At 51.1% G+C, this 144,179-nt stretch overlaps 2 protein-coding genes across 5 annotated transcripts; one reads left to right on the top strand and one right to left on the bottom strand.

Moving 5' to 3' along the window:
* The first annotated feature begins 36,519 nt into the window (after window positions 1–36,519).
* TRIM24 (tripartite motif containing 24) lies at window positions 36,520–66,999 on the top strand. 4 transcript variants are annotated; one of them, XR_012250951.1, is made up of 20 exons: window positions 36,520–37,089; window positions 57,582–57,700; window positions 58,231–58,381; window positions 58,471–58,600; window positions 58,728–58,844; window positions 59,050–59,164; window positions 60,218–60,364; window positions 61,397–61,511; window positions 62,867–63,150; window positions 63,236–63,412; window positions 63,940–64,113; window positions 64,222–64,351; window positions 64,430–64,496; window positions 64,607–64,787; window positions 64,894–65,216; window positions 65,585–65,714; window positions 65,821–65,895; window positions 65,981–66,133; window positions 66,240–66,760; window positions 66,836–66,999. XR_012250951.1 is itself a non-coding variant. In XM_073650504.1 (19 exons), the coding sequence occupies exons 1-19, from the start codon at window positions 36,801–36,803 to the stop codon at window positions 66,426–66,428; spliced, it is 3,063 nt and encodes a 1,020-aa protein (XP_073506605.1). In that variant the 5' UTR covers window positions 36,520–36,800; the 3' UTR covers window positions 66,429–66,999. The 4 variants fall into 4 exon arrangements, 3 of the variants coding, with proteins under 3 accessions (XP_073506605.1, XP_073506604.1, XP_073506606.1); XM_073650504.1 differs by having other exon boundaries at window positions 63,239–63,412; window positions 66,240–66,999; XM_073650503.1 differs by having other exon boundaries at window positions 66,240–66,999.
* Window positions 67,000–67,554: 555 nt separating this feature from the next.
* Window positions 67,555–98,386, bottom strand: SVOPL (SVOP like). The gene is made up of 16 exons (XM_073650506.1): window positions 98,252–98,386; window positions 80,888–81,002; window positions 80,732–80,823; window positions 80,370–80,468; window positions 72,918–72,989; window positions 72,704–72,828; window positions 72,314–72,377; window positions 70,902–71,027; window positions 70,684–70,812; window positions 70,420–70,493; window positions 69,908–70,095; window positions 69,655–69,766; window positions 69,469–69,550; window positions 69,291–69,380; window positions 69,092–69,205; window positions 67,555–68,127 (listed from the first exon to the last, which is right to left on the bottom strand). Exons 2-16 carry the CDS (start codon window positions 80,964–80,966, stop codon window positions 68,116–68,118), a joined length of 1,458 nt encoding a protein of 485 aa, XP_073506607.1. The 5' UTR covers window positions 80,967–81,002; window positions 98,252–98,386; the 3' UTR covers window positions 67,555–68,115.
* Window positions 98,387–144,179: the final 45,793 nt, after the last annotated feature.

Genomic DNA, 144,179 nt, shown 5'->3' with positions numbered 1-144,179 from the left:
TGAACTGTGTTATAACTGTGGTGAACATCGCCGCCATTACCGCGTCGCTGCGCGGGAAGAAGAGGGGCGTAACCGCGGGAATCAGAGAGGCGTGACTGCTGGAAGCACGCAAAGATCAAACCCCGCCTCGCGCTCTGACGTAACACCAGGAAGCGTCAGGTCCGGGAAGGAGACTGTCGTCTGCGGAGCTGCCGCCTACCCGAAAAAGGAAAAGAAGGTAGGCTACGGTTTACTAGGGGGGCGCAACCATGGCCGACGACCAGCAAGATGCCGGAGCACCGGATAACGCTCTGGATGCTCAACTTGTGCCCGGCGCTGCTCAGGCCGGAGCGGCCGCCCCACCAGCAGGGGTCGTGACTCCATTAATACCCATGGCCCTGCCGTATATCCCTGGAGCAAAATAGCTTCCCCAGTATGACGGCAAACCAGACACCCTGTCTGGATTCAAAAGGAAAATATGCGGTGCACTGGATATGTACTCAATGACTGGTAAACAGAGAGCCGCTGTTGTGCTGGGACAATTGACTGGTGCCACAGAGCGGGAAGTTGAAACCTGGCCAGCCGCAGACCAGGAATCAGTATCCATTATCTTTAAGAGACTGCAAACTGTGTTTGAAAACTGCACTGAGTCAGATCTCCGGATGAGGTTCTACCACTGTACCCACAAACCTGAGGACAGTATCCGGGACTACGCCTGGCGCTTACAGGAAGCCCTGCGGGCCCTGAAACAGGTTAGTCCAGCCAGCATACATGGTGAGGACAAAATGCTGACAGAACAGTTCATCCGGGGGTTGAGGTCCCAGGAGGAGAGCAGAACCGTACTGTGGTGGTCCTTAGATCATCCAAATGCCACCTTTGACGCCCTAAAGGACATGGCTAATAAGGGTCTGCAGCCCCTGGAACCATCAGATACTGCTATCCAGCCTTACCAGGGTGGGGCCACCCCAGTGCCCGCAGCACCTACTGCTCCTTCATTAACGGCTGAAACAAAGATGCAAACAGCTGGACAGCCTGCGCTCTGAAGTGCGTCAGCTAAGTAAAACCCTGACCACTATCCTGAGCACCCTGCAGCTACAGACGGAGCCCGAGTCGTAAGGAAGGATCCTACTCGCCGACAGTCCTGAGGATGTCCCCTGGATGAGGAGAAGAAGAAGGACAACGCCACCCCGTAGGAGGACAACGCCACCCCGTGGGAGGACCAACAACCAACGTCGCCCTCCGGGAGAATTCATCTGCTACCGTTGCCACAAGGCAGGTCACACCGCGCGGAACTGTCCTTTAAATGGGCAAACCCTGGGGCCAAGGGCCGACACCCAGGAGTAGATCAATCAGGCCCATCAAGCTGGTACGACCGGTTTGTAGGAGGAAGGCCCTTCCTGTCCATCATGCTGGACGGCATAGCAACACCTGCACTACTGGACACCGGCTCACAGGTAACCATCATACCTGATGTCCTCTACAAAAGGTACTGGTCCATAGATGAACTCCACCCGCCAGCCCCGAACCTCTTTGTGTATGCCTTTAACGGCCTTCCTCTTAACCTAGTAGGGGTTAAGGACGTGACAGTGAAGGTGGGGAGAGCGGAACTAAAGGACCAAGGGCTGATTGTAGTGGAGTCTAACCCTGGTGATACAGACTTGTATATGATACTTGGTACAAATGTAGTTGGTAACTGTTTGAGAGAAGTGTTGTTCTTACTCCAACAGATGGCTGACACTGCCAAACCGGGGCAGAGGAAGGTGCTCCAGAAGGAAATTCGAGCCCACACAGTGGAATCCTTGACCCCACCAGACACAGTGGAGGACAGTGACTCCGAAGCTCAGCTGGAGGATTGGTGTCAACAGCTCCATGTTGGAACTGACACCACTCCTGTCCATCAAAAACACGGTGTCTACAGAGTGGTTCAGGAATATGAACAAGTGTTTAGTAAACACCCACTTGATTTTGGAACGGTTAAAGGGGTACAACACCACATACCCACCGGTAACCAACCACCCATTAAAGAGCGTTACAGACCCGTACCACCAGCACATTACCAAAAAGCCAAGGAAATGTTGCATGACATGAAAAAGGCAGGGGTAGTAAGGGATAGCTGTAGCCCCTGGGCAGCTCCCCTGGTCCTGGTCAGGAAGAAGGACGGTAGCATGAGGATGTGTGTAGATTATAGACAGATTAATCGAATAACAAATAAAGATGCATACCCTTGGCCCCGTATAGAGGAATCCCTGGCTGCACTAAAATCTGCCAATTGCTTCTTTACGTTGGATCTCACTAACAGGTACTGGCAAGTCTCTGTTGCTGAGGAAGACCGGGAGAAGACAGCCTTCACCACCCCGATGGGGTTATGCGAGTTCAACAGCATGCCATTTGGACTCTGCAACGCACCCGTAACGCTCCAGAGGTTGATGGAGTGTTGCTTGGGACACCGGAACTTTGAGACAGTGCTGCTGTACCTGGATGACGTTATCGTGTACTCGAGGACGTATGAAGATCATCTGAAGCACCTAGCGGAGGTATTTGAAGCATTGTCCCGGTATGGGATGAAACTAAAACCTTCTAAGTGCCACCTGCTCAAGCAGAAGGTTCAGTACCTGGGACACGTAGTCAGCTCCGAGGGAGTAGCACCAGACCCGGAGAAGGTCACTGCCATCCAGAAGTGGCCTGAACCGAGAAGCATCAAAGAAGTACGGCAATTCCTGGGACTGGTCGGGTACTACAGGAGGTTCATAAAGGACTATACCAAAAAGGTAGCACCTCTACAAGATCTCCTGGTAGGACAGTCCAAAAGAGGAAAAAATCCCCCATTCCAGTGGGGCAAAGAGCAGACTGAGTCCTTTGCATCAATGAAGGAAGTCCTAACTGGTGAAGAAATCCTGGCTTACCCTGACTACAGCCAGCCTTTCCTGTTGTATACCGATGTCAGCAACGAGGGACTGGGAGCTGTGTTGTCCCAGAAGCAAAACGGCAGAGAGAAGGTAATTGCCTATGCCAGTAGGAAGCTTCGCCCTACTGAGAGGAACCCGGAGAATTACAGTTCCTTCAAGCTGGAGTTCCTGGCCTTGGTCTGGGCTATCACTGAAAGATTCAAGCATTACCTAGCCTCAACTAAATTCACAGCCTTTACCGACAATAATCCCTTGACACACCTGCAGACAGCCAGGTTGGGAGCCATGAAACAGCGTTGGGTGGCCAGACTGTAGAATTATCAGTTCACAATCAAGTACCGGGCAGGTCACAAGAATACCAATGCTGATGCCTTGTCGAGAATGCCCCACCAGTCGGACACCGAGGAAGAAGTGGATGATCTCGAAGAAATTGAACTACCTGCTTTCCACAGAAATGGAATGGTCCACGAGCAGCACGCCTCCAGATGATGTCATGGTAGGACGCCAAACCCTCTACCTCATCACAGCTGGAAGGAGACCCAGGACAGTGACCCGGTTGTCAGCCTCATCAAAAGACTGATAACCCAAGAAGGTTCTCACCTGTAGAAGAATGCTCCCCCAGAATCCAAACACTTGTGGAATGAGAGAAGCCGGCTGTTCATCTACAGAGAGAAGCTGTGCAGAAGGTAAGTCAACCCCAAGACCCATGAAATGGTGTGGCAGATTGTAGTTCCCAGGACGGATATCCAGATGGTGTTAGAGGCCTACCACGACCAGGCAGGTCACTTTGGCAGGAAGAAGCTGTAAACCCTGCTGAAGGACCGGTTCTATTGGGTTGGAATGCGGAGTTCCATAGAAAGGTGGTGCCGGAATTGTGGACCCTGTAGCCTCAGAAGGAAAGACTACGGCAGCCAGAAAGCACCCTTGCAGTCCATGAAAACAACCCAACCCCTGGAGATTGTCGCTCTGGATCACGTCAAACTGTCACCCAGCAGATCAGGCTACTCCTATGCCCTGACCATGGTGGATCACTATTCCCGGTTCCTGGTGGTAGCCCCTGTGAAGGACCTGACAGCAGAAACTGCAGCAAGAACGTTCCAAGCCTACTTCTGCAGACCCCATGGATATCCGGAAAAGGTGCTCACAGATCAAGGCCCTGCTTTCGAAGCTGAGCTATTCAAGGAATTCTGCCACCTGTATGGATGCAAGAAGATCTGGACTACGCCATATCATCCGCAAACCAACGGTATGTGCGAGAAAATGAACAACATAGTTATAGACCTGTTGAAAACCCTACCTTTGGAAGAAAGGAACCAGTGGCCAGAAAAGCTACCTGACCTAGTGGACCTGTATAACCACATACCCGTGAGTTCTACAAATTGTACCCCAGCGTACCTCATGAGAGCAAGACCTGGAAAATTGCCCATGGACCTGGAACTTGGAGTGGTAGAACCTGCTGCAGATACGTCCACTGAAGATTGGGACACAAGTCGGCAAGAGCAGTACAGGAAGGTACATGCCTGTGTCGAAGACAGTCTAAACAAGGTGAGGGAAAGACAGGAAGAGCAGTACAATAAACATGCACCAGCAGAACCCTTGGCACCTAGAGAGATAGTGCTAAAGCGGAAAAGAAGAGGTCACAAGCTCGATGACCAGTGGGAAAGAGAGCCCTACACTGTGTGAAACTCCAGATTTGACAACAGTAAAACCTGCCTGATTAGTAAGGATGGAGGTAAGACAACCGCAACAGTCTCAAGAGACCACTTGAAGGTGTGCCCAGGTCTACTGAAGACAACGGAGGAAGAAGCACCTCCTATAGCACCGGAAGAACCCAAGGAAGATGTGCTTCACACAGTTCTAGGAGATTTCCCTGTGGACTGGCCTCAACTTGATGGATCAGTTATTATACCAGTAATATACTTCTATCAACCACAAGAAGAACCTGCGAGCGTCCTAGAGGAACCTGCTCAGGAACAGGAAGAGTCCCCAGTAAGAGGAGGATCACCTGTTGAAGCAGAGCCTGAAGGTCCAGTAATCAGTGCACTTGCCAGTCCCATAGAGTGATTGAGGCAGTCTTATAATCTACCAGCACGTACACCTGATAGGTTAGCAGAGAGTGCATGTGTGGCACCCCAGGGGTCTGGTTGCCACAGTGGTAGAAATATTACGTCTGAGAGCAAGTGGGAGGTTCCCTGGTCAGGAGCCCTTGAACATGCAACACCTCCTGTCCCAGACCAGATAGGGGAGGAACCTGCCCTATATAAACTGGATCTGGGGCGGGGTTAGTCAGTCAGAGCCTGGAGTTAGTTCCAGACACAGGGAAAGTAACAGCTAGGAGCTCTGTAGGAGCCAGGAGCTGAAGACCAGGGACTTGAGCTAAGCAGAGTTCGCCCTGGCAGAAGACGCTAAGAACCGGACACAGGAGTCCGAGGCTGTGGGGACTTATATATATCCAGCAGCAGAAACCAGCCGGCAGGGGATTCCAGGTCCTCGGGCCATAGAAGCCCGGAGGCTCAGTCACAAGCAAGGGACCAGCACCGTCGTCGTGGAGCGGAGGCTATCAGAAGGCCCCAAGTCACCAGCCATACGGGTGAGCACTACACGGTACACTCAGGGACGTGGGCTACTTCCACTCGCTTACAGCTGGTGTTGTGTGCGCAGCAGAGAATGGGATAACTCCCCACGGGAGGAGTATAACCTCAGGGCAGTAAGTGTGGATGATGGGAGTGATGGTGCACAAGTGCAGCAGGAACGACTCAGAGTCTTTGCAGTGCAGTTCAGGGTCTTTACGGATGATAATAAGGCAGACCCTCCCGGGAGTACTGGCTAGCATAAGAGGCCTGGTCTGTGAGCAAACAGGAGTTCCCCTGGCCAGGTGGAGTTGTAGGCCTCCCCGTCTGTCTGCACTCTTTCTGACTACCTTGCTGTAAGCGAGTGGAAGTAGCCCACGTCCCTGAGTGTACCGTGTAGTGCTCACCCGTATGGCTGGTGACTTGGGGCCTTCTGATAGCCTCCGCTTCACGATGGCGGTGCTGGTCCCTTGCTTGTGACCGTGCCTCCGGGCTTCTCTGGCCAGAGGACATGGAATCCCCTGCCGGTTGGATTCTGCTGCTGGACCTGGATGTCCCCACAGCCTCGGACTCCGTGTCCGGTCTTAATGGCTTCAGCCAGGGTGAGCTATCTAGCTTCCAGCCCCTGGCACTCGCTCCTGCTCCTACAGAGCTCCTAGCTGACACTTTCCCTGTGTCTGGAACTGTCTCCAGGCACTGACTCTCTAATCCCGCCCCAGGCCCAGTTTATAAGGGCAGATTCCTCCCCTCCCAGGTCTGGGCGGGCGGTGTTGCATGCTTAGGGCTCCTGACCAGAGAAACCTCCCACTTGCTCTCAGACATAATATTTCTATTACTGTGGTAACCAGACCCCTGGGGTGCCACATTCCCCCCTAGTAAAATTTAGTACTCCGGGACTAAACATATTTTTAAAGAAACATAAATGCAGGGTATAACAATAACAAGACAACATGAAAAAGTACATTTTGTGGTCACGGCGTTTCCGTAACCGGGTGTCCATATCACCCAAGGTGAAGTTTTAAGCGAGGTAGGGGACCTGTCCAAAGAAAACCCCTTGCGTTGGCCTTGGGCGTGGCTGCAAGGCTGAAGATAGCTACTTTGGGCCGCAAGGAGGCCACGCCAGACAGGTTTTCTCTTCCGCGGCCGTCTTCGCAAGAGGCACAATGTGCAACTATCTACAAGATTGTTCCGGTTATCCAGCGTCCATAACCTGTTAGTCCATAGAAATCTGCAGGGTAACTGAGAAACATAATTAATAAGAGGAAACAACAAAAACCGTAAACATCTTCAAGAAACAGGTAAATTTACAGTGCATTACTTTATATTCTCCAGCGAGCGGGCATCTGACCTCTAGTGACTCTAGTGGACCTACGGAGCTCACTAACTGGTCCTGCACTACAGGGTGTAGGAGGTGTTATGGGTAAGCTGGGCAGCTGTCTGTGTACTCTTTGGCTCACTAGGGGCAGGCTCACTACTAGCAGAGGGTTGATCCTCCTGCGCTGCTGGTGTGGACTCTTCTGCCTCCTGGGCCGGCTGCTCTTCCAGGTCTACCTGGTTTTCTGTAGGCACTTGAGGGGCTGGCTGGAGAAAGGTGAGGACGGGCACCACGATAGCGTTGTTTACTTGTGTCCAGGACCGGGGAAAGTCTCCGAGTATGGTGCTGATCATTTCCTCCTTTTCCTCTACGGGTTGAGGGTCTTCCTGATCTTCATCCGTGCTTTGCAACTTCTCGGGGCATTTTTTCAGATGGTCTCTGGAGACAATGGCTGTGGTCTCTCCTCCATCCTTGCTGATGACGTACACCTTTGGATTATTGTGGCTTGAGGGCAGTACGGTGTACGGGTCCTTTTCCCACTGGTCGTCCAACTTATGGAGCCGCCTTTTTCTTTTCAAGACCTGCTCTCCGGGTACCAGGGGAACAGCGGGAGCATGTTGGTTATAAGTCCTCTCCTGCCTTTCTCTTGATTGACAGAGACTTCGCTCGACGCTTTCCTGTACTTTCCGGTACTGCTGCTGCCGTTCTGTATCACAGTCTGCCTCTGGCGAGGTGTCCTCGGGTATCAGGACTCCCATATCCAGGTCAACAGGCAGCTTACCAGGTCTTGCTCGCATTAGGTAAGCCGGGGTACAGTTGGTGGAACCTACCGGGATGTGGTTATACAGGTCCACCAGATCGGGCAGTTTCTCAGGCCACAGACTGCGTTCTTCCAGGGGCAATGTTTTTAGCAGATTTATCACCACCTGGTTCATCTTCTCGCAGAGTCCATTGGTTTGGGGATGATAGGGTGTTGTTCTTATCTTCTTGCAGCCATACAGGTTGCAGAACTCCTGGAAGACCTCCGCTTCGAAGGCTGGTCCTTGGTCCGTCAGCACTTGGTCCGGGTACCCATGTGGGCGGCAGAAGTGCAGCTGGAAGGCTCTGGCTGCTGTCTGAGCCGTCAAGTCTTTGACAGGGACCACCACCAGGAACCGGGAGTAGTGATCCACGATGGTTAGGGCGTAGACACTACTCCGTCAGCACTCACCACGTGTCCCAGGTACTGTACCTTTGGCTTCAGTAGATGACACTTTGAGGGTTTTACCTTTAGGCCATAGTTTGCCAGGGCTTCAAACACTTCTGCCAGGTGTTCCAGATGGTCCTCATAGGTCTTGGAATAGACGATGACATCGTCCAGGTATAGTAGGACCGTCTCGAAGTTCCAGTGTCCCAGACAGCATTCCATCAACCGTTGGAAGGTTCCTGGTGCGTTGCAGAGCCCGAACGGCATACAGTTAAATGCGCGGAGTCCCATCGGGGTGGTGAATGCGGTCTTCTCCCGGTCCACCTCTGCTACAGGAACCTGCCAGTACCCGCTAGTGAGATCCAAAGTAGAGAAGAAGTTAGCAGATTTTAATGCAGCTAAAGACTCTTCTATCCTTGGTAACGGGTACGCATCTTTGTGTGTGATACGGTTGACCTTCCTGTAGTCTACACACATTCTCATGGTGTTGTCTTTCTTTTTCACTAGGACTAGTGGAGCTGCCCAGGGGCTACAGCTGTCCCTGATTACCCCAGCCTCCTTCATGTCTTTTAGCATCCCCTTGGCGTGTTGATAGTGTGCAGGGGGTACGGGTCGGTATCTCTCCTTTATGGGAGGATGGTCTCCCGTGGGGATGTGATGTTCTACCCCCTTTACTCGCCCGAAGTCCAGCGGGTGTTTACTAAATACTCTCTCGTACTCTTGAACCACCCGATAGACTCCCTGTTTTTGGTGTGAGGGAGTGGAGTCAGTACCCAAATGCAGTTGCTGACACCAGTCCTCCATTGGTTTCTTAGAGCCGTTACCTTCCTCTTGTTGAGATGGAGGCAAAGGTTCCACGGCCTGTACAGAGTTCTGGTTGATGGTGAACAATTTGGCTAGCGTGGCATACCGGGGCAGGTATACTTCTCTCTCCCCGATATTTATGATGCGAACGGGCACCCTCCCATGGCGTACATCGACCACCCCCCGTGCTGTCAAAATGGTGGGCCTACTGTCTGAGTAGACGGTTCTACCATTGCTTCGTAGTCTCTACCTCTTAGACCAATAGCTGCCCGGCACCAAATTATCGTCTCACTTTTCGGGGGCATGGCAATAGGGAACGGGTCACACATTCTTACGCTACCAATCTCACCACCAGATAGTTCCACCTGTTGCCGTTTCTTCAGTGCCCGGATCTCTTTTTTGGAGGACACGCTGCTGGCTGGAACTGGCGTTCTTGGCAACCTGTTGCAAAATAAGAATCACCTCTGCAAGACAGTTTTCGATTACGTTAGTACCTAGGGTTATTTTTGGGTGACTCTCGCGACGATCAATGTCCACAATGATCAGTCCTTGTGCCGGCAGTTCAACCTTACCGACCTTGATGGTCACCTCTTTAAATCCTATCTGTGGCACGGGCTGACCATTGCTGGCGATAATGCTCAGGTCGGCATCTGGGTAGCGGGTTATGTCCGAGTCATTCCAGTACCGCTTGAAGAGCACGTACGGGATGGTAGTCACCTGTGACCCAGTGTCTAGTAGGGCACTCATAGGAATGCCATCCAGTACCACAGGCAAGACCGGACGTCCCCCTACGTATTTGTCACGCCAGCTCGATGGGCCTGATGATCTTATGCCTGGGGGTTGGCCCTCTACCCCAGGTTGTGCCCGTTTAAATGACAGTACCTTGCCATATGTCCGGGTTGATTGCAGCGGCGGCAGATGGGTTGTCCGTCCTCGTTGTATCTGTCGCTGGGTCTTCCTCTGGCCGGTGGGGTCCTCCTCAGTCGGCGCCACGGGACGTCCTCCGGTCCGGATGCCAGCTGGATCTTTCCTGGAGAAGAGACCTGTAAAGACTGCACAGTTCTGGTTAGCGCGGCAACGCTCTTAGTCAGCTCTTGGACCTGATGGTGCAGGTCTGTAGCTGGGTTATTGTTCAAAGCCTGCGCATCAGCTCCCACAGGCCCTGCAGACAAGGGCGCCGCGTCCTGGTGATAAGTGATAGCAGGGCGCCTGTGGGTCACAGCGCCACCTGGTGCCGGTTCTCGGAGCACCCGGATGGCTCTGTCCTTGAACTGTGCAAAGTCCAGGTCAGGGTCCTGTAAGGCCATTGCCCGCAAGTGGGTTCGGTGGGCATTGCACAGTAGACCCTCAATAAATTGTTGGGTCAACAGCTTGTCTTCATTCCCCACGCTGTCAGGGTCTGCCTGCTTGATGGCTCTCAGGGCCTCTTGTAGGTTTAGAGCATAGTCTCTTATACTTTCGTGTGCCCGTTGTTTGCACCCGTAAAATCTGAGTTTTATTTCGGCTGAGGTTCGGGTATCAAATGTGTCTTTCAGCCAGGCTAGTATTTTTCTGACAGTCCTCTTCTCCCTAGATGGCCAGGACTTTACCTCCCTTTGGGCTGCCCCGATTAACTGGGCCACCAGGATGCTCACTTTTTGCTCTTCCGTGAGGGGGTATACCTGGAAGAGGCTATCCAGTCTTTCCCTAAAGTCACTTAGGGTATGTGACTCCCCTGAGTACTGGGGTAGCCAGGTTGCCCCCGGGATATAGGGCATGGTGAATGGCATGACCGCAGCAGCGGTTGCGCTGGCGGCAGCTGTGGCGGTGGAGCTTCCCTCTGTATCCGACATCCTCCTTCCCCCCAGTGGACCGTGGCCTACCTTGCGATGATCCTCTTCCGTAGGACGCGGCTCCGCAGTCGATCGTCGGGGTTGAGGACCTTGCGTCGCACTCCTGTGACATCAGCCTCGCTCCCTCTCCCTTCCAGGACCTTGCGCAGCGTCAGCGGTGAGGCGGAGCTTCGGATCTCGGGCGCTATCGGCGTCCACACCCCTCTTCTTCCCGTGCGGCGTCCCGAAGATGGTGTCCGATGGCGGGAAGCGGCTGCGGATGGCGGGAAGACGGCAGAAGATGGCGGGAAACGACCCAAGATGGCGTTCGATGGCGGGAAACGACTCCGGACGGCGGAAAACTTCTCTCAGGTAAGTGCAAAAGCCTTTTTTTTCAGGCACGCAATACCCGTTGGGGCGGGTTGGTTTGAATCCTGCCGACTACGCCAAACTTGACGCGCCCCCTGGGCCTGTGTCGTGCGTGCACGTGTGTGCGGGCAATACCCGGAGCCGGATCGCTGGGGGTTGTAGTCTCCGTGGCGCTGACCCGGTCCGTGCCCAGGGTGGTGAATTCAGTGGCAGTCTTATTAGTGAGATAATAGTCCGACTACGCCACCCGTGGATTGCGGTCAGTGGGGACCGCCGCTGCAAGGCAGACCGCTGAGGCCGGTGTTGTGTGTGCAGCTAAGAACGGGATGACTCCCCACGGGAGGAGTATAGCCTCAGGGCAGTTAGTGTGGATGATGGGAGTGATGATGCACGAGCGCAGCAGGAATAACTCAGAGTCCGTGCAGTGCAGTTCAGGGTCTTTACTGGTGTTATAAAGCAGACCCTCCCGGGAGTACTGGCTAGCAGTAGAGGCCTGGTCAGTCTGAGAGCTAGCAGGATCTCCCCTGGCCAGGTGGAGTTGTAGGCCTACCCGTCTATCTGTACTCTTTCCTGGCTACCTTGCTGTGTGTGGGTAGAAGTAGCCCACGTCCCTGAGTATACCGTGTGGTGCTCACCCGTACGGCCGGTGACTTGGGGCCTTCTGGTGCTGGTCCCTTGCTTGTGACCGTGCCTCCGGGCTTCTCTGGCCAGAGGACCTGGAATCCCCTGCCGGTTGGATTCTGCTGCTGGACCTGGATGTCCCCACAGCCTCGGACTCAGTGTCCGGTCTTAATGGCTTCAGCCAGGGCGAGCTATCTAGCTTCCAGCCCCTGGCACTCGCTCCTGCTCCTACAGAGCTCCTTGCTGACACTTTCCCTGTGTCTGGAACTGTCTCCAGGCTCTGACTCTCTAATCCCGCCCCAGACCCAGTTTATAAGGGCAGATTCCTCCCCTTCCAGGTCTGGGTGGGCAGTGTTGTATGCTTAGGGCTCCTGACCAGAGAAACCTCCCACTTGCTCTCAGACATAATATTTCTATTACTGTGGTAACCAGACCCCTGGGGTGCCACATATCCATGTTCAATGACCCCTCTAGTGGTTATCTATATATATAATTGTCTTATCCCGTCTGTCTGTCTGTCTGTCTTTCTGTCTGTCTGTCTATCCAGGAAATCCCGCTTCGCTCATTGGTCCGGCAGCGGCCAATCAGCGCCGCGGGATGTCTGAAAAAAGATGGCGGCCGTTAGCGGCTCATCTGCGGGACGGAGCTCAGCGGCAATGCAGCCGGGAGATGACTGGCGCGAGGCGCTCATCTCCCGACCGCCGGCGTCGCTGACCTCCATGCGGCTAGGGTGTCAAGGGAGGACCGGGGAGCGGCGCTGCGGGTCGGGATACTTCTGCTGCGAGCGCCCGCTCATGTCCCGGGTTCTCGCAGCGGAAGTAGCCGCACAGGCAGCGGCGCGCCCCGGTCCTCACCAATATGATTCGATGATTGGTCGCGATCTCTCGCCGCGACCAATCACTGATCTTGGCCCAAAAGTTAAAGACCGCTGTGCTGATTGGTCGCGGCCGCTGCCCGCGACCAATCACCGATTTGGGCGCCACATTTAAATAGCATCCGCGACCAATCACCGATCTTGCAGACACATTTAAACACCACTGTGCTGATTGGTCACGGACGCTATTTAAATGTGGCGCACAAATCGGTGATTGGTCGCGATCTTCGGCCGCAACCAATCACTGATCTTGCCGCAAAAGTTAAACACCGCTGTGCTGATTGGTCGCGGACGTTGCCCGCGACCAATCACCGATTTGGGCGCCACAGTTAAACACTGCTGTGATGATTGGTCGCGGACGCTGCCTGCGACCAATCACCGATTTGGGCGCCACATTTAAATAGCGGCCGCGACCAATCACCGATCTTGCAGACACATTTAAACACTGCTGTGCTGATTGGTCGTGGACGCTATTTAAATGTGGTGCCCAAATCGGTGATTGGTCGCGGGCAGCGTCGGCGACCAATCAGCATAGCGGTGTTTAAATGTCTCTGCAAGATCGGTGATTGGTCGCGGCCGCTATTTAAATGTGGCGCACAAATCGGTGATTGGTCGCGATCTTCGGCCGCGAACAATCACTGATCTTGCCGCAAAAGTTAAACACCGCTGTGCTGATTGGTCGCGGCCGCTATTTAAATGTGGCGCTCAAATCGGTGATTGGTTGCGTGCAGCGTCCGTGACCAATCAGCACAGCGGTGTTTAAATGTGGCGCCAAGATCGGTGATTGGTCGCGGCCGATATTTAAATGTGGCGCCCAAATCGGTGATTGGTCGCGGGCAGCGCCCGCGACCAATCAGCGATTTTGAACACAAATGTCCGGACCTTAGTATTACCATGCGGCTACTGTCGGGAGATCAGCGGCTAGCGTGTCAAGGGAGGACCGGGGAGCGGCGCTGCGGGTCGGGATACTTCTGCTGCGAGTGGCCGCTCATCTCCCAGCTGCTCGCAGCGGAAGTAGCCGCTCAGGCAGCGGCGCTGACCTCCATGCGGAAGGGAGGACCGGGGAGCGGCGCTGCGGGTCGGGATACTTCTGCTGCGAGCAGTCGCTCATCTCCCGGCTTCTCGCAGTGGAAGTAGCCGCACAGGCAGCGGCGCTCCCCGGTCCTCACCAATACGATTCCGCTCCCCGGTCCTCACCAATACGATTCGCTGATTGGTCGCGGTCTCCGCACCCGACCAATCAGTGATCTTGGCGCAAAATTTAAACACCGCTGAGCTGATTGGTCGCGGACGCCAGCCGCGACCAATCAGCGAGATTGGCGCCAAATTTAAAGAACGCTCTGCTGATTGGTCGCGGACTCCAGCCGCGACCAATCAGCGACATTGGTGTGTCACCCTGGCCTGGATGCCACAAAATGTAATAAAGCTGTGTCTGAGAGCAAGGGGGAGGTTCTCTAGTCAGGGGAACATTAGCATGCAGTACCTCCTGTTTCAGGCCAGTAGGGGGAGCAGGCTGCCCCTATAAAAGCTGGTGCTGGGGGCAGGGTTAGAGAGAACTGGATGACCTGTCTCAGTACTGAGACTTGTCCCGGAGCAGAGCAGGGACAGAAAGTTGCATTGTAACCTAAGAGGAAGTGTGGCAGGAGGAGAGCCACAAGCCAGAGACAAGAGGCGAAGAGAGCCTGTCTTGGCAGATAACGGACTTAATTTTCCAGACTTTGGTGTCTGAGGCTGGGAGGATTCCACATCCCCCAGCAGATAACCAGTCCGCAGGGGACTGTATATTCCTTGGCCTAAGAAGCCTGGAGGCCCTGCCACAACAGAAGGGACCAGTAAAGCCGTACAAGGCTGGGAGCAGAAAGGAACCCACGTCGCAGGCCATACAGGCGAGAATATACGGAGAGTTCGGAAACGTGGGCTGTTACCCTATAACGAGGAGATAGCCAGAAGGAGCACAGAAAGCACGGTAGGCCTACACCCTCACCCTGACCAGGGCCAATTTCCCCGTTGCTCTCAGACATCCAGGTCCCCTCCTAGCTGGGACTGTTTGTGGGTCGATTTACCTGTTCTAGTAAAGACCATGGACTGCAACCTGTTGTCTGCGTGCTCCTTGCTCCTCCAGCACTATCAGCACTGGGACTCTCACTACCATCACTCCCAACATCCATTATACTGCCCTCGGGCCGCACTCTTCCCGTGGGGAGTCACACTACCCTAGCTGAACACCTCATCAGCCCCAGCGGTCTGCATGCAGCGGCAGTTCCTAATAACCGCAATCCACGGGTGGCGTAGTCGGACATAATCATCAGCACATAACGGACTACCACTGGCCTGACCACCCTGAGCCACGGAACCGGGTTGCTACTATTACTCCCACCGTTTCCCTATTGCCCGGATAAGAGTGCCCCACTGTCCAGGGGGCGAGTCATTGGCGCCGAATGTAAACAGCACTCTGCTGATTGGTCGCGGTTGCCGGCCGCGACCAATCAGCGAGATTGGCGCCAAATTTAAACAACGCTCTGCTGATTGGTCGCGGTGGCCGGCCGCGACCAATCAGCAATTTTGGTGCCAAATGTAAACAACGCTCTGATGATTGATCACGGTTGCCGGCCTCGACCAATCAGCAGTATTGGCGCCAAATTTAAACACCGCTCTGCTGATTGCTCCCCGGTCGGCCGCATACCTATTCTAGAATACCCGATGCGTTAGAATCGGGCCACCATCTAGTTATACATAATTGGGAGATTTTTGCATTAGGGCCCATGAGTTTCTAGTTAGGTCTTTGGCTGCAGCGTAGCTTGTGTGGGCAAAGAGGGAATCCTAAAGTAGTGTTCACACTGCATCTTTTTCTTGGCTGCCAAAAATTACCGTTTTTCAAGAAGCAAATGCTTCAGGAATCGCTCTCTGGAGTTTTGATGTGCAATAAAAAATTCTATGATGGTACCGTGTCAGCCTGAAAAATCGATGTAAATACTTTTATGCCCAAAAATGACCAGGAGTGTTGTAGGAGTGATACCTTTATTGGCCAACCTGAAGAATTATGCTTGCAGCTGGCAGAGCACAGAGGCTTCTCTTTCAGGCAGGTTTACATATGAATGCGGGTACGGGCGTACATAGAAATCATGGGGCCCACAGCAGAAGTTCTATCCCCCGCCCCCCCCCAAGAAAAAACAACGTAATATTTGGCAGAAGAGCACATCTCACAACTTGGCAGCCATTACAAAATCATTTTCCTCCTATATAGTCCTCCATACAGTATAATGGGCCCCACATAGTGCTCCATACAGAATAATAGGCCCCACATAGTCCTCCATACAGTATAATGGGCCCCACATAGTCCTCCATAGAGTATAATGGGCCCCACATAGTCCTCCATACAGTATAATGGCCCCACATAGTCCTCCATGCAGTATTGTGGGCTCCACATAGGCCTCCACATAGTATTATGGAACCCACATAGTCCTCCATACAGTATAATGGCCCCACATAGTCCTCCATACAGCATAATGGCCCCACATAGTCCTCGATACAGGATAATGGTCCCACATAGTGCTCCATACAGTATAATGGCCCCACATAGTCCTCCATACAGTATAATGGCCCCACATAGTCCTCCATACAGTATAATGGCCCCACATAGTCCTCCATACAGTATAATGGCCCCACATAGTCCTCCATACAGTATAATGGCCCCACATAGTCCTCCATACAGTATAATGGCCCCACATAGGCCTCCATACAGTATTATGGGCCCCACATAGGCCTCCATACAGTATAATGGCCCCACATAGTCCGCCATACAGTATAATGGGCCCCACATAATCCTCCATACAGTATAATGGCCCCACATAGTGCTCCATAAAGTATAATGGGCCCCATATAGTCCTCCATACAGTATCATGGGCCCCACATAGCGCTCCATGCAGTATTATAGGCACCACACAGTCTTCCATACAGTATTATGGGCACCACATAGTGCTCCATAAAGTATAATGGGCCCTATGTAGTGCTCCATACAGTATAGTGGGCCCACATAGTGCTGCATACAATATAATGGGCCCCACATAGTCCTCTATGCAGGATTATAAGCAACACATAATGCTCCATACAGTATAATGGGCCCCACATAGTCCTCTATGCAGTATTACAGGCAACACACAATGCTCCATACAGTATTATGAGCCCCATATATTGCTCCATACAATATTATGGACTCCATATATTGCTCCATTTGGTATAATGGGTCCCTTATATTTCTCCATACAGTATGATGGGCTCCATACAATATAATGGGCCCCATATATTGCCCCATAGAGTATAATGGACCCCATATAATGCTCCATACAGTATAATGGGCCCCCTATATTGCTCGATACAGTATAATGGGCCCCATATATTTATCCATACAGTATAAAGGGCCTCACATAGTGCTCTATACAGCATGATGGGCCCCCTGTATTGCTCAATGCAGTATAATGAGCCCCCTATATTGCTCCATACAGTATAATGAGCCCCCCTATATTGCTCCATGCAATATGATGGGCCCCATATAACGCTCTATACAGAAAAAATAAATAATTACTCACCTCTCCCCACTCCCCTGCTGCTCCGGTCTCTGCAGTCTCCAATCTTCTGACCCTCTGCACTGCTCGGCACAGAGGGCGCGCTGTAGTGACATCATCGCGTCTTCTGCGCTGAGATGTCACAGAGCTAAAATGCAAAAGGGGAATCATGGGAGACAGAGCGTGAGTAAAATATGGTGTACGGCACTCAGGTTAATGGGGTTTGAGTAAGGGTTCCAACCCGTTATTACTATATTCCAAATACTCAGCACTCAATTTCAAGTTCAAAAAAATTTATTCTTTAATTGTACTTTTTATATGCAATCCACAAAAATATGTAACGTTTTGACCAGTTTATTGGTCTTCATCAAACACGGATTGCTGGAGAAATACTGCCTGTATATCACATTTCAGGAATCATGTATTGCACATTAGTACGGTGCTGACGGCTCCCTTTCCCATAATTGTTTTCAACTGCGGGCCTGCGATGCGGCGGGGGTCCGTTGCCGGCACCAGGCCCCTCCCCCCAACTCACAGGCCCCACAGCGGCCGCATGGTCTGCTGCCATTGGCGGCACCCCACTTAGGATAGATAGATAGATAGATAGATAGATAGATAGATAGATGATAGATAATAGATAGATAGATAATAGATAGATAATAGATAATAGATAGATGATAGATAGATGATAGATAATAGATAGATAGATGATAGATAGATAATAGATAGATGATAGATAATAGATAGATAATAGATAATAGATAGATAATAGATGATAGATGATAGATAATAGATGATAGATAGATGATAGATAATAGATAGATGATAGATAATAGATAGATAATAGATAGATGATAGATAATAGATAGATGATAGATAGATAATAGATAGATAATAGATGATAGATAGATGATAGATAGATGGTAGATAGATAATAGATAGATAATAGATAGATAATAGATAATAGATAATAGATAGATAATAGATAATAGATAGATAATAGATAGATGATAGATAATAGATAGATGATAGATAGATAATAGATAGATAATAGATAATAGATAGATGATAGATGATAGATAGATGGTAGATAGATAATAGATAATAGATAGATAATAGATAGATAATAGATAGATAATAGATAGATAATAGATAATAGATGATAGATAATAGATAGATAGATGATAGATAGATAATAGATGATAGATAATAGATAGATAGATGATAGATAGATAATAGATGATAGATAGATGATAGATAATAGATAGATGATAGATAGATGGTAGATAATAGATAGATGATAGATAATAGATAGATGATAGATAGATGATAGATAGATGATAGATAGATGATAGATAATAGATAGATAGATAGATAGATAATAGATAGATAGATAGATATTTAATGTCACAATCCCCCTACATATGAAAGGCACCAAAGGTTGCTAGTTTATGTGGCACTAAAGGGTGTTTCACCTTATTAAACCCATTAAATAAATAATTAAAAAAATGAAGTGGGGTCCCCCCTATTTTGGTAACCAGTCAATTGGTACTCATGATAACGCTCATCAGCGTCACCGGCTCCTTCTGCGCTCAGTGAGACCCGGCGATGATGAGCGTTGTCGTCACTATACTGCTATTCATAGTCACCGGAGACAGATTTGGGGGACAGCCTCATGTGATGCACCACTTCTGGCGCGGCTGCGGGTGGTATTTTTAGGCTGGGATGGGCCCAATATCAATGGACCTTCCCAGCCTGAAAATGTCAGCCAGCAGCTGCCTGCTTTACCTTGGCTGGTTATCAAAAATTATTTAATAGGTTAAATAAGGCCAAACACCCTAATGCCACATGAAAGGCACTAAAGAGTGTTAGTTTATTATATGTAGGGGGCTTGTGACATGAAATATCTACAGAACAACTATCTATTCTATTATCTATCTATCTTTCTAAAAACAGAAAGCAGTCCATACCAGTCCTTAAAGTATCCAAAAAAGTATGGAGGTGACGCGCCCCTGGGCCTGTGTCGCGCTGCGTTGCGCACGCGGGAGCTTACCCGGAGCCGGATCTCTTGACGGTTGTAGTCTCGTGGCGGTGATCCGGTCCGTGCCCAGGGAGTCAGACTAAGTGGCGCTGTATCAGCGGTAGATGTTGGACGACTACGCCACCCGTTGAGTACAGCTAAGGAGCTGCTGCTGCAGGGCAGACCGCTGAGGCCGGTGGTAGGATTGTGCAGCGTGATAGTATAACCCCCAACGGGAGGGGTATGGCCTCAGGGCAGCCGACGTGGATGATGGGGGTAGCAGGAATCACTCAGAGACGATGCGGTGTAGTTCAGGGTCTTTACTGGTGACAAAGATAGACCCTCCCGGAGTACTGGCTAGTGATTGGGGCCTGGTCAGTCCTTGAGCAGATGGGATCTCCCCTGGCCAGGCGGAGTTGTAGGCCTCCCAAACTAACTGTACTCTTCTGGCTACCTTGCTAGAGGCGGGTATAAGTAGCCCACGTCCCTGAGTGTACCGTGTGGTGCTCACCCGTATGGCCGGTGACTCGGGGCCTTCTAGTAGCTTCCGCTCCACGACGGCAGTGCTGGTCCCATGCGTGTGACCGTGCCTTCGGGTTTCTTGGCCAGAGGACCTGAAATCCCCTGCCTGACGGATTCTGCTGCTGGGTAGGAGTTAGTCCCCACAGCCTCGGACTCCGGGTCCGGTAAGAAATCTTCTCAGTCAGGGCGAGCTCTGCAGCTGCCAGCTCCTGACTCCTTGTAACACTGCTCCCACAGAGCTCCTGTTGTTTCTTCCCATAGCTGCTTCTCTTCTCTGTCTCTACTTCTGGCATGGCCCAGGAGCTGGGCCCAGCCGGAGCCACAGCTCCCTGTCAGCCCTCCTGGCTGAACTCTCCCTCTGAACTCTCTAACCCTGCCTCAGCCCCAGGTTTATATAGGGGAAGTTCTTCCCCTCCCAGGACTGGGCAGGAGGTGTGGCATGCACAGGATTCCTGACCAAGAGACCTCCCACCTGCTCTCAGACATAACATTGCATTACTGTGGAAACCAGACCCCTGGGGTGCCACATTCCCCCCTAGTGAAATTTAGTACTCCGGGACTAAACATATTTTTTTTAGAAAGACATAACAGGGTATAACAATAATAATACAATAAGAAAAACACATAAAGGTGGTCATGGCATGTCCGCAACCGGGTGCAGTCTTTGAAGGAAACAAAGGTGTCCATTTCACCAAAACAGGGAGACGTAACCAGGTAGGGGTCTGTCCTGCCCCGAGTCCTTAACAGTCTTTTAGTCCATCCTGGGTTACGCTCCACTAACTGTACAAAGGATTCCCGGTAAATCCACCAAGGACTCCTATAAATTACTAGAAACACATAATTATTTACAGGATATGGCCGCTCTCAGTCCTCGGCCAGTGGGGATAAGGATTGGCTGCTCACAGTCCTCAGCCTGGTAAGGGATAGGGGATGGCTGCTCACAGTCCTCAGCCTGGTAAGGGATAGGGACACACGGGGAACAATTCACTAATCCCAACGGGGACCATATTTTAATTAGCAGCAGTCCTTGTACCCTTACGGGTAACTATTTACAGCTCTTTATTCACGCTACTTCCCTTCAGTAGCTATGTCCTCTTTGTGCTCCCTCCTGAGGGTAGTCCTCAGACCCGTCCGGGTCCTCTTGGCTTTCCTCGTATTGGTAGTACTGCAGCTCCTCCTCGGTTAGCTGGGTTAGTATCTCTGCGACAGTCCTCCTCCCAGGTGGCCAGGACTTTACCTCCCTTTGGGCTGCCCCGGTTAATTGGGCCACCAGGATGCTCACTTTTTGCTCCTCTGTGAGGGGGTACACCTGGAAGAGGCTATCCAGCTTTTCTCTAAAGTCATGCAGGGTATGTGACTCCCCTGAGTACTGGGGTAGCCAGGCTGCCCCCGGGATATAGGGCATGGTGAAAGGCATGACCGCAACAGCGGTGGCGCTGGCGGGGGTTGAAGCGGTGAAGCTCTCCTCCGTATCCGGCATCCTTCTCCCCCCTAGTGGACCGTGGCCTACCTTGCGATGATCCTCTTCCGTAGGCCGCGGCTCCGCAGTGGATCGTCAGGGTTGAGGACCTTCCGTCGCGCTCCTGTGACGTCGGCGTCTGCTGGGCTCCTTCCAGGACCTTACGCAACGTCCGGACGTGAGGCGGGGCTTCAGTTCTCGCGCGCTTTCGGAGTCCACGCCCCTCTTCTTCCCGCGCGGCGTCCTCAAGATGGCGTCCAATGGCGGGAAAACTCCACGTATGGCGGGAAGAAGGCTGAAGATGGCGCCGGATGGCGGGAAAACTCCACCGATGGCGGGAAGGAAGCGGAAGATGGCGCCGGATGGCGGGAATCTTCACCACAGGTAAGTTTGAACAGTCTTTTTCAGGCACGCAGTACCCGGTGGTTGCGGGCACGGGATCCTGCCGACTACGCCAAAAGTTGACGCGCCCCTGGGCCTGTGTCGCGCTGCGTTGCGCACGCGGGAGCTTACCCGGAGCCGGATCTCTTGACGGTTGTAGTCTCGTGGCGGTGATCCGGTCCGTGCCCAGGGAGTCAGACTAAGTGGCGCTGTATCAGCGGTAGATGTTGGACGACTACGCCACCCGTTGAGTACAGCTAAGGAGCTGCTGCTGCAGGGCAGACCGCTGAGGCCGGTGTTGGATTGTGCAGCGTGATAGTATAACCCCCAACGGGAGGGGTATGGCCTCAGGGCAGCCGACGTGGATGATGGGGGTAGCAGGAATCACTCAGAGACGATGCGGTGTAGTTCAGGGTCTTTACTGGTGACAAAGATAGACCCTCCCGGAGTACTGGCTAGCGATTGGGGCCTGGTCAGTCCTTGAGCAGATGGGATCTCCCCTGGCCAGGCGGAGTTGTAGGCCTCCCAAACTAACTGTACTCTTCTGGCTACCTTGCTAGAGGCGGGTATAAGTAGCCCACGTCCCTGAGTGTACCGTGTGGTGCTCACCCGTATGGCCGGTGACTCGGGGCCTTCTAGTAGCTTCCGCTCCACGACGGCGGTGCTGGTCCCATGCGTGTGACTGTGCCTTCGGGTTTCTTGGCCAGAGGACCTGAAATCCCCTGCCTGACGGATTCTGCTGCTGGGTAGGAGTTAGTCCCCACAGCCTCGGACTCCGGGTCCGGTAAGAAATCTTCTCAGTCAGGGCGAGCTCTGCAGCTGCCAGCCCCTGACTCCTTGTAACACTGCTCCCACAGAGCTCCTGTTGTTTCTTCCCATAGCTGCTTCTCTTCTCTGTCTCTACTTCTGGCATGGCCCAGGAGCTGGGCCCAGCCGGAGCCACAGCTCCCTGTCAGCCCTCCTGGCTGAACTCTCCCTCTGAACTCTCTAACCCTGCCTCAGCCCCATGTTTATATAGGGGAAGTTCTTCCCCTCCCAGGACTGGGCAGGAGGTGTGGCATGCATAGGATTCCTGACCAAGAGACCTCCCACCTGCTCTCAGACATAACATTGCATTACTGTGGAAACCAGACCCCTGGGGTGCCACAGAGGCAGCACACAAACAGAATAAAGAAGTGATGTAGCTTAATAGCCCATGTGGCAACGTTTCGGCCCAATATTCTGGACCTTTCTCAAGTCCACAATATTGGGCCGAAATGTTGCCACATAGGCTATTAGACTACACTTCTTTTTTCTGTTTGTGTGCTGCCTCCATACTTTTTTGGATATCTATCTATCTATCTAGATCTGTATATAAGATAGCTTTTAGTTTGTAAATTACACTGCGTTTTTTAAGCGTTTCTGCAGCGGCAATTCCGCCGCGGAAAAGCTTAAAAAACGCTTGGTAGAAGGTCTGCTATGTTCCCCAATGATAATCCCCATGTGCTGTGCACATGCTGCCGAAATTAACTCTGCAGATTATCATTGCGGAAAAATCCGCAGCACTACCATTAATTTTGCAGAATCGCGGCGTTTTCGCCGCCATTGACTTGCATTGAATCGCTCAATATCCGCATGACTACATCTGCACATGCGGATATTAAGCGATTCAACGTGCGGATGGTACCCGGGTCTGGAGAAGAGGAGACTCTCCTCCAGACCCAGGTACCATAGAACCTGTAAAAAAAAGAATTTAAAATAAAAAATAAACATTATACTCACCTTCCGATGGCCCGCGGTCTTCTCTCCGGTGCGTCCTGGCTCCTCCGGTGGCTCGCGATGGTGTAAAAGGACCTTCCATGACGTCATTTAGTCATGTGACAGGTCACGCGACCGCTGACGTCGGCGGTCGCGTGACCTGTCACATGACTAAATGATGTTATGGAAGGTCCTTTCACACCACCGCGAGCTGTACAAGACACCGGACGCACTGGAGAAGGAGACCGGGGGCCATCGGAAGGTGAGTATAATGGTTGGGTTTTTTTTTATCATTTTTATTCTTTTTTTAACTATTAACTTGGTCACACTATATAAATCCATGCCGGTTGCATAGCCTAAGAGATATTACAATAGGACATTTGTCTATGGGGTGATGCTTCCTAAAGATAAGCCAAGGAAATCAAATTAAGGATTTCCTTCAAATGGAGGTGGCGGTAGTTAGTTATGGCTTAGAGATCTGGAGTCTGGAAGGGAATTCGAGCTGATGAGGATGGTCTTTGACAATAGGAACCAATTTCACACCTGGATTTATGACATGGACACCTTTCACACCTCCACCAGACTCTAAGCCGTCACTTCCACCACCTCCATTTGTAACCACTTAATTTGATTTCCTTGGCTTATCTTTAGGAAGCTTCACCCCTCCACACCGTGCACAAATAAATACTTTTATTTTGGGGCATAAAAGTATTAATCTCTGGGGTTTATAATCCAGAAGTGGCATTTTTAGTGTTTTTCTGGACGTTTCCTGGCGCTTTTTGCCACTTGCATCTTTGCTGGCGGTTTCCGGCCCGGCTGGCTCGTGGTGACAGTATAGTGAGCGGTGATTGTAGCCGGCGGCTCCCGGTAGCGGCGCCCTTTGTATGTCCACCGGGCAGCAGTGTAACGCAATTAACCCTTTATCTACAGGTAAATGGGCATTTTCCGAGGTGACGAGTTCCCTTTAAAAGGCGCTGGAAAGACGGAAAATATAACCGACCGGAGCTGCAGCCAATCACTGCTGGTTAACCCCTTAAGTGCTGCTTTCAATTTGTGTCAAACATCCATTAAGGTGCGCTATCCTCCAATGGGGGCATCTTTCTTTTTCCCCCATGGGGTACCCGGTGGGTTGCCACGACTGCTCGAAGCTCAGTGATTTGCTCTATATACCACAATATTGCAGTCTATAGAACAAAACATCAAATAACGGCAGGTTCAAGGATTGAAAAAGTAAAAAAAAAAGTAAATAAAATGCAAAAAAAAAGTTTTTAAAAAAAATATTTTAAAAAATAAATACAATTAAATAAAAATAATATTTGGCATCGCTGCATCCGTAATCAAAATGAGTGAACCCAAACAATGAATTTCTTAGAGAAAAAAAAAACTAATTTATAATTTTTCGGTCACCGCAACCCCCCATAAAAAATGCAATAAAAAATGCAATAAAAAAAGACATCAAAACACTATGTCCCCCAAAGTGGTATCAATAAAAACCCCAGCTCATCCCACAAAAAAAAAAACAGGACCCCACACAGGTTGTTTTTTATTTTTTAAGTTATTGGTCTTAAATCATTGGGGTTTGTGTCGCAATTTTCGATTTTTTTTATTACAAATTTAAGATTTTTTTTTATTAACCCACTAAAATTGGTGTCTCCAGAATGGCGCTGGCCGGGAGGACCGTGGTGCAGGGGAATTTTTACTGCACAATTCATTTTTTTTTTAAGTATTTTTTTTTTTTACTTTCTAGTCCCCCTAGGGGACTTGACACTCTGATGACATCCTTTATCACCTGTGATACTGCAGGATATATATGAAGCCCAGGCCATAGGCACAGGAGGAAGAAGGTGGCGGGCCATTGCTTCTGTTTAATGGCTAATGTGGGGGGTATGCACGAATGGCATCAATGAGGGACCCCCATTCTGGATACAAGTGCAGGTCTCAGACATTGATGGCCCTGTCATTACACCACCGCTATAAGCAGGGCCGTAACTAAAATAGGTGCAGTTTTTGCAATCGCACCCAGGCCCTGGATCTTAATGGGACCCCAAAAGTCTCAATGGCAATTATGAAAAGACCAATACTATTAAAGGCTTGCAATAATTGGGGGCCCCGTTGAAGCTTTTGCATTGTGGCCCATGAGCTTCAAGTTTCTCCACTGCCTATAAGATCCCCCCTGTAATCATTTGCATGGAGGCATCGCTGCACTTTTGCACCCCCTTCATTCTTTGCCCAGACACAGCGCCATGCAATAGCTGTGGCGGTGGCTGGTACTGCAGCCGAGTCCTGTTCACTTGGATGGGACTGAGCTCTTATGGGCTGCCCGGCCACTTATACGGGCGGCTCAGAAAACCCTTCAACAGCTTTAACTGATCTTTAAAGGGCTCATTCTTTAATTAAAAAAAACCCCAATAATTACCCCCATAATCACTTTTATTATTTTTTCATCTGAACCCTTTAAAATAAAATATTCCCTGGAAAATCCCTTTAACAAGTCCTTCCATTGCATTAGATTTATGGAGTTGGGGATCTAAAGTGTTTACCAAATGTGAATCCAGAATTTCCGGGCGTCGCTTCTTTCCTCCCATCCCCCCAAAAAACGAAAGGAGAAAAAAAAAGCAGATCAGGTGATCGTCCCATGAGGACGGCAGACAGGTGGAGTAATCAGCGCTGACCCCACGTGTTCCCCCCACTCCCCGGCCCCCCATACACTCATTAATCTTGACATCAGACACTTTGTATCTTTAACCTCATAAGGTAACATGGAAAAATTCCGCTCAGATTTTTGGTGCCGGAGCAGAATTAACCCAATTGAATAACGATCCTCATCAGGATCCGCAGCCAAACTGCAAATCTGCTGCAGAAATTTGGGGGGGGTCCGCCTGGTGGGACTGCAGCTGCGGAAATAGGAGGGAGGGGGAGTGACTCGCCCCCTGGGCCGTGGGGCACGCGGAACCGGACAATAGGGAGACGCTGGGAGTAGTAGTGGCAGCCCGGTCCCGCGGCTCAGGGTGGTCAGACCAATGGTAGTCTGCTACTGTACTTTAGATAATGTCCGACTACGCCACCCGTGGATTGCGGTTATTAGGAACCGCCGCTGCAAGGCAGTCCGCTGGGGCTGATGATGTGTGCAGCTGGGATGGTGTGACTCCCCACGGGAAGAGTGCGGCCCCAGGGCAGTGTAGCGGATGGTGGGAGTTATGGTGGTGAGAGTCCCAGTACCAGTAGTGCTGGAGGAGCGAAAGAGCACACAGACAACGTACTGCAGTCCAATGTCTTTTACTCACAGTTCAGGTAGTCCAGGTCACTTCTGTACAGGTAGTGACCGCCCGATCCGTGCTGCGTCCACCAGGTGTGGGGCTCGGTCAACTCCCAGGCAGTTCAGGAGCATGGCACAGGACCCCCTTCTTTCCTTTCTCTGGCCTGCCTCACCAGTGACCCACTTTTGTCCAGCTGCCGCGGACCTGTGCGGTTAAACGTGGGCCCCGTCCTCCGCTGTCCTATATGGTGCCTTCCTAGCAGGTTTGATGAGGTGTCGCACCAATAAATGATCACGACGACCGGTCTTTGGCTGAGGGTAGTTTCTCCTCCACCAACTTGGGATCCGGTACCCTTAATCTGCCTGACCCTTCACCCTGGATTCTCGTGGGTTCTTAGGGTCCCTTCCACCTTCTTGTTCCTGAGCCCTTCTGTTTCTCTCTCTCTTCTCCTTCTCTCCTGTTCTGTCTTCTCCTCCTTCCCTTGGCCTCTTCTCCAGGCCCACTTCTCCTTCTCCTCTCAGGCTCCGGCCTCTTCTCTAGGCCTGCCTCTGGAGCAGCACTCAGCCTAAGCTGCTGCTCCCTGTCAGCTCTCCTCACAGACTGAACCTGAACTGAACACTGTTCTAAGATGGTGCCCACCTTTTATACCTCCCTCTGACCATGAGCCCAGGTGACCCGCAACCAATGGGCTCCTTCCTACGCTCAGGAACCAACCCCTATCTGCCCCTACAGCACTGGGTGTTCCACCCCCCTCCCCACTCCAGACAGGGACATAGTCGGTCGTGCCTGCACTTCTGTCTAGTGGGAGCACCGTTGAGCTGTCCCTCGGAAATGGGGTGTGTGTGCTGCATGCAGCTAACTGAGCCCTGGTCCATACTCCATCCTTACCCAGGAGTGGAATATCACACCTCTGGTCTGAGGTGCAATACCCCTGTAGCGGCCGAACCCTCGGGGCGCTACATTCCCCCCTGGTAAAGCACAGCACGTCCTCGGGCTGGAAAAGAGCAAAACAGTTGATTACAGGACATGCAAAACTTTTTTAAAACTTTTTACATTTAGAAACGGACGACACAGTTCAATTCCCTTTATGGGACACACTTTTCTTTTTCACTAGACATTATAGAAACATTTTCAATACTTCTGGAACTCTTTTGTATAAAACATCTTATAAAACTCTTGCATTATCACCTAGCAGCATATAAAACTTTCTCATGTCAAACATTTTTAAGTAAAGCACATTCTTGGATTCTTGGATCACGGCCGCGGTGCAACTTGCGACCAGGTGTGCATTCTTCTAAGTGCAAAAACTTTAGCAAACTTGTAAACATGAGGGACTCGCTGTCCCGAGGTAGACGTGGTAGTCTTTTTTACTAAACCAGTAGGGGGCGCTTTAGGAAGCGCAACTATTTACAAGGATGGCCGCTCTCAGTCCTCGGCCAGTTTTGGGAAGGGGAATGGCTGCTCACAGTCCTCAGCCTGGTAAGGGATAAGGGGAAACTTTCAAGCAGTTCCACAACAGTTCCATGACAGTCCCAACGAGGACCACACTTCAATCTGAAACAGTCCCAAACAGTTCCTTTGTACCCTGACGGGTAACTATTTACACTGGTATGCTACTGTTCACTGGTAGCGATACCTTCCAGCTGCTCCTTGCTCCTCATAATCTTCAGGCCCGTCCGGGCCCTCCTGGTACTCAGAGTCCGAGTAGTGCTGTTCCTCCTCCTCTACTACTCTGTGGACGTGGAGGGCGTACCATCCCTTCACGCCTTGGTGTCGGGTGTAGGACACCACGTCTCCAGGATATAGCTCCCGCCCTCGATGACCTTCGGGCAGGTGGCTCTCTACATCCCTCCTAGTCACGAACACGTTGCTGATGGTCTCAGGATCTTTAATTAAACCCCAGCCATGTTCCATGTGAAATTTCACGACAGTCCCGGTGACTCGGGGACCGCGGGCAGCTCGGTGATCTCGTCGGGCCTTCATCTTCTGCTCGCACTCTGGACCTGCAGCTTCTCCTGTTTCATGCGCCGCTCCCGCTGCTCCCTCTTGAACATCTCCAGCTGTTGGCGGCAGTACTCCCGTCGACGAGCGGCGTCCGGGGGCGCTAGGCCTTGCGGCCGGTCCTGCGATGGTGGTTTGCTGAGCACGCCCGGGGTCAGAGGGCACGGCGTGGGGCGGGGCTCTCTGGCAGCGTCGACGGCTTGGGAACCGGTTGGTGGCGGTGGAGGCACGGTGTCGATGGCAGGTACAGGTACGTCGGGCTCCGCGACGGGGTGCAGGGGCAGATCGGCGGCCCCAGGGTTCGGGGTAGGGGTGTCTCCGTTACCTGCCTCTGCTGTCGCGGCCTCCTCCGCGGCGTCGTCTTCAGCCTCCGCTCTGCTGGATGTCGACGACGCCTCCCACTGCAGGATCACAGCCCGCCGGGCCATTTCTTCTTTCCACCCGGCAATCACGTCCTGCTGCGCCCGGACTATCCTCCGGTCCAGCTCCTCCAGCACATACTCGGGGTCTTCCTTGGGGAGGTGTGCTAGCAGCTCCGTGAAGCTGCATGGGGATTCGGCCTGCAGCAGGCCACGCGCCAGGGCGCTGGAGCTGGTTCCTGTCTCTATCTTCGGGTGCGGCCTGGCCAGACTGATCCAGACCACCCCCTGCCCCGCAGTTTTCTTCTCTTTCCGCCCCCATGGGGGGTGGTCCTGGGACATTCTGCTGACAATCACTCTCAGGGGCAGCCCCCCCACGTTGACGGACATCTCCACAGCAGTTCTCATGGCTGGTGGGGGTGGGCTCCTTCTTTGGCGCCATTCTGGGACCTGGCCCACGATGGGAGGCGGCCTCCTGTGGTCTTTTGGCGCGCACATTATGGCGCTCGTTCTTCTAGGGCAGGCGCCATCTTTAGTACAACGAAACAGTCTCTTTCCAGGCGCGCAGTACCTGTTGTTAGCGGGCACGAAATCCTGCCGACTACGCCAAAGCTGACTCGCCCCCTGGGCCGTGGGGCACGCGGAACCGGGCAATAGGGAGACGCTGGGAGTAGTAGTGGCGGCCTGGTCCCGCGGCTCAGGGTGGTCAGACCAATGGTAGTCTGCTACTGCTGTACTTTAGATAATGTCCGACTACGCCACCCGTGGATTGCGGTTATTAGGAACCGCCGCTGCAAGGCAGTCCGCTGGGGCTGATGATGTATGCAGCTGGGATGGTGTGACTCCCCACGGGAAGAGTGCGGCCCCAGGGCAGTGTAGCGGATGGTGGGAGTTATGGTGGTGAGAGTCCCAGTACCAGTAGTGCTGGAGGAGCGAAAGAGCACACAGACAACGTACTGCAGTCCAATGTCTTTTACTCACAGTTCAGGTACTCCAGGTCACTTCTGTACAGGTAGTGACCGCCCGAGCCGTGCTGCGTCCACCAGGTGAGGGGCTCGGTCAACTCCCAGGCAGTTCAGGAGCATGGCACAGGACCCCCTTTTATCCTTTCTCTGGCCTGCCTCACCAGTGACCCACTTTTGTCCAGCTGCCGCGGACTTGTGCGGGTAAATGTGGGCCCCGTCCTCCGCTGTCCTATATGGTGCCTTCCTAGCAGGTTTGATGAGGTGTCGCACCAATAAATGATCACGACCTCCGGTCTTTGGCTGAGGGTTGTTTCTCCTCCACCAACTTGGGATCCGGTACCCTTAATCTGCCTGACCCTTCACCCTGGATTCTCGTGCGTTCTTAGGGTCCCTTCCACCTTCTTGTTCCTGAGCCTTTCTGTTTCTCTCTCTCTCCTTCTCTCCTGTTCTGTCTTCTCCTCCTTCCCTTGGCCTCTTCTCCAGGCCCACTTCTCCTTCTCCTCTCAGGCTCCGACCTCTTCTCTAGGCCTGCCTCTGGAGCAGCACTCAGCCTAAGCTGCTGCTTCCTGTCTTCTTCTCTGACTGAACACTGATCTAAGATGGTGCCCACCTTTTATACCTCCCTCTGACCATGAGCCCAGGTGACCAGCAACCAATGAGCTCCTATCTACGCTCAGGAACCAACCCCTATCTGCCCCTACAGCACTGGGTGTTCCACCCCCCTCCCCACTCCAGGCAGGGACATAGTCGGTCGTGCCTGCACTTCTGTCTAGTGGGAGCACCGTTGAGCTGTCCCTCGGAAATGGGGTGTGTGTGCTGCATGCAGCTAACTGAGCCCTGGTCCATACTCCATCCTTACCTGGGAGTGGAATATCACACCTCTGGTCTGAGGTGCAATACCCCTGTAGCAGCCGAACCCTCGGGGCGCTACAGGAGCAGAGTTATTTTCAAGCAGAAACAGCGTCCGGAAACGCTCCTTTTTTTCGGAGGAGTTTTTCTTTTTCCTGCAGGATCCAAAACCCAGGAACCGACATGAACTTTCCGCCCTATTGTCCAAATCTGAGGTCACTTTATATGCTGATGACTCCGCAGCTACCAGATTTCCCAGTGATTTCTCAGGCTGATTTTGCAGCACTTTGTACATTAAGTTAATAGGAAATTTTTATATATTTTTTTGCACTTTAGGAAAATATCTCAAATTAGACAAAAATTTAGGAAAATGTCCAATTTTCAAACATCTTTGACCTCCCACAAACGAGTGAACAAACGCCACTTCCCACACGTCGGCTTCACGTCGGCGTCATTTTTGCAAACTTTCTTTTATTTTGTTAGAATTTAGCAACAATTTTTCAAGGAGATTCATAAAATCCTATTTTTATTACGCACCTATACAGTTGTGAAGTGACTATGAGGGGCCGATATGCCGGTAAAAGCCCCCAAAAGTGACACCAATCTATAACACTGCTCAAATAATTATCATCTGCCCTCAGGAAATGTGTTAACTCTTCAAGTTCACGCCTGAGGTTACAGAGGGAGCCCACCCTCATGCCTGAGGTTACAGAGGGAGCCCACCCTCATGCCTGAGGTTATAGATGGAGCCCAACCTCACGCCTGAGGTTACAGAGGGAGCCCACCCTCACACCTGAGGTTACAGAGGGAGCTCACCCTCACACCTGAGGTTACAGAGGGAGCTCACCCTCACACCTGAGGTTACAGAGGGAGCCCACCCTCACGCCTGAGGTTACAGAGGGAACCCACCCTCACGCCTGAGGTTACAGATGGAGCTCACCCTCACGCCTGAGGTTACAGAGGGAGCCCACCCTCACACCTGAGGTTACAGAGGGAGCTCACCCTCACACCTGAGGTTACAGAGGGAGCCCAACCTCACGCCTGAGGTTACAGAGGGAGCCCACCCTCACGCCTGAGGTTGCAGAGGGAGCCCACCCTCATGCCTGAGGTTATAGATGGAGCCCACCCTCACGCCTGAGTTTACAGATGGAGCTCACCCTCACGCCTGAGGTTACAGAGGGAGTTCACCCTCACACCTGAGGTTACAGCTGAAGCCCACCCTCAACGCCTGAGGTTACAGAGGGAGCCCACCCTCACACCTGAGGTTACAGATGGAGCTCACCCTCACGCCTGAGGTTACAGATGGAGCCCACCCTCACGCCTGAGGTTACAGAGGGAGCCCACCCTCACACCTGAGGCTACAGAGGGAGCTCACCCTCACACCTGAGGTTACAGAGGGAGCCCAACCTCACGCCTGAGGTTACAGAGGGAGCCCACCCTCACGCCTGAGGTTGCAGAGGGAGCCCACCCTCATGCCTGAGGTTATAGATGGAGCCTACCCTCACGCCTGAGTTTACAGATGGAGCTCACCCTCACGCCTGAGGTTACAGAGGGAGCTCACCCTCACACCTGAGGTTACAGCTGGAGCCCACCCTCAACGTCTGAGGTTACAGAGGGAGCCCACCCTCACACCTGAGGTTACAGATGGAGCCCACCCTCACGCCTGAGGTTACAGATGGAGCCCACCCTCACGCCTGAGGTTACAGAGGGAGCCCACCCTCACACCTGAGGTTACAGAGGGAGCTCACCCTCACACCTGAGGTTACAGAGGGAGCCCAACCTCACGCCTGAGGTTACAGAGGGAGCCCACCCTCACGCCTGAGGTTACAGAGGGAACCCACCCTCACGCCTGAGGTTGCAGAGGGAGCCCACCCTCACGCCTGAGGTTACAGATGGAGCTCACCCTCACGCCTGAGTTTACAGATGGAGCCCACCCTCACGCCTGAGGTTACAGAGGGAGCCCACCCTCACACCTGAGGTTACAGAGGGAGCTCACCCTCACACCTGAGGTTACAGAGGGAGCCCACCCTCACGCCTGAGGTTACAGAGGGAGCCCCCTCTCACGCCTGAGGTTACAGAGGGAGCCCACCCTCACGCCTGAGGTTATAGATGGAGCCCACCCTCACGCCTGAGTTTACAGATGGAGCTCACCCTCACGCCTGAGGTTACAGAGGGAGCTCACCCTCACACCTGAGGTTACAGCTGGAGCCCACCCTCAACGCCTGAGGTTACAGAGGGAGCCCACCCTCAACGCCTGAGGTTACAGATGGAGCTCACCCTCACGCCTGAGGTTACAGATGGAGCCCACCCTCAACGCCTGAGGTTACAGAGGGAGCCCACCCTCACACCTGAGGTTACAGATGGAGCTCACCCTCACGCCTGAGGTTACAGATGGAGCCCACCCTCACGCCTGAGGTTACAGAGGGAGCCCACCCTCACACCTGAGGTTACAGAGGGAGCTCACCCTCACACCTGAGGTTACAGAGGGAGCCCAACCTCACGCCTGAGGTTACAGAGGGAGCCCACCCTCACGCCTGAGGTTGCAGAGGGAGCCCACCCTCATGCCTGAGGTTATAGATGGAGCCCACCCTCACGCCTGAGTTTACAGATGGAGCTCACCCTCACGCCTGAGGTTACAGAGGGAGCTCACCCTCACACCTGAGGTTACAGCTGGAGCCCACCCTCAACGCCTGAGGTTACAGAGGGAGCCCACCCTCACACCTGAGGTTACAGATGGAGCTCACCCTCACGCCTGAGGTTACAGATGGAGCCCACCCTCACGCCTGAGGTTACAGAGGGAGCCCACCCTCACACCTGAGGTTACAGAGGGAGCTCACCCTCACACCTGAGGTTACAGAGGGAGCCCACCCTCACGCCTGAGGTTACAGAGGGAACCCACCCTCACGCCTGAGGTTACAGAGGGAGCCCACCCTCATGCCTGAGGTTATAGATGGAGCCCACCCTCACGCCTGAGTTTACAGATGGAGCTCACCCTCACGCCTGAGGTTACAGAGGGAGTTCACCCTCACACCTGAGGTTACAGCTGAAGCCCACCCTCAACGCCTGAGGTTACAGAGGGAGCCCACCCTCACACCTGAGGTTACAGATGGAGCTCACCCTCACGCCTGAGGTTACAGATGGAGCCCACCCTCACGCCTGAGGTTACAGAGGGAGCCCACCCTCACACCTGAGGCTACAGAGGGAGCTCACCCTCACACCTGAGGTTACAGAGGGAGCCCAACCTCACGCCTGAGGTTACAGAGGGAGCCCACCCTCACGCCTGAGGTTGCAGAGGGAGCCCACCCTCATGCCTGAGGTTATAGATGGAGCCTACCCTCACGCCTGAGTTTACAGATGGAGCTCACCCTCACGCCTGAGGTTACAGAGGGAGCTCACCCTCACACCTGAGGTTACAGCTGGAGCCCACCCTCAACGTCTGAGGTTACAGAGGGAGCCCACCCTCACACCTGAGGTTACAGATGGAGCCCACCCTCACGCCTGAGGTTACAGATGGAGCCCACCCTCACGCCTGAGGTTACAGAGGGAGCCCACCCTCACACCTGAGGTTACAGAGGGAGCTCACCCTCACACCTGAGGTTACAGAGGGAGCCCAACCTCACGCCTGAGGTTACAGAGGGAGCCCACCCTCACGCCTGAGGTTACAGAGGGAACCCACCCTCACGCCTGAGGTTGCAGAGGGAGCCCACCCTCACGCCTGAGGTTACAGATGGAGCTCACCCTCACGCCTGAGTTTACAGATGGAGCCCACCCTCACGCCTGAGGTTACAGAGGGAGCCCACCCTCACACCTGAGGTTACAGAGGGAGCTCACCCTCACACCTGAGGTTACAGAGGGAGCCCACCCTCACGCCTGAGGTTACAGAGGGAGCCCCCTCTCACGCCTGAGGTTACAGAGGGAGCCCACCCTCACGCCTGAGGTTATAGATGGAGCCCACCCTCACGCCTGAGTTTACAGATGGAGCTCACCCTCACGCCTGAGGTTACAGAGGGAGCTCACCCTCACACCTGAGGTTACAGCTGGAGCCCACCCTCAACGCCTGAGGTTACAGAGGGAGCCCACCCTCAACGCCTGAGGTTACAGATGGAGCTCACCCTCACGCCTGAGGTTACAGATGGAGCCCACCCTCAACGCCTGAGGTTACAGAGGGAGCCCACCCTCACACCTGAGGTTACAGATGGAGCTCACCCTCACGCCTGAGGTTACAGATGGAGCCCACCCTCACGCCTGAGGTTACAGAGGGAGCCCACCCTCACACCTGAGGTTACAGAGGGAGCTCACCCTCACACCTGAGGTTACAGAGGGAGCCCAACCTCACGCCTGAGGTTACAGAGGGAGCCCACCCTCACGCCTGAGGTTGCAGAGGGAGCCCACCCTCATGCCTGAGGTTATAGATGGAGCCCACCCTCACGCCTGAGTTTACAGATGGAGCTCACCCTCACGCCTGAGGTTACAGAGGGAGCTCACCCTCACACCTGAGGTTACAGAGGGAGCCCACCCTCATGCGTGAGGTTACAGAGGGAGCCCACCCTCACGCCTGAGGTTACAGAGGGAGCCCACCCTCACGCCTGAGGTTACAGAGGGAGCCCACCCTCACGCCTGAGGTTACAGATGGAGCTCACCCTCACGCCTGAGTTTACAGATGGAGCCCACCCTCACGCCTGAGGTTACAGAGGGAGCCCACCCTCACACCTGAGGTTACAGAGGGAGCTCACCCTCACACCTGAGGTTACAGAGGGAGCCCACCCTCACGCCTGAGGTTACAGAGGGAGCCCACCCTCACGCCTGAGGTTACAGAGGGAGCCCACCCTTACGCCTGAGGTTACAGAGGGAGCCCACCCTCACGCCTGAGGTTACAGAGGGAGCTCACCCTCACGCCTGAGTTTACAGATGGAGCCCACCCTCACGCCTGAGGTTACAGAGGGAGCCCACCCTCACACCTGAGGTTACAGAGGGAGCTCACCCTCACACCTGAGGTTACAGAGGGAGCCCACCCTCACGCCTGAGGTTACAGAGGGAGCCCACCCTCACGACGAAGGTTACAGAGGGAGCCCACCCTCCCAGAAGACCACCTTGAGTCCCACCTGAGGATATAGAGGGACCCCCCTCCCATCTGAGGTTACAGGTTACAGAGGGAGGGTGGGTTCCCTGCCTCCAGAGACCCCGTCACTTTTTCTCGCCTGTTTTTAGCCGGACGAGTCGTATTTTTTTATTGCCGATTTTTCTTTGAACATTTCAAATAAAGTTTTCGCAATTTATTACTAAATCCATTAATCCGGATTCCATTTTTTTCTACACCTAATCCTTTCCCGTACCCCCATGTCCCCTCTGTGCACTCCTCCTGCTGCTGTGATGTCACGTACTGCCATGTGACCGCAGGAGCCAATCACAGGCCTCGGAGGAGCTGCTGCGCAGTGGTTGGCTGCTGAGGTCATATGACATCATCAAAGTAAACAGACCTATAATGGAGGATCAGCCATTCTGTTATTTCCTGTGCTTATTCCTGGTCACATGACCACATTCTGTGATCTGATTGGTTCGGACTTATTTTACGCTGCGATGAGAGGAACAAAAGCAATCGCCATTAAAATACATAAAAAAATGGAGAGTCCCTTAAAACCTGAAATGATTTGCATAATGCTAATCAGGGTGGATTACTATTACCAACTCATTTGCATACTAATGAGATGCAGGTGAGCCCCCCTGCAGTCCCGAGTCCTCTCCCCCAGCCCCGGGCAGGCCCTGTCTCCGTCCTCCTCTCCCCCGGCCTCTGGCAGACCCTTCGTGTCTTTTGTTCTCCGCCCGGGGCCGCACAAAGCCCCTGCAGCCTCATCTACATGCCGGGCAGGACCGTCGCTTAATATTCATAAGCAGCCCCGCCCACCTCATGTATTATTCCTTACACCTTTTCTATTGGATACAGCGGCGGGGGGCGTGGCTTCGGAGCCCGCTCTCTTGTTGGAGGTGGGGGGAGGAAAAAAATAACATTACAGCTCGGACTGTACCACCGCGTCGCGGGGAGGTCCGGAGAGCGGGGTGTCGCGCGCTCGCCTCGTTGTTCCAGTGGGTTCCCTCAGAGCCGGCTACGGGCGGAGTGGTAGCGGCCGCGGGGAGGCGGGCCCGGCTCGGGCGCTCAGTCTGCGTCGGGCCGCCGGGCGTGTCGGATGTTAGGAGGCCGTTAAGCGGATAGAGCTCAGCGGGCGGTAAGGCCCAGGAAAGTCCGAGGCCTTCGAGCATGGAGGGGGCCGCGGCCTCCACTCAGGCGGTGCCTCCGCCGCCCCCCCCGGAGAATGAAGCGGAGAGCCGGCCGGGCCCGGAGGAGCGGAGCGGGGAGAGGGCGGCCCTCAGCCTGCTGGAGACGTGCAGCGTGTGCCGGGCCAACATCCAGAGCCGGAGCCCGCGCCTGCTGCCCTGCCTGCACTCCGTCTGCCTGCGCTGCCTGCCGGCCCCGAGCCGCTACATCAGCCTGCCGGCATCCGCGGGGCCTAGCGCCGGCCAGCCGGGGGCCCCGAGCACCGCTCAGGGTGAGTGCGGGACCGGGGGAGGGGAGAGGGAGGACGCCGGGATATATATCACTCCGTATATAGTATAGTGGGCCCCCCCCCCCATATACAGTGCCGACCAGCCGGGGGCCCCGAGCACCGCTCAGGGTGAGTGCGGGACCGGGGGAGGGGAGAGGGAGGACGCCGGGATATATATCACTCCGTATATAGTATAGTGGCCCCCCCCCCCCATATACAGTGCCGACCAGCCGGGGGCCCCGAGCACCGCTCAGGGTGAGTGCGGGACCGGGGAAGGGGAGAGGGGGGACGCCGGGATATATATCACCCCGTATATGGTATAGTGCCCCCCAGCACAGGCCAGCCGAGGGCCCCGAGCACTGCTCAGGGTGAGTGTGGGACCGGGAGAGGGGGGACGCCGGGATATATATCACCCCGTATATCGTATAGTGCCCCCCAGCACAGGCCAGCCGAGGGCCCCGAGCACCGCTCAGGGTGAGTGCGGGACCGGGGGAGGGGAGAGGGAGGACGCCGGGATATATATCACTCCGTATATAGTATAGTGCCCCCCCCCCCATATACAGCGCCGGCCAGCCGGGGGCCCCGAGCACCGCTCAGGGTGAGTGCGGGACCGGGGGAGGGGAGAGGAGGGACGCCGGGATATATATCACTCCGTATATAGTATAGTGCCCCCCCCATATACAGTGCCGGCCAGCCGGGGGCCCCGAGCACCGCTCAGGGTGAGTGCGGGACCGGGGGAGGGGAGAGGGAGGACGCCGGGATATATATCACTCCGTATATAGTATAGTGCCCCCCCCATATACAGCGCCGGCCAGCCGGGGGCCCCGAGCACCGCTCAGGGTGAGTGCGGGACCGGGGGAGGGGAGAGGGGGGACGCCGGGATATATATCACTCCGTATATAGTATAGTGCCCCCCCCCCCCCCCCCCCCCATATACAGTGCCGACCAGCCGGGGGCCCCGAGCACCGCTCAGGGTGAGTGCGGGGGAGGGGAGAGGGGGGGCGCCGGGATATATATCACTCCGTATATAGTATAGTGGCCCCCCCCCCATATACAGCGCCGGCCAGCCGGGGGCCCCGAGCACCGCTCAGGGTGAGTGCGGGACCGGGGGAGGGGAGAGGGGGGACGCCGGGATATATATCACTCCGTATATAGTATAGTGGCCCCCCCCCATATACAGTGCCGGCCAGCCGGGGGCCCCGAGCACCGCTCAGGGTGAGTGCGGGACCGGGGGAGGGGAGAGGGAGGACGCCGGGATATATATCACTCCGTATATAGTATAGTGGCCCCCCCCCCCATATACAGCGCCGGCCAGCCGGGGGCCCCGAGCACCGCTCAGGGTGAGTGCGGGACCGGGGGAGGGGAGAGGGGGGACGCCGGGATATATATCACTCCGTATATAGTATAGTGGGCCCCCCCCCCATATACAGCGCCGGCCAGCCGGGGGCCCCGAGCACCGCTCAGGGTGAGTGCGGGACCGGGGGAGGGGAGAGGGGGGACGCCGGGATATATATCACTCCGTATATAGTATAGTGGGCCCCCCCCCATATACAGTGCCGGCCAGCCGGGGGCCCCGAGCACCGCTCAGGGTGAGTGCGGGACCGGGGGAGGGGAGAGGGAGGACGCCGGGATATATATCACTCCGTATATAGTATAGTGGCCCCCCCCCCCATATACAGCGCCGGCCAGCCGGGGGCCCCGAGCACCGCTCAGGGTGAGTGCGGGACCGGGGGAGGGGAGAGGGGGGACGCCGGGATATATATCACTCCGTATATAGTATAGTGGGGCCCCCCCCCCCCCCCATATACAGTGCCGACCAGCCGGGGGCCCCGAGCACCGCTCAGGGTGAGTGCGGGACCGGGGGAGGGGAGAGGGGGGACGCCGGGATATATATCACTCCGTATATAGTATCGTGGCCCCCCCCCATATACATCGCCGGCCAGCCGGGGGCCCCGAGCACCGCTCAGGGTGAGTGCGGGACCGGGGGAGGGGAGAGGGGGGACGCCGGGATATATATCACTCCGTATATAGTATAGTGGCCCCCCCCCATATACAGTGCCGGCCAGCCGGGGGCCCCGAGCACCGCTCAGGGTGAGTGCGGGACCGGGGGAGGGGAGAGGGAGGACGCCGGGATATATATCACTCCGTATATAGTATAGTGGCCCCCCCCCCCCATATACAGTGCCGGGGGCCCCGAGCACCGCTCAGGGTGAGTGCGGGACCGGGGGAGGGGAGAGGGGGGACGCCGGGATATATATCACTCCGTATATAGTATAGTGGACCCCCCCCCCATATACAGCGCCGGCCAGCCGGGGGCCCCGAGCACCGCTCAGGGTGAGTGCGGGACCGGGGGAGGGGAGAGGGGGGACGCCGGGATATATATCACTCCGTATATAGTATAGTGGCCCCCCCCCCCCATATACAGTGCCGGCCAGCCGGGGGCCCCGAGCACCGCTCAGGGTGAGTGTGGGACCGGGGGAGGGGAGAGGGAGGACGCCGGGATATATATCACTCCGTATATAGTATAGTGCCCCCCCATATACAGCGCCGGCCAGCCGGGGGCCCCGAGCACCGCTCAGGGTGAGTGCGGGACCGGGGGAGGGGAGAGGGGGAACGCCGGGATATATATCACTCCGTATATAGTATAGTGCCCCCCCCCCCCCCATATACAGTGCCGGCCAGCCGGGGGCCCCGAGCACCGCTCAGGGTGAGTGCGGGGGAGGGGAGAGGGGGGACGCCGGGATATATATCACTCCGTATATAGTATAGTGGGCCCCCCCCCTTATACAGTGCCGGCCAGCCGGGGGCCCCGAGCACCGCTCAGGGTGAGTGCGGGACCGGGAGAGGGAGGACGCCGGGATATATATCACTCCGTATATAGTATAGTGCCCCCCCCCCATATACAGTGCCCCCCAGAACAAGCCAGCCGGGGGCCCCGAGCACCGCTCAGGGTGAGTGCGGGACCGGGGGAGGGGAGAGGGGGGACGCCGGGATATATATCACCCCGTATATGGTATAGTGCCCCCCAGCACAGGCCAGCCGAGGGCCCCGAGCACTGCTCAGGGTGAGTGCGGGACCGGGAGAGGGGGGACGCCGGGATATATATCACCCCGTATATAGTATAGTGCCCCCAGCACAGGCCAGCCGGGGGCCCCGACCACCGCTCAGGGTGAGTGCGGGACCGGGAGAGGGGGGACGCCGGGATATATATCACCCCGTATATGGTATAGTGCCCCCCAGCACAGGCCAGCCGAGGGCCCCGAGCACTGCTCAGGGTGAGTGCGGGGGGAGGGGAGAGGGGGGACGCCGGGATATATATCACTCCGTATATAGTATAGTGCCCCCAGCACAGGCCAGCCGGGGGCCCCGACCACCGCTCAGGGTGAGTGCGGGACCGGGAGAGGGGGGACGCCGGGATATATATCACCCCGTATATCGTATAGTGCCCCCCAGCACAGGCCAGCCGAGGGCCCCGAGCACTGCTCAGGGTGAGTGCGGGGGAGGGGAGAGGGGGGACGCCGGGATATATATCACTCCGTATATAGTATAGTCCCCCCCCCCCCCATATACAGTGCCCCCCAGAACAAGCCAGCCGGGTGCCTCGTGCACCACTCAGGGTGAGTGTGGGAGAGGGGGGACGCCGGGATACATCACCCCGTATATAGTATAGTGCCGACCAGCCGGGGGCCCCGAGCACCACTCAGGGTGAGTGTGGGACCGGGAGAGGGGGGACGCCGGGATATATATCACTCCGTATATAGTATAGTGCCCCCCCCATATACAGTGCCCCCCAGAACAAGCCAGCCGGGGGCCCCGAGCACCACTCAGGGTGAGTGTGGGAGAGGGGGGACGCCGGGATACATCACCCCGTATATAGTATAGTGCCCCCCAGCCGGGGGCCCCGAGCACCACTCAGGGTGAGTGCGGGAGAGGGGGGACGCCGGGATATATATCACCCCGTATATAGTATAGTGCCCCCCCATATACAGTGCCCCCCAGCACATGCCAGCCGGGGGCCCCGAGCACCACTCAGGGTGAGTGTGGGACCGGGGGAGGGGAGAGGGGGGACGCCGGGATATATATCACTCCGTATATAGTATAGTGTGCCCCCCAGAACAAGCCAGCCGGGGACCCCGAGCACCACTCAGGGTGAGTGCGGGAGAGGGGGGACGCCGGGATATACATCACCCTGTATATAGTATAGTGCCCCCCAGCACAGCACAGGCCAGCCGGGGGCCCCGGGCACCACTCAGGGTGAGTGCGGGACCGGGGGAGGGGGGACGCCGGCATAGATCACCCCTTATATAGTATAGTGCTCCCCAGCGCCGGCCAGCCAGGGACCCCAAGCACCGCTCAGGGTGAGTGCGGGGGAGGGGGGATGCCGGAATACATCACCCCGTATATAGTGTAGTGCCCCCCCAGCACAGGCCAGCCGGGGGCCCCGAGCACCGCTCAGGGTGAGTGCGGGACCGGGGGAGGGGGGGGATGCCGGGATACATCACCCAGTATATAGTATAGTGCCCCCCCAGCACAGGCCAGCCGGGGGCCCCGAGCACCGCTCAGGGTGAGTGCGGGACCGGGGGAGGGGGGGTGCCGGGATACATCACCCAGTATATAGTATAGTGCCCCCCCAGCACAGGCCAGCCGGGGGCCCCGAGCACCGCTCAGGGTGACTGCGGGACCGGGGGAGGGGAGAGGGGGGACGCCGGGATAATCACCCCATATATATTATAGTGCCCCCCAGCACAGGCCAGCCGGGGGCCCCGAGCACCGCTCAGGGTGAGTGCGGGGGGAGGGGAGAGGGGGAAGTCGGGATATATATCACCCCGTATATAGTATAGTGCCCCCCAGCACAGGCCAGCCGGGGGCCCCGGGCACCACTCAGGGTGAGTGCGGGACCTGGGGAGGGGAGAGGGGGAATGCCGGGATACATCACCCCGTATATAGTATAGTGCCCCCCAGCACAGGCCAGCCGGAGGCCCCGGGCACCACTCAGGGTGAGTGCGGGGAGGGGAGAGGGGGGACGCTGGGATATACCACCCCGTATATAGTATATTCCCCGCCCCCCCCCATATACAGTGCCCCCCAGAACAAGCCAGCCAGGGGCCCTGAGCACCACTCAGGGTGAGTGCGGGACTGGGGGAGGGGAGAGGGGGGGGACGCCGGGATAGATCACCCCGTATATAGTATAGTGCCCCCCAAAACAGGCCAGCCGGGGGCCCCGAGCACCACTCAGTGTGAGTGCGGGACCGGGGGAGGGGAGAGGGGGTCGCCGGATACATCACCCCGTATATAGTATAGTGCCCCCCAGCACAGGCCAGCCGGGGGCCCCGGGCACCACTCAGGGTGAGTGCGGGACCGAGAGAGGGGGGGACGCCGGAATATCACCCCGTATATAGTACAGTGCCCCCCAGGAGAGGCCAGCCGGGAGTCCTGAGCAGTACTCAGGGTGAGTGCGGGACCTGGGGAGGGGAGAGGGGGGATGCCGGGATATATCACCCCATATGTAGTATAGTGCCCCCAGCACAGGCCAGCCGGGTGAGTGCGGGACTGAGAGAGGGAGGGACGCCGGAATATCACCCTGTATATAGTACAGTGCCGGCCAGCTGGGGGCCCCGAGCACCGCGGGCAGGACTGTGCAGGGTGAGGGAGGGGAGAGGGGGACGCCGGAATATATAACCCCATATATGCTATAGTGCACCCCCCATATACAGTGCCCCCCAGCACAGGCCAACCGGGGGCCCCGAGCACCGCGGGCAGCACCGTGCGGGGGAGGGGGACGCTGAAATATCACCCGAATATCAACCCAACCTTGCCCCCACCCCTTATACAGTGCCCCCCAGTGTGTACGACCCCATATATAGGATCCTGAGCTCCACCGGCTGCACCGTTCGGGAAGAGGGGGGGATGTCCGGAATATCACCCATGTGCCCCCCCATATATAGGACCCCGTATATAGTGCCCCCCTCCCCGAATATCGGATGATATATCGCCCAAAATACAGCAAAACATCGCCACAGATGTGCCCAACAGTAAGACCCCAGTCGTTCGTCCCCCCCCCCCCCCCTTCCGAGTGTGCAGGGCCTCCTGGTGTATAGTGCCCCCCTTAATCAATACTTTGAAAATGTCTTCACACCCCGTGAGCTCTTCCACATTTTTTATTTTACACCCAGAAACTTCCATGTAATTTATTGAGATTTTCTGTGATAGAAAAGTCACAAATATTTGTGACGAGTAAAGGAAATGATGCGAGGTATTCTAAATATTTTATAGATCTAAACCTGACAATTGGGGTATTGTGCATTAGTATTCACCCCCTGTAGTCTAATGCCCCTGAGTGACCAATCGCCCCCAGAAGTCACATCATTAGTACATTGCATTCTCCTAGGTGTGATTCTTCTCAGTATAACTACAGCTGTTCTGTGAAGGCCTCAGAGGATTGAGAACATTAGTGATCAAACACCATCATGAACACCAAGGAGCCCACCAGACAGGTCAGGGAGAAAGCAGAAAACCAAGGAGCCCACCAGACAGGTCAGGGAGAAAGCAGAAAACCAAGGAGCCCACCAGACAGGTCAGGGATAAAGCAGAAAACCAAGGAGCCCACCAGACAGGTCAGGGATAAAGCTGTGGAGGAGAGGAAAACCGGGTTAGGACGGGGACTGATGTGTGACTGATAGCTGAAGACGCCTGTCACTGTCAACTCGGACCCCCATTAGGCTGAGCTATAGGCCAAGCTCTATAGGAGACGGAGACTTCTTTATATATAGCGATATTGTGTATAGCCGTATGTAGTAAGTGATCAGATAATGTGCGAGACAAATATGAAAGTTTATTTTAAAAAAGTTAAAATCGCCCTCGTTTTTCCCTGTTAAAAGTAAGAAAAATAATTCACATATTTGCCATCGCCGCGATCATAAGTCTAAAGTCTTCGGGTCCGTGCACACGATCAGTGTTACTTCAGGCTTTGACGCAGGTGAATTTCCGCACCTCAGTTCACACGACTTTTTAATGCATTTTTGTAAAAGATAGATTGGAGATAATTGGTGTCTTACGTTCTTCTATTAATAAATTACAAAAGTGATGTGGCGTCCCATTCCCCCTCCCCCCTTATTTTTGACAACCAGCCCAAGTAAAGCAGACAGCTGGGGGCTGATATTATCAGCCTGGCCCGGTCCCTGGTTATTGATCCCTTCCAAAAAAAAAGCGCACACAGGAAAAAAGTTTATTTAGAAAAAAAAAAATACCCCACCCCCGCACATCGTTAACCAATTTATTAAAAAGAAAACGCGAAGATTTGATGTAATCCAGCGAATCAGAAGCAGTCCAAAAAAATGGGAACCTGAGAAAACATAAAGAGTAATATAAATAAAAACAAGAGACCTTCCCTTACTGACCTATTTATTGAAACCCCCGCAGCTCCGACATAATCCATGGCGATTCTGTACGGCAACTTATGGAGCGTTGTTCTGAGAGTGACTATTGGTAGGTCACTTCCGGTTATGTCTCATGAGTGATGACGTTATGGAGTTGCTCGCGTCATCGAGCGTAATATCTGACTGGGAGGGACCTATGAACTGCAGGCTGGGAAGGGCCCAATAACCAGGGACCTTCCCAGTCTGATAATATAAGCCTGCAGCTGTCTGCTTTACCTGGGCTGGTTACCAAAAATAGGGGGAGACCCCACGTCATTTTTTATTTATTTATTTTTTTCAAAATCGTGTATGCTATAGATGCGTTTTCTGGGTGTTTGCGATGCGTAAACGCACTTTACAACGCGCGTCCTTTTTTTAAACTGCGCATTTACTGCATCTATGGGGAAACTCCGCGCAGAAAACTTGAGCGTTCCCGCAGACTTGCTGTGACTCGGAAACTCGCAGCGTAAAGAAGGATTCCTATTAATCCCATCCTCTGCTCGTACTGCGCGGCGCAGGACAAAACGCTGCCATCCCTGATTGTCGGCACCCGGCCTGAAAGTATGGAATTAATCAATGTATCTTTATGGCGTTTACCATCAGGATTGCTTTGTTTGGTTCTCGCCTCCCTTAAAAAAAAATAAAAATTAATGATCAATTGAAGCATCAAATGTGCACAAAACTGGTATTAACCCCCTTTCCGACGTGTGCAATACTATTATGACACACGTCAGTTCCATCCCTTTGGTGCGGGCTCCGGCGCTGAGCCCGCACCTTTCCGGGCACTGGACAGCTGATCTGTACAGCTCCTAACAGCTGCAGGTGCAATCACGATCCACTCGCGGCTATTAACTAGTTAAATTCCTCTGTCAGCCTCTGGGCGTCCATTCTCCGAAATTACCTCATACTGGGGTCCCAAAACACTACTGGACCCCAAAACCCCAGCTGCCCCCCAGTATCAGTGATATCACAGAATGTTTTGTGGAAGGAAAGGATTTTTATAACATTTCTGTAACGGTTTGATACTTTGTTTCAGTTCTTCATTATTTGTATAATATCTGCGACTGGAATGGTTCTTGTTTTTACCTGGAGGTGGAGGATTGTTACAATGTATCAGTGCAGACAGGCTTCTGTCCTGGGCTCCAGGCTGATGACCTCAGCTGCACTGGTACTATGTAACAAGCTCCGGATGAGGTCGGATTTGTTGTAGGAATTTGTGAAGTTTGAGACCTTTTTTGTGTTTTAAATCCTCCATCCGGATCCAGAGATGGGCTTTTTTTTACTTGGTATTATTTTTTTTAATGGTCTTTACCAAGGGGGTAATGGCCGGCTGACTGCTGTCCCCTCCCCCTTTATAACCAGACCTCTGCAGGAGGGGTCCTGGACTGATCTCCAGAGTCTGAGCTTTACAAAATTTGTTTGCAAATGTTTTACATGTCTGATAAGTTAGTTTAGGTCAGTCCTGATGGTTATCTGCCCCCCCCAGACATCACACAAACTTATCTCCACCTCCTCCTCCAGAGGGATTGTGTGTCACATGCTGGGCAGCAAATGTTAATGTCTAGTAAGCAGCAGAGTACAAGATCATTACAGAAGAGTTAAGGTACCGTCACACTTAGCAATGCTACAGCGATCCCGACAACCATACGACCTGGCAGCGATCGTTGCTGCGTCGCTTTGTGGTCGCTTGTGAGATGTCAAACAGTCAGAACTTCCAAACGATACGGCGACCCGTAGCGACCTGTATAACGATGTCTTCGGTCGTTGGGACCCTGTCACATAGCAGCTACTCTCACGATTCAGACCTCGATGAGGGACGACTTCTCAGTTCTGAGTCGCCAACGAGGTTGTTGGTAAGGTGTCAAACACACCGATGCATGCTACCCAGCGGGACCTCAACCATCAAAGAACGGTCCAGGCCGTTTCCACACGACCAGCGATCTCACAGCAGGGGCCTGGTCTCTGCTGCGGGTCAAACTCTCCAAATGCAACATGATATCCGCTAACAAATTGTCGGCTCAAATTGTTAGCGGATATCATGTTGCATTTGGAGAGTCCCTGTGTGCCCAAACATTGGAGCTCCCCCACAAGTGACCCCATTTTGGAAACTAGACCCCCCCAAGGCACCTATCTAGATGCATAGTGAGCACTTGGAACCCCAGGTGCTTCACAAATTGATTCATAAAAATGAAAGTTTTTTTTTCACTTTTTCATTATTACGAATCAATTTGTGAAGCACCTGGGGGTTCCAAGTGCTCACTATGCATCTAGAAAGGTGCCTTGGGGGGTCTAGTTTCCAAAATGGGGTCACTTGTGGGGGAGCTCCAATGTTTGGGCACACAGGGACTCTCTAAATGCAACATGGTGTCCTCTAACAAATTTAACGGAAAATCGGCTCAAATTGTTAGTGACACCATGTTGCGTTTGGAGAGCCGCTGTGTGCCCAAACATTGGAGCTCCCCCACAAGTGACCCCATTTTGGAAACTAGACCCCCCAAGGCACCTATCTAGATGCATTGTGAGCACTTGGAACCCTCAGGTGCTTCACAAATTGATTCATAAAAATGAAAAAGTGTTTTTTTTTTTCACTTTTTCATTGTTACGAATCAATTTGTGAAGCACCTGGGGGTTCCAAGTGCTCACTATGCATCTAGATAGGTGCCTTGGGGGGTCTTGTTTCCAAAATGGGGTCACTTGTGGGGGAGCTCCAAAGTTTGGGCACACATGGGCTCTCCAAACAACATGGCGTCCGCTAATTATTCAAGCAAATTTTACAATCAAAAAGTCAAATGGCGCTCCTTCCCTTCCGAGCCCTGCCGTGCGCCTAAACAGTGTTTTTTCCCCAAATATTGGGTATCTGCGTGCCCAGGGGAAATTGCACAACAAATTTTGGGGTCCATTTTTTCTTGTTACCCCTGTGAAAATAAAAAAAATTGGGTCTAAAGTAACATTTTTGTGAAAAAAGTTAAATGTTCATTTTTTTCTTCCACATTCAAAAAATTCCTGTGAAGCACCTGAAGGGTTAATAAAGTTCTTGAATGTGGTTTTGAGCACCTTGAGGGGTGCAGTTTTTAGAATGGTGTCACTTTTGGGTATTTTCTGTCATAAAGACCTCTCAAAGTGACTTCAAATGTGATGTGGTCCCTAAAAAAATGGTTTTGTAAATTTTGTTGGAAAAATGAGAAATCGCTGGTCAACTTTTAACCCTTATAGCTCCCTAACAAAAAAAAATTTTGGTTCCAAAATTGTGCTGATGTAAAGTAGACATGTGGGAAATGTTATTTATTAACTCTTTTGTGTGACATATCGCTCTGATTTCAGGGCTTAAAAATTCAAATTTTGAAAATTGCAAAATTTTCAAAATTTTCGCCAAATTTCCGTTTTTTTCACAAATAAACGCAAGTGATATCGAAGAAATTTTTCCACAATCATGAAGTACAATATGTCACGAAAAAACAATCTCAGAATCAGGGGGATCCGTTGAAGCGTTCCAGAGTAATTACCTCATAAAGTGACAGTGGTCAGAATTGTAAAAATTGGCCCGGTCATTAACGTGCAAACCACCCGCGGGGCTTAAGGGGTTAATGGGAGGTTCTTAAGTTGGGCGAATGGACACAACCCACTGCGAACTATGACTTCCAGAATGAACAAAGACCCGAGACTCGCATTCATTTTTATTAGCTCAATGCTGCGCCCATTTACCCCTTCCTTGATGAGCTCATGTGGGGCCTAATTGTGGGATGTGCTAGGTCTTTCAAAATTTTTAGATCCCCAACTTTCAGGATATAGTCTCCCCTGGAGGTCCCAGGCGGTAGATATTGTCGTCATGTTTCCTATTGCGATTTTATCTACTTTAGTCCTAACTTTATTTGCTCATCTTCAGCCACTGGGGTCCTCCCGTCTATTGTCTGACATTGGTCACACAGACTGCAGTGTGTAGTCTAACCATGGAGACGCATTGCTCTGCACTGCAGCTGTGTACACTGTTATAAGACCGTACAGTTGCTTTATGCCCAGCGCAGTTGCTGACTGTCTGTACTGTGCCCTTGCTTTGTACTTTTGGCTTGTAGCCTCCCGCTTTGGCTTGCGTTTTGTGACGAGGGGTTTACCTGATTGTCCTGACGTCTTGTGGGACCCCCGTTATCTGCCATGTACGGCTGATGGGAGAATCCACCGCCATCTTCCCTCCATCTGCACTCACCACAATTGGTGAAACCTTCTTGATGGCACAAACGTTAGGAAGTGACAAAAGCAGGAACCGCACCCGCTTCCTGTAAAAGGAGAAGAAATGGCCCTGAAAACAGCAGGCGAGAACCTGGGAGAAACAGTCAGCGAGATTGGTCCTTGAACGTTACTGCTGCTTTGGGGAGTTGTTTTTGTCTGGGTGCAGAACTTCACCTCCTATCTTTTAGGCGTCGTGGCTGATTGTAGCCAACTCTCAAATGATGTCTTATGTAGGTTCCCCCCGACAAGATCCCAACTCCACACTCTCATATCGTGCCTGTCCTCACCCCTCTTCGTGCTATGTCGCTGCCCATTTGTTGTTCGACAGCACCCCCAACCTGATTTGCAGCAGCGTTTCTCTCTAAGCCTCCTCCCATTCTTTGTCGGCAGTTTCTCTCTTTGCCTTCCCCTGGTTTGGCGGCGGCACGGCTCCTCTTCTTGCCTTCCCCTGGTTTGGCAGCGGGACGGCTCCTCCTCTTCTTGCCTTCCCCTGGTTTGGCGGTGGGACAGCTCCTCCTCTTCTTGCCTTCCCCTGGTTTGGCGGCGGGACGGCTCCTCCTCTTCTTGCCTTCCCCTTGTTTGGCGGTGGGACCGCTCCTTCTCTTTGCCTTCCCCTTGTTTGGCGGCGGGACGGCTCCTCCTCTTTGCCTTCCCCTGGTTTGGCGGCGGCGCAGCTCCAAATCTTTGCCTTCCCCTGGTTTGGCGGCGGGACCGCTCCTCCTCTTTGCCTTCCCCTGGTTTGGTGGTGGGACGGCTCCAAATCTTTGCCTTCCCCCGGTTTGGCGGCGGCACGGCTCCTCCTCTTTGCCTTCCCCTGGTTTGGCGGCGGCACGGCTCCTCCTCTTTGCCTTCCCCTGGTTTGGCGGCGGCACGGCTCCTCCTCTTTGCCTTCGCCGGGTTTGGCGGCGGCACGGCTCCTCCACTTTGCCTTCCCACCCCTGTCCGATCGATCAGTTCTTGCTATGAAGGCGCCATGCGACCTCCCCAGCGGGTGCGTGCTCCTTTCTCTGCTGCGGCTCGACCCTCACACCTCGTGCGCTGCTGGTCGTTGCACTGCAGATTTGGGCGCGGTTCTGATTACGTCCATTTCTTTAGGGTCCGTGATTCGCCCGCGGAGCGGACAGTGGAGTTCATGAAAGCTGCGGCTTGTCCTTGTGGAGATCTGCTGGTGTAGGGAGATTTAGCAGTGCTTCATGGGAAATATGCTAATTAGCTCTCCACTAGTAGTGCGATTGCCTCTCTAGTGCCACCTATGGGTGCAGCTGGTCAGCGTGTGTAGGAATGTAGTAATGATGCATTATTATGGCAGTGGTCCTGCAGTACCTGGGATGGGGGATGTCGGCTCCAGTTTCCTTTTGGACTGGGTCATTTTCTGCCGTCCTCCCCCATCTCTTGCTGTGAATGGTTTGACCTGTGTGAAGCTGGAGGAGAGACAAGGAGACTGGGGTTGTTTTTTTTCAGCCACTTCCAGCTGAAACCAGTTTGAGGCGGTTTCCAGAGTGACGTCCGGAGTATTAATGTGAATGGGGACGAGCAGAGATTTCAGTGTCAAAGCTCGACCCCCCCCCCCCAAACATCCAAAAAATGCAGATGCCCAGGGACATGTGCACCCCCAGATCGAGGGGGGAGATGGACAGGACCACCACATTTCAGATGAAATGGAGGGGGGCTGAAAATGGAAAAATTAAGTCGTGCTGTGACTGCTGGATTAGGACATTTGCCCACACACTATATATTGGAGTCTGGATCAACTTTTGCTTAAAATTGTATCAAATCCCATTCAACGCTGCGTCCATCATGCTTGTGGCACGGTGCCAGCCCAGAGGCAATATGTGCCACATCAGGTTGGTAAACGCAGCTCTGGATGTGAGTGGAGTCCTGTAATCCTCACCACGGCTTCTCCATGGCTGTCTCCGATGTTATGAGCATCGTGCCGATGACTCGCGGCCTCGCGTGGTTTACGATGGTGACGTCATGAGGGCGGCGCTTCTACATCACCCGGGCAGAGCAGTATGATGTCAGGTCAGATCCTGTAGGTTCTGCTTGTTCAGCTTTGACCATTGTGCAGGGCTCGTGGGGCATCCGGCAGCTACTGCCCTTGTTTCCTGAAATAATTCTGTAAAATGTTTGGTGCCTACTGAAAATGGACCCAGACCTCTTCTGACTGTCCACCTTTTAACCGCTGGCTTCCTCCTCCTCCTCTGGCTGCTGTCCACACTTTCCTGCTGGTCGCCTCCTCCTTTTCCTCTGGCTGCCCTTTGCCGCTGGCCTTTTCCTCTGGCTGCCCTTTGCCGCTGGCCTTTTCCTCTGGCTGCCCTTTGCCGCTGGCCTTTTCCTCTGGCTGCCCTTTGCCGCTGGCCTTTTCCTCTGGCTGCCCTTTGCCGCTGGCCTTTTCCTCTGGCTGCCCTTTGCCGCTGGCCTTTTCCTCTGGCTGCCCTTTGCCGCTGGCCTTTTCCTCTGGCTGCCCTTTGCCGCTGGCCTTTTCCTCTGGCTGCCCTTTGCCGCTGGCCTTTTCCTCTGGCTGCCCTTTGCCGCTGGCCTTTTCCTCTGGCTGCCCTTTGCCGCTGGCCTTTTCCTCTGGCTGCCCTTTGCCGCTGGCCTTTTCCTCTGGCTGCCCTTTGCCGCTGGCTGCCCTTTGCCGCTGGCCTTTTCCTCTGGCTGCCCTTTGCCGCTGGCCTTTTCCTCTGGCTGCCCTTTGCCGCTGGCCTTTTCCTCTGGCTGCCCTTTGCCGCTGGCCTTTTCCTCTGGCTGCCCTTTGCCGCTGGCCTTTTCCTCTGGCTGCCCTTTGCCGCTGGCCTTTTCCGCTGGCTGCCCTTTGCCGCTGGCCTTTTCCGCTGGCTGCCCTTTGCCGCTGCCCTTTGCCGCTGGCTGCCCTTTGCCGCTGGCTGCCCTTTGCCGCTGGCTGCCCTTTGCCGCTGGCTGCCCTTTGCCGCTGGCTGCCCTTTGCCGCTGGCTGCCCTTTGCCGCTGGCTGCCCTTTGCCGCTGGCTGCCCTTTGCCGCTGGCTGCCCTTTGCCGCTGGCTGCCCTTTGCCGCTGGCTGGCCTTTGCCGCTGGCTGGCCTTTGCCGCTGGCTGCCCTTTGCCTCTGGCTGCCCTTTGCCTCTGGCTGCCCTTTGCCTCTGGCTGCCCTTTGCCTCTGGCTGCCCTTTGCCTCTGGCTGCCCTTTGCCTCTGGCTGCCCTTTGCCTCTGGCTGCCCTTTGCCTCTGGCTGCCCTTTGCCTCTGGCTGCCCTTTGCCTCTGGCTGCCCTTTGCCTCTGGCTGCCCTTTGCCTCTGGCTGCCCTTTGCCTCTGGCTGCCCTTTGCCTCTGGCTGCCCTTTGCCTCTGGCTGCCCTTTGCCTCTGGCTGCCCTTTGCCTCTGGCTGCCCTTTGCCTCTGGCTGCCCTTTGCCTCTGGCTGCCCTTTGCCTCTGGCTGCCCTTTGCCTCTGGCTGCCCTTTGCCTCTGGCTGCCCTTTGCCTCTGGCTGCCCTTTGCCTCTGGCTGCCCTTTGCCTCTGGCTGCCCTTTGCCTCTGGCTGCCCTTTGCCTCTGGCTGCCCTTTGCCTCTGGCTGCCCTTTGCCTCTGGCTGCCCTTTGCCTCTGGCTGCCCTTTGCCTCTGGCTGCCCTTTGCCTCTGGCTGCCCTTTGCCTCTGGCTGCCCTTTGCCTCTGGCTGCCCTTTGCCTCTGGCTGCCCTTTGCCTCTGGCTGCCCTTTGCCTCTGGCTGCCCTTTGCCTCTGGCTGCCCTTTGCCTCTGGCTGCCCTTTGCCTCTGGCTGCCCTTTGCCTCTGGCTGCCCTTTGCCTCTGGCTGCCCTTCGCCTCTGGCCCCGCCTCCCCTCCCTTCGCCGCTGGCCCCGCCTCCCCTCCCTTCGCCGCTGGCCGTTTTCCTGTAGAGACCAAAAACCAGCTGGGGATGCTGGGAAACGTCAGCTATGCAGCTGTTGATTTGGTGTCTACTAGTGATGAGTGAACACTAAAAATGCCGGGGCTGAGCACATTGAAATACTCGGGTGATCGACCCGAGCAACGAGCCCAATGTAAGTCTATGGGAAACTCGAGCATTTTTCAAGCGGTTCCCCCCCGGCGGTCTGCAGAGGGCCTAAAAATTGCCCAAATCGATGGGAACAGTGCTGAAATGGCATGGGGACAGCATGAGGAAGACCCCTGGAAGCATCTCTGACTCCCAGGTCACTGCTGTCAACAACGTGGTCAGAGTATTACGCCACTTTTACGGACTCACAGTAAAACATACAAAAACTAAACCAAAATGGATTTTCCTGGGAAACATGTTAAGGAACATCCTTTCCAGGGTAATGACTTGTATATAAGGCAAAATAAATAACGAAAAAACAAAATGCTTCTCCACACCATGGGCTATGTTCACACGTAGCGTTTTTGAACTTTTGCATTGCTTTCAATGGTGAAAAATACATTCACGAGTAAATGTCATTTTACTACCTTATCTGGCCATGTGGTGTGAGAGACCTGATCAGACGCATCCTGTTTAATTTATGAAGACGGGACTCAGTCACAAAGCCTATTTTTTTTAGAGGGCCATCAGCCGGCTATGCTTTGTTGTTCCCAGGTCTACTATACTGTTATAGTGTATGCAGTGACTGCAAGGGCTGCCAAAAATTAAGACGCACCCCAATACATCTTTGAAAAGACGTAGAGGGGGGCCTCCGAACAAAAAATGTTCCCATTCTAAAGGAGCGGGTCGCCTATACAGCTATTTCATATGCAGTGAGTGGCAGGGCTGCCAAAAATTTGGACGCACCCCAGTACCCCTTTGAAGAAACATAGAGGAGGGTCTCAGTAAGAAAATGTTCCCATTATAAAGGAGCAGGTCTCCTATAATAATGCCCATGCTGTGACTGCAAGGGCTGCCAAAAATTAGGACACATTACATTTTGTAATTTGCATATTAACACGTGGTCTTTTTCTATATTTACTTTGGGTATGTTAAACGCTGTGTTCTTCTGAGTCTAATTAGGCGGACTCTCTTTACTCTCTAATTACAGCTGACTCTCTAAAATGGGCACACGTGGCCTACTTTGACAAGCAGATCCAGGTAGGTTTTGAGAAACCGCTGAACCACGAGGTTAAGCACATGGGCCAGGCATGGTACGTGTGAGCGCTCACCTCGCTTCAGAGCCGCCACCAGGTTCCGGCCATTGTCACACACGACCATGCCTGGCTGTAGGTTCAGCCGTGTCACCAACAGATCTGCCTTGTCTTTTAGAGCTGTCAACCACATTCAGCATTGTGCGGTTTGTCACCTAAGCATATTAGCTTCAGCACAGCCTGTTGCCGCTTGGCTGAGGCAGTGCTGCGGTGCATCCAGCTTGTGACTGATGTGGTCATTTCGGAGATAGAGGGGCAACCCTGATTGACCTAGGGCCCGCAGTCCTCGGCTTTGGGAGGATGTGTTCCGTCTCAGGGTCCGACTTGATCCCGGCTTCCACTATATTAACCCAGTGTGCCGTTATTTGTCCGTGGTTAGGTCTACCTTCCCAGTAACTGCGTTGAAGGCACGGCTAATGTTCTGGGACACGTGATTGTGTAATGCGGGGACGGCACATCAGGAGAAATAGTGGGGGCTGGGTACCAAGGGACGGCCGCCACCATCGGGTTGCGGAAAGCTTCCGTCTCCACGAACTTATAAGGCAACATTTCAAGCGCAAACATTCGAGAAATGTGAGAATTTAGTAGCGTGGCCTGTGGGGCGTTGGCTGCGTATTTGCACTTCCGTTCCAAGGACTGGGGTATGGACAACTGAACACTACGCTGGGACAAGGACGTGGTTGATGATGGTGATGGTTGCAAGTGTGCAGAACGGGAGGCATGTTCGCCTGCGCTATGGACGGGGGGGGGGGGGGCGTGCACGCGCAACAGGAAACAGGCAGCGGTGGGTGTCACCCGCAGACACTTTCTGGACCCTGGCGTTCGGCCCACCTAGTTGGGTGCTTGCCTTTGATGTCATGTGTCTGATCATGGGGGTGGTGGTCAGGCTGGTAGTTTTGCTGGCCTGGCAGGTGGTGCAAATGGCCCTTTTGGGGTTATCTGCAGAGTCTTTTAAAAAGAACCAGACTCTGGAAGACCTAACAGTTGGACTGGTAACTTCCGTTGTGTTGGTGTTACGGGTAACGGTTGCCTGCCTTCTGTGCTTCTTCCTGCCTGTTGTGGTGCCACCTCTCCATCCCCCTGTGTGCTGCTGTCCTTGCTCTGCATGTCAGTCACCTTGCCAGGTTGGGTCAGTGGCTTTGTCGTTCACCACCTCGTCTTCCACTTCCGCACCCTGGTCCTCCTCTTGACTTTCTGGCAATTGTGTCTCATCATCATCATCCACCTCTTGCGACAGTAATTGCATTTTCTCACCATCACCTTCGTGTGACCGTGGCTGCTCCAATATTTGGACATTGCTAGATGCGATCTCTTGAAGCTGGCCACGCGAGAGGCCCAAATCTATAAATGGAAAAGTGAACAGCTCTTCAGAGTGTCGAAGTGTGGGATCAGTTGTCTCCGGGCACTCGGCATGGTGGGAGGAAGGAGGATCAGGGTGAGGAATATGCGGTCCAGACTCATGGCTACTGAGACTTGACCGTGTGGAAGACAGCCACCACCACCACCCTAAGTGACTGGAAGCATTATCCGCTATCCAACCAACAACCTTTTAGCACTGCTCTGGGTTCAGTAGTGAAGTGCTGCGGTCCCCTAGAAATTGGGACAGGATGGTCGGGCGACATTAAATGGATGCTTGTTGTGGCACAATTTCAGCTTGCCCACATCCTCGGCCACTGCACGCACCATCACATTCACTTCCCCGTCCCTTGCCACGTGTTGCCTATTTTAAATGGAGTATAATATCTTGAACGTCCCCTACAAACTTCTGGATTTGTACTGCAGTAATATGTGATGCGTCCAACGGACGCCCACGTTTTTAAGCACTGCCCTTCTAGTTTAGTATTGCTCAGCCACCCCGTGTGAATAGGTTCACTACCACACTGCTGTAAATGGAGTAGAATATTTTATACACTAGATGGTGGCCCGATTCTAACGCATCGGGTATTCTAGAATATGTATGCGGCCGACCGGGCGCAATCAGCAGAGCGGTGTTTAAATTTGGCGCCAATCTTGCTGATTTGTCACGGCTGGCGGCCGCCACCAATCAGCACAGCGGTGTTTAAATGTGGCGCCAAGATCGCTGATTGGTCGCGGCCACTATTTAAATGTGGCGCCCAAATCGGTGATTGGTCGTGGCCGCTGCTGGACCAATGAGCGACGCGGGATTTCCTGGACAGACACACAGATGAGCTCAATTGGGTTCAGGTCTGGGGAACGGGCGGCCGGTCCATAGCTTCAATGCCTTCATCTTGCAGGAACTGCTGACACACTCCAGCCACATGAGGTCTGGCATTGTCCTGCATTAGGAGGAACCCAGGGCCAACCGCACCAGCATATGGTGTCACAAGGGGTCTGAGGATCTCATCTCGGTACCTAATGGCAGTCTGGCGAGCACATGGAGGGCTGTGCGGCCCTCCAAAGAAATGCCACCCCACACCATTACTGACCCACTGCCAAACCGGTCATGCTGAAGGATGTTGCAGGCAGCAGATCGCTCTCCACGGCGTCTCCAGACTCAGTCACGTCTGTCACATGTGCTCAGTGTGAACCTGCTTTCATCTGTGAAGAGCACAGGGCGCCAGTGGCCACTTTGCCAATCCTGGTGTTCTGTGGCAAATGCCAAGCGTCCTGCACGGTGTTGGGCTGTGAGCACAACCCCCCATCTGTGGACGTCGGACCCTCATACCACCCTCATGGAGTCGGTTTCTAACCGTTTGTGCAGACACATGCACATTTGTGGCCTGCTGGAGGTCATTTTGCAGGGCTCTGGCAGTGCTCCTCCTGTTCCTCCTTACCCAAAGGCGGAGGTAGCGGTCCTGCTGCTGGGTTGTTGCCCTCCTACGGCCCCCTCCACGTCTCCTGGTGTACTGGCCTGTCTCCTGGTAGCGCCTCCAGCCTCTGGACACTATGCTGACAGACACAGCAAACCTTCTTGCCACAGCTCGCATTGATGTGTCATCCTGGATGAGCTGCACTACCTGACCAACTTCTGTGGGTTGTAGAGTCCGTCTCATGCTACCACGAGTGTGAAAGCACAACCAACATTCAAAAGTGACCAAAACATCAGCCAGAAAGCATTGGTAGTGAGATGTGGTCTGTGGTCCCCACCTGCAGAGCCACTCCTTTATTGAGGGGGTCTTGATAATTGCCAATAATTTCCATCTATTGTCTATTCCATTTGCACAACAGCATGTGAAATTGATTGTCAATCAGTGTTGGAGTTATATTCTGCTGTTCCCTTTATTTTTTTGAGCAGTGTATAGAATACCTATACTACCTAATACACAACCAAATTTCTCCCTAGCTCAGCAGCACCTCTCCATACACTGTCTGATCCGGAGTGACTGTGACGAGCATGGCGGCGCCAGGTCTGATATAGACCCGATGACGCTGTGCGGCCAGCCAATCACTGTAATGCCACAACCAACATGGCTACAGCATTACTGTGTGTGGCAGGCAATCCCTGCATGTTCATTGGCGCCAAACAGGGAGGGGACCCGAGCAACCCCGGACATACTGGGCGAGCAGTGAGCTGCTCAGGCGAGTACTGAGCAGTGGCGAGTATGCTCGCTCATCACTAGTGTCTACTTGCTCTTTCCTGTGTATTATGCTGGTCGCCCCTTTTGCTAATCGCTTCCTCCTCCTGTCTGACTTTCCCATCAATGATTATGGGGGTCCTATGTGTGGTACCCGGCCCTCCCCAGAGCTGAGAGGCGGCGCTGCTCACGTCCTCTGTCTGCCTTGTGTCTTGCAGTGGGAATCATCCGGTGTCCCCTGTGCAGTCAGGAATGTGCGGAGAGAGACATCATCGAAAACTTTTTTGTGCGAGACACCACAGAAGTCCCGAGCAGCACCGTGGAGAAGCCCAGCCAGGTGAGTCCCACTGGAGCAACACCGCAGCTGCGGCATGTCTCCTGGCCACAGGGTGACAAGGCGCCTCCATCTTTATCCTCCAATCACCTCCAGAGCTGCAGTCACTGTCCTGCTGTTGTCATGCCTTATCCAGAGCTGCAGTCACTGTCCTTCTGTTATGTCATGCCTTCTCCAGAGCTGCAGTCACTGTCCTTCTGTTATGTCATGCCTTCTCCAGAGCTGCACTCACTGTCCTTCTGTTATGTCATGCCTTCTCCAGAGCTGCACTCACTGTCCTTCTGTTATGTCATGCCTTATCCAGAGCTGCAGTCACTGTCCTTCTGTTATGTCATGCCTTCTCCAGAGCTGCAGTCACTGTCCTGCTGTTATGTCATGCCTTCTCCAGAGCTGCACTCACTGTCCTGCTGTTATGTCATGCCTTCTCCAGAGCTGCAGTTTGCTGTTGGCTCTCGGGACCCGTCATGGCCGCTCTGCCTTTTGTCTGGTTGCTGATCGCGGCTGGAGCGTCTCATTATTTCTTCCCCTTGCAGCAAGTGTGTACGAGCTGCGAGGACAATGCGGAGGCGCGCGGCTTCTGTGTGGAGTGCGTGGAGTGGCTGTGTAAGAACTGCGTGCAGGCGCATCAGCGGGTGAAGTTCACCAAGGACCACACCGTCCGGCAGAAGGAGGAGGTGCCGCATGGTAAGTGCTCCCCCTCATGCTGGAGACGGGGGGGGGGGGGGGGGGTATTCATGACGTCCCCTGCTCAATGTTTTGTATCCCACCCCCAGCTGTCGGAGCGAACAGTCAGCGCCCCGTCTTCTGCCCGTTCCACAAGAAAGAGCAGCTGAAGCTGTACTGCGAGACCTGCGATACACTGACCTGCAGGGACTGCCAGCTGCAGGAGCACAAAGAGCACAGGTACGACAGCCCCCCCCCTCCCCCCATGCTTTACACTGCAGGCTGCACCCTGAGCATTACAGGGTAAATGTCGCCATATAAGAGGCGATGGAGAAGAAGCTGTGAGGTGTTTGCTGCCGTCTCTTAGGTACCAGTTCATAGAAGAAGCTTTCCAGAGCCAGAAGGTGGTTATCGACTCCCTAATCGCGAAGCTGATGGACAGGAACAAGAGCATCAAGTTCACCGGAGACCAGATCCAAAGCAGGTGCGTTCCCCGGGGACCCTCCAGGGACAGAGCGGGGACCCTCCAGGGACAGAGCGGGGTCAGGTCCTCAGCTGTTGCTGCACCGCAGTCCCCATAGTGAATGTTCCCATCCGCCGCCTGTGTAATTAGATGATGTTTCAGCCCTGACGTCTCCCTGCAGCGACTCCGGCCCCAGACAAGTGTTTCTTGTTTTCTTCTTCCTCAGAATCCTCGAAGTGAACCAGAACCAGAGGCAGGTGGAGCAAGACATCAAGGTGGCCATATTTACCCTGATGGTGGAGATCAATAAGCAAGGAAAAGCCCTGCTCCACCAGCTGGAGGTAAAGGCTTCACCATGGCAGAGGCGCTGTGTATACCTTATATAATCCTATACTGTACTCCAGAGCTGCACTCAACCTTCTGCTGGCGCAGTCACTGTGTACATACATTACTGATCCTGAGTGACATCTTGTATTATACTCCAGAGCTGCACTCACTATTCTGCTGGTGCAGTCACTGTGTACATACATTACATTACTGATCCTGAGTTACATCCTGTATTATACTCCAGAGCTGCACTCACTATTCTGCTGGTGCAGTCACTGTGTACATACATTACATTACTGATCCTGGGTTACATCCTGTATTATACTCCAGAGCTGCACTCACTATTCTGCTGGTGCAGTCACTGTGTACATACATTACATTATTGATCCTGAGTTACCTCCTGTATTATACTCCAGAGCTGCACTCCCTATTCTGCTGGTGCAGTCACTGTGTACATACATTACATTACTGATCCTGAGTTACCTCCTGTATTATACTCCAGAGGTGCACTCACTATTCTGCTGGTGCAGTCACTGTACATAGATTACATTACTGATCCTGAGTTACATCCTGTATTATACCCCAGAGCTGCACTCACTATTCTGCTGGTGCAGTCACTGTGTACATACATTACATTATTGATCCTGAGTTACCTCCTGTATTATACTCCAGAGCTGCACTCACTATTCTGCTGGTGCAGTCACTGTGTACATACATTACATTACTGATCCTGAGTTACATCCTGTAATATACTCCAGAGCTGCACTCACTATTCTGCTGGTGCAGTCACTGTGTACATACATTATATTACTGATCCTGAGTTACATCCTGTATTGTACTCCAGAGCTGCACTCACTATTCTGCTGGTGCAGTCACTGTGTACATACATTACATTACTGATCCTGAGTTACATCCTGTATTATACTCCAGAGCTGCACTCACTATTCTGCTGGTGCAGTCACTGTGTACATACATTACCTATCCAGTATTATACTCCAGAGCTGCACTCCATCAGGTCTGTTGCCTTTTCCAGCATGGATGAGACCTCTGACGTTCCTCTTTCTCAGTGTTTGGCCAAGGAGCGGAGGATGAAGCTCCTGAAGCAGCAGAGCGAGGTTGACTGCTTCTCCAAGCAGCTGGAGCACGTCGTGTACTTCTCCAAGTGGGCGGTGTCCAGCGGCAGCAGCACCGCGCTCCTGTTCAGCAAGCGGCTGGTGAGTTGGGCTCGTAGTGGGGACAGCTGACATAGTGTAATGATAAAATAGCCAAAAAAAAGAGAGAAACTCCCTTTTAGAACAAAAATAATTAATCTTTATTCAATGTACAGACAATAAAATAAAGGTAAAACGCTGAATGCTGGGAGCGATGGTGATAATTACACAACATGCTGTGTGCTCCACAGCTTAACACAATTAATGGGGTGGTCAGCACGCATATTTGGGTGATATTATGGCCCACATGAAGAATATCCAATATTTAAAGATTGGCGCAAAACAGCTACTATAAAAAATGTATGTAGACTGTCTCCCTCTAGTGGTAGATGCAACACAGTACGTACAAAAATCCTAAAAATACAAATAAAGTAGATAATCACAAGAGGTTTTAGAACAGCATTGTATGTAAGACTGCTAAACCCCCAGATAGTCACATAATATGGAGTGAATAAAGTGCTAGTGCTCTATTGGCATAGAGGTGATACACCCCCAGATAGTCACATAATATGGAGTGAATAAAGTGCTAGTGCTCTATTGGCATAGAGGTGATACACTGCTGGGGCAGTAAAGGTAAAGATACTCAAATATCAGACGCCACCTGGTGGGCTAAAGCTCAAAGAACACAGAATTAGCACAAAAGACCCTCCTAACGCGCGTTTCGCATCAATGTTTCTTCAGAAAGGGTGTATAATTATTGTAGGGTATGAGAAAAACATGTATAAATGCATGTTTACACCATACCACTATAGCGTAATCCACCGACTGTTGCATTAAATTTTAGTGAAAGTTTTTGTACTTTGGTTGGAAGCACTTTATTCACTCACTTGGTGGGATTTTTGTTTGAAATTTTAATGTATCTAATAAAAATACTTTTTAACGGGGTTGTTTATGTTAAACGGGTCATAGTGGGGTCTCGCATTGATCTGGGCCGTCCTCTTGGTACAATTGTACAAATCTGCGGACAGCGCTGCACAGTTTCAGAATTGATCTTGTATGTTCGAAGGTCGTATTAATTCTGATATCCCCACTCAGATCACTTATCGACTCCGGCACTTGCTGCGCGCCCGCTGCGACTTCACTCCCATAACAAACAACGTTCAATTTCTGTGTGATGCAAACTCCTGGGCACAACGCATCTTCAACCTAGGTAACATTAAACTGACTGGTGCGGCGGGGAGGTGTAGAGAGGACGGAGCCGTGCCTGACTGGTGCTGCGGGGAGGTGTGGAGAGGACGGGGCCGTGCCTGACTGGTGCTGCGGGGAGGTGTGGAGAGGACGGGGCTGTGCCTGACTGGTGCTGCGGGGAGGTGTGGAGAGGACGGGGCTGTGCCTGACTGGTGCTGCGGGGAGGTGTGGAGAGGATGGGGCCGTGCCTGACTGGTGCTGCGGGGAGGTGTGGAGAGGACGGGACAGTGCCTGACTGGTGCTGCGGGGAGGTGTAGAGAGGACGGGGCCGTGCCTGACTGGTGCTGCGGGGAGGTGTGGAGAGGATGGGGCCGTGCCTGACTGGTGCTGCGGGGAGGTGTGGAGAGGACGGAGCCGTGCCTGACTGGTGCTGCGGGGAGGTGTGGAGAGGACGGGGCCGTGCCTGACTGGTGCTGCGGGGAGGTGTGGAGAGGACGGGGCCGTGCCTGACTGGTGCTGCGGGGAGGTGTGGAGAGGGTGGGGCCGTGCCTGACTGGTGCTGCGGGGAGGTGTGGAGAGGACGGGGCCGTGCCTGACTGGTGCTGCGGGGAGGTGTGGAGAGGACGGAGCCGTGCCTGACTGGTGCTGCGGGGAGGTGTGGAGAGGATGGGGCCGTGCCTGACTGGTGCTGCGGGGAGGTGTAGAGAGGACGGAGCCGTGCCTGACTGGTGCTGCGGGGAGGTGTGGAGAGGATGGGGCCGTGCCTGACTGGTGCTGCGGGGAGGTGTGGAGAGGACGGAGCCGTGCCTGACTGGTGCTGCGGGGAGGTGTGGAGAGGACGGGGCCGTGCCTGACTGGTGCTGCGGGGAGGTGTGGAGAGGACGGGGCTGTGCCTGACTGGTGCTGCGGGGAGGTGTGGAGAGGACGGGGCCGTGCCTGACTGGTGCTGCGGGGAGGTGTGGAGAGGACGGGACAGTGCCTGACTGGTGCTGCGGGGAGGTGTGGAGAGGACGGGGCCGTGCCTGACTGGTGCTGCGGGGAGGTGTGGAGAGGACGGGGCCGTGCCTGACTGGTGCTGCGGGGAGGTGTGGAGAGGACGGGACAGTGCCTGACTGGTGCTGCGGGGAGGTGTGGAGAGGACGGGGCCGTGCCTGACTGGTGCTGCGGGGAGGTGTGGAGAGGACGGGACCGTGCCTGACTGGTGCTGCGGGGAGGTGTGGAGAGGACGGGGCCGTGCCTGACTGGTGCTGCGGGGAGGTGTGGAGAGGACGGGGCCGTGCCTGACTGGTGCTGCGGGGAGGTGTGGAGAGGACGGGACCGTGCCTGACTGGCGGTGTAGGGGGCGGTATGATGACTGTTCTTTGCCTCCTCTCGCAGGTTCTCTGGTCGTTGAAGAGGGGGAGTCGGCTCAGCAGACTCCTCCTGCTGAGGGCCACAATTCTCAGGGGAACCCACCCGGCCAACAGATACCCAAATTTCCATCTCAGATCAACCTGGCGCAGCTCCGCCTGCAGCACATGCACCAGCAGCTCCTCGCCCAGCGGCAGCAGGTGCAGCGGCGGATGAATGTTAACGCACCACCTCAACCCATGATGGTAAATAATCCGAGAGTCCAGGGGCCCGGCCCCCAGCAGCAGCCGCCGCCACAGGCTCATATCCAGGTACGAATGTGATGTTTTGTGTACACAGCTCTCATGCAGATCTGTGGTCTGACCCTGCGCTCTTCTCACCCTGCGCTTCCTCCAGCAGGGGCAGCGATTTGTGACTGTTCAGAATATCAATCCCAGGGCCAATGGCGTGGCGATGAGCGGCCAGCCTCTCCGGTACCCGCAGCCTGCACCCGAGCTTCACAACCTTCCCAGGAGAGGCGCCGGGTCCAACCTGGTGAGGCTGCCGTACATAGCGCCGAACGCCATGAAGCAGGTACGAGCCCGCGCCGTCCCGTCAGCGAGGCCGGAGACTGATAGAGCGGCGCGTTTCACTCCTCTGTCAGTCTCTGTTCACTTACATGGAAGGATCTCTGCTCCCGTACGTCATCGGATATGCGGCTGATCCCAGCAGGTTAACCCCTCAGATGCAGATCAGTAATGACCGCAGCAGCTAAGGCGGTAACCTAACAGGGCTAATTAATAAAAAAAGAAAAGTGGAAGATTAACCCCATCAAATTTTACAAAAAATTGTACATATCTAGTATCACGACGTGTCTGAACAAATGTAATAAAAGTGATTAGTATCCGCTTAATGCAGCAAACGAGCGTCGCCGTTCACTTAGAGCAAGCGAAGATGCGCGACGCGGGTTCGGCGGAGATGCGCGACGCGGGTTCGACGGAGATGCGCGGCGGAGATGCGCGACGCGGGTGCGGCGGAGATGCGCGACGCAGGAATCTGTAAATGCTTCATCTGGTGGCCAACACTGCAGCGCTCGGTCCTAACCGTCCGCGTCTCTCCAGTGGCAGGTCACTGGAAACCACACCCTCCCCAACCCGGCCGCCGCCGGCAGCTACACTCCGTCCAGTCCCACCATCACCAGCGTGGCCGGCGGCGATGGGAAAGGCCTGTCCTCGCCCATCATGGAGTTGTTGTCTTCTGCAGCGAATTCCTTCAACCTCCCTCCCCTGCCAGATGTGAGTGCGGCTCCAGAACTCCCGTCATTACTGACCCCAGGGGGCGCTGAGCGCTGTGCTAGGACTCCAGAGCTGCGCTCACAGCCCGCTGCTTCCTTTCTCTTCCAGATCGACAGCACCGACCACATCACGCTGGACAAGCTGATGCGGAAAGACATCGCCATGGAGAGTCACCAGCACCGCATGGCGTCGCACCGCACGGTCCAGTCCCCCAACTCCTCGGTGCCGTCTCCGTTAGGTACGGGGGCACGTGGCGTATAATCCGGTTTAACCCTTTACTAGTGACTGTAATATAACGATGGACTCTTCCCACCAGGCTCAATGGCCGGCGTTCACCCGCCGATCCGCACCTCCAGCGCGTCGAGTGTGGGCAGCCGTGAAAGGTTAGTGCATGTTTCCTGGGATTGTGTAGTGCCCTGCAGCACAGAGTATTTCAGTAGTAGACTGTGTAGATGTTAACCCTTTCCCCCGGGTGCTCTGCTCCGTCCTGCAGCACAGGGTCGTTCAGCAAACCCAGCGGCGGCGCCGACTCCACACACAAAGTCCCGGTCGTCCGACTGGAGCCGATCAAAATCAAATCTGAGAACAGCGTGGACAGCGAAACGCTGGAGTACCCGGTGGTGGTGGTGAAACAGGGTAACCGGCGCCAGCAGCAACAGCAGCGCCCCCGCAATGTAAGTGACAGCCGCGCCTCCGCCGGCCCGTGTCTTTCCACTGCAGGCTGCAGTGGTCTCCGGATTACTACTCCCAGTATCCTCACACTAATATTCTTTCTTCCAGCCCGACTACTCGGCGAGCATCCTGACCTCCATGCTTCTCGATAGAAACGGTAACCGCACCATGAAGCTGGACGCGGGGCCGCGGCGCGACACTCCTGACAGCACCGGCGACCGCCACATGGTACAGGAGGGCTCGCTGTCGGGATCCACCGACTGGACGTCTCAGAACCATGTGACGGAGAGCGGCGGCGGCGGCAAAGAGGACGACCCCAACGAGGACTGGTGCGCGGTCTGCCAGAACGGGGGCGAGCTGCTCTGCTGCGAGAAGTGCCCCAAAGTTTTCCATCTCTCCTGCCACGTGCCGACGCTGATGAACTTCCCCAGGTCAGGAACAGTCTGCCGTTCATCGTGGGAAACATTGCACCAACCGCTTGCTGTCATTGATGCTAATACTCACAGCTGAGGGTTTGTTACAGTGCATCAGTGTATGAGCAAACACATTGGAGACACATCTCTCCTTGATTCTAGGTTGGTGCCTCGTGCCTGCACTGACGCATTGTAACGAAGCATCAGTTAATGTTACCAGAGCGGTTAATATAAGCTATAAATCTTCACTGAAAGCAAGCGGAGGTCTAAAAGCACTCAACCGACTGGTTCAGTGGGGGGAGTGAGATGTCACTGCTGATGGTTTGCTGCAGTGTCCCAGTAACTTAATGCAATAAAAACCTGTCCGACCCGGACTCTTCCCTCAGCGGCGAGTGGTTCTGCACCTTCTGCCGGGATCTGTCCAAGCCTGAAGTGGAGTACGACTGCGACGACCCGGCCCTGGCGGAGAAGAGGAAGCTTGGGGGGGTAGCCGTCATGGCGCCGATGGATCAGAGGGTAAGCGTCCGCCCGGCGTTGGGGGGAGCCGGTGTCCGCCCGGCGTTGGGGGGAGCCGGCGTCCCGGACGGGAGATTAACCCCTCTCTCCTCCATTGTGTCTGCAGAAGTGCGAGCGGATCCTGCTGTACCTCTTCTGTCACGAGATGAGCCTGCCCTTCCAAGAACCCGTCCCACTCACGGTAAGGGGGGGTGTACAGTGGCGTCTGCACGTGGCTGATAACAGAGAGCAGTAGACGGCCCCCATGACGCGCTTCGCTCTTTCAGGTGCCTGATTACTACAGAATAATAAAGAAGCCGATGGATTTGTCGCACATAAAGCAGAAGCTGCAGCCGAGCGGAGCGCTGTACTACTCGCGGGCGGACGAGTTCGTGAGCGACATCCGGCTGATCTTCAGGAACTGCGCCGAGTTCAATGAGGTGAGGTCACAGCCGGAGCTGCGCTCCTTGGGCGCGCGTCGTCTCGCCGCCCCCTGACTGTGTGCACCCGGTCTTAACCCTTTGTGTTCTTCCGCTTCCTCCCCAGCCCGATTCTGAAGTGGCCACCGCCGGCACCAAGCTGGAGTCCTACTTCGAGGGGCTTCTCACTAACGTTTACCGAGACAAGAGTTTCCCCAAATTCCCTTACGAGTTTGACTTCGAAGACGAGGCGGAAGATTTCGTCACACCGCGGAAAAAGCGCTTCAAAGGGGACGAGCGCATATTTTTCAAATGACTTGGTTTGTAGCGAGCGCCGTGTACATAAGATGTTAGCTGGTCAATAAAACTATTTTTGGAAATGGCCGTGAGCCCCCGCGACTCGTCACCCGGCCGAAGAGGTGGACGCCGACCGCCTGCGTCGCCACCGCCATCTCTGCTCCTTCATGGACGAACCCGGCTGCTTCCCAGGATGTTCTGCAGCAGCCCAGATTAAAGGTGTCAGAAGAACCTCGGCTCGAAGTCCAATGTGAACTGTCACCTGGAGGCGAGAGACGCCCGGGATCATTTTTTGCTTCTTTTCTTTTTATATAGAGTCAAAAATCAGGAACCAAAAGATGAGCGGTACAGGTCAGCGATCATCTCCCTCCAGAGCTGCGCTCACTATTCTGATGGTGGCGTTACTCACAATTCCACGACAGTGAGCGCAGCTCTGGAGTATAATCCAGCTCCGGTGCTGTATTCATGTAGCGGATTCTGTACGTCGCTCCGTGTTCCTGGTTTTCGTCTCTCCCGTTTTCTGGCCGTTTAGTTTCTGGATGAGACTTTTCTGTTTATTACAAAAAAAAAAAAATGTTAATTTATCTTCACTTCTCATCGATTGTTTTTTTCTTTATCCTTTTTGATTCGTATTTTGTCGTTCGGGGATTTTTAGTTCTGATCTCCCGTCACAACCGCGAGATGTGAAGCCCGTAGACTGAAGCTTCGAGAAATCTTAGACGACTCTAGTCACATCCAGAGCTGCTTACCAATCCAGCAGAATTATGAATGCAGCTCTGGATGTGACTGGAGAATGAACCATAAAGTTACTTAAGCTGCAGAGTTTGGTCATGGAGTGAGCGCCCCCTGGCTGTAGACATGGGGGGTGGGGGCTGATCAGTCAGTATTAGTGCCGGGGGTAAATATGCCTTACAGGAGCAGCAGGCTGTAGTGCCGCACCGTCCTGTCTCATCACCGTTCTATCAAGAAAAGTTTTCAAACTTTTTCTCCATTACTTTTTTACCATCTCCGCTTCCTGTCTGTGAATGGAGACTCGATCGCATTTATAGTCGACTTTGTCTGAACGGAAACACAAGTCGTTGACTGCACTGCTGCGGTGTCGTCACAGTGTATCAGTATCTTATTGAGACAGTTTCCATTCACTGTCGTGCAGAAGAAAACTGTAAAGAAGTTGCAAAACTTTTCTTGACGCAATGAAAACTTAATCTGCAGGAAACCGGAGCATAAATCTGATGGCAGACGCCGCTCCGCTCACATGTACAGGAGATAAGCGTCACATCTGGTACCCCCTTATCTTAGATAAAGAGACAGGTAAATCTCGTCAGACGCGGATATAATCCTCTGGATACCCTCATGTGATTTCCTCACATTGTCCCCTGAGGAAGCGAGAGGGGTGCGAAACCCAGAGAGCAGGGCAGGCTGGGAATCGTAGTCTCAGGAGGGTATTCTCCAAATGAAGGACATTTTCTGTTATTTTTTTGGGGGGGCTGCTTGTCTGTTTTGGGACACTTCCCCTTTAAATATTTAATTTCTGGGCTTCGCCCCTCACTGTCATCTCCACCAGAGATTTGTTTGTTTGAGAAAAGAGAAAACGTTTTTTGAAATAGTTTAAACTTTTTATTTTTCATTGTTCTCCTGTCACTAACAAGATGAGATCTAACATCTGCTTCCTCCGTTGTAATAAAATCTTCTCTTCTACGCTGGAGTCACTTCACTTGCTGCGGAGGGAAGGAAAGAAATGGTTAAATGACTCAGATCGGGGGGCACATAGAGCGGGGGGGTACCCAAAAATCCCTATAAAACTAAGCGAAGACCACAGTGAAAACTACGACAAATGTACTAGATAATTTACTTTAGGTAGGATAATTATTTGGTTTAAAGCCTGCAGCCACCACTAGGGGGAGCTCCCTGTATACAAGATACATGATAACATTCTGTCTGCAGCCACCACTAGGGGGAGCTCCCTGTATACAAGATACATGATAACATTCTGTCTGCAGCCACCACTAGAGGGAGCTCCCTGTATACAGAGATACATGATAAGATCCTGTCTGCAGCCACCACTAGAGGGAGCTCCCTGTATACAGAGATACATGATAAGATTCTGTCTGCAGCCACCACTAGGGAGAACTCCCTGTATACAGAGATACATGATAAGATCCTCTCTGCAGCCACCACTAGGGGGAGCTCCCTGTATACAGAGATACATGATAACATTGTCTGCAGTCACCACTAGGGGGAGCTCCCTGTATACAGAGATACATGATAAGATATTGTCTGCAGCCACCACTAGGGGGAGCTCCCTGTATACAGAGATACATGATAAGATCCTGTCTGCAGCCACCACTAGAGGGAGCTCCCTGTATACAGAGATACATGATAAGATTCTGTCTGCAGCCACCACTAGGGAGAGCTCCCTGTATACAGAGATACATGATAAGATCCTCTCTGCAGCCACCACTAGGGGGAGCTCCCTGTATACAGAGATACATGATAAGATCCTGTCTGCAGCCACCACTAGGGGGAGATCCCTGTATACAGAGATACATGATAAGATCCTGTCTGCAGCCACCACTAGGGGGAGCTCCCTGTATACAGAGATACATGATAGGATCCTGTCTGCAGCCACCACCTGGAGTAATGACTAGAGGGGGGGTTGATTCCAGTCCTTCCTCCTCTTACCTGCAGAGCTCGGCCTTTGGTCTCTATGGGCAGCGTAAATGCCGAAATCGCGCAAATAAAACACACCCCAGCGAAGAGGCTGAGACCCCCGATGATGGAGGCTTTCAGCAGAACCTGTGAAAGATTAAAGAAAAAAAATATATATTCTGAACTTTTTTAAAAAAAAAACTTTTGGAATTGACATTGATGAGTCTTTTACTTGCGCTATAAATGGGGCGGCCATTGCTCCCAAACGGCAGAGCGCGCCGGCCACCCCCATCCCGATGGCTCTCATCACAGTAGGATAAACCTGCGGATGGAAACGACACTGAGAATCTGTTGGAGATAAACATGTGACCATGATCGTGTGGTGACATCACCCTCATCCTCCTCGTCACCTCTGCCGTGTAGATGTAGACGGTGTTGAAGCTGGCCGACACCAGAGCTCGGAGGCAGAAGAGAATGGCGATGAGTCCGGTCCTAGGGGGAGGGACCGGTCACATGAGGGTGGACCTTTCAGAGAGGCGGACCTTTCAGAAGGGCGGACCTTTCAGAAGGGCGGACCCCGAGGTCCTGGATCTTACCGTGACATGCAGATGATGAGCAGCAGGAAGAACAAGCCAGTGGTCGTCATCGTGAGGCCGAGGGTCCAGCGGCGACCAATCAAGTTAATGCCCAACATGTTGAATGGGTTCACTGGAAAAGAAGAAGTGATCGCCCCCACATGATCAACTGGTTAACAGCTTCAAAGACCGCATCCAATATGGATGTCCTGTAAGTAAAATGACCTCCACCCCGTGGACTATGCTCAATATCGAGGGCGTAGTGGATCCTTACGGGCGATCTCTCCCACCGTGCTGATCATCAGGGTGTTGTAATCAGAGGGGCTTAACATGTTGCAGTGACAGGGTCCGCTTCCCTCCTCTACAATGACCGGCGGTCGTCCCATCCCACAATGCAGATTATTCTCCAGCAGCTCCATGCTGGCGAGGATCACACCGTAGTAGGCAAAGGCGATTCCCAACCTGGGCAGAAACGACAAAAAGGGAGATCAAAGAAGCGATCAGTGATGATCCGGCCCCTGGATCCCCTACCGAAGGGCAGACTGCAATCCAACATAGCGCCTCTCCCCCTAATGTGGTCGTGTTGAGTATTGCAGCTCAGCTGCAGTACCAAACATAGGTACACATAGTGGGATGGCGCTGTGTGGTGAAGGATCCAGAATGTGCACCCTCGTTGTCCTTTAAGACAGGATGCATTCTCTCAAGTATATTATCATCTTCCCAAAACCAGAAATGATCCGGAACTTACCAAATGATCCGGAACTTACCAGATGACCCGGAACTTACCAGATGACCCAGATCTGCAGTGAGGTCCGCAAGTATTTCCTGTGCACAAGATCAAAGAAACTCCCATTCCTCTCCTGGAGGAGAGAGGATCATACAGAGTTGCATTATCTGCTCCAGTCACATCCAGAGCTGCAATTACACTTCTGCTGGTTCAGTGTCTGCTGACGATGCAGAAGATAAGTTATGCTGCTGGGATAATCGGCAGAATGGTGATTGCAGCTCTGGATGTGACTTATGATCCGTCATCAGCTGAGATGAACTTACTGCCATCGGTTCGTCGATTGTTCCCTCCGGCATCTTTGATCGATTCATCTTGGCGATTTTTCTCAACGTCGTCATCGCCGCCTCTTTTTTTCCCACAGAAAGATTGAATCTCGCCGACTCGGGAATAAACTGCGCAAATAAAGAACGAATTGTTATCACAGACCCAAATCAAGTCGCCCCCTGGAGGCAGAAGAGGAAAAGAAAAAAAATCCTCTTACTTTGAAAACGAGGACGAGGATGATTCCGGGGATGGAGGCGAAACGTATGAGCCAGCGCCAACCCATCGTGGGGATGACCACTGCCCCCAGCCCGATGATCAGTAACGAGCCGCCGAGCCAGAAGAGCTGACAACAGGAAATAAGAAGAGTTACAAAGTATCAATCCGGTCATCTCCCGTGATCACACGGTGCCGGCTCCGGGGAAGGGTCGGGCTGCCCCAGGTCTCACGGCTCCGGGGAAGGGTCGGGCTGCCCCCGGTCTCACGGCTCCGGGGAAGGGTCGGGCTGCACCACGGCTCCGGGGAAGGGTCGGGCTGCCCCCGGTCTCACGGCTCCGGGGAAGTGTCGGGCTGCCCCATGTCTCACGGCTCCGGGGAAGGGTCGGGCTGCCCCATGGCTCCGGGGAAGGGTCGGGCTGCCCCAGGTCTCACGGCTCCAGGGAAGGGTCGGGCTGCCCCACGGCTCCGGGGAAGGGTCAGGCTGCCCCAGGTCTCACGGCTCCAGGGAAGGGTCGGGCTGCCCGAGATCTTACGGCTCCGGAGAATGGTCTGGCTGCCCCAGGTCTCACGGCTCCGGGGAAGTGTCAGGCTGCCCCATGTCTCACGGCTCCGGGGAAGGGTCGGGCTGCCCCATGGCTCCGGGGAAGGGTCGGGCTGCCCCCGGTCTCACGGCTCCAGGGAAGGGTCGGGCTGCCCCTCGGCTCCGGGGAAGGGTCAGGCTGCCCCAGGTCTCACGGCTCCGGGGAAGGGTCGGGCTGCCCGAGATCTTACGGCTCCGGAGAATGGTCTGGCTGCTCCAGGTCTCATGGCTCCGGGGAAGGGTCGGACTGCCCCAGGACCCACGGGTCCAGGGAAGGGTCGGGCTGCCCCAGGTGTCACAGCTCCGGGGAAGGGTCGGGCTGCCCCAGGTCTCACGGCTCCAGGGAAGGGTCGGGCTGCCTCACGGCTCCGGGGAAAGGTCTGGCTGCCCCACGGCTCCGGGGAAAGGTCGGGCTGCCTCACGGCTCCGGGGAAGGGTCGGGCTGCCCCAGGTCTCATAGCTCCGGGGAAGGGTCGGGCTGCCCCAGGTCTCACGGCTCCGGGGAAGGGCCGTGCTGCCCCCGGTCTCACGGCTCCGGAGAAGGGTCGGGCTGCCCCAGGTCTCACGGCTCCGGGAAAGGGTCGGGCTGCCTCACGGCTCTGGGGAAAGGTCTGGCTGCCCCACGGCTCCGGGGAAAGGTCGGGCTGCCTCACGGCTCCGGGGAAGGGTCGGGCTGCCCCAGGTCTCATAGCTCCGGGGAAGGGTCGGGCTGCCCCAGGTCTCACGGCTCCGGGGAAGGGCCGTGCTGCCCCCGGTCTCACGGCTCCGGAGAAGGGTCGGGCTGCCCCAGGTCTCACGGCTCCGGGAAAGGGTCGGGCTGCCCCAGGTCTCACCTGTGTGAGCGGCAGCAAGTAACCTCGGATATTCTTTGGCAAAAATTCAGTTTTAATGATGAGGCTGAAAATAAAGGCAATAACACCAGATTAAAGAGGTTTTCTGATTATAACAGACCGTGGGGGTCCGCACCGCGACTCCTGCTCAGACCGAGGGGGGTCGCTGGAATGGAATTGTTCGAGAGCGATGCTCACAGGCCCCCCCCCCTCCAGTGGTTAGACCCCCACCAATTTAGAAGTTGCCCCTTTAGATATTGTTATTTTGTTTCCAATGATGCGAAATTTCCATCTGGGTGGAGACAAGTTACCACATGACTGCGGATAACACAATTTCCTGATGCTGGAGGATAGTTGTCGAGCAGATGGGTGCAGATCTTGACCATTACTCACCCTTGTGCGTGTCCCGAGACGCCACATCCGACCAAAAACCGAAAGAACACAAACCAGCTGTACGAGGGAGAGAAGGAGGTGAGCAAGGAGAAGTACGCCCCCCACAGGAAGGAGATGACCATCATCTGCAGGAGCAAAGGGTCAGCGAGTATAATCCACAGTGTCCACTACAGAGACTGCAGAAGTGATCGGAAACGGCGCCAAAGTCACCAACCTTCAGACGACCGTATCTGTCCGCCAGAAGCCCCAGAGCGATACTGAAGATCATATATCCCAAGAAAACCATCTGCAAGACAGGAGAAATCAGGAGCGATCCTGAATATACAGAGAAAAGTCTCCGTATACAGCGCCGTCACCGACACACAATGTATTGTACTCCACAGCTGCACTCACTATTCTGCTGGTGCAGTCACTGTGTACATACATTACATTACTGATCCTGAGTTACCTCCTGTATTATACTCCAGAGCTGCACTCACTATTCTGCTGCTGCAGTCACTGTGCACATACATTACATTACTGATCCTGAGTTACCTCCTGTATTATACTCCAGAGCTGCACTCACTATTCTGCTGGTGCAGTCACTGTGCACATACATTACATTACTGATCCTGAGTTACATTCTGTATTATACTCCAGAGCTGCACTCACTATTCTGCTGGTGCAGTCACTGTGTACATACATTACATTACTGATCCTGGGTTACATCCTGTATTATACCCCAGAGCTGCACTCACTATTCTGCTGGTGCAGTCACTGTGCACATACATTACATTACTGATCCTGAGTTACATCCTGTATTATACTCCAGAGCTGCACTCATTATTCTGCTGGTGCAGTCACTGTGCACATACATTACATTACTGATCCTGAGTTACCTCCTGTATTATACTCCAGAGCTGCACTCACTATTCTGCTGGTGCAGTCACTGTGTACATACATTACATTACTGATCCTGAGTTACATCCTGTATTATACTCCAGAGCTGCACTCACTATTCTGCTGGTGCAGTCACTGTGTACATACATTACATTACTGATCCTGAGTTACATCCTGTATTATACTCCAGAGCTGCACTCACTATTCTGCTGGTGCAGTCACTGTGTACATACATTACATTACTGATCCTGAGTTACATCCTGTATTATACTCCAGAGCTGCACTCACTATTCTGCTGGTGCAGTCACTGTGCACATACATTACATTACTGATCCTGAGTTACATCCTGTATTATACTCCAGAGCTGCGCTCACTATTCTGCTGGTGGAGTCACTGTGTACATACATTACATAACTGATCCTGAGTTACATCCTGTATTATACTCCAGAGCTGCGCTCACTATTCTGCTGGTGCAGTCACTGTGTACATACATTACATTACTGATCCTGAGTTACATCCTGTATTATACCCCAGAGCTGCACTCTCTATTCTGCTGGTGCAGTCACTGTGCACATACATTACATTACTGATCCTGAGTTACATCCTGTATTATACTCCAGAGCTGCACTCACTATTCTGCTGGTGCAGTCACTGTGTACATACATTACATTACTGATCATGAGTTACATCCTGTATTATACCCCAGAGCTGCACTCACTATTCTGCTGGTGCAGTCACTGTGTACATACATTACATTGCTGATCATGAGTTACATCCTGTATTATACCCCAGAGCTGCACTCTCTATTCTGCTGGTGCAGTCACTGTGTACATACATTACATTGCTGATCATGAGTTACATCCTGTATTATACCCCAGAGCTGCACTCACTATTCTGCTGGTGCAGTCACTGTGTACATACATTACATTACTGATCATGAGTTACATCCTGTATTATACCCCAGAGCTGCACTCTCTATTCTGCTGGTGCAGTCACTGTGTACATACATTACATTGCTGATCCTGAGTTACCTCCTGTATTATACTCCAGAGCTGCACTCACTATTCTGCTGGTGCAGTCACTGTGTACATACATTACATTACTGATCCTGAGTTACATCCTGTATTATACTCCAGAGCTGCACTCACTATTCTGCTGGTGGAGTCACTGTGTACGTACATTACATTACTGATCCTGAGTTACCTCCTGTATTATACTCCAGAGCTGCGCTCACTATTCTGCTGGTGGAGTCACTGTGTACATACATTACATAACTGATCCTGAGTTACATCCTGTATTATACTCCAGAGCTGCACTCACTATTCTGCTGGTGCAGTCACTGTGTACATACATTACATTACTGATCCTGAGTTACATCCTGTATTATACTCCAGATCTGCACTCAGTATTCTGCTGGTGCAGTCACTGTGTACATACATTACATTACTGATCCTGAGTTACATCCTGTATTATACTCCAGAGCTGCGCTCACTATTCTGCTGGTGGAGTCACTGTGTACATACATTACATTACTGATCCTGAGTTACATCCTGTATTATACTCCAGAGCTGCGCTCACTATTCTGCTGGTGCAGTCACTGTGTACATACATTACATTACTGATCCTGAGTTACATCCTGTATTATACTCCAGATCTGCACTCACTATTCTGCTGGTGCAGTCACTGTGTACATACATTACATTACTGATCCTGAGTTACATCCTGTATTATACTCCAGAGCTGCGCTCACTATTCTGCTGGTGGAGTCACTGTGTACATACATTACATTACTGATCCTGAGTTACATCCTGTATTATCCTCCAGAGCTGCACTCACTATTCTGCTGGTGCAGTCACTGTGTACATACATTACATTACTGATCCTGAGTTACCTCCTGTATTATACTCCAGAGCTGCACTCACTATTCTGCTGGTGGAGTCACTGTGTACATACATTACATTACTGATCCTGAGTTACATCCTGTATTATACCCCAGAGCTGCACTCACTATTCTGCTGGTGCAGTCACTGTGTACATACATTACATTACTGATCCTGAGTTACATCCTGTATTATACTCCAGAGCTGCGTTCACTATTCTGCTGGTGGAGTCACTGTGTACATACATTACATTACTGATCCTGAGTTACATCCTGTATTATACTCCAGATCTGCACTCAGTATTCTGCTGGTGCAGTCACTGTGTACATACATTACATAACTGATCCTGAGTTACATCCTGTATTATACTCCAGAGCTGCACTCACTATTCTGCTGGTGCAGTCACTGTGTACATACATTACATTACTGATCCTGAGTTACATCCTGCATTATACTCCAGAGCTGCACTCAGTATTCTGCTGGTGCAGTCACTGTGTACATACATTACATTACTGATCCTGAGTTACATCCTGTATTATACTCCAGAGCTGCGCTCACTATTTTGCTGGTGGAGTCACTGTGTACATACATTACATTACTGATCCTGAGTTACATCCTGTATTATCCTCCAGAGCTGCACTCACTATTCTGCTGGTGGAGTCACTGTGTACATACATTACATTACTGATCCTGAGTTACATCCTGTATTATACCCCAGAGCTGCACTCACTATTCTGCTGGTGCAGTCACTGTGTACATACATTACATTACTGATTCTGAGTTACATCCTGTATTATACTCCAGAGCTGCACTCACTATTCTGCTGGTGCAGTCACTGTGTACATACATTACATTACTGATCCTGAGTTACATCCTGTATTATACTCCAGAGCTGCACTCACTATTCTGCTGGTGCAGTCACTGTGTACATACATTACATTACTGATCCTGAGTTACATCCTGTATTATACCCCAGAGCTGCACTCACTATTCTGCTGGTGCAGTCACTGTGTACATACATTACATTACTGATCCTGAGTTACCTCCTGTATTATACTCCAGAGCTGCACTCACTATTCTGCTGGTGCAGTCACTGTGTACATACATTACATTACTGATCCTGAGTTACATCCTGTATTATACCCCAGAGCTGCACTCACTATTCTGCTGGTGCAGTCACTGTGTACATACATTACATTACTGATCCTGAGTTACCTCCTGTATTATACTCCAGTGCTGCACTCACTATTCTGCTGGTGCAGTCACTGTGTACATACATTACATTACTGATCCTGAGTTACATCGTGTATTATACTCCAGTGCTGCACTCACTATTCTGCTGGTGCAGTCACTGTGTACATACTTTACATTACTGATCCTGAGTTACCTCCTGTATTATACTCCAGTGCTGCACTCACTATTCTGCTGGTGCAGTCACTGTGTACATACATTACATTACTGATCCTGAGTTACATCGTGTATTATACTCCAGAGCTGCACTCACTATTCTGCTGGTGCAGTCACTGTGTACATACATTACATTACTGATTCTGAGTTACATCCTGTATTATACTCCAGAGCTGCACTCACTATTCTGCTGGTGCAGTCACTGTGTACATACATTACATTACTGATCCTGAGTTACATCCTGTATTATACTCCAGAGCTGCGCTCACTATTCTGCTGGTGGAGTCACTGTGTACATACATTACATTACTGATCCTGAGTTACATCCTGTATTATCCTCCAGAGCTGCACTCACTATTCTGCTGGTGGAGTCACTGTGTACATACATTACATTACTGATCCTGAGTTACATCCTGTATTATACCCCAGAGCTGCACTCACTATTCTGCTGGTGCAGTCACTGTGTACATACATTACATTACTGATTCTGAGTTACATCCTGTATTATACTCCAGAGCTGCACTCACTATTCTGCTGGTGCAGTCACTGTGTACATACATTACATTACTGATCCTGAGTTACATCCTGTATTATACTCCAGAGCTGCACTCACTATTCTGCTGGTGCAGTCACTGTGTACATACATTACATTACTGATCCTGAGTTACATCCTGTATTATACCCCAGAGCTGCACTCACTATTCTGCTGGTGCAGTCACTGTGTACATACATTACATTACTGATCCTGAGTTACCTCCTGTATTATACTCCAGAGCTGCACTCACTATTCTGCTGGTGCAGTCACTATGTACATACATTACATTACTGATCCTGAGTTACATCCTGTATTATACCCCAGAGCTGCACTCACTATTCTGCTGGTGCAGTCACTGTGTACATACATTACATTACTGATCCTGAGTTACCTCCTGTATTATACTCCAGTGCTGCACTCACTATTCTGCTGGTGCAGTCACTGTGTACATACATTACATTACTGATCCTGAGTTACATCGTGTATTATACTCCAGTGCTGCACTCACTATTCTGCTGGTGCAGTCACTGTGTACATACATTACATTACTGATCCTGAGTTACATCGTGTATTATACTCCAGAGCTGCACTCACTATTCTGCTGGTGCAGTCACTGTGTACATACATTACATTACTGATTCTGAGTTACATCCTGTATTATACTCCAGAGCTGCACTCACTATTCTGCTGGTGCAGTCACTGTGTACATACATTACATTACTGATCCTGAGTTACATCCTGTATTATACTCCAGAGCTGCACTCACTATTCTGCTGGTGCAGTCACTGTGTACATACATTACATTACTGATCCTGAGTTACATCGGGTATTATACTCCAGTGCTGCACTCACTATTCTGCTGGTGCAGTCACTGTGTACATACATTACATTATTGATCCTGAGTTACCTCCTGTATTATACTCCAGTGCTGCACTCACTATTCTGCTGGTGCAGTCACTGTGTACATACAATACATTACTGATCCTGAGTTACATCGTGTATTATACTCCAGAGCTGCACTCACTATTCTGCTGGTGCAGTCACTGTGTACATACATTACATTACTGATTCTGAGTTACATCCTGTATTATACTCCAGAGCTGCACTCACTATTCTGCTGGTGCAGTCACTGTGTACATACATTACATTACTGATCCTGAGTTACATCCTGTATTATACTCCAGAGCTGCACTCACTATTCTGCTGGTGCAGTCACTGTGTACATACATTACATTACTGATCCTGAGTTACATCCTGTATTATACCCCAGAGCTGCACTCACTATTCTGCTGGTGCAGTCACTGTGTACATACATTACATTACTGATCCTGAGTTACCTCCTGTATTATACTCCAGTGCTGCACTCACTATTCTGCTGGTGCAGTCACTGTGTACATACATTACATTACTGATCCTGAGTTACATCGGGTATCATACTCCAGAGCTGCACTCACTATTCTGCTGGTGCAGTCACTGTGTACATACATTACATTATTGATCCTGAGTTACCTCCTGTATTATACTCCAGAGCTGCACTCACTATTCTGCTGGTGCAGTCACTGTGTACATACATTACATTACTGATCCTGAGTTACATCCTGTATTATACTCCAGAGCTGCACTCACTATTCTGCTGGTGCAGTCACTGTGTACATACATTACATTACTGATCCTGAGTTACATCCTGTATTATACTCCAGAGCTGCACTCACTATTCTGCTGGTGCAGTCACTGTGTACATACATTACATTACTGATCCTGAGTTACATCCTGTATTATACTCCAGAGCTGCACTCACTATTCTGCTGGTGCAGTCACTGTGTACATACATTACATTACTGATCCTGAGTTACCTCCTGTATTATACTCCAGTGCTGCACTCACTATTCTGCTGGTGCAGTCACTGTGTACATACATTACATTACTGATCCTGAGTTACCTCCTGTATTATACCCCAGAGCTGCACTCACTATTCTGCTGGTGCAGTCACTGTGTACATACATTACATTACTGATCCTGAGTTACCTCCTGTATTATACTCCAGTGCTGCACTCACTATTCTGCTGGTGCAGTCACTGTGTACATACATTACATTACTGATCCTGAGTTACCTCCTGTATTATACTACAGAGCTGCACTCACTATTCTGCTGGTGCAGTCACTGTGTACATACATTACATTACTGATCCTGAGTTACATCCTGTATTATACCCCAGAGCTGCACTCACTATTCTGCTGGTGCAGTCACTGTGCACATACATTACATTACTGATCCTGAGTTACATCCTGTATTATACCCCAGAGCTGCACTCACTATTCTGCTGGTGCAGTCACTGTGTACATACATTACATTACTGATCCTGAGTTACATCCTGTATTATACTCCAGAGCTGCACTCACTATTCTGCTGGTGCAGTCACTGTGTACATACTTTACATTACTGATCCTGAGTTACATCGTGTATTATACTCCAGAGCTGCACTCACTATTCTGCTGGTGCAGTCACTGTGTACATACATTACATTACTGATCCTGAGTTACATCCTGTATTATACTCCAGAGCTGCACTCACTATTCTGCTGGTGCAGTCACTGTGTACATACATTACATTACTGATCCTGAGTTACATCCTGTATTATACTCCAGAGCTGCACTCACTATTCTGCTGGTGCAGTCACTGTGTACATACTTTACATTACTGATCCTGAGTTACATCGTGTATTATACTCCAGAGCTGCACTCACTATTCTGCTGGTGCAGACACTGTGTACATACATTACATTACTGATCCTGAGTTACCTCCTGTATTATACTACAGAGCTGCGCTCACTATTCTGCTGGTGCAGTCACTGTGTACATACTTTACATTACTGATCCTGAGTTAGATCGTGTATTATACCCCAGAGCTGCATTCACTATTCTGTCTCTGTGTGGATGCTACGTCCGCTCTTCCCTGTGCTCTCACCGTAATGACCAGCGCCACCTGCCAGTCTTCAAGATGCCAGTCACAGCCAATGGAGGGCGAGATGACGGCTATGAGCATAACCTCCATGGCTTCGGCGACCTGCCGGGAGGAAAGATGATTAGAGGTTTCTGGTGCAGCTAGAACATCACTATGGAGCCGTGTAGATCTGGAGTGATGTGTGATCTGGAGTGACGTGTGATCTGGAGAGACGTGTGATCTGGAGTGATGTGTGATCTGGAGTGACGTGTGATCTGGAGTGACGTGTAGATCTGGAGTGATGTGTGATCTGGAGTGACGTGTGATCTGGAGTGACGTGTGATCTGGAGTGACGTGTGATCTGAGGCTTCGTCCATCGTACTCACCCCAGCGCTTCCCATTATCAGGAACAACATAACATGGAAGCGACCAAACCCAATGGTCTCCACCGCGTCCTCCACCGAATACGTCTTCTGGCCTAAAGAAGAGCTGCAGAAGTGATCACTATATCAGTCTGGTTGATCTCTGAGGATCGGACTTACTCTTCGCAGGTTCTGTCCCGTGCGGCGCCTTCTCCTTCAGCTCTTCGTTTCTGGCGTATTTCGTCAGCTGAGGCTCCATCTTGGGTCAGGAGACTGCGGTTTTCTTGCCTTTAAACTTAGAAAGCACAAAATAGATGCGCAACTTGTTTTTATGATGTGGAAGTGATGAAAAAGGCAAACAGAACTATGATTGCAGCTCTGGATGTGATCGAAGTATAAGAACTGATGGGATCTGCTCTAATTGACACAAAATATCACATGAAAATGAGTCAAATCTCCACATCTGATCCGAGAAATCTCCGCAGAATTCTGATCGACAGCGCAGATACTACAGAGTACAAACACCGATCACCAGGCGGTAATAACTTCTAATTACACCGCAAGTGGAAATTACAGAGCGAGAGAAAGGGCTTATTGTGTGACCACCGCCTCCGAGAGAGAGATAAAGAGAGGTGAGAAGAGCGAGTCCACAAAAACCACAAAGAGCAAATCACAGGAGATCACAATACAAGGGAAAACTATAATACACCCCGTATATACAAGAATATAACTGCTATAATACTGCCCCCTATGTACAAGAATATAACTACTATAATACTGTCCCCTATGTACAAGAATATAACTACTATAATACTGCTCCCTATGTACAAGAATATAACTACTATAATACTGCCCCTATGTACAAGAACATAACTACTATAATACTGCACCCTATGTACAAGAATATAACTACTATAATACTGCTCCTATGTACAAGAATATAACGACTATAATACTGCTCCTATGTACAAGAATGTAACTACTATAATACTGCCCCTATGTACAAGAATATAACTACTATAATACTGCCCCCTATGTACAAGAATATAACTACTATAATACTGCCCCTATGTACAAGAATATAACTACTATAATACTGCTCCTATGTACAAGAATATAACTACTATAATACTGCCCCCTATGTACAAGAATATAACTACTATAATACTGGCCCCTATGTACAAGAATATAACTACTATATTACTGCCCCTATGTACAAGAATATAACTACTATAATACTGCCCCTATGTACAAGAATATAACTACTATAATACTGCCCCTATTTACAAGAATATAACTACTATAATACTGCCCCTATGTACAGGAATATAATTACTATAATACTGCCCACTATGTACAAGAATATAACTACTATAATACTGCCCCCTATGTACAGGAATATAACTACTATAATACTGCTCTTATGTACAAGAATATAACTACTATGATACTGCTCCTATGTACAAGAATATAACTACTATAATACTGCCTCCTATGTACAAGAATATAACTACTACAATACTGCCCCCTATGTAAAAGAATATAACTACTATAATACTACTCCTATGTACAAGAATATAACTACTATAATAGTGCCCCTATGTACAAGAATATAACTACTATAATACTACCTCCTATGCACAAGAATATAACTACTATAATACTGCCCCCTATGTAAAAGAATATAACTACTATAATACTACTCCTATGTACAAGAATATAACTACTATAATACTGCCCCTATGTACAAGAATATAACTACTATAATACTGCCCCCTATGTACAAGAATATAACTACTATAATACTGCCCCTATGTACAAGAATATAACTACTATAATACTGCCCCCTATGTACAAGAATATAACTACTATAATACTGCTCCTATATACAAGAATATAAATACTATAATACTGCTCCTATGTACAAGAATATAACTACTATAATACTGCCCCTATGTACAAGAATATAACTACTATAATACTGCTCCTATGTACAAGAATATAACTACTATAATACTGCCTCCTACGTACAAGAATATAACTACTATAATACTGCCCATATGTACAAGAATATAACTACTATAATTCTGCCCCTATGTACAGGAATATAACTACTATAATACTGCCCCCTATGTACAAGAATATAACTACTATAATACTGCCCCCTATGTACAGGAATATAACTACTATAATACTGCTCTTATGTACAAGAATATAACTACTATAATACTGCCCCTATGTACAATAATATAACTACTATAATACTGCCCCTATGTACAAGAATATAACTACTATAATACTGCTCCTATGTACAAGAATATAACTGCTATAATACTGCCCCCTATTTACAAGAATATAACTACTATAATACTGCCCGTATGTACAAGAATATAACTACTATAATACTGCCCCCTATTTACAAGAATATAACTACTATAATACTGCCCCTATGTACAAGAATATAACTACTATAATACTGCTCCTATGTACAAGAATATAACTACTATAATACTGCCCCCTATGTACAAGAATATAACTACTATAATACTGCCCCCTATGTACAGGAATATAACTACTATAATACTGCTCTTATGTACAAGAATATAACTACTATAATACTGCCCCTATGTACAATAATATAACTACTATAATACTGCCCCTATGTACAAGAATATAACTACTATAATACTGCTCCTATGTACAAGAATATAACTGCTATAATACTGCCCCCTATTTACAAGAATATAACTACTATAATACTGCCCCTATGTACAAGAATATAACTACTATAATACTGCCCCCTATGTACAAGAATATAACTACTATAATACTGCTCCTATGTACAAGAATATAACTACTATAATACTGCTCCTATGTACAAGAATATAACTACTATAATACTGCCCCCTATGTACAAGTATATAACTACTATAATACTGCCCCCTATGTACAAGAATATAACTACTATAATACTGCCCCCTATGTACAAGAATATAACTACTATAATACTGCCTCCTATGTACAAGAATATAACTACTATAATACTGCCCCTATTTACAAGAATATAACTACTATAATACTGCCCCTATGTACAGGAATATAATTACTATAATACTGCCCCCTATATACAAGAATATAACTACTATAATACTGCCCCCTATGTACAGGAATATAACTACTATAATACTGCTCTTATGTACAAGAATATAACTACTATAATACTGCTCCTATGTACAAGAATATAACTACTATAATACTGCTCTTATGTAAAAGAATATAACTACTATAATACTGCCTCCTATGTACAAGAATATAACTACTATAATACTGCCCCCTATGTAAAAGAATATAACTACTATAATACTGCTCCTATGTACAAGAATATAACTACTATAATACTGCTCTTATGTACAAGAATATAACTACTATAATACTGCCTCCTATGTACAAGAATATAACTACTATAATAGTGCCCCTATGTACAAGAATATAACTACTATAATACTACCTCCTATGCACAAGAATATAACTACTATAATACTGCCCCCTATGTAAAAGAATATAACTACTATAATACTACTCCTATGTACAAGAATATAACTACTATAATACTGCCCCTATGTACAAGAATATAACTACTATAATACTGCCCCCTATGTACAAGAATTTAACTACTATAATACTGCCCCTATGTACAAGAATATAACTACTATAATACTGCCCCCTATGTACAAGAATATAACTACTATAATACTGCTCCTATATACAAGAATATAAATACTATAATACTGCTCCTATGTACAAGAATATAACTACTATAATACTGCCCCTATGTACAAGAATATAACTACTATAATACTGCTCCTATGTACAAGAATATAACTACTATAATACTGCCTCCTATGTACAAGAATATAACTACTATAATACTGCCCCTATGTACAAGAATATAACTACTATAATACTGCCCCTATGTACAGGAATATAACTACTATAATACTGCCCCCTATGTACAAGAATATAACTACTATAATACTGCCCCCTATGTACAGGAATATAACTACTATAATACTGCTCTTATGTACAAGAATATAACTACTATAATACTGCTCCTATGTACAAGAATATAACTACTATAATACTGCCTCCTATGCACAAGAATATAACTACTATAATACTGCCCCCTATGTAAAAGAATATAACTACTATAATACTACTCCTATGTACAAGAATATAACTACTATAATACTGCCCCTATGTACAAGAATATAACTACTATAATACTGCCCCTATGTACAAGAATATAACTACTATAATACTGCCCCCTATGTACAAGAATATAACTACTATAATACTGCTCCTATATACAAGAATATAAATACTATAATACTGCCCCTATGTACAAGAATATAACTACTATAATACTGCCCCTTTGTACAGGAATATAACTACTATAATACTGCCCCCTATGTACAAGAATATAACTACTATAATACTGCCCCCTATGTACAGGATTATAACTACTATAATACTGCTCTTATGTACAAGAATATAACTACTATAATACTGCTCCTATGTACAAGAATATAACTACTATAATACTGCCTCCTATGTACAAGAATATAACTACTATAATACTGCCCCCTATGTACAAGAATATAACTACTATAATACTGCCCTCTATGTACAAGAATATAACTACTATAATACTGCCCCCTAATGTACAAGAATATAACTACTATAATACTGCCCCTATGTACAAGATTATAACTACTATAGTACTGCTCCCTATGTACAAGAATATAACTACTATAATACTGCCCCTATGTACAAGAATATAACTACTATAATACTGCCCCCTATGTACAAGAATATAACTACTATAATACTGACCCTATGTACAAGAATATAACTACTATAGTACTGCTCCCTATGTACAAGAATATAACTACTATAGTACTCCCTCCTATGTATAAGAATATAACTACTATAATACTGCCCCTATGTACAAGAATATAACTACTATAGTACTGCTCCCTAAGTACAAGAATATAACTACTATAATACTGCCCCTATGTACAAGAATATAACTACTATAGTACTGCTCCCTATGTACAAGAATATAACTACTATAATACTGCCCCTATGTACAAGAATATAACTACTATAATACTGCCCCCTATGTACAAGAATGTAACTACTATAATACTGCCCCTATGTACAAGAATATAACTACTATAGTACTGCTCCCTATGTACAAGAATATAACTACTATAATACTGCCTCCTATGTACAAGAATATAACTAGTATAATACTGCCCCCTATGTAAAAGAATATAACTACTATAATACTACTCCTATGTACAAGAATATAACTACTATAATAGTGCCCCTATGTACAAGAATATAACTACTATAATACTGCCCCTATGTACAAGAATATAACTACTATAATACAGCCCCCTATGTACAAGAATATAACTACTATAATACTGCCCCTATGTACAAGAATATAACTACTATAATACTGCCCCCTATGTACAAGAATATAACTACTATAATACTGCCCCTATGTGCAAGAATATAACTACTATAATACTGCCTCCTATGTACAAGAATATAACTAATATAATACTGCCCCTATGTACAAGAATATAACTACTATAATACTGCCCCTATGTACAGGAATATAACTACTATAATACTGCCCCCTATGTACAAGAATATAACTACTATAATACTGCCCCTTATGTACAGGAATCTAACTACTATAATACTGCTCTTATGTACAAGAATATAACTACTATAATACTGCTCCTATGTACAAGAATATAACTGCTATAATACTGCCTCCTATGTACAAGAATATAACTACTATAATACTGCCCCTATGTACAAGAATATAACTACTATAATACTGCTCCTATGTACAAGAATATAACTACTATAATACTGCTCCTATGTACAAGAATATAACTACTATAATACTGCCCCTATGTACAAGAATATAACTACTATAGTACTGCTCCCTATGTACAAGAATATAACTACTATAGTACTGCTCCCTATGTACAAGAATATAACTACTATAATACTGCTCTTATGTACAAGAATATAACTACTATAATACTGCTCCTATGTACAAGAATATAACTACTATAATACTGCCTCCTATGTACAAGAATATAACTACTATAATACTGTCCCCTATGTACAAGAATATAACTACTATAATACTGTCCCCTATGTACAAGAATATAACTACTATAGTACTGCTCCCTATGTACAAGAATATAACTACTATAATACTGCTCCCTATGTACAAGAATATAACTACTATAATACTGACCCTATGTACAAGAATATAACTACTATAATACTGCTCCTATGTATAAGAATATACCTACTATAATACTGCCCCCTATGTACAGGAATATAACTACTATAATACTGCCCCCTATGTACAAGAATATAACTACTATAATACTGCCCCCTATGTACAAGAATATAACTACTATAATACTGCCCCCTATGTACAGGAATATAACTACTATAATACTGCCCCCTATGTACAAGAATATAACTACTATAATACTGCCCCCTATGTACAGGAATATAACTACTATAATACTGCCCCCTATGTACAAGAATATAACTACTATAATACTGCCCCCTATGTACAAGAATATAACTACTATAATACTGCCCCCTATGTACAGGAATATAACTACTATAATACTGCCCCCTATGTACAAGAATATAACTACTATAATACTGCCCCCTATGTACAGGAATATAACTACTATAATACTGCTCCCTATGTACAAGAATATAACTACTATAATACTGTCCCCTATGTACAAGAATATAACTACTATAATACTGTCCCCTATGTACAAGAATATAACTACTATAGTACTGCTCCCTATGTACAAGATTATAACTACTATAATACTGCTCCTATGTACAAGAATATAACTACTATAATACTGCCCCTATGTACAAGAATATAACTACTATAGTACTGCTCCCTATGTACAAGAATATAACTACTATAATACTGCCCCTATGTACAAGAATATAACTACTATAATACTGCCCCCTATGTACAAGAATATAACTACTATAATACTGCTCCTATGTACAAGAATATAACTACTATAATACTACTCCTATGTACAAGAATATAACTACTGTAGTGCCGGCGTCCCTGCCCTCTGCTAGGCAGGGACGCTGCTCCCCTCACCGCTCTGCTCCGTGCCCGGCTTCCTCCCCCCGCTCTGCTGTCAGCGCGCGCTCCGTCCCGGCGTCCTCCTCCTGCTCTGCTCTCAGCGCGCGCTCCTTCCCGGCCCCTGTGCTTAGGGCGCGCGCGCGCGCGCTCCCCTCCTCTTAAAGGGGCCGCGCGCGCGCCGCCCTAAAGAGTCCCCGGCCAATGGCCGGAGGACTTCATCATATTTAAGGCACCTCCTCCAAAATGGAGGTGCCCGAGCAATGTTGTTTGCACCTGTGTCTCACCTGTGCTTCAGCCCTCAGGTCCCGTTGCCAGTTACCTGCCAGTTACCTGCCTGATTCCTGCCTGAATACTTGTTACCTGTCTGCCAGTCTGAGGTCCGACGGTCTGCCTTACTACTCCTGTCAGTCTGTCTAAAGGACCAGCCTGCCCGCTCACCTGGGAGCGCATATCAGCTACCTGCCTGCTTGCCTGAGGTCCGACGGTCTGCCTTACTACTCCGGTCAGTCTGTCTATGGACCAGCTTGCCCGCTCACCTGGGAGCGCATCTCCGTTACCTGCCTGCTTGCCAGCCCGGAGGCTCCGTTGTCACGTGCTGTGACCACCAGCTATCTCAGAGACTCTTGCCCGCTCACCTGGGAGCGCATCTCCGTTACCTGCCTGCTTGCCAGCCCGGAGGTCCCGTTGTCACGTGCGGTGACCACCAGCTATTCCAGAGACTCTTGCCCGCTCACCTGGGAGCGCTTCTCCGTTACCTACCTGCCTGCCAGCCCGGAGGTTCCGCCGTCACGTGCCGTGACCACCTGCTATTCCAGAGACTCTCGCTTGCTCACCTGGGAGCACACATCTACCATCTGCCTGCTAGCCTACCCGGAGGCTCTGCCATCACAGGTCGTACCTACCCCTTACCCAGAGACTGCCCTGATCACTTGCCGTAACTCCCTGTCCGTTCACCCAGAGACTGACACCCGCTCCCTTACAAGGGCCGCCCCCTTGTATAGTAGCTCAGAGGTTCCGCCTCCCGGACCCGTTACAGTTTGCTCGGGCCATGGAACCCGGTGGCACCCAAGCTCCCTCGCTCTCGGACCTCTGTCTTGAACTGTCCCGTCAGAGGTCCCAACAGGAGGCCATCCTGGGTCACCTGCGGAATGTTAATACTCGCCTGAACACTCTGTCTGATCCACCAACAACCTCCGCCAGTGCCATATCTTGCAATCCGGCAGCTCCGCTGCCCACTAATACTATGGTATCCTACCCCGGCTTTCTGCACCTCCTCGCTTCGGAGGCGACCCCGTCCAGGCTCGGGGCTTCTTAAATCAGTGCACCCTGCATTTTGAACTTTTGTCCTACCAGTTTAACTCCGACCGGGCCAAAATTGCCTTCATCATGTCCCATCTCACCGGGGAGGCCCTGGCCTGGCTGAATCCTCTATGGGAGAGAGGAGACCCCCTGGTGTCCAACTTGCCTGCTTTTCTCACGGCTTTCCGGAAAGTCTTCGACGAACCCGGACGGAAGACCTCATCTGCATCATCGTTGCTACGCCTCCGTCAGGGGAGTCTCACCGTGGGCCAATATGCCATACGGTTCCGTACCCTTGCCTCGGAGCTGGCCTGGGATAACGACGCTCTGGTTTCCGTCTTCTGGGAGGGTCTGTCCGGCCGTATTAAAGATGAACTTGCCGGTCGGGACATTCCTACCACTCTCGATGACTTAATAACTCTTGCCACCCGGATTGACCTACGGTTCCAGGAGCGTGCCAAAGAGGTCACCCGTGAGAGAAGGATTCCACGTTTAGCTCCTACTTTCCAGAAACCCGTCATTCCCTCCATCTCTCCCCAGGTACACTCTCCTGAGCCTATGCAGGTCGACCAGACCAAGATGGTCAAAACCCGTCAGGACTCACGCCGTGCCGAGGGGAGCTGCTTCTACTGTGGCAGTAAGGAGCACCGGATCCGTGCCTGCCCGGAGAGGTCGGGAAACGCCTGTGTCTAGGTTCGCTCAGAGAGGTCCACCTAGACAAGAATAAATCCTCTCCATCCCTGCTGTTGTCAGTTTCGATCATCTACGGGGAGAACCGTTATTTCGAACTAGCCCAACTTGACTCTGGAGCAGCCGGGAACCTTATTTCACAGTCCCTGGTTGAGAAATACCGCATCCCCACCAAACCTCTGGCTGTACCCTTGTCTGTCGCTGCCGTGGATGGGGGCCTCTTACCTCGCCCCATTCAACTCATCACCGAATCCATTACCCTGCAGGTGGGAATGCTGCATTCTGAAAGTATCTCCTTTCATGTTCTGCCTGGACTCTCTCACGCCCTCTTGCTAGGTTTGCCCTGGCTCCAGAGACATGCACCCGTGCTAGACTGGCAAACCGGAGAGGTCCTTCGCTGGGGACAAGACTGTCATAAAACCTGCCTGGTTCCCGTCCATCCCGTCCGTCCCTCTCCTACCCCAGCTAATCTACCTGGACTTCCGATTCCTTATTGGTCTTATGCAGATGTCTTTAATAAAAAGGAGGCAGAGACATTACCACCACATAGACCATACGACTGTCCCATCGATCTGCTACCCGGTACTACTCCTCCCCGTGGGCGTATCTATCCTTTATCCGCTGCTGAGACCCGGTCAATGTCCGAATATATTGAGGAGAATCTGGCCAGAGGATTCATCCGGAAATCTACCTCCCCGGCGGGAGCAGGCTTCTTTTTCGTCAAAAAGAAGGACGGCTCTCTCCGTCCCTGTATAGACTATAGAGGCCTAAACCTGATCACGGTGAAGAATAAGTACCCCCTTCCGCTCATTCCAGAATTATTTGATCGTCTGAGGGGGGCTAGGATCTTCACCAAACTGGACCTTCGTGGGGCGTACAACCTGGTTCGTATTCGTCAGGGGGATGAATGGAAGACGGCATTCAACACCCGGGACGGCCACTATGAATACCTGGTAATGCCCTTTGGTCTCTGTAACGCTCCTGCCGTCTTTCAAGAGTTGGTCAATGACATCTTCCGGGACCTTCTCTACTCCTGCGTAGTGGTGTACCTGGACGACATCTTGGTCTTCTCTCCGGATCTCCAGACTCACCGGAGGGACGTTCGTCAGGTCCTGCTCAGGCTAAGGCAGAACCATCTCTACGCTAAATTTGAGAAGTGCCTCTTTGAGCAGACCTCGCTTCCGTTTCTGGGCTACATTATCTCTCAGACCGGCCTACAAATGGATCCTGAGAAACTGTCTGCCATCGAGAAATGGCCCCGACCGGAGGGGTTGAAGGCCATTCAGCGATTCCTGGGCTTCGCCAACTACTACCGCCTCTTCATACCACACTTCTCTTCCCGGACGGCCCCAATTTCTGCGCTCACCCGTAAAGGTACTAATCCCAAAGAGTGGCCACCCGAAGCAGAGGAGGCCTTTCTTTCCCTTAAACAGGCCTTCTCTTCCGCCCCGGTGCTGCATCGCCCAGATGGCAACAAGCAGTTCTTCCTGGAAGTTGACGCCTCCTCCTCTGGAGCCGGAGCGGTACTTACTCAAAAATCATCTTCCGGGAGGATGGTAACTTGTGGCTTCTTCTCTAAACTCTTCTCCTCCTCTGAGCGCAACTATTCCATAGGAGACCGAGAGTTATTGGCCATCAAACTGGCATTGGAGGAGTGGCGTTACCTACTCGAGGGGGCTCTTCACCCGGTAATAATTTACACTGACCACAAGAACTTGGCTTACCTCCAGCATGCCCAGAGACTTAACCCGCGCCAAGCCCGGTGGTCCTTGTTTTTTGCTCGTTTTGATTTTGTCCTTCATTTTCGCCCGGCTGACAAAAACGTCAAGGCGGACGCCTTGTCTCGATCCTTTCTGGTGTCTGATCTCGAGGAGGATCCGAAACATATCATCGATCCCGCCAGAGTAATGCAGGTGGCTCCCGTGAGTCTAAATCGTCTTCCTCCTGGTAAGACGTTCGTACCAGTACCTGATCGGGAGAAGATCCTACACTGGGGTCATTCGTCTAAACTAGCTGGCCACGCCGGTCAGAAAAAGACCCTCCAGCTTATTACCCGGCACTACTGGTGGCCTAACCTGCACAAGGATGTAATAGACTTTGTTTCTGCCTGTGTGTCCTGCGCCCGCAACAAAGTTCCGAGACACCTGCCGGCCGGCCGCCTCCTACCTCTGCCAGTACCTGCTGCCCCCTGGCAGCATATAGCGATGGACTTCATTACTGATCTGCCCGTCTCTGCCGGTTGTACGGTCATTTGGGTGGTCGCTGACCGCTTCTCCAAGATGGCTCACTTCACTCCACTGCCAGGTCTTCCGTCTGCACCCGAGCTGGCTAAAGACTTTATCCGCCACATCTTCCGTCTTCATGGCCTGCCCCGTCACATCGTGTCGGATCGTGGGGTACAGTTCACTTCCCGTTTCTGGAGAGCCACTTGTAAATTGCTGGACGTCACCCTGGACTTCTCCTCCGCTTACCACCCACAGTCTAATGGTCAAGTGGAGCGGATCAATCAGAACCTGACCAGTTACCTTCGGCACTTCGTTAATGCCCACCATTCTGACTGGGTGGATCTCCTGCCATGGGCCGAATTCTCGTACAACAATCACGAGAGCGAGTCTTCCTCCAAATCCCCGTTTTTTGTAGTCTACGGTCAGCATCCTCGGATCCCGTTTCCCGTCTCCACCTCGGCGGACAATCCGGCTGCGGAATCTCTTGTTAACAAATTTTCCTCCATATGGGAGAGTACCCGGTCCGCACTCCTTCTGTCATCCGAGCGTATGAAAAGACACGCTGACAAAAAACGTCTGGACCCTCCTCAATTCCGCCCTGGGGATAAAGTCTGGCTCTCGTCCAAATATGTCCGGCTCAAGATCCCTTCCTATAACTTAGGGCCTCGGTTCATCGGCCCACTGGAGGTCATCAGTCAGATCAACCCGGTGGCCTATAAATTGAAACTCCCGGCCAACTTACGGATCCCTAACTCCTTCCATGTGTCTCTCCTCAAACCTGTGGTGCTTAACTTTTTTTCCAAGTCTACAGGTACGCCTCCTGCTCCGGTTTCTGCTGAGGACGAGTTTGAGGTAGAGAACATTCTTGCCACCAAAAGGGTAAGAGGAAAGACCTTTTTCCTGGTAGATTGGAAGGGGTTTGGTCCTGAGGAGAGAAAGTGGGAGCCCCGGGAGAACATCCATGCCCCTCTCATCCTAGCTAAATTTCTGTCTGGCCTAAAAAAGGGGGGGCCTAAAGGGGGGGGTACTGTAGTGCCGGCATCCCTGCCCTCTGCTAGGCAGGGACGCTGCTCCCCTCACCGCTCTGCTCCGTGCCCGGCTTCCTCCCCCCGCTCTGCTGTCAGCGCGCGCTCCGTCCCGGCGTCCTCCTCCTGCTCTGCTCTCAGCGCGCGCTCCTTCCCGGCCCCTGTGCTTAGGGCGCGCGCGCGCGCGCTCCCCTCCTCTTAAAGGGGCCGCGCGCGCCGCCCTAAAGAGTCCCCGGCCAATGGCCGGAGGACTTCATCATATTTAAGGCACCTCCTCCAAAATGGAGGTGCCCGAGCAATGTTGTTTGCACCTGTGTCTCACGTGTGCTTCAGCCCTCAGGTCCCGTTGCCAGTTTCCTGCCAGTTTCCTGCCAGTTACCTGCCAGTTACCTGCCTGATTCCTGCCTGAATACTTGTTACCTGTCTGCCAGTCTGAGGTCCGACGGTCTGCCTTACTACTCCTGTCAGTCTGTCTAAAGGACCAGCCTGCCCGCTCACCTGGGAGCGCATATCAGCTACCTGCCTGCTTGCCTGAGGTCCGACGGTCTGCCTTACTACTCCGGTCAGTCTGTCTATGGACCAGCTTGCCCGCTCACCTGGGAGCGCATCTCCGTTACCTGCCTGCTTGCCAGCCCGGAGGCTCCGTTGTCACGTGCTGTGACCACCAGCTATCTCAGAGACTCTTGCCCGCTCACCTGGGAGCGCATCTCCGTTACCTGCCTGCTTGCCAGCCCGGAGGTCCCGTTGTCACGTGCGGTGACCACCAGCTATTCCAGAGACTCTTGCCCGCTCACCTGGGAGCGCATCTCCGTTACCTGCCTGCTTGCCAGCCCGGAGGTCCCGTTGTCACGTGCGGGGACCACCAGCTATTCCAGAGACTCTTGCCCGCTCACCTGGGAGCGCTTCTCCGTTACCTACCTGCCTGCCAGCCCGGAGGTTCCGCCGTCACGTGCCGTGACCACCTGCTATTCCAGAGACTCTCGCTTGCTCACCTGGGAGCACACATCTACCATCTGCCTGCTAGCCTACCCGGAGGCTCTGCCATCACAGGTCGTACCTACCCCTTACCCAGAGACTGCCCTGATCACTTGCCGTAACTCCCTGTCCGTTCACCCAGAGACTGCCACCCGCTCCCTTACAAGGGCCGCCCCCTTGTATAGTAGCTCAGAGGTTCCGCCTCCCGGACCCGTTACAACTACTATAATATTGCCCCTATGTACAAGAATATAACTACTATAATACTGCCCCTATGTATAAGAATATAACTACTATAATACTGCCCCCTATGTACAAGAATATAACTACTATAATACTGCCCCTATGTACAAGAATATAACTACTATAATACTGCCCCCTATGTACAAGAATATAACTACTATAATACTGCTCCTATGTACAAGAATATAACTACTATAATACTGCTCCTATGTACAAGAATATAACTACTATAATACTGCCCCCTATGTACAAGAATATAACTACTATAATACTGTCCCCTATGTACAAGAATATAACTACTATAATACTGCCCCCTATGTACAAGAATATAACTACTATAATACTGCTCCTATGTACAAGAATATAACTACTATAATACTGCTCCTATGTACAAGAATATAACTACTATAATACTGCCCCCTATGTACAAGAATATAACTACTATAATACTGTCCCCTATGTACAAGAATATAACTACTATAATACTGCCCCCTATGTACAAGAATATAACTACTATAATACTGCCCCTATGTACAGGAATATAATTACTATAATACTGCCCCCTATGTACAAGAATATAACTACTATAATACTGCCCCCTATGTACAGGAATATAACTACTATAATACTGCCCCCTATGTAAAAGAATATAACTACTATAATACTGCACTTATGTACAAGAATATAACTACTACAATACTGCTCCTATGTACAAGAATATAACTACTATAATACTGCCTCCTATGTACAAGAATATAACTACTATAATACTGCCCCCTATGTAAAAGAATATAACTACTATAATACTACTCCTATGTACAAGAATATAACTACTATAATAGTGCCCCTATGTACAAGAATATAACTACTATAATACTACCTCCTATGCACAAGAATATAACTACTATAATACTGCCCCCTATGTAAAAGAATATAACTACTATAATACTACTCCTATGTACAAGAATATAACTACTATAATACTGCCCCTATGTACAAGAATATAACTACTATAATACTGCCCCTATGTACAAGAATATAACTACTATAATACTGCCCCTATGTACAAGAATATAACTACTATAATACTGCCCCCTATGTACAAGAATATAACTACTATAATACTGCTCCTATATACAAGAATATAAATACTATAATACTGCTCCTATGTACAAGAATATAACTACTATAATACTGCCCCTATGTACAAGAATATAACTACTATAATACTGCTCCTATGTACAAGAATATAACTACAATAATACTGCCTCCTATGTACAAGAATATAACTACTATAATACTGCCCCTATGTACAAGAATATAACTACTATAATACTGCCCCTATGTACAGGAATATAACTACTATAATACTGCCCCCTTTGTACAAGAATATAACTACTATAATACTGCCCCCTATGTACAGGAAAATAACTACTATAATACTGCTCTTATGTACAAGAATATAACTACTATAATACTGCTCCTATGTACAAGAATATAACTACTATAATACTGCCTCCTATGCACAAGAATATAACTACTATAATACTGCCCCCTATGTAAAAGAATATAACTACTATAATACTACTCCTATGTACAAGAATATAACTACTATAATACTGCCCCTATGTACAAGAATATAACTACTATAATACTGCCCCTATGTACAAGAATATAACTACTATAATACTGCCCCCTATGTACAAGAATATAACTACTATAATACTGCTCCTATATACAAGAATATAAATACTATAATACTGCCCCTATGTACAAGAATATAACTACTATAATACTGCCCCTATGTACAGGAATATAACTACTATAATACTGCCCCCTATGTACAAGAATATAACTACTATAATACTGCCCCCTATGTACAGGATTATAACTACTATAATACTGCTCTTATGTACAAGAATATAACTACTATAATACTGCTCCTATGTACAAGAATATAACTACTATAATACTGCCTCCTATGTACAAGAATATAACTACTATAATACTGCCCCCTATGTACAAGAATATAACTACTATAATACTGCTCTCTATGTACAAGAATATAACTACTATAATACTGCCCCCTATGTACAAGAATATAACTACTATAATACTGCCCCTATGTACAAGAATATAACTACTATAGTACTGCTCCCTATGTACAAGAATATAACTACTATAATACTGCCCCTATGTACAAGAATATAACTACTATAATACTGCCCCCTATGTACAAGAATATAACTACTATAATACTGCCCCTATGTACAAGAATATAACTACTATAGTACTGCTCCCTATGTACAAGAATATAACTACTATAGTACTGCCTCCTATGTATAAGAATATAACTACTATAATACTGCCCCTATGTACAAGAATATAACTACTATAGTACTGCTCCCTAAGTACAAGAATATAACTACTATAATACTGCCCCTATGTACAAGAATATAACTACTATAGTACTGCTCCCTATGTACAAGAATATAACTACTATAATACTGCCCCTATGTACAAGAATATAACTACTATAATACTGCCCCCTATGTACAAGAATGTAACTACTATAATACTGCCCCTATGTACAAGAATATAACTACTATAGTACTGCTCCCTATGTACAAGAATATAACTACTATAATACTGCCTCCTATGTACAAGAATATAACTAGTATAATACTGCCCCTATGTAAAAGAATATAACTACTATAATACTACTCCTATGTACAAGAATATAACTACTATAATACTGCCCCTATGTACAAGAATATAACTACTATAATACTGCCCCTATGTACAAGAATATAACTACTATAATACTGCCCCCTATGTACAAGAATATAACTACTATAATACTGCCCCTATGTACAAGAATATAACTACTATAATACTGCCCCCTATGTACAAGAATATAACTACTATAATACTGCTCCTATATACAAGAATATAAATACTATAATACCGCTCCTATGTACAAGAATATAACTACTATAATACTGCCCCTATGTGCAAGAATATAACTACTATAATACTGCCTCCTATGTACAAGAATATAACTAATATAATACTGCCCCTATGTACAAGAATATAACTACTATAATACTGCCCCTATGTACAGGAATATAACTACTATAATACTGCCCCCTATGTACAAGAATATAACTACTATAATACTGCCCCTATGTACAAGAATATAACTACTATAATACTGCCCCTTATGTACAGGAATATAACTACTATAATACTGCTCTTATGTACAAGAATATAACTACTATAATACTGCTCCTATGTACAAGAATATAACTGCTATAATACTGCCTCCTATGTACAAGAATATAACTACTATAATACTGCCCCTATGTACAGGAATATAACTACTATAATACTGCCCCCTATGTACAAGAATATAACTACTATAATACTGCCCCTATGTACAAGAATATAACTACTATAATAATGCTCCTATGTACAAGAATATAACTACTATAATACTGCTCCTATGTACAAGAATATAACTACTATAATACTGCTCCCTATGTGCAAGAATATAACTACTATAATACTGCCCCCTATGTACAAGAATATAACTAGTATAATACTGCCCCTATGTACAAGAATATAACTACTATAGTACTGCTCCCTATGTACAAGAATATAACTACTATAATACTGCCCCCTATGTACAAGAATATAACTACTATAATACTGCCCCCTATGTACAAGAATATAACTAGTATAATACTGCCCCTATGTACAAGAATATAACTACTATAGTACTGCTCCCTATGTACAAGAATATAACTACTATAATACTGCTCCTATGTACAAGAATATAACTACTGTAATATACCTGGCGGCGTCCTTGCATGGTGGTCCATCTCCCACTGTGCAAGAGCGCGCACTTGATCTCCAGTCCAGAATGTCTCTCTGGCTTCCCTCCTTGCTGTCTGTTTGTCTGTTTTGGCTGCATAGGGCGACGCCCGCTGAACTTCCTGTTTCTTGTACCTGCTGCGGACACGCCCCTGTTGCACCTTCAGCCTATTGCTGTCCATCTTTGGGTATTTATACCACCTTCTTCCTCAAGATGGCGCCTGAGCATTGTGTCCTGTCAGTCGGCTTTTTGTCTCTGACATGCCAGGTCCTATCCTGTTCTCCTGCCTGTTTTCCAGTTCTGTGTCTGTACTGTGGTCTGTTCTTGTGAACACGCTTCTTGCCTGTTCTTTCGCCTTCTAGGGGCCGTATTCCTAGATCTGCCTGTCTGTGCCTTGCGGTATCTGTTCCCGTCTGAACAGAGTCCTGTTTGTGTCTCTGCCTTGCGGTATCTGTTCCCGTCTGAACAGAGTCCTGTTTGTGTCCCTGCCTTGCGGTATCAGTTCCCGTGTCTGAACTGAGTCCTGTCTATTTCTGCTGTCTTGCAGTATCAGTTCCCGTGTCTGAACTGAGTCCTGTCTATGTCTCCTGCCTTGCGGTATCAGTTCCCGTGTCTGAACTGAGTCCTGTCTGTGTACTCTTGCCTGCTGCCTTTCCTGGAGGCTGTATTTCCAGGCCTGTCTGAACACGCTCCTAGCCTGTTCCTCCCGCCTTCTAGGGGCCGATTACCTAGATCCGTTCCTGTATCTTGTCTGTCCTGTCTGAACACGCTCCTTGCCTGTTCGTCCCGCCTCTCTGGGGGCCGTATTCCCAGACCCGCTCCTGTATCCCGCTGCAGTGTCGGTCTCTTCCGTACACTCAGTTCCAGTCTGAACTCTCTCCTATCCTTTACCTGTTTTGCCTCTATGTCCGTTCCTTTCCTTTTTCTGCAGAGTCTGAACTCGTACCTAACTCCTGCTTGTTGTCTCTGTACTCCCGTTTGTGAGTTTGTGGTCCCCTCGCTACTTCACTGCAAATACCCTGTGGGTATCTGGCTCTGCCTTTCCCTTCCTGTCTGTTCCGTGTGAACAGAGCCCTGTCCGTCCTGCTCTGACTCCTTGCTCACTGCTCCGGCAGCCTTGCTCCGCTCTGACCCTTTTGCTCACTGCTCCGGCAGCCTTGCTCCGCTCTTACCCTTTTGCTCACTGCTCCGGCAGTCCTGTCCTGCCCTGCTTCTGCCCGCTGCTCCGGCAGTCCTGTCCTGCCCTGCTTCTGCCCGCTGCTCCGGCAGTCCTGTCCTGCCCTGCTTCTGCCCGCTGCTCCGGCAGTCCTGTCCTGCCCTGCTTCTGCCCGCTGCTCCGGCAGTCCTGTCCTGCCCTGCTTCTGCCCGCTGCTCCGGCAGTCCTGTCCTGCCCTGCTTGTGCTCGCTGCTCCTGCAGCCCCGTCCTGCTCTGTTCTTGCCCACCGCTTCGGGCGTTCCCTCTCTGCTGTGGTTGTCTACCGCATCTGCGGTTCTGTGACCCAGTCTGTACTGGGTCTTAACCTTTCTGTGCTCCAGCCCGTCCTTTCGGCCAGTACCTCCCTGCCTGCATACTCGCCTGTATCCACCCATCTGCATACCTGCCGTGTTTGCTTACATCCACCAGTCTGTGCCAGCCTAACCTGCCTGTTCCAGTAATCCCAGTGTGGGTCAACCCCCGTGTCCGGAGTTTGACCTGGAGTAGCACCTGGTCCCTCTGCCCGGTTTCTCCCTGGTGCACTGGCGTCGTATGCCGTCGTGCCACCTTGGTCGGATCGGCCAGATACTTAGTCACGCCCCTCCAGGCACTCTCCGGTCCATGGTCCAGTGGAACCACAACACCCGCACACGCCAGTCAGTCCGGGCGTGTGCATAACAGCATGGTCAGGCCATGGTTCCCGTTGAGCCCCACGGCCTTCGCTCTCTGAGAAGTTTTCCAGCGAATACATGCATTAAAAATAAATAAATAAAATTTATTTTTTTTCTCAGCTGAGTTCCAGGCGAATTACGCACCCGTCCAGATGGATCTATCTGCTCTCGTTCCTGCGGATCCGCTACGTTACTATGGGGATCCAAGACAAAGTCGTGCATTTGTGGAGCAATGCATGCTACACTTCAAGTTCTACCCTCTATGTTTTCCCACCGATCGGGTTAAGGTGGCATTCATTATGTCTTACCTGGCGGGTGATGCCTTGGAATCGATCAACCCCCTATATGAAACACAGGATCCGATCCTCCTGGACCTAATGGCCTTCCTGGTGGCCTTTCTAATGGTCTTCGATGATCCTAACCCGGAGGCTCCTGCTGAAGCTTCACCTCCCAATATCCCGGAGCAGCCCCGATGGGTAATGTGTGTGGGTAGCGCAATAGTCCTCCAGCCCAATGAGACTACTGCCCACCCAGAATCCTCACAGGGTGACTACGCTTTCCGGAATACTTCTCCCAACCTCAAGAGGCAGTCCAGACGTGCTAGACGTAGAGGCAAGCCGTCACGCCAGGGTCTGTCCTCCCTGAGACCTCCTGACCCCAACCTTGAAGTCCCTACTGAAGCTTCATCTCCCTGTATCCCGGAGAAGCCCCAACGGGTAATGTGCGTGGGTAGTGCACCAGTTCTCCTGCCCGAAGAGACTTCTGCCCATCCAGACTCCACACAGGAGAACTTCCTGCACCCGGCATCAGATGCTTCACCCACTTTAACCGGTGTGCATGTCCAAGGATGCTCCAAAGCTGTGGTTACCTCTGAGTCTGTGCACCTCTACTACCTGGCGGAGGACCCCCTGTTGCCTCCTGAATCCTCCGGGATACCACTCGATGACAAATGGAGAGAGACTTCTCTACACTCGGTACTCGATACTTTGTCCGCTTCGTCCTGTGAGCCTGACAATCGGTACCCCAAAGTGGTAGTTACCCCCGAGTCTCTACACCCATCCGACCAGGCGGAGGACCTCCAGTTGTCTCCAGAACCCTTCGGGGTGCTACCTGGTAGCGAAAGGACAGAGACTCTCCTATACTCTGTACCTGATACCTCGCTCGCTTCGTCCAGTGAGTCCAACCTAGTGTACTCCGAAGCAGAGGTTACTCCCGAGTTTCTACACCCCTCCGACCAGGCGGAGGACCTCCAGTTGTCTCCAGAACCCTTCGGGGTGCTACCTGGTAGCGAAAGGACAGAGACTCTCCTTTACTCTGTACCTGATACCTCGCTCGCTTCGTCCAGTGAGTCCAACCTAGTGTACTCCGAAGCAGAGGTTACTCCCGAGTCTCTACACCCCTCCGACCAGGCGGAGGACCTCCAGTTGTCTCCAGAACCCTTTGGGGTGCCACCTGGTGGTGAATGGACAGAGACTTTCCTATACTCGGTACCCGATACCTCGCCTGCTTCCTCCAGTGAGTCCGACCTAGTGTACTCTGAAGCAGATGTTTTCTCTGAGCCTCTGCACTCTTCTGACCCGGCGGAGGACCTCCAGTTGTTTCCTGAATTCTCCGGGGTACCACCAGATAACAAAGAGACAGTGACTTTTCCTCATTATGTACCTGATAACCCGTCTATTTCTTCCTGTGAGCTTGACAAGATGTACCTCGAAGCAGAGATTACCCCCAAGTCTCTGTCCCCCTCCAACCCGGTGAAGGACTTCCAGTTGTCTCCTGTACCCTCTGGGGTGCCACCTGAAAATATGTGGAGAGAGACTTCCTTGTGTGCTGTTCCTGGTACTCCACCCGTTTCGTCTGTTGCTGAGGATGGCTGGATAGGAGGTAGCATCCTAGCTAACCAGATGAGATCAATTTTTCCTGTGGACAGTGGAAGTGATCTCCTTGAAGTGAACGACTGGTCCTCGAATTCCCTGCGGAAGATTCTGGCAGGCCTGAAGAAGAGGGGGCGTAAGGGGGGGGGTACTGTAATATACCTGGCGGCGTCCTTGCATGGTGGTCCATCTCCCACTGTGCAAGAGCGCGCACTTGATCTCCAGTCCAGAATGTCTCTCTGGCTTCCCTCCTTGCTGTCTGTTTGTCTGTTTTGGCTGCATAGGGCGACGCCCGCTGAACTTCCTGTTTCTTGTACCTGCTGCGGACACGCCCCTGTTGCACCTTCAGCCTATTGCTGTCCATCTTTGGGTATTTATACCACCTTCTTCCTCAAGATGGCGCCTGAGCATTGTGTCCTGTCAGTCAGCTTTTTGTCTCTGACATGCCAGGTCCTATCCTGTTTTCCTGCCTGTTTTCCAGTTCTGTGTCTGAACTGTGGTCTGTTCTTGTGAACACGCTTCTTGCCTGTTCTTTCGCCTTCTAGGGGCCGTATTCCTAGATCTGCCTGTCTGTGCCTTGCAGTATCTGTTCCCGTCTGAACAGAGTCCTGTTTGTGTCTCTGCCTTGCGGTATCTGTTCCCGTCTGAACAGAGTCCTGTTTGTGTCCCTGCCTTGCGGTATCTGTTCCTGTCTGAACTGAGTCCTGTCTATTTCTCCTGTCTTGCAGTATCAGTTCCCGTGTCTGAACTGAGTCCTGTCTATGTCTCCTGCCTTGCGGTATCAGTTCCCGTGTCTGAACTGAGTCCTGTCTGTGTACTCTTGCCTGCTGCCTTTCCTGGAGGCTGTATTTCCAGGCCTGTCTGAACACGCTCCTAGCCTGTTCCTCCCGCCTTCTAGGGGCCGATTACCTAGATCCGTTCCTGTATCTTGTCTGTCCTGTCTGAACACGCTCCTTGCCTGTTCGTCCCGCCTCTCTGGGGGCCGTATTCCCAGACCCGCTCCTGTATCCCGCTGCAGTGTCGGTCTCTTCCGTACACTCAGTTCCAGTCTGAACTCTCTCCTATCCTTTACCTGTTTTGCCTCTATGTCCGTTCCTTTCCTTTTTCTGCAGAGTCTGAACTCGTACCTAACTCCTGCTTGTTGTCTCTGTACTCCCGTTTGTGAGTTTGTGGTCCACTTGCTACTTCACTGCAAATACCCTGTGGGTATCTGGCTCTGCCTTTCCCTTCCTGTCTGTTCCGTGTGAACAGAGCCCTGTCCGTCCTGCTCTGACTCCTTGCTCACTGCTCCGGCAGCCTTGCTCCGCTCTGACCCTTTTGCTCACTGCTCCGGCAGCCTTGCTCCGCTCTTACCCTTTTGCTCACTGCTCCGGCAGTCCTGTCCTGCCCTGCTTCTGCCCGCTGCTCCGGCAGTCCTGTCCTGCCCTGCTTCTGCCCGCTGCTCCGGCAGTCCTGTCCTGCCCTGCTTCTGCCCGCTGCTCCGGCAGTCCTGTCCTGCCCTGCTTCTGCCCGCTGCTCCGGCAGTCCTGTCCTGCCCTGCTTCTGCCCGCTGCTCCGGCAGTCCTGTCCTGCCCTGCTTCTGCCCGCTGCTCCGGCAGTCCTGTCCTGCCCTGCTTCTGCCCGCTGCTCCGGCAGTCCTGTCCTGCCCTGCTTCTGCCCGCTGCTCCGGCAGTCCTGTTCTGCCCTGCTTCTGCCCGCTGCTCCGGCAGTCCTGTCCTGCCCTGCTTGTGCTCGCTGCTCCTGCAGCCCCGTCCTGCTCTGTTCTTGCCCACCGCTTCGGGCGTTCCCTCTCTGCTGTGGTTGTCTACCGCATCTGCGGTTCTGTGACCCAGTCTGTACTGGGTCTTAACCTTTCTGTGCTCCAGCCCGTCCTTTCGGCCAGTACCTCCCTGCCTGCATACTCGCCTGTATCCACCCATCTGCATACCTGCCGTGTTTGCTTACATCCACCAGTCTGTGCCAGCCTAACCTGCCTGTTCCAGTAATCCCAGTGTGGGTCAACCCCCGTGTCCGGAGTTTGACCTGGAGTAGCACCTGGTCCCTCTGCCCGGTTTCTCCCTGGTGCACTGGCGTCGTATGCCATCGTGCCACCTTGGTCGGATCGGCCAGATACTTAGTCACGCCCCTCCAGGCACTCTCCGGTCCATGGTCCAGTGGAACCACAACACCCGCACACGCCAGTCAGTCCGGGCGTGTGCATAACAACTACTATAGTACTGCTCCCTATGTACAAGAATATAACTACTATAATACTGCTCTTATGTACAAGAATATAACTACTATAATACTGCTCCTATGTACAAGAATATAACTACTATAATACTGCCCCCTATGTACAAGAATATAACTACTATAATACTGCCCCCTATGTACAAGAATATAACTACTATAATACTACTCCTATGTACAAGAATATAACTACTATAATACTGCTCCTATGTACAAGAATATAACTACTATAATACTGCCTCCTATGTACAAGAATATAACTACTATAATACTGTCCCCTATGTACAAGAATATAACTACTATAATACTGTCCCCTATGTACAAGAATATAACTACTATAGTACTGCTCCCTATGTACAAGAATATAACTACTATAATACTGCTCCTATGTACAAGAATATAACTACTATAATACTGCCCCTATGTACAAGAATATAACTACTATAGTACTGCTCCCTATGTACAAGAATATAACTACTATAGTACTGCTCCCTATGTACAAGAATATAACTACTATAATACTGCTCCTATGTACAAGAATATAACTACTATAATACTGCCCCTATGTACAAGAATATAACTACTATAGTACTGCTCCCTATGTACAAGAATATAACTACTATAATACTGCTCCCTATGTACAAGAATATAACTACTATAATACTGCTCCTATGTACAGGAATATAACTACTATAATACTGCTCCCTATGTACAAAAATATAACTACTATAATACTGCTCCCTATGTACAAGAATATAACTACTATAATACTGCCACCTATGTACAAGAATATAACTACTATAATACTACCCCTATGTACAAGAATATAACTACTATAATACTGCTCCCTGTATACAGGAATATAACTACTATAATACTGCTCCCTATGTACAAGAATATAACTACTATAATACTGCCCCCTATGTACAGGAATATAACTACTATAATACTGCCCCCTATGTACAGGAATATAACTACTATAATACAGCTCCCTATGTACAAGAATATAACTACTATAATACTGCTCCCTATGTACAAGAATATAACTACTATAATACTGCCCCCTATGTACAAGAATATAACTACTATAATACTGCCCCCTATGTACAGGAATATAACTACTATAATACTGCCCCCTATGTACAAGAATATAACTACTATAATACTGCCCCTATGTACAAGAATATAACAACTATAATACTGCCCCTATGTACAAGAATATAACTACTATAATACTGCCCCTATGTACAGGAATATAACTACTATAATACTGCTCCTATGTACAAGAATATAACTACTATAATACTGCCCCTATGTACAAGAATATAACTACTATAATACTGCCCCTATGTACAAGAATATAACTACTATAATACTGCTCCTATGTACAAGAATATAACTACTATAATACTGCCCCTATGTACAAGAATATAACTACTATAATACTGCCCCTATGTACAAGAATATAACTACTATAATACTGCTCCTATGTACAAGAATATAACTAGTATAATACTGCCCCCTATGTACAAGAATATAACTACTATAATACTGCCCCTATGTACAAGAATATAACTACTATAATACTGCCCCCTATGTACAAGAATATAACTACTATAATACTGACCCTATGTACAAGAATATAACTACTATAATACTGCTCCTATGTATAAGAATATACCTACTATAATACTGCCCCCTATGTACAGGAATATAACTACTATAATACTGCCCCCTATGTACAAGAATATAACTACTATAATACTGCCCCCTATGTACAGGAATATAACTACTATAATACTGCCCCCTATGTACAAGAATATAACGACTATAATACTGCCCCCTATGTACAAGAATATAACTACTATAATACTGCCCCCTATGTACAGGAATATAACTACTATAATACTGCCCCCTATGTACAAGAATATAACTACTATAATACTGCCCCCTATGTACAGGAATATAACTACTATAATACTGCTCCCTATGTACAAGAATATAACTACTATAATACTGTCCCCTATGTACAAGAATATAACTACTATAATACTGTCCCCTATGTACAAGAATATAACTACTATAGCACTGCTCCCCATGTACAAGATTATAACTACTATAATACTGCTCCTATGTACAAGAATATAACTACTATAATACTGCCCCTATGTACAAGAATATAACTACTATAGTACTGCTCCCTATGCACAAGAATATAACTACTATAGTACTGCTCCCTATGTACAAGAATATAACTACTATAATACTGCTCCTATGTACAAGAATATAACTACTATAATACTGCTCCTATGTACAAGAATATAACTACTATAATACTGCTCCTATGTACAAGAATATAACTACTATAGTACTGCTCCCTATGTACAAGAATATAACTACAATAGTACTGCTCCCTATGTACAAGAATATAACTACTATAATACTGCTCCTATGTACAAGAATATAACTCCTATAATACTGCTCCTATTTACAGGAATATAACTACTATAATACTGCTCCTATGTACAAGAATATAACTACTATAATACTGCTCCTATGTACAAGAATATAACTACTATAGTACTGCTCCCTATGTACAAGAATATAACTACTATAGTACTGCTCCCTATGTACAAGAATATAACTACTATAGTACTGCTCCCTATGTACAAGAATATAACTACTATAATACTGCTCCTATGTACAAGAATATAACTACTATAATACTGCTCCTATGTACAAGAATATAACTACTATAATACTGCCCCTATGTACAAGAATATAACTACTATAGTACTGCTCCCTATGTACAAGAATATAACTACTATAGTACTGCTCCCTATGTACAAGAATATAACTACTATAATACTGCCCCTATGTATAAGAATATAACTACTATAATACTGCCCCTATGTACAAGAATATAACTACTATAATACTGCTCCTATGTACAAGAATATAACTACTATAATACTGCTCCTATGTACAAGAATATAACTACTATAATACTGTCCCCTATGTACAAGAATATAACTACTATAATACTGTCCCCTATGTACAAGAATATAACTACTATAGTACTGCTCCCTATGTACAAGAATATAACTACTATAATACTGCTCCTATGTACAAGAATATAACTACTATAATACTGCCCCTATGTACAAGAATATAACTACTATAATACTGCTCCCTATGTACAAGAATATAACTACTATAGTACTGCTCCCTATGTACAAGAATATAACTACTATAATACTGCTCCTATGTACAAGAATATAACTACTATAATACTGCCCCTATGTACAAGAATATAACTACTATAGTACTGCTCCCTATGTACAAGAATATAACTACTATAGTACTGCTCCCTATGTACAAGAATATAACTACTATAATACTGCTCCTATGTACAAGAATATAACTACTATAATACTGCTCCTATGTACAAGAATATAACTACTATAATACTGCTCCTATGTACAAGAATATAACTGCTATAATACTGCTCCTATATGCAAGAATATCACTACTATAATACTGCTCCCTATGTGCAAGAATATAACTACTATAATACTGTTCCCTATGTACAAGAATATAACTACTATAATACTGCCCCTATGTGCAAGAATATAACTACTATAGTACTGCTCCTATGTGCAAGAATATAACTACTATAATACTGCTCCTATGTACAAGAATATAACTACTATAATACTGCTCCCTATGTACAAGAATATAACTACTATAATACTGCTCCTATGTACAAGAATATAACTACTATAATACTGCTCCTATGTACAAGAATATAACTACTATAATACTGCCCCTATGTACAAGAATATAACTACTATAGTACTGCTCCCTATGTACAAGAATATAACTACTATAGTACTGCTCCCTATGTACAAGAATATAACTACTATAATACTGCTCCTATGTACAAGAATATAACTACTATAATACTGCTCCTATGTACAAGAATATAACTACTATAATACTGCTCCTATGTACAAGAATATAACTACTATAATACTGCTCCCTATGTACAAAAATATAACTACTATAATACTGCTCCCTATGTACAAGAATATAACTACTATAATACTGTTCCCTATGTACAAGAATATAACTACTATAATACTGCCCCTATGTGCAAGAATATAACTACTATAATACTGCTCCTATGTACAAGAATATAACTACTATAATACTGCTCCTATGTACAAGAATATAACTACTATAATACTGCTCCCTATGTACAAGAATATAACTACTATAATACTGTTCCCTATGTACAAGAATATAACTACTATAATACTGCCCCTATGTGCAAGAATATAACTACTATAATACTGCTCCTATGTACAAGAATATAACTACTATAATACTGCCCCCTATGTACAAGAATATTACTACTATAATACTGCTCCTATGTACAAGAATATAACTACTATAATACTGCTCCCTATGTACAAGAATATAACTACTATAATACTGCTCCTATGTACAAGAATATAACTACTATAATACTGCTCCTATGTACAAGAATATAACTACTATAATACTGCTCCTATGTACAAGAATATAACTACTATAATACTGCTCCCTATGTACAAGAATATAACTACTATAATACTGTTCCCTATGTACAAGAATATAACTACTATAATACTGCCCCTATGTGCAAGAATATAACTACTATAATACTGCTCCTATGTACAAGAATATAACTACTATAATACTGCTCCTATGTACAAGAATATAACTACTATAATACTGCTCCTATGTACAAGAATATAACTACTATAATACTGCTCCTATATACAAGAATATAACTACTATAATACTGCCCCCTATGTACAAGAACATAACTACTATAATACTGCTCCTATGTACAAGAATATAACTACTATAATACTGTTCCCTATGTACAAGAATATAACTACTATAATACTGCTCCTATGTACAAGAATATAACTACTATAATACTGTTCCCTATGTACAAGAATATAACTACTATAATACTGCTCCTATGTACAAGAATATAACTACTATAATACTGCCCCTATGTGCAAGAATATAACTACTATAATACTGCTCCTATGTACAAGAATATAACTACTATAATACTGCCCCCTATGTACAAGACTATAACTACTATAATACTGCCCCTAATGTACAAGACTATAACTACTATAATACTGCTCCTATGTACAAGAATATAACTACTATAATACTGCCCCCTATGTACAGGAATATAACTACTATAATACTGCCGCTATGTACAAGAATATAACTACTATAATACTGCCCCCTATGTACAAGAATATAACTACTATAATACTGCCCCCTATGTACAGGAATATAACTACTATAATACTGCCCCTATGTACAAGAATATAACTACTATAATACTGCCGCTATGTACAAGAATATAACTACTATAATACTGCCCCTAATGTACAAGAATATAACTACTATAATACTGCCCCCTATGTACAAGAATATAACTACTATAATATCAGAGTTGAGTGGTTGCTCCTTTTACCTCTGGTCTCCGGGCTGTGATGTCGGTGTATAGTGGGGGGTTATCTCAGGTACCTGCACTGAGGCCACGCCCTCTGCTCAGAGACATTCACCTTCTTAAAGGAATACTGTACAAAAACTGCAGCCTGGGAACATTGAGGGAGTCCTTAGAGCAGGCTCATGTCGGTGATGACTTTCCTTAGCCTCTGAGCTGTTCTCTGTGGTTGTTTGGCGTCGGTTTCCATTTTGTTATCATATTTACAGATATGTGTCCCCCCCCTTATGATGTTCATGGTATAACATGAAAATCCGTCACATAGATATAACGTCGTCACTTTAATTCAAATTTTCTGAAATCAGATCCTATCATCCTACAATGTCCTGGATATTGGTCACCTGACACCGTGATATCTAACCGCCCTCCCCCGCCCAACGGGAACGTCTGCGGTAAAAATCCACCGACTGCAGCAAATCATTGTCATCTGTTACCAAATATATAAGAAAAGAATGTGACCCGGATTACAGAAAAGAAAGGAACCGCAAAGGTAACAGGAGACATGACACCGCCATCTGTGCACAAAGCCGTCACCTGACATATAACCGAATATAAGACTGCAAAGCATCATGGTCCTGAAACAAAAAATCAGGAAGGCAAATTTAACTTATTCTTCTACTTTCATGTATTCTCAAGATTCTGTCTGCAGCCACCACTAGAGGGAGCTCCCTATATACAGAGATACATGATAAGACCCTGCCTGCAGCCACCACTGGAGGGAGCTCCCTAAATACAGAGATACATGATAAGATCCTGTCTGCAGTCACCACTTGGGGAGCTCCCTGTATACAGAGATATATGATAAGATCCTGTCTGCAGCCACCACTAAGGGGAGCTCCCTAAATACAGAGATACATGATAACATCCTGTCTGCAGCCACCACTAAGGGGAGCTCCCTAAATACAGAGATACATGATAAGATCCTGTCTGCAGTCACCACTTGGGGAGCTCCCTGTATGCAGAGATACATGATAAGATTCTGTCCGCAGCCACCACTAGGGGGAGCTCCCTGTATACAGAGATACATGATAAGATTCTGTCTGCAGCCACCACAAAGGGGAGCTCCCTGTATACAGAGATACATGATAAGATCCTGTCTGCAGCCACCACTAGGGGGAGCTCCCTGTATACAGAGATACATGATAAGATCCTGTCTGCAGTCAACACTAGGGGGAGCTCCCTGTATACAGAGATACATGATAAGATCCTGTCTGCAGCCACCACTAGGAGGAGCTCCCTGTATACAGAGATACATGATAAGATTCTGTCTGCGGGCACCACTAGGGGGAGCTCCCTGTATACAGAGATACATGATAAGATTCTGTCTGCAGCCACCACTAGGGGGAGCTCCCTGTATACAGAGATGCATGATAAGATCCTGTCTGCAGTCACCACTAGGGGGAGCTCACTGTATACAGAGATACATGATAAGATCCTGTCTGCAGCCACCACTAGGAGGAGCTTCCGGTATACAGAGATACATGATAAGATCCTGTCTGCAGTCACCACTAGGGGGAGCTCCCTATATACAGAGATACATGATAAGATTCTGTCTGCAGCCACCACTAGGGGGAGCTCCCTGTATACAGAGATACATGATAAGATTCTGTCTGCAGCCACCACTAGGGGGAGCTCCCTAAATACAGAGATACATGATAAGATTCAGTCTGGGGGCACCACTAGGGGGAGCTCCCTGTATACAGAGATACATGATAAGATTCTGTCTGCTGCCACCACTAGGGGGAACTCCCTGTATACAGAGATACATGATAAGAACCTGTCTGCAGCCACCACGAGGGGGAGCTCCCTGTATACAGAGATACATGATAAGATCGTGTCTGCAGCCACCACGAGGGGAAGCTCCCTGTATACAGAGATACATGATAAGATCCTGTCTGCAGTCACCACTAGGGGGAGCTCACTGTATACAGAGATACATGATAAGATCCTGTCTGCAGCCACCACTAGGAGGAGCTTCCGGTATACAGAGATACATGATAAGATCCTGTCTGCAGTCACCACTAGGGGGAGCTCCCTGTATACAGAGATACACGATAAGATCCTGTCTGCAGTCACCACTAGGGGGAGCTTCCTGTATACAGAGATACATGATAAGATCCTGTCTGCAGTCACCACTAGGGGGAGCTCCCTGTATACAGAGATACATGATAAGATTCTGTCTGCAGCCACCACTAGGTGGAGCTCCCTGTATACAGAGATACATGATAAGATTCTGTCTGCAGCCACCACTAGGTGGAGCTCCCTGTTTCCAGATATACATGATAAGATCCTGTCTGCAGTCACCACTAGAGGGAGTTCCCTGTATACAGAAATACATGATAAGATTCTGTCTGTAGCCACCACTAGTGGGAGCTCCCTGTTTCCAGAGATACATGAAAAGATTCTGTCTGTAGCCACCACTAGAGGGAGTGTGGCGCCCTGCTACGCATTGGTGCCACAGAACCCAGAAGGGTGCATGGATGGACTTCTCCACATGAGGCCCTCACACATTCACACACCTCCACCCTACCACCTCAGACCAGCAGAGGGAGCCCTGATAGGGATATATAAAGGGAGGGTGGAGCAAGGCAGCTCAGTCTAGAGAAGAGATTAGTTCCTGCTGAGGCACAGAGAGGAACAGAGGTCAGAGTGAGCTGAGAGTGTGCTGACGCTCTGAGAGCAGTGAAGAAAGCAGCAAGCTGGCTGCTGTGCTTAGGCGAGCCAAGTCCTACAGCACATGTGGAAGCCTAGTGAGGGCCTTGAGTGGGCCGAAGGCGAGAGGAGGAGGAAGAAGTAGTAAGGGGGCAGAGGAGCATACCGGGCTCACCCCGATATATATACCGGACACCGGGTCAGCGCCTACAGGGACCCTTGATACCCAGTAGGAACCACCGGAACCCCTGGAGGACTACAGGTCCCAGGTTCACCAAACACTGACTAAAGTACCAGGGCTAAAAGTCACGGAGGTCCCAGCGTCCAGGGAAAGTGATCTCCAAAGAGAAGGCCCTACCACCAGGTCAGCAGGTGCAGAGAGAGACAGTAACCAAGCTAGGCCCAGCTCCAGGCAGGCCAGAAGCTTAGAGAGTAAAGCAACAGATCAGGAAGCCCTATACCCGCTCACTGGGGAGAGTCCAGAAGTGCGCCCTTCACCTGGAGTACCCTGGACCGTGCCTGCAGCATCACCAGTAAAGGTACTGAAGCTTACCCCTGTGTGAGTGTCCATCCTTCCTCCGGGACCGTCCTGCCGTCTCTCCCCTGCACTACCATCCATTACATCCCCCACACTGCCCTGAGGCCCGCTCCACCTGTGGGGAGCCATTCCATCACAAGCTGCCCCACCATCTGCCTCAGAGGACTGCCCCGCAGCAGCGGCACTCCTTAGCCGCATTCCACAGGTGGCGTCACGAATAATTCCAAAAACCCCAAATAATAGAAGTTTCCCCATTTCACTGGGTCACGGACCGGGCCAGCCACCGTGATATCCCCCGGCAACCAGAGGCCCGGCTGCCGAGTACCCCACGGCCCTGGGGGCGCGTCATGTTTTGGTGTCACGAACAGGATTCCGTGCCCGTTGCCACCGGGTACTGTGCGCCTTAAGAGACTGTAGTACTCACTGTGGTGAAGTTTTCCCGCCATTCCCGAGATTCCCCGCCATCTTCCTGTCGCCACACGGGAAGAAGAGGGGCGTAACCGCTGGAAGCGCGCGAAGTTGAGGACACGCCCCGCCCTGACAGCCGGGGCACGAGGGCTGTGTCTCCATCCGATGCAGGCCCACACAGGATCCGCGTTAGGGTGGGAGATCACAGTACCACTCAGCAATTGACAGCATAAAGACAGTCAATCAACGATCAGAGAACAGTCAAAGACTAAACTACAAGAACCAAGAACCAAGATGGCTTTTTATTAAATACTAGATCAGGAGTCTCAAACACATGGCCCGAGGGCCGCATGCGTCCCCTGAGGCTGCTTAATGCGGCCCGCAGGCACCGGAGCCCCCGTAATGATTGCAGCCTGCTCCTGAGGGCCGCCGAAGTCAGTGATTCTTTTCAGTTGAATGTTCTACAAGTTAGGGACCAGCATGGCCATTACTACAAGATGGGGACCAGGATGGGCATTACTACAAGATGGGGACCGGGATGGACATTACTACAAGATGGGGACAGGGATGGGCATTACTACAAGATGGGGACCAGCATGGCCATTACTACAAGATGGGGACCAGCATGGCCATTACTACAAGATGGGGACAGGGATGGGCACATTACTACAAGATGGGGACCAGGATAGGCACATTACTACAAGATGGGGACCAGGATGGGCACATTGCTGCAGGATGGGGACCAGGATGGGCACATTACTACAAGATGGGGACCGGGATTGGCACATTATTACAAGATGGGGACCAGGATGGGCACATTACTACAAGATGGGGACCGGGATGGGCACATTACTACAAGATGGGGACCGGGATGGGCACATTACTACAAGATGGGGACCGGGATTGGCACATTATTACAAGATGGGGACCAGGATGGGCACATTATTACAAGATGGGGACCGGGATGGGCACATTATTACAAGATGGGGACCGGGAAGGGCACATTACTACAAGATGGGGACCGGGATGGGCACATTACTACAAGATGGGGACAGGGATGGACACATTATTACAAGATGGGGACCGGGATGGGCACATTACTACAAGATGGGGACCGGAATGGGCACATTACCACAAGATGGGGACCGGGATGGACACATTACCACAAGATGGGGACCGGGTTGGGCACATTACCACAAGATGGGGACCGGGATGGGCACATTACTACAAGATGGGGACCGGGATGGGCACATTACCACAAGATGGGTACCGGGATGGGCACATTACCACAAGATGGGGACCGGGATGGGCACATTACCACAAGATGGGGACCGGGATGGGCACATTACTACAAGATGGATACCAGGATGGGCACATTATTACAAGATGGGGACCGGGATGGGCACATTACTACAAGATGGGGACCGGGATGGGCATATTACTACAAGATGGAGACCGGGATGGGCACATTACTACAAGATGGATACCAGGATGGACACATTATTACAAGATGGGTACCAGGATAGGCACATTATCACAAGATGGGGACCAGGATGGGCACATTACTACAAGATGGGGACCAAGATGGGTACATTACTACAGCAGAGCGGTGTTTAAATTTGGCGCCAAAATCGCTGATTGGTCGAGGCCGTCAGCCGCGACTAATCAGCGATTTTGGGGCCAAATTTAAACCCCGCTCTGCATCGCTCTGCTGATTGGTCGCGGTCGCCGGCCGCGACCAATCAGCAGAGCGGTGTTTAAATTTGGCGCCAAAATCGCTGATTGGTCGAGGCCGGCGACCGCGACCAATCAGCAGAGCGTTGTTTCAATTTGGCACAAAAAACGCAGATTGGTCGCGGCCGGTGGTTGCGACCAATCAGCAGAGTGAGGTTTAAATTTGGCGCCAACACTGCTGATTGGTCACGGCTGACAACCGCGACCAATCAGCAGAGCGGTGTTTAAATTTTGTGCCAATACTGCTGATTGATCTCGGCCAGCGACCGCGATCAATCAGCAGAGCGTTGCTTAAATTTGGCGCCAATCTCGTTGATTGGTCGCGGTTGGAGTCCGCGACCAATCAGCAGAGCGTTGTTTAAATTTGGCGCCAAGCTCGCTGATTGGTCGCGGCCGCTATTTAAATGTGGCGCCCAAATCGGTGATTGGTCGCGGGCAGTGGCCGCGACCAATCAGCAGAGCGGTGTTTAACTTTAGCGCCAAGATCACTGATTGGTCGCGTGCGGAGATGTGACGCCTCTCAAGCCCTGCCCTGGGAAGATGGGGTACTCGGAGCTGGGTCAGATGTTGAGAACGGGGGATGCAGTCGTGGCCTTGACCCGTTCCGTGCCCAGGGCCGTCACATTGAAAATGATGTTAGTGCTATCCGGGTTGAGTGGTGGTTTATCGACTACGCCACCTGTGGTGTCTGGTGATGCACCACCAGCGCCGCTACAGTCCGCTGAGGCCCGGTGTCATGGCGGCTACAGTTCTTGCTGCTCCCCACAGGCGGAGCGCGGCCTCAGGGCTGGCAAGGCAGGATGATGGGGGAGTAGTAGTGTGGGAGTAGAGACGCGGGCGCCGTGTCGCGTGGTATGGCGCGTAATGAACAGTCCGGAGGCCAAAGGGATGAATTTCCAAGGCTTTACTCACAATTCTCATAAGCAGCGCAAGGCTTCTCCCTGCTCCTCGAGGAGTCCTGCTGCCACCAGGGACGGGTGTCCGACTACCTCCGAGGAAGTCCAGTGTCCGGCAGCGTCCCTACACCAGAGTGTTCCTGCACTACAGACTTTACCCCTTCCCGTCTGTGCGTGTGTAGATAGGCGGGGTCTCCCTCTGAGCTCCTCTCAAGTGTATGGCTCGGGTGGCAATTCCTCTCCATCCCAAGCCCGGCGGGATCCTCAGGGCCTAACCGGGCTTTCCCGTCCTGGACATAGAGTACGAGGTCGGGTGTCGGGGGTCGGTACCCCTCTTGCAGCCGGAATCCCTCTGAATAGATCAGGTAGGCGAGGACAGGTGGCGTTCTCCGCTCCGTCTGCATCCTCCCCGGGACCCATTTGCTAGGGAGCAAAACTCTAAAGCTCCAGGGCCTTCTTGATCCTGGTCCTTGGTCGGGTTGAGACATTCCTTGTCTGCAACCTCCCTCTCATCCCATAAATCGGGGAACGAGGGCTGTGTCCCTTGCCTGTGCAGGCCCACACAGGATCTGCGCTCCCGGAGGGAAGTCACTTTAGCACACAGTAGATGACAGCACAGTTCGACCACTTGACAGACACACTGTCAGAGACCACACAGGTCTGTAGAGCTGGACAGGCCCACACAGGACCAACTCAGCACTGAAGGACGAAAGACCAAGATTCAAGATGGCATTCTAATATATATCAAATTAGAAGTGTAACTCACTAACTGTTCCTCCACCCACACCCACTAACTGGTTCCTACCACTTTGTGTTCCCCAGTCTCCCTGTAACCAGGGGAGCAGCACCTAGTGCATACCAGCTCCCTCTGGTGGAAATGTGGTGTTGGATGCAAAGCTAGGTAACTACCATCACACCGGACTTACCTCAGAGGAGGAACACCACACTCCATTAAAGAAGTGCAGCATTCCTGTGGCGGCCGAACCCTCAGGGGTGCCACATTCCCCCCCTGGTAAAGCACAGCACGTCCGCGGGCTGCAAAGGAATATCACCCAGAAAAATTCTTTTTATATAACAAGTAAAACTATCATCCCTTTATGGGAGGCACATTTCTTATAACGTTGCATAACAGTATAAAAATACAAAAGTATAAAATTATAAAAGTACAGAGACATAAAAGTGCAAAATCATAAATTAGGACAAGAGACTTTCTGTTTAAGGCAGCGGACTGATTTAAAGTGACGACTATGCAAGTGATGGAACGGCGGTAAGTTCAGTAGCAAGAGGGACCAGCCCTAAACCCTCTACGTGGGCCCTGGGGTGGCTGCAGGGCATGAAGATCCGGATTTGGACCCCTACACGTGCCACTCCAGACAGGTTTTGCTTCTGAGGTCTTGAGGTAGTAATAAAGGCACGGTTTTATATAAAACCAATAAGGAGCACCTAAATAGGTGCATAACTATGTACATTTCAGTCCGCCGCCTGCCATAGTCCGCAGGGACCAAAGTCTCTATTAGAAAGAATCACACAAATATAGCAGCAAACAGTTAAACTTCAAAACAACAACAGTAATAGCAGTCGGGGCTACTTCAGACTTGGGGCTCACGAGGAGGGAATGGCTCGTTCCTCCCGACAGAGGGCAGCCGATCACCCGAGGCTGAGGAGGTGGTGGCGTCACTCCCGAACACTTTACGGACGTCCAGGGCGTACCACCCACGCTCCCCCTGGTGGCGAGCGAAAGTCACCGTATCGCCCGGGGACAGGTTCCGGCCAGGATGCCCCCTCCTGAGGCGTGGTTCGACGTCCCGCCGACTCACGAACACGTCATCACGGAAGAGGGGACACCGAATAAAACCCCACCCCGCCTCTTGGTGAAAGTGACGCGCCCCCTGGGACATATTCCTTTTTGAGGGGAATACCCGGCACCGGATCAGATGGGGGGTTGTAGTCTCCGAGCGGCTGTGACCCGGCCCCGTGCCCAGGGCGTCAAGCTCAGTGTTATGTGGCAGTCCTACAGATGTTATTAGTTCTTAATGTCGACTACGCCACCCGTTGTGTTGCGGTCACTATGGCCGCCGCTGCAGCAGGGTCCGCTGAGGCTGATGGTGTAAGTGCAGCTTGTGATGGTATAACCCCCAACGGGTGGGGTATAGCCTCAGGGGGTCAGGTGCAGAGGATGGGGGTTGTGGTGGTGCAGCATAGATGTTAAAGGAAGACAGAGTCGGGTTGTGCAGTTTAGGGTATTTACTCACTGCTGATGTTCCGGTCACTCCAGCTGCTAGTGACCACCCGAGCCGTGCTGCGTCCACCAGGTCCTGGATCCAGCCAACCCCCAAGCGAGTCCGGAGCGTGACCCTGAGCTCTCCTTCTGTCCTTTCTCTGGCCGTCCCCACTAGTGATCCACCCAGGTCCAGCTCCCTCGGGCCTTCTGTTGGGTGACCCTTGGCCTTGGGTTCCCTGACCCTCCGCGTGGTATGCCTTCAGGGTGGATGTGGTGGGTGGCCGTGGCAGACGCTGCCCACGGCCTCCGGTCTCTGGCTGGGGTGTGTTTCTGCCCCCACCAGCTTGGGTTCCGGTACCCTGATGCCGGCTCTTCACCCGTTGTTTTAATTTGGGATCTTGGAGTCCTCTCTTCTGCTTCCCCCTCTGGGTCTCTCTTTCTCTGCTCCACTCTCTCTCTCTCTAGGGCTCTGCTCTGCTCCTCTTCCTGATTCTGACAGACTGACCCTGTTCTTTGATGGTGCCCACCTTATATACACCCTCTATGTGTGAGCTCAGGTGACCGGCACCCAATGAGCTCCTATCTTTACCCAGGCTGCTCCCCCTATCTGCCCCTACACTACTTGGGATGTACCACCCCCCTCCCACTCCAGCCAGGAACAGACTCGGTCGTACCTGCACATTTCTAAGTGGGAGTACCGTCGGCCTGTTCCTCGGAAATGGGATGTGTGTAGTGCATGCAGCCTACCGAGCTCAGATCCACACTCCATCCTTACCCGGGAGTGGAATATCACACCTCTGGGTTGAGGTGCAATACCCCTGTAGCAGCCGAATCCTCAGGGTGCTACATTCCCCCCTGGTAAATCACAGCACGTCCTCGGGCTGTAAGATAAAAACAACACCAAACATACATTTTTTTTTTATAAACATATGAAACATATTAAACAACATATCTTAGCAGATAAAACATTCTCGTCGCCTCAGGCTCCTCCTCCGGTCACTGTGCAACTTGTGACCGGGTAAAGTGCGACAGTCTCTCTGGAAAACTGGTTTTCCTATAAAACCGGTAGGGGGCGCTTTAGGACGCGCAACTATATACAGGGATATGGCCGCTCTCAGTCCTCGGCCAGGTATTGGGGAGGAATGACCGCTCTCAGTCCTCGGTCAGTGGGATTTAGGGAAATACGGGTAACAGTTCACACATGCTGGTCCCAACGGGGACTATATTTAGCAACAGCAACAGTTTCAGTTTCAGTTTATGGTGCCCCGACGGGCAACTATATACAGCTCCTGCTTCGCTGTACTTAACGACGGCGTCCTCCTGCTCTTTCTTTATTGTTACCTTTGGCTCTAGTTTCAGACCCGTCCAGGCACGTATGCTGGGCGAACAGGTCCTCTCCCAGATGCGGCACTTTAGGTCTTATGGGCGCGGTGGTGTTAGCGCCCGGGTTGCCCGGGCCTTGCGGCCAGGCCTGGGGTATCTGGAAGGTGAAGGGCACCGTAAGGACGGCGGCGCCCTGGGCTACTTGGCCCTGCGACCAGGCCGGGGGCTCCGCGGAGGTAGGGGGCGCTGTTGGTATTGCGGCGCCCGGGGGTACTAGGCCTTGCGACCAGGCTGGTGGTACTTCCTGCTTGGTCACGCCCGGGGTCGAGGCGTGTGACGTCACAGGGGTCGCGGCTCCCGTTTGAGGCCTAGTCTGCGGCGGTGACGTTGCAGCGACGGGCACGGCAGGATAGACTTCGGGCTCTGCGACGGGGAGCTGGGGCAGGTTCGCGGTTTCCCGGTTTGGGGTATAGACGTCCCCTTTACCTGCCTCCACTCGTTCGGCTCCCTTCTCGGCGCCGTCTCCGGCCTTCAGTCCTCCCGCGCCATCCTCAGAGGCGGTCGGTCTCCTCGTCTTGGGTGGCGTGCTCCGCTGACAGGTCTCGGTCTGCTGGGCCATCTCACGGCTCCACTCCGCCAACGTCTCTCGCTGCACCCGGGCCATCCTCCTTGCGAGGCCCTCCAGAGCGGTCTGTGCACACTCCCGGTCTCGGGGGAGCTGTGCTAGGACCTCCACTAGGCCTAGTGGGGTCGTTGTTTCCAGCAGGCTCCTGACCAACGGGTCGGTGCTGCTCTGCTCTTCTACAGTTGTTTCCAGCAGGCTCCTGGCCAGCGGGCCGGTGCTGCTCTGCTCTCCCTCTTCTGTTTCTAGCAGGCTCCTGGCCAACGGGCCGGTGCTGCTCTGCTTTCTCGCCATCTCCGGGTAAGCTCCTCCGAAACTCTTCTCCAGGCTTCTTTCCTCCGGGTGCGCTCGCTCTAGACTGCTCCAGGCGGCACCCATCTTTGTTCTCTCCTTTCGTCTCCTCCCCCCTTGAGGGCGGTCCCGGGGCCACTTGGTGACTGTCAGCTCCAGGGGCTGTTCTTTCACGCTGACAGACACCTCTAGCATCACAGTCTCTGTTGGTGGGGGCGGTTTCCACTTTTGGCGCCATTTTCGGTCCTGGCCCACGATGGGAGGTGGCCTCTTGCCACCCTCTGGCACGCCCATAATGGCGTCCGCTCTTCCAAGGCGGGAAACCTTTGGAAATGGCGGGAATCGCTTCCCAGTGGCGGGAAACTCTGCAGATGGCGGGAAAAAGCTGTTAATGGCGGACAACCGGCGGGAATCGACTGGTGATGGGGTCCGATGGCGGGGACCCTCCGGAACCGGCAGGAGACTCCTTTTTGAGGTAAACTCGTTCTTTTCTTCAGGCACGCAGTACCCGGGTGTTGCGGGCACGTAATCCTGCCGACTACGCCAAAGTTGACGCGCCCCCTGGGCCATATTCTTTAGGGGGAATATCCGGAGCCGGATCAGATGGGAGTTGTAGTCTTCCGAGTGGCTGTGACCCGGTCCGTGCCCAGGGTGTCAAGCTCAGTGTTATGTGGCAGTCCTACAGATGTTATTAGTTCTTAATGTCGACTACGCCACCCGTTGTGTTGCGGTCACTATGGCCGCCGCTGCAGCAGGGTCCGCTGAGGCTGATGGTGTAAGTGCAGCTTGTGATGGTATAACCCCCAACGGGTGGGGTATAGCCTCAGGGGGTCAGGTGCAGAGGATGGGGGTTGTGGTGGTGCAGCATAGATGTTAAAGGAAGACAGAGTCGGGTTGTGCAGTTTAGGGTATTTACTCACTGCTGATGTTCCGGTCACTCCAGCTGCTAGTGACCACCCGAGCCGTGCTGCGTCCACCAGGTCCTGGATCCAGCCAACCCCCAAGCGAGTCCGGAGCGTGACCCTGAGCTCTCCTTCTGTCCTTTCTCTGGCCGTCCCCACTAGTGATCCACCCAGGTCCAGCTCCCTCGGGCCTTCTGTTGGGTGACCCTTGGCCTTGGGTTCCCTGACCCTCCGCGTGGTATGCCTTCGGGGTGGATGTGGTGGGTGGCCGTGGCAGACGCTGCCCACGGCCTCCGGTCTCTGGCTGGGGTGTGTTTCTGCCCCCACCAGCTTGGGTTCCGGTACCCTGATGCCGGCTCTTCACCCGTTGTTTTAATTTGGGATCTTGGAGTCCTCTCTTCTGCTTCCCCCTCTGGGTCTCTCTTTCTCTGCTCCACTCTCTCTCTCTCTAGGGCTCTGCTCTGCTCCTCTTCCTGATTCTGACAGACTGATCCTGTTCTTTGATGGTGCCCACCTTATATACACCCTCTATGTGTGAGCTCAGGTGACCGGCACCCAATGAGCTCCTATCTTTACCCAGGCTGCTCCCCCTATCTGCCCCTACACTACTTGGGATGTACCACCCCCCTCCCACTCCAGCCAGGAACAGACTCGGTCGTACCTGCACATTTCTAAGTGGGAGTACCGTCGGCCTGTTCCTCGGAAATGGGATGTGTGTAGTGCATGCAGCCTACCGAGCTCAGATCCACACTCCATCCTTACCCGGGAGTGGAATATCACACCTCTGGGTTGAGGTGCAATACCCCTGTAGCAGCCGAATCCTCAGGGTGCTACAAAAGCGTACTACCTTGCCCTCATACCGGGGACCGGGATGGGCAGCCTCCTCCAGTCGCGCCCGAGTCTTAGAAGCCTTGGTCTGGACTTCCAGGTGCTCACAGCGTTGCTCCCGCCGTTGTTGCTCCCGGGCCAGTTGGGAGACCTGCTTACTGCACCAGCGGCTCCTCCTCTGCGCTTCCGCTACGGTTTCTCTCGGGAAGCCCATCAAGTCGCCCCCCTAGTTTTCCCAGGCCCACTCCTCGGCCTCGGGCCAGGTCACCGCCGGTGCAGGTAGCGGTGCGAGCACGGGCTGCGGCAAGTCCTCCAGAATCGCGGACCAGTCCGGGTTGGCGTCGGTGGTCTCCTCCGCTACTCCAGGCACCTCTGTCAGAGCACTCTCGGGGCAGTGCAGATCCCCGCCGATAGCTGCCGCCTGCAGCTCAGGAGCCAACGCCTGCTCCCAGGTGACGGCTTGGGGATGGACGTACTCCGCCATAAGGTCCAGGATCAGCTCAGAGGGCTCCGCAGCCGGGGCAGGGGTTGCCTCCTCACCTGCCGTCAGGTCGGCTTCTACTTCGACCTCCGGGCCGACTGCTTCCGGAGCATCCTCTCCTCGGCGGCGGTCTTGTATACGCTGCAGCATCTCAGCCTTCCATGCAGCCGTCGCCGCCTCCTGGGCCTCTCTCTGCCGTCTAGCCAACTCTGGGGCCTCATGGTTCAAGAACGCGAAGTCCTCCGGTGTTAGTGCACTGCCGCCCGTCTCTCCTCCGGGTGAAGGGCCTGGACTGGGTGCAACCATCGCATGGCATGCTTCCGCGGGGTCATCCATGACCTTCTCCGTTCAGCGCCAAACTCCAAATGCAATGGCCGCACCTTGTTGCTTTCCTTCTTCTCCCTCCTCTTTCGGGGCGGTTCCTGGGCGGCATGTTGACAGGCCCGCCTTTGTTCAGCCCATCCAGTTTGACGGGCATTACCCCGCGGACAGTCTCTGATGGAAGGGGCAGTCCACATTTTTGGAGCCAAGCGGGAGCCCAGCCCACGATGGGAGGTGTACAAAGTCAGTCTTTTCACTGCGTGATGGCGCCTGTTCTTCTTGGGCGGGCGCCATTTTAAGTGTCAAAACAACAGTCCAAGGTGTAAGGCCATACAGTACCCGATAGCAATGGGCACTTTTCTCCGTTGCTGCGGGCACGAAATCCTGCCGACTACGCCAGTGATGTGACGCCTCTCAAGCCCTGCCCTGGGAAGATGCGGTACTCGGAGCCGGGTCAGATGTTGAGAAGGGGGATGCAGTCGTGGCCTTGACCCGTCCCGTGCCCAGGGCTGTCACATTGAAAATGATGTTAGGGCTATCCGGGTTGAGTGGTGGTTTATCGACTACGCCACCTGTGGTGTCTGGTGATGCGCCACCAGCGCCGCTACAGTCCGCTGAGGCCCGGTGTCATGGCGGCTACAGTTCTCGCTGCTCCCCACAGGCGGAGCGCGGCCTCAGGGCAGGCAAGGCAGGATGATGGGGGAGTAGTAGTGTGGGAGTAGAGACGCGGGCGCCGTGTCGCGTGGTATGGCGCGTAATGAACAGTCCGGAGGCCAAAGGGATGAATTTCCAAGGCTTTACTCACAGTTCTCATAAGCAGCGCAAGGCTTCTCCCTGCTCCTCGAGGAGTCCTGCGGCCACCAGGGACGGGGGTCCGACTACCTCCGAGGAAGTCCAGTGTCCGGCAGCGTCCCTACACCAGAGTGTTCCTGCACTACAGACTTTACCCCTTCCCGTCTGTGCGTGTGTAGATAGGCGGGGTCTCCCTCTGAACTCCTCTCAAGTGTACGGCTCGGGTGGCAATTCCTCTCCATCCCAAGCCCGGCGGGATCCTCAGGGCCTAACCGGGCTTTCCCGTCCTGGACATAGAGTATGAGGTCGGGTGTCGGGGGCCGGTACTCCTCTTGCAGCCGGAGTCCCTCTGAATAGATCAGGTAGGAGATGACAGGTGGCGTGCTCCGCTCCGTCTGCATCCTCCCCGGGACCCATTTGCTAGGGAGCCACACTCTAATGCTCCCGGGCCTTCTTGATCCTGGTCCTCGGCCGGGTTGAGACATTCCTTGTCTGCAACCTCCCTCTCATCCCATAAATCGGGGAACGAGGGCTGTGTCCCTTGCCTGTGCAGGCCCACACAGGATCTGCGCTCCCGGAGGGAGGTCACTTTAGCACACAGTAGATGACAGCACAGTTCGACCACTTGACAGACACACTGTCAGAGACCACACAGGTCTGTAGAGCTGGACAGGCCCACACAGGACCAACTCAGCACTGAAGGACGAAAGACCAAGATTCAAGATGGCATTCTAATATATATCAAATTAGAAGTGTAACTCACTAACTGTTCCTCCACCCACACCCACTAACTGGTTCCTACCACTTTGTGTTCCCCAGTCTCCCTGTAACCAGGGGAGCAGCACCTAGTGCATACCAGCTCCCTCTGGTGGAAATGTGGTGTTGGATGCAAAGCTAGGTAACTACCATCACACCGGACTTACCTCAGAGGAGGAACACCACACTCCATTAAAGAAGTGCAGCATTCCTGTGGCGGCCGAACCCTCAGGGGTGCCACACGGAGAGCGCGACCAGTCAGCGAATCGTATTGGTGAGGAGCGGGGAGCGGAATCGTATTGGTGAGGAGCGGGGAGCGCCGCTGCCTGTGCGGATACTTCCACTGCGAGAAGCCTGGAGATGAGCGACTGCTCGCAGCAGAAGTATCCCGACCCGCAGCGCCGCTCCCCGGTCCTCCCATCACACCCTAGCCGCTGATCTCCCGACAGTGTCCGCATGGTAATTAGAAAAATAGCCCAAGTATTAGAAGTTGAGTGTGGGCAAGGGAACAAAGTCCCCCCCAGCACCCTCAAATACCGAGTCAAAGGCAACATTTTTTTAACAAGAGAAAAACAGAGTCATCATGGTTTAAAAAGAGACACATATTTTATTGACAATTAATTAAGACAAGTGTTATAATCAAAAAAAGAAAAATTAATAAAGAGCAAGTGAAAAGCAAGGTAGACAATGAAATATCCAAATGAGCCAAAACAGACCTGCCTCAATATTAGATGCTCAAAAATAGACACAACTCTATAACTGAAAAAAAGATTTTCCATCAAAGTAGAAAAACGCTGCACCTAAAATTCTCGACCAGTGGAGTGAAAATTGTATAAATAATAAGCCTATAATTTATTTAAATAGAATACAAATTGATGTCAAGATTGATAAGCTATTGTTAAGCTAAACACATGGTGGCGCACTCTGTAGTGCACTGCAAAAAGAGAAAAGCAGCAAAGACGAGCTTATCAATTAAAGTGCAGCATGCATATTTATATTGATATAGGGTTAGACAAATAGAAGAGCATCACCACACATTCCCTCCCTTCCCCCCATCTCCTACTCCTACCAAATGAAAGGAGAGGAAAGTGACCTCTTAAACATATTTAAGCAGAGTGCCAGAGGAGATATATCACTTAAGATGGACATGGGGGAGATATTAATCTTACCAGGGGTGGTGGTGGGCGGTCAGTGGGCATTCAGAAAGATCACGTGCGTCCCTGACGCGCGTTTCGCGGCAGCTAAGGCCGCTTTCTCAAGGGGCGGTAACGATAATAGGAAGAAGACACCCTTTTTGAACCATTGGCGCCGGTCACGTGAGCGCTCACGTGACCGGTCGCATGTGTGATGGGGCCGTGCACTGGTGCCCTAGCGACGTGAAGCTGGCGCATGCGCCCGCCGCGGCCCGCGTCAGACCACGCCCCCAAACCGTCAAGAAACCACCGCGCATGCGCAGGCACGCCGCTCAAAGGGCGGAGGTGCCCGACCATGCGCGGACGTCATACAGACAGCCGGGGGCGCGCCTAACAGCAGGGAGGCCGGCGCATGCGCACCACGCCCCAGGGCAGCAGTACTCGCCTGAAAATTACATATACAAAGAACTGAGAAAGACAGAACAGGAATTAAACAGGGAATTTCATATCATGACACTATATCCATAACAGTTTGTCCATCGGGCCCTTTTCTTTGTCTTTTTCCATCATTCTGTCATCCCATCCCTTATTTCCTATGGAACATCTGCATCACACAGTCATTTTGAATAAATAAAGATTGATCCAATAAGGTGCAAAGAGAGAGGTTATACATTATCTGAAAAAAAGCTGAAAAAATATATACAAATTAAAAACAGAGAATGAATTAAAAACAAAGACAAAAAACAAAATAACCCCAAACTAAACATATATATCCCTCGGGCACAGTGAGGGTGACAAGGAGGGGATCATTGTAAGAAGTAGGATCAACCATAAATAACTTAATATCATAAAAAGGAGGAGAAAGAAAGGGACTCATTTAGTCCACGGGGCGACAATGTCTCAAGTGTCACTATCCACTTAGCTTCAACCTGCGCCAAAACCTTTTTGACATTGCCACCCCGTGCACCCAAACGTATCACGTCTATCCCCCGCACTTTGAAACAGCGAGGGTCACAATTATGGGCAGCCCTAAAGTGCCTGGGAATGCTTTTAAGTTCGTTGACATCAGTCGCTGTCTTGGCCGCACCAATGTCGCGCACATGTATTCTCAGTTCCCTAGATGTAAGTCCAATATAGATTAGAGGGCAATCACACATGGCATAATAGATGACATTGCTAGTGCCACATGAAATATAGTGCCTTATTTTAAAATGTCTGTTGCCATCTGAGGACGTAAACGTGTTGCAGCGCGCGACATTGGTGCAGTCAAGACAACGACCGCAGGGAAAAGTTCCGAGGGTCGGTCCACGAGAGCCAAAAGGATTTGGTTGTGTCGGAACATAGTGGCTTGAGACTAAGAAGTCTTTAAGATTTTTGGCCCGTCTCGGGGTCATAAGGGGACGATCCCCAAGAATTGGTCCCAGGGAGGGGTCGGTTGCCAAGATGTCCCAGTGCTTGGTCATGATCTTCCTCATATTTTCCCACTCGTGGTTGTAATTAGAGATATACCGAATTTTCACTTGTCCGGTCTCCGACCCTTTAATGGCGTTTGAGTATAATAAATTGTTACGTGGGGTCCGTCTGGCCCTATCATATCCATGCTTAATACATCTGTTGCTGTACCCTCGTTGTTTAAATCTGAGCCTACAGGTCCGGACATTTGTGTTAAAAATCGCTGATTGGTCGCTGGCGCTGCCCGCGACCAATCACTGATTTGGGCGCCAAATTTAAATATCGGCCGTGACCAATCACCGATCTTGGCTCCACATTTAAACACCGCTGTGCTGATTGGTCGCCGATGCTGGGCGCGACCAATCACCGATTTTGGCGCCACATTTAAATTTGGTGCCCAAATCGGTGATTGGTCGCGGGCAGCGCCAGTGACCAATCAGCGATTTTTAACACAAATGTCCAGACCTTTGTAACACCATGCAGATACTGTGGGGACATCAGCGGCTAGGGTGTGAAGGGAGGACCGGGGAGCGGCGCTGCGGGTCGGGATACTTCTGCTGCGAGCGCCCGCTCATGTCCCGGGTTCTCGCAGCGGAAGTATCCGCACAGGCAGCGCCGCTGACATCCATGCGGCTAGGGTGTGAAGGGAGGACCGGGGAGCGGCGCTGACATCCAATTGGTCGCTTCCTGCTATTTACATGTGCCGCACAAATTGGTGATTGGTCGCGGTCTTGGCCCGCGACCAATCACTGATCTTGTGGCCAAAGTTAAACACTACTGTGCTGATTGGTCGCGGACGCTGCCCGCGACCAATCATCGATTTGGGCGCCAAATTTAAATATCGGCCGCGACCAATCACCGATCTTGGCTCCACATTTAAACACCGCTGTGCTGAATGGTCGTGGCCGATATTTAAATTTGGCGCCCAAATCGGTGATTGGTCGCGGGCAGCGCCCACGACCAATCAGCGATTTTTAACACAAATGTCCGGACCTTTGTAACACCATGCGGATACTGTGGGGACATCAGCGGCTAGCGTGTGAAGGGAGGACCGGGGAGCGGCGCTGACATCCATGCAGAAGGGAGGACCGGGGAGCGGCGCTGCCTGTGCAGATACTTCTGCTGCGAGCGCCCGCTCATGTCCCGAGTTCTCGGAGCGGAAGTATCCGCACAGGCAGCGCCGCTGACATCCATGCGGCTAGGGCGTGAAGGGAGGACCGGGGAGGGCGCTGACATCCAATTGGTCGCGGCCGCTATTTAAATCTGCCGCATAAATCGGTGATTGGTCGCTGTCTTGGCCCGCGACCAATCACTGATCTTGCCGCCAAAGTTAAACACTATTGTGCTGATTAGTCGCAGACGCTGACCGCGACCAATCACCGATTTGGGCGCCAAATTTAAATATCGGCCGCGACCAATCACCGATCTTGGCTCCACATTTAAACACCGCTGTGCTGATTGGTCGCGGCCGATATTTAAATTTGGCGCCCAAATCGGTGATTGGTCGCGGGCAGCGTCTGTGACCAATCAGCACAGCGGTGTTTAACTTTTGCGGTAAGATGAGTGATTGGTCGGGTCCGAAGACCGCGACCAATCATCGAATCGTCTTGGTGAGGACCGGGGAGCGGCGCTGCCTGTGCGGGTACTTCCGCTGCGAGAACCCGGGACATGAGCGGGCACTGGCAGCAGAAGTATCCCGACCCGCAGTGCCGCTCCCCGGTCCTCCCTTCCGCATGGAGGTCAGCGACGCCGGCGGTCCTTCCGCTGTTGCCGGCCGGGACATGAGCGCCTCGCGCCGCTCATCTCCCGGCTGCATCTCCGTCCCGCAGATGGGTCCGGCGGTCGGGGTCCTTCTGCTGGTACCGGCCGGGAGATGAGCGCCTCGCGCCGGTCATCTCCCGGCTGCATCGCCGCTGAGCTCCGTCCCGCAGATGAGCCGCTAACAGCCGCCATCTTTTTTCAGAAATCCCGCGGCGCTGATTGGCCGCTGGCGGACCAATGAGCGACGCGGGATTTCCTGGACAGACAGACAGAAAGAAAGAAAGACAGACAGACAGAAAGACAGACAGACAGATAGACAGACAGACAGACGGGATAAGACAATTATATATATAGATGAAATTTACAGTGTCACCTAAATTGTGAGTCCTCCACCCTCACCCACTAACTGGTTCCCCAGTCTCCCTGTAACCAGGGGAGCAGCACCTAGTGCATTCTAGCCCCCTCTGGTGGAGAAATGTGCTGTTGGATGCAAAGGAAGGGTCCCGATCATCACACTGTCCTTACCTCAGAGGAGGAACACTACACTCCATTAGAGAAGTGCAGCATCCCTGTGGCGGTCGAACCTTCAGGGGTGCCACAGGCGCAACAATGGCTGACGACCAGCAAGCCGCCGGAGCACCGGTTAATGCTCATGATGGCCAACTTGCACCCGGCGCTGAACAGGCCGGAGTGGCGGCTCCACCAGCAGGGGTCGTGACCCTGTTATTACCTATGGCCCTGCCGTATATCCCTGGAGCGAAGTGGCTCCCCCAGTATAACGGCAAACCGGACACCCTGTCCGGATTCAAGAGAAGAATATGCGGTGTGATAGATATGTATTCTTTGACTGGCAAACAGAGAGCTGCTGTAGTTTTGGGACAATTGACTGGTGCCGCAGAGCGGGAGGTTGAAACCTGACCAGCTGCAGACCAGGAATCAGTATCCATCATCTTTAAGAGACTGCAGACTGTGTTTGAAAACCGCCCTGGACAAATCTCCGGATGAGGTTCTACCATTGTGTCCAGAAACCTGAGGACAGAATCCGGGACTATGTCTGGCGTTTACAGGAAGCCCTGCGGGCCCTGAAACAGGTTAGTCCAACCAGCATACAAGCTGAAAATAAAATGCTGATGGAACAGTTTATCCGGGGGTTAAGGTCCCAGGAGGAGAGCAGAACTGTATGGTGGTGGGCCTTAGATCATCCAGATGCCACCTTTGACACCCTTAAGGACAAGGCTATAAAGGGTCTGCAGCCCCTGGAAACAACAGATACTGCTGTCCAACGTTACCAGGGTGGGGCCACCCCAGCGCCCGCAGCACCCACTGCTCCTCCACTAATGGCCGAAACAAAGATGCAAACAGTGCCCCCTAGCGAGCTGGAAAGCCTACGCTCTGAAGTGCGCCAGTTAAGTAAAACCCTGGCCACTGTCCTGAGCACCCTGCAGCTACATGAGGAGCCCGAGCCAGATGGAAGGATACTACTTGCCGACAGCCCTGAGGATGTCCCCTGGATGAGAAGAAGAAGGAGGACAACGCCACCCCGTAGGAGGACAACGCCGCCCCGGAGGAGGACAACGCCACCCCAGAGGAGGACCAATGACCAACGTCGCCCTCCAGGAGAGTTCATCTGCTACCGCTGCCAGAAGGCAGGCCATACAGTGCGGAACTGTCCTTTAAACGAGCAAACCCTGGAGCTGAGGGCCGACACCCAGGAGTAAATCAAGCCGGCCCATCAAACTGGTACCATCGGTTCGTAGGAGGAAGACCTTTCCTGTCCATTGTGCTGGATGGCATCATGACAACTGCTCTGCTGGACACTGGATCTCAAGCAACCATCATGCCAGATGTCCTCTACAAAAGGTTCTGGTCCATAGACGAACTTCGCCCGCCAGCTCCAAACGTTTCCGTGTATGCCTCCAATGGCCTTCCCCTTAACCTAGTCAGGGTTAAGGATGTGGCAGTAAAGGTGGGAAGAGTGAAACTGAAGGACCAGGGACTAATTGTAGTAGAGACTAATCCTGATGATACAGACTTGTATATGGTACTTGGCACAAATATTGTCGGTAACTGTTTGGGAGAAGTGATGTTTTTGCTCCAACAAATGGCCGACACTGCCAGACCAGGGCAGAGGAGGGTGCTCCAGACAGAGATCCGAGCCCTTATGTACCAGCAACAGGTAAAGCTATCAGGTGGTGAAATTGGTAATGTACGGGTGACAGACCCAATACCCATTGTGATTCCCCCGATGAGTGAAATGCTGATTTGGTGTAGAGCAGCAATAGGTCTCAAAGGACAGAGCTACCAGGTGGTAGTAGAGCCCCTTAGCTCAGAGCACAGACCTAGACTCTTAACTGCTAGAGGGGTAGTGGATGTACGCAATGGGAGGGTGCCTGTACGCCTCCTAAACTATGGGGAGGACGAGGTTAGATTACCACGCTACGCCACTGTTGCCAAACTGTACACAGTAAATAACAACTGCATACACACGGCGGAGTCTTTAACCTCACCAGACGAAGTGGAGGATAATGACCCGGGAACCCAGGTGGAGGATTGGTGTCAACAGCTCCATGTTGGGACAGACACCACTCCTGCCCATCAGAAACAGGGTGTACACCGGGTGGTTCAGGAATACAAGCAGGTATTCAGTAAACACCCACTTGACTTTGGGAGGATTAAGGGGGTACAAGACCATATACCCACAGGTGACCATCCACCCATCAAAGAATGTTACAGGCCCATACCACCAGTACACTACCAGAAGGCGAAGGAGATGTTGAACAACATGAAGAAGGCAGGGGTAGTAAGGGATAGTTGTAGTCCCTGGGCAGCTCCCCTGGTCCTAGTCAGGAAAAAGGATGGAAGCATGAGGATGTGTGTAGATTACAGACAGGTAAACCCCATAACACATGAAGATGCATTACCCCAGTGGGGTAAGGAGCAAGCTGAATCCTTTGAGGTGATGAAGGAGATCCTGACCGGCGAAGAGATCCTAGCCCACCCTGACTACAGCCAACCGTTCCTGCTGTACACTGATGCCAGCAACGAGGGATTAGGAGCTGTGTTAAGTCAGAAGCGGAATGGCCGAGAGAGGGTGATCGCCTCTGCAAGCAGGAAGCTCCGCCCGACTGAGAGGAACCCAGAGAACTACAGCAGCTTTAAGTTGGAGTTCCTGGCCCTGGTCTGGGCCATCACCGAGCAGTTCAAGTACTACCTAGCCTCCAGCAAGTTCACTGCCTACACTGATAATAACCCCTTGACTCATCTGGAAACAGCCAAATTAGGAGCCATGGAGCAACGATGGATGGCTCGGCTGTCAAACTACCAGTTCACCATTAAGTAACGGGCAGGCCGCAAGAATGCCAACGCCGATGCCCTGTCCAGGATGCCTCACCAATTGGACACTGAAGAAGAAGTGGATGACCTGGAAGAGATTGAGCTACCTGCCTTCCACAGAAATGGGATGGTCCACGAGCAACGAGCCTCCAGGAGGCATCGCGGTAAGACGTTAAACCCTTTGCCTCACCACAGCTGGAAGGAGACCCAGGACAGCGACCCGGTTGTCAACCGTATCAAAGAACTGATAACTCAGGAAGGTTCCTCCCTGGAGAAGGATGCGTCTCCACAAGCCAAGCAGCTGTGGAATGAGAGAAGCCGGCTGTTTATCTATAGAGAGAAGCTGTGCCGGAGGTACGTCAACCCGAGGACCCATGAGATGGTATGGCAGATCGTAGTGCCTAGGACGGACATCCAGATGGTGTTGGAGGCCTACCACGATCAAGCGGGGCACTTTAGCTAGAAACCCTGCTGAAAGGTCGGTTTTATTGGGTTGGAATGCGCAGTTCCATAGAGAGATGGTGCCGGGATTGTGGACCCTGTAGCCACAGAAGAAAAGACTACAGCAGCCAGAAGGCACCCCTGCAACCCATCAAGACAACTCGACCCTTGGATATCGTGGCCCTGGATCATGTCAAGCTGTCACCCAGTAGGTAAGGATATTCCTATGCCCTGACCATGGTGGATCACTACTTCCAGTTCCTAGTGGTCGCCCCCGTCAAGGACCTGATGGCAGAAACTGCGACGAAGACGTTTCAGGCGTACTTCTGCAGGCTCCATGGATACACGGAGCAGGTGCTGATGTAGCACCCTGAGGATTCGGCTGCTACAGGGGTATTGCACCTCAACCCAGAGGTGTGATATTCCACTCCCGGGTAAGGAAGGAGTGTGGAACTGAGCTCGGTAGGCTGCATGCACTACACACATCCCATTTCCGAGGAGCAGACCGACGGTACTCCCACTTAGAAATGTGCAGGTACGACCGAGTCTGTTCCTGGCTGGAGTGGGAGGGGGGTGGTACATCCCAAGTAGTGTAGGGGCAGATAGGGGGAGCAGCCTGGGTAAAGTTAGGAGCTCATTGGGTGCTGGTCACCTGAGCTCACACATAGAGGGTGTATATAAGGTGGGCACCAACTAAGAACAGGGTCAGTTGCAGAGAGAAAGTCAGCGAGCAGAGGAGAAGAGAGACCCAGAGTGAGAGAGGAGAAAGAGAGACCCAGAGGGGGAAACAGAAGAAGAGGACTCTAAGAACCTAAATTAAATCCCCGGGTGAAGAGTCGGCACAGGGTACCGGAACCCAAGCTGGTGGGGGCAAAAACACACCCCAGCCAGAGACCGGAGGCCGTGGGCAGCGTCTGCCACGGCCACCCACCACATCCACCACGAAGGCATACCACGTGGAGGGTCAGGGAACCCAAGGCCAAGGGTCTCCCAACAGAAGGCCCAAGGGAGCTGGACCTGGGTGGATCAATAGTGGGGACGGCCAGAGAAAGGACAGAAGGAGAGCTCAGGGTCACGCTCCGGACTTATTTGGGGGTTGGCTGGATCCAGAACCTGGTGGACGCAGCACGGCTCGGGAGGTCACTCGAAGCTGGAGTGACCGGAACATCAGCAGTGAGTAAACATCCTAAACTGCATAACCCGACTCTGTCTCTGATTGCCGTCTACACTGCATCACCACAACCCCCATCCTCTGCACCTGATCCCCCTGAGGCTATACCCCACCCGTTGGGGGTTATCCTATCAAGCTGCACCAACACCACCAGCCTCAGCGGACCCTGCTGCAGCGGCGGCCACAGTGACCGCAACACAACGGGTGGCGTAGTCGACATTAAGAACTTAGTAACATCTGTAGGACTGCCACATACAACTGAGTTTGACACCCTGGGCACGGACCGGGTCACAGCCACTCGGAAGACTACAACCCCCATCTGATCCGGCTCCGGGTATTCCCCTGAAAGAAAGGAATATGTCCCAGGGGGTGCGTCAACTTTGGCGTAGTCGGCAGGATTACGTGCCCGCAACACCCGGGTACTGCGTGCCTGAAAAAAAGAACATCGTTACCTCAAAAAGAAGTCTCCTGCCGGTTCCGGAGGGTCCCCGCCATCGGACTCCATCACAGATCGATTCCCGCCTTGGAAGAGCGGACGCCATTATGGGCGTGCCAGAGGGTGGCAGGAGGCCGCCTCCCATCGTGGGCCAGGACCGAAAATGGCGCCAAAAGTGGAAACCGCCCCCACCAACAGAGACTGTGATGCTGGAGGTGTCGGTCAGCGTGAAAGAACCGCCCCTGGAGCTGACAATCACCAAGTGGCCCCGGGACCGCCCTCGAAGTGGGAGGAGACGAAAGAAAAGAACGAAGATGGGTGCCGCCTGGAGCAGTCTGGAGCGAGCGCACCCGGAGGCAAGAAGCCTGGAGAAGAGTAGCGGAGGAGCTCACCCGGAGATGGCGAGAGAGCAGAGCAGCACCGGCCCGCTGGCCAGGAGCCTGCTGGAAGAGGAGCAGAGCAGCACCGACCCGTTGGTCAGGAGCCTGCTGGAAACCACGACCCCACTAGGCCTAGTGGAGGTCCTTGCACAGCTACCCCGAGACCGGGAGTGTGCACAGACTGCCCTGGAGGGCCTCGCACGGAGGATGGCCCGGGTACAGCGAGAGACATTGGCGGAGTGGAGCCGAGAGATGGCCCAGCAAACCAAGACCCGGAGCACGCCAGCCAAGATGAGGAGACAGACCGCCTCTGAGGATGGCGCGGGAGGACCCAAGGCCGGAGACGGCGCCGAGAAGGGAGCCGAACGCATGGAGCCAGGTAAAGGGGACGTCTACACCCCAAACCGGGACACCGCTTACCTGCCCCAGCTCCCCGTCGCAGAGCCCGAAAGTCCCCCTGCTGTGCCCGAAAACGCCATGTCACCGACGCAGACTAGGCCCCAACCGGAAGCCGCCGCCGCGACCCCTGTGACGCCATGCGCACCGACCCCGAGCGTGGCAAAACAGGAAGTAACACCAGCCTGGTCGCAGGGCCTAGAATTCCCGGGCGTCGCATCACCAACAGCGCCCCCTACCTCCGCGGAGCCTCCGGCCTGGCCGCAAGGCCAGGTAGCCCAGGGCGCCGCCGTCCTAACGATGCCCTTCACCTTCCAGGTGCCCCAGGCCTGGCCGCAAGGCCTGGGCAACCCGGGCGCCACCACCACCGCGCCCGCACCCGTAAAACCAAGGGTGCCGCGTCTGGGAGAGGACTTGTTTGCCCAGCACACGTGGCCGGACGGGCAGCCTTTCATCTGGCCCCAGAAATATTATGAACTGGAGCACCAGAGGAGAGTTGGGGCCATGTGTGCACCCCTGATTCCGGCTCCGAAGCCCGTGATAAGGATCTCGCCCCCGCTTGAAGAGACCCAATTTGAGTGGGACCCCACCGGAGAAGACCTAATGGGGTTCACTCAAGAAACCAGGGCAGCTGCAGCGGAGCGTGCTGAGTGCTGCCGACAGCAGCTCGAGGAGTTTGCGAGGGAGCGGAGAGAGAGGCGGGTCCGGGAACAACAGGCCCAAATAAGGAGCGCCGAGCAGAAGAGCCGAACCAGGAGGGACCCCCGTGCAGCGCACAGTCCCCGCACCACCGGGACTGTAATTAAGTTCAACATGCAGCATGGGTGGGGCTTCATCAGAGACCACAACACCCCCGGCGACGTCTTTGTCACGCGCAGAGATGTGGAGTCCCATCTGCCGGAGGGGCACAGAGGTCGTGACCTTTATATCGGGGACGAGGTCACCTTTACCCGGCACAAGTGTGCCAAAGGACCTTACGCCCTCCATGTGCATCGCCTGACAGAGGAGGAGCTGCGATGTGAGGAGGAAGAGCAAGAGGATCCGGACGGGTCTGAAGCTGAGATCCCCAAAGAAGGAGCGGGAGGAAGACGTTGTTGAGTACAGCAGAGCAGGTGCTGTAAATAGTTACCCGACCGGGGTATAAAGAAACTGTTACTGCAAATATAGTCCCCGTTGGGACCAGCTGAGTGAACTGTTCACCCGTTTACCCTTAATCCCACAGGCTGAGGACTGTGAGCAGCCATTCCCTTTCCCTCCTTAACTGGCCGAGGACTGAGAGCGGCCATACCCTTGTATATAGTTGCGCGTCCTAAAGCGCCCCCTACTGGTTTTACTGTAAAACCACCTTAAAGAAAGGAACTGTCGCACTTTGCCCGGTCAACAGTTGCACAGTGACCGGAGGAGGAACAAGAGACGACGAGAATGTTTAATGCTGCTAATTTATATAATGTTTTATATGTTTTATATGTTTATGTTTATATAAAAATTTTTGTATGTTTGGTGTTTATGTCTTACAGCCTGAGGACGTGCTGTGATTTACCAGGGGGGAATGTAGCACCCTGAGGATTCGGCTGCTACAGGGGTATTGCACCTCAACCCAGAGGTGTGATATTCCACTCCCGGGTAAGGAAGGAGTGTGGAACTGAGCTCGGTAGGCTGCATGCACTACACACATCCCATTTCCGAGGAGCAGACCGACGGTACTCCCACTTAGAAATGTGCAGGTACGACCGAGTCTGTTCCTGGCTGGAGTGGGAGGGGGGTGGTACATCCCAAGTAGTGTAGGGGCAGATAGGGGGAGCAGCCTGGGTAAAGTTAGGAGCTCATTGGGTGCTGGTCACCTGAGCTCACACATAGAGGGTGTATATAAGGTGGGCACCAACTAAGAACAGGGTCAGTTGCAGAGAGAAAGTCAGCGAGCAGAGGAGAAGAGAGACCCAGAGTGAGAGAGGAGAAAGAGAGACCCAGAGGGGGAAACAGAAGAAGAGGACTCTAAGAACCTAAATTAAATCCCCGGGTGAAGAGTCGGCACAGGGTACCGGAACCCAAGCTGGTGGGGGCAAAAACACACTCCAGCCAGAGACCGGAGGCCGTGGGCAGCGTCTGCCACGGCCACCCACCACATCCACCACGAAGGCATACCACGTGGAGGGTCAGGGAACCCAAGGCCAAGGGTCTCCCAACAGAAGGCCCAAGGGAGCTGGACCTGGGTGGATCAATAGTGGGGACGGCCAGAGAAAGGACAGAAGGAGAGCTCAGGGTCACGCTCCGGACTTATTTGGGGGTTGGCTGGATCCAGAACCTGGTGGACGCAGCACGGCTCGGGAGGTCACTCGAAGCTGGAGTGACCGGAACATCAGCAGTGAGTAAACATCCTAAACTGCATAACCCGACTCTGTCTCTGATTGCCGTCTACACTGCATCACCACAACCCCCATCCTCTGCACCTGATCCCCCTGAGGCTATACCCCTCCCGTTGGGGGTTATCCTATCAAGCTGCACCAACACCACCAGCCTCAGCGGACCCTGCTGCAGCGGCGGCCACAGTGACCGCAACACAACGGGTGGCGTAGTCGACATTAAGAACTTAGTAACATCTGTAGGACTGCCACATACAACTGAGTTTGACACCCTGGGCACGGACCGGGTCACAGCCACTCGGAAGACTACAACCCCCATCTGATCCGGCTCCGGGTATTCCCCTGAAAGAAAGGAATATGGCCCAGGGGGCGCGTCACTGACAGATCAAGGCACTGCCTTTGAAGCCGAATTGTTCAAGGAGTTCTGCCATCTGTACGGGTGTAAGAAGATCCGGACTACACCGTACCACCCCCAAACCAATGGGTTATGTGAAAAGATGAATAAAATCGTCATTGACCTATTGAAGACCTTACCGCTAGAAGAAAGAAACCAGTGGCCAGACAAGGTACCTGACCTGGTAGATCTGTACAATTACATACCTGTGAGTTCCACCAATTGTACTCCAGCATATCTCATGCGAGCAAGACCCGGAAAGTTGCCCATGGACCTGGAGCTTGGTGTAGTAGAACCAGAAGCAGATATGTCCACTGAGGACTGGGACACGACGCGACAGGAACAGTACAGGAGAGTACAAGCCTGTGTCGAAGACAGTCTGAATAGGGTAAGAGACAAGCAGGAAGCACAGTACAACAAGAGTGCACCAGCAGAACCCTTTTCACGTGGAGAAGTTGTGCTAAAGAGAAAAAGAAGAAACCACAGACTTGATGACCAGTGGGAGAGAGAACCCTACACTGTGTTAATTTCAAGATTTGATAACAGGAAGACCTGTTTAATTACCAAGGACGGAGGAAGAACGACTGCAGCGGTATCTAGAGACCATCTGAAGTTGTGTCCAGGTCTGCTAAAGCCCCAGGAAGAAGTGCCTCTCATCGTACCGGAGGAGCCTAAAGAAGCAGTAATACATACTGAATTAGGAGATTTCCCGGCAGATTGGCCCCAACTAGGGGGAGCAGTGATAATACCTGTGATCCACTTCTTCCAACAGCCAGAAGACCCTCCACAGCAAGTAGGACCTGTAAGTGCCCCAGAAGAGCCTGCTCAGGAAGAATCCTCGGAAGAAGGATCCCCGGCTGGAGCGGAGCAAGAAGGCCCAGTAACCAGGGTACTTGCCAGTCCCATGGAGAGGTTAAGACAGTTCTACAATTTACCCACACGTAGATCTGATAGGGTAGCGGACAATGCAAACACGGACATCAACAACACCCCAGTACTACGTAGGTCAACACACAGTACAAAAGGCCAGGTCCCTGTCAGGTATAAGGAGTAAGTTAAAAATACCTGCAGTGTAAATAGTTACCCAATAGGGTATTGCATAATGTTTATTGTATAAACTGAAATTAAATATATGTGCATTTAGTTACCTGTAAGGGTAAAAAGAGACTTGTAGGCTGAGGACTGTGAGCAGCCCAAAAACTGTCCTGTACATAGTTGCATTCCTTGGAGTGCCCTTTTAAGTGACCACTGAACCAAAACCCATTTGGCGTGGCGGAAGACGTGGTCCAGCACCTGGATCACCTATGCCCTGTAGCCACGCCCAGGGCCTACGTTGAGGGTTTTCAGGCGGGTCCCTCATGTTCCTTCATCGGTGAAATGGACATCATTTACTTGAAAAACTCTGAACTTGTTTTATAAATATTTATTGTGTTCATAATGTTACCTGTAACGTTCAAGCAAAGTGCCTCCCATAAAGGGAAGAAATGTTATTGTTAACCTGTTTTGCAAAAATGCTTCAGTCCAGGAGTACTGAGTTTTACTAGGGGGGAATGTGGCGCCCTGCTACGCATTGGTGCCACATAACCCAGAAGGGTGCATGGATGGACTTCTCCACAAGAGGCCCTCACACATTCACACACCTCCACCCTACCACCTCAGACCAGCAGAGGGAGCCCTGATAGGGATATATAAAGGGAGGGTGGAGCCAGGCAGCTCAGTCTAGAGAAGAGATTAGTTCCTGCTGAGGCACAGAGAGGAACAGAGCTCAGAGCGAGCTGAGAGTGTGCTGACGCTCTGAGAGCAGTGAAGAAAGCAGCAAGCTGGCTGCTGTGCTTAGGCGAGCCAAGGCCTACAGCACATGTGGAAGCCTAGTGAGGGCCTTGAGTGGGCCGAAGGCGAGAGGAGGAGGAAGAAGTAGTAAGAGGGCAGAGCAGCCTACCGAGCTCACCCCGATATATATACCGGACACCGGGTCAGCACCTACAGGGACCCCTTTACTCCCAGTAGGAACCACCGGAACCCCTGGAGGACTACAGGTCCCAGGTTCAGCAAACACTGACTCAAGTACCAGGGCTAGAAGTCACGGAGGTCCCTGCGTCCAGGGAAAGTGATCTCCAAAGACAAGGCCCTACCACCAGGTCAACAGGTGCAGAGAGAGACAGTAACCAAGCTAGGCCCAGCTCCAGGCAGGCCAGAAGCTTAGAGAGTAAAGCAACAGATCAGGAGGCCCTATACCCGCTCACTGGGGAGAGTCCAGAAGTGCGCCCTTCACCTTGATTACCCTGGACCGTGCCTGCAGTATCAGCAGTAAGGCTGTGTGCCCACTATGCGTTTTCCAAGCGTTTATGCTGCGGAATTTCCGCAGCATAAACGCTTGGGAAACGCTTTGTAATCCGCACCCCGTGGTCCCCAATGACAAGCCGCAATGTCAATGCCCATGCTGCGGATTTTTCCGCTGCGTTTGTGCTGCGCTCAAAAATCCGCAGCATGTCCATTAATTTTGCGGACACGCAGCGTAATCGCCGCCATAGACTTGCATTGAAACGCATAATATCCGTCTCAGTACATCTATGCACACGGATATTATGCGTTTCTATGTGCGGATGGTACCCAAGTCTGGAGGAGAGAAGACTCTCATCCAGACCTGGGTACCATGGAAACTGTTAAAAAAAAAGAATTTAAAATAAAAAATAAAGTTTATACTCCCCTTCCGATGTCCTCCCGGTGTTATCTCCGCTGCGTCCGGTCTCTTGCACTGCTCGCGCTGTTGTGAAGGACCTGCCATGACGTCACTGAGTCATGTGACCCATCACATGGCACAATGACGTCACCGCAGGTCCTTCACAACAGCGTGAGCCGCCCAACACACCGGACGCAACGGAGAGAACACCGGGAGGACATCGGAAGGGGAGTATAAACTTTATTTTTTTATTTTTTTACCATTCTTATTCTTTTTTTTTTGACTAACTTGGTCACACTACTATAAATCCATGCCGGTTGCCGGTTGCATTGATTTATATAGTTTGAACAAGTTGTCAAGCACTTTTCCAACTGATGCTAAAATCGCTTGGAAAAGCGCTTGATAACCTGCATGCAGAAATGCTGCAAATACGCTTCACAAACGCTTCTACCTGGCGGGAAAAACGCATGTAAAATCCGCATAGGTTTTTCCTGCCAGGGAGAAGCGCAAAAAATATGCATCATTTCTGCATCGTGGGCACACAGCCTAAAGGTATTGAAGCTTACCCCTGTGTGAGTGTCCATCCTTCCTCCGGGACCGTCCTGCCGTCTCTCCCCTGCACCACCATCCAGTACATCCCCCACACTGCCCTGAGGCCCGCTCCACCTGTGGGGAGCCATTCCATCACAAGCTGCCCTACCATCTGCCTCAGAGGACGGCACCGCAGCAGCGGCACTCCTTAGCCGCATTCCACAGGTGGCGTCACGAATAATTCCAAAAACCCCAAATAATAGAAGTTTACCCATTTCACTGACCACCCTGGGTCACGGACCGGGCCAGCCACCGTGATATTTCACGGCAACCAGAGGCCCGGCTGCTGAGTACCCCACGGCCCTGGGGGCCCTTCAGGAGCTCCCCAAATACAGAGATACATAATAAGATACTATCTGCAGCCACCACTAGGGGGAGCTCCCTGTATCCAGAGATACATGATAAGATCCTGTCTGCAGCCACCACTAGAGGGAGCTCCCTGTATCCGGAGATACATGATAAAATCTTGTCTGCAGCCACCACAAGGGGGAGGTCCCTGTATAAAGGGATACATAATAAGATTCTGTCTGCAGCCACCACTAGGGGGAGCTCCCTGTATACAGAGATACATGATAAGATCCTGTCTGCAGCCACCACTAGGGGGAGCTCCCTGTATACAGAGATACATGATAAGATCCTGTCTGCCGCAAACACTAGGGGGGAGCTCCCTGTATACAGAGATACATGATAAGATTCTGTCTGCAGCCACCACTAGGGGGATCTCCCTGTATACAGAGATACATGATAAGATCCTGTCTGCAGACACCACTAAGGTGAGCTCCCTGTATACAGAGATACATGATAAGATCCTGTCTGCAGCCACCACTAGGGGGAGCTCCCTGTATACAGAGATACATGATAAGATTCTGTCTGCAGCCACCACTAGGGGGAGCTCTCTGTATACAGAGATACATGATAAGATCCTGTCTGCAGCCACCACTAGGGGGAGCTCCCTGTATACAGAGATACACGATAAGATCCTGTCTGCAGCCACCACTAGGGGGAACTCCCTGTATACAGAGATACATGATAAGATTCTGCCTGCAGCCACCACTAGGAGGAGCTCCCTGTATACAGAGATACATGATAAGATCCTGTCTGCAGTCACCACTAGGGGGAGCTCCCTGTATAAAGGGATACATAATAAGATTCTGTCTGCAGCCACCACTAGGGGGAGCTCCCTGTATACAGAGATACATGATAAGATCCTGTCTGCAGCCACCACTAGGGGGAGCTCCCTGTATACAGAGATACATGATAAGATCCTGTCTGCCGCAAACACTAGGGGGGGGCTCCCTAAATACAGAGATACATGATAAGATCCTGCCTGCCGCAAACACTAGGGGGGAGCTCCCTGTATACAGAGATACATGATAAGATTCTGTCTGCAGCCACCACTAGGGGGATCTCCCTGTATACAGAGATACATGATAAGATCCTGTCTGCAGACACCACTAGGGGGAGCTCCCTGTATACAGAGATACATGATAAGATCCTGTCTGCAGCCACCACTAGGGGGAGCTCCCTGTATACAGAGATACATGATAAGATTCTGTCTGCAGCCACCACTAGGGGGAGCTCTCTGTATACAGAGATACATGATAAGATCCTGTCTGCAGCCACCACTAGGGGGAGCTCCCTATATACAGAGATACACGATAAGATCCTGTCTGCAGCCACCACTAGGGGGAACTCCCTGTATACAGAGATACATGATAAGATTCTGCCTGCAGCCACCACTAGGAGGAGCTCCCTGTATACAGAGATACATGATAAGATCCTGTCTGCAGTCACCACTAGGGGGAGCTCCCTGTGTACAGAGATACATGATAAGATTCTGTCTGCAGTCACCACTAGGGGGAGCTCCCTGTATACAGAGACACATGATAAAATTGTGTTTGCAGTCACCACTAGGGGGAGCTCCCTGTGTACAGAGATACATGATAAGATACTGTCTACAGCCACCACTAGGGGGAGCTCCCTGTATGCAGAGACACATGATAAGATTTTGTCTGCAGCCACCACTAGGGGGAGCTCCCTGTATACAGAGATACATGATAAGATTCTGTCTGCAGTTACCACAAGGGGGAGCTCCCTGTATACAGAGATACATGATAAGATCCTGTCTGCAGCCACCACTAGAGGGAGCTCCCTGTATACAGAGATACATGATAATATCCTGTCTGCCGCAAACACTAGGGGGGGCTCCCTAAATACAGAGATACATGATAAGATCCTATCTGCAGCCAGCCACCACTAGGGGGAGCTCCCAGTACATAGAGATACATGATTACATTCTGTCTGCAGCCACCACTAGAGGGAGCTCCTTGTATACAGAGATACATGATAAGATTCAGGCTGCAGCCACCACTAGAGGGAGCTCCCTATATAAAAAGATACATGATAAGATCCTGTCTGCAGCCACCACTAGGGGGAGCTTCCTGTATACAGAGATAAATGATAAGATAATGTCTGCAGCCACCACTAGGGGGAGCTCCCTGTATACAGAGATACATGATAAGATAATGTCTGCAGTCACCACTAGGGGGAGCTCCCTGTATATAGAGATACATGATAAGTTACTGTCTGAAGCCACTACTAGGGGGAGCTCCCTGTATACAGAGATACATGATATGATTCTGTCTGCAGTCACCACTAGGCGGAGCTTCCAGTATACAGAGATACATGATAAGAATCTGTCTGCAGCCACCACTAGGGGGAGCTCCCTGTATACAGAGATACATGATAAGATCCTGTCTGCAGCCACCACTAGGGGGAGCTCCCTGTATATAGAGATACATAAGATACTGTCTGCAGCCACCACTAGGGGGAGCTCCCTGTATACAGAGATACATGATAAGATCCTGTCTGCAGCCACCACTAGGGGGAGCTCCCTGTATATAGCGATACATAAGATACTGTCTGCAGCCACCACTAGGGGGAGCTCCCTGTATACAGAGATACATGATAAGATTCTGTCTGCAGTCACCACTAGGCGGAGCTTCCAGTATACAGAGATACATGATAAGAATCTGTCTGCAGCCACCACTAGGGGGAGCTCCCT

Source organism: Phyllobates terribilis, unplaced genomic scaffold, assembly GCF_046119375.1.
Source record: "Phyllobates terribilis strain yellow unplaced genomic scaffold, ASM4611937v1 Scaffold_10__3_contigs__length_209671492, whole genome shotgun sequence".
In the NCBI taxonomy this organism is placed as follows: domain Eukaryota; kingdom Metazoa; phylum Chordata; class Amphibia; order Anura; family Dendrobatidae; genus Phyllobates; species Phyllobates terribilis.
Note: the sequence above shows the minus strand (reverse complement) of the source record. Positions and strands in the feature narration are given on the sequence as shown.

Bases quoted from the DNA above. Each gene is read 5' to 3' on its own strand.
- TRIM24 (XM_073650503.1), top strand. From the start codon at position 36,801: ATGGAGGGGGCCGCGGCCTCCACTCAGGCGGTGCCTCCGCCGCCCCCC. The intron at 37,090-57,581 runs GTGAGTGCGGGA...TGTGTCTTGCAG, and splicing joins GGCCCCGAGCACCGCTCAGG to TGGGAATCATCCGGTGTCCC. The intron at 63,413-63,939 runs GTACGAGCCCGC...GCGTCTCTCCAG, and splicing joins CGCCGAACGCCATGAAGCAG to TGGCAGGTCACTGGAAACCA.
- SVOPL (XM_073650506.1), bottom strand. From the start codon at position 80,966: ATGGAGCCTCAGCTGACGAAATACGCCAGAAACGAAGAGCTGAAGGAG. The intron at 72,829-72,917 runs GTTGGTGACTTT...TTGCTCCTGCAG, and splicing joins ACAGATACGGTCGTCTGAAG to ATGATGGTCATCTCCTTCCT. The intron at 69,551-69,654 runs GTAAGATCCAGG...CCCTCCCCCTAG, and splicing joins CTCATCATCTGCATGTCACG to GACCGGACTCATCGCCATTC.